The sequence below is a fragment of the Corvus moneduloides genome, chromosome 2 (genome assembly GCF_009650955.1).
Source record: "Corvus moneduloides isolate bCorMon1 chromosome 2, bCorMon1.pri, whole genome shotgun sequence".
NCBI lineage: Eukaryota > Metazoa > Chordata > Aves > Passeriformes > Corvidae > Corvus > Corvus moneduloides.
In genome coordinates this window covers 2,238,118-2,381,887 of record NC_045477.1, presented here as the reverse complement: position 1 = coordinate 2,381,887, position 143,770 = coordinate 2,238,118, and the positions used below count along the sequence as shown (strand labels likewise).

Here is a 143,770-nt window from a genome sequence, read left to right as displayed (position 1 = left end):
AGGAACCACTGCTGGAGATCTGCAGCCCAAGTGCTTCCAGGTTTTAGCTCAAGGACTGGGAACTCCTGGCCGCATCCAGGAGAGCCACACGCAGAGCTGCAGCCCTGGGCTGTTCAACAGAGTCCTGACACCTTCCCCTCGTTCTCACATTGTCAGTGCAGGCTGGAGCCTTTCAGGCAGTTGGTGCTTGGCCTTTCATTCCTTCACATATTTAATAAAAACCATTCCCAGCCATGCTTGCCTTGCTCCTCCCTGGACTCTGTTCCTTGCAGCTGCCCCAAATAGATGTTTCCAGAAAAAGGAAAAAAATCCCAACCCTGACTGCCATCCACTGCTCTCTATCATTGGTTGTGCAAAGGACTGGTTGGGCAAATACCACCCATGATTTTCTTGATTGCTCCAGCAAATATTACCCTTCAAGAAAACTGTTCGAATACAAAGTTTCTAATTCAAAAGTAAGAGAGCAACATCCAAACCTAATTGCACCATTCTTTTCTTTTTGTACACCAGAGCATAATAGAAGAGTAGTTTTTAGTAAAAAGTAACATTTTGACTAAAGTTTAACCCTAGAGTAAGGTTACAAAGTGCTGGGACAGAGTTTCAACATTTTCAGATTTAACCTCTTGCCTCATGGGATAACCATATACTCGATATGGATTGCTTCATGCTTCCAGGATCCAATGCAATTCATCAAGGTTTTCTGTTTGCTTTTCAAATTATCATTAAATGCTTTTAGGGTTGGGGTTATTTTGTTGCTTTGAGGGCTTTTGAATTTTTGCTTTTCATGAAATTCAGCAGCAGGATATGTGCATTTCTAGCATCAGATTTGTTTCTTCAAGTTCCATTCAGAAAAGCACACCTGAAAAATCATTTGACAACTTCCAACAAGTTCAGATTGAAATAATAAAAATAGCAGGTTAAGTTTCTCATCTGCACTTGAAACAAGATCCCAGAAACATCTCAGGCTCTTTCTCCCAAGAGTTCAGGTGGCCAAATTAGCCAAACAACCACAGTAAGACAAACCTCTAACTCCTTCTGAGGGTCTTATCTATGCAAAAAATGTATTAATTTTTTTTTGATGCTTCCAGACTTAGTGATAGCCTAAAATGTTTTACCCTTTGCAGAGAGCAGCATTCACAGGAAACAGAGATTTTTGTGTTGTAGAGGGGAGAATAAAGGGGAAGCATATTTTATTATTTCACTTTAGTTTCATTAACTCAAATTATTGAATGAAGGATTATGAAAATCCTTTGCAGTAATAACAACTTTTCAGATGATCAACTTCTAACAAGTCTCTTCAAGCGAACTAGTGTTATTTCTTTCTGAAAACCTACGTTTAAAGCATATACAGTTGTCATAAGAGGGGATAAATTATGTTAACTCCTCAATTTAACCCCAGAGCAGACGGGATGGCATGGGGTCCAGCACAAAAAACCTTGTGGCACAGTGTGTGGCAAAGCTGAGAGCCCGAGCAGAGTCCCACTGTGCTCCACCACGATTTTTAAGATACAGATCCACACCCACCACGCAGGAGCTGGGCTGGCTCCCAACCAGTCCATGAGCAGCAACTTCATCGCCTCAACAATTTGTCTGGCATCAGCCTGAGCAAGAGGCTGCAGGTGAAAGGCTCTGCACTCCATCACCCATCACCCAGCACCTGCTCCTGCCAGCATCCAGGCATTCATTGTGCAGCACTCCAAACAAGAGCCTGCTTCTCTGTCACTATTCAAAATCAATTCTGCGAAGAGCAACCAGAGCAGCTAATAATTAATTACACTCCAATGGTCTTCCAGCCAGCTCCCATACATCATGGGCTGTTGGATGCTTTTAATCAAAGTGCTGCATTATCATATAGCAATGTATCACTTTTATTGGTGGGGGGTTTTTTTAAATAAAGGATGACATTTTTATAGCAGTAACCTTAAACTTTCCAGCCACACATCTCACTAGCAAAGAAACACCAAGAACAAGTACAGATGTTATAATAAACTATTCTTCCCTTTAGTAAATGAAGTGGCATCCACACACTTTGGGGATGTGGGGAGGAAACAATGGGTACCATATCATTTCAAACAGAACAGATGTGTATGAAAGCAACTTTAAAATCATTTTCCTCCTACCCCCATCCAGCCAGATTAGGTCCCTGTTCTATCAGCAGAGGGTGGTGCTGCTGAAGTCCCTGGTGTAATGCTACAAACCAAATGCTGTTCTCTACATTCACCAATCTCATCCAAACCTGGACAAAAATGGTCAAGGTTTTCACGTTCCTGCAAAGTGCTTTCCTGAGGGGGCACAGCACAGGGGAGAACACAGCACAGGAAACACAACTTGCAAGTTGAGGTTATGAGACAGCCACCAGTCATGAGGTAAGAATCAACGGCTGTGCCATTTTAGTTCTGCATTTTCTTCTGGTAAATAACCCAGAGCCCTTCCCCCACACGTTCAGTATGACCCCAACTACTCTCTGAAATGCACAATAAATGCTGTTTGAATAAATTCCCTCCTAAACCATTCCCAGCAGTGGGCTTTCACCATTCCCTGCCTCCACAAATGTCTCTTCTCAAAGAGTTGGCCAAAAAAAAAATCTATCACAGAATCATTTAGGTTGGAAGAGACCTCCAAGATGCTTCCCTGGACACACTCCAGCCCCTCAATGTCTTTCTTGCTGTCAGGGGCCCAGAACTGGACACAGCACTCAAGGTGTGGCCTCACCAGTGTCCAGTACAGGTGGCAATCACTGCTCTGGTCCTGCTGGCCACTCTAGCCCTGATCCAGGCCAGGATGCCACTGGCCTTCTTAGCCACCAGCACCACCAAGTCCTTTTCCTCTGGGCAAAATTCCACAAAAATCTTTACAATGTGGTGGGGTTTTTTCACATTTATTTCTCCCCTGCTGTTAATCTATGGGTAGTTAATACATATTTTTATGGGAATTATACATATTATGGAAACTTCATTTATTTTGAAACACGGCAGTAATCTGCTAACGCTCTCATGGAAAATTAATCACCCACAAGCAAATACCTCTAGCTTCTCTCTTCAGACATCAAGGGTAAACTGCGCACAAAATTCATATTCCATGACCACATGGCCAGTTTCATGTTCATCACACACTTCTAAATCTGTTTGGGCTCCTAACAATAAAAGTTTCTCGCAGGAAAAATTATGAGGAATACAGCTTTAAAGATCCCAAACACTGTGCAAAGTAAAACAGGTCTCGGGCTAGACAAATATGATTTATTAAAACAAAGCAAGTGACACAGAAATCACTCAACTGTTGTGCCATAGGACTTCCCCCATTTCTTTTTCATCGACACAAAAGGCAAGGACCATTTTTCTACACAGAACACCAGATGGGCTAAAAACTATGCTCTGAAGGCCAGTTTTTACCAAGGTGATGCACAGCTTCAAACCTTTTTCTGGGGCACACAGCCTTTGTAGCATGGTCAGTGACTGCTCCTGCAAGAAGGGGTGCTCAGAGCTCCCATGGAGCAGAAAACTGAGATGTTGTCTCTATCAGAACCCATAATTTCATATATGTTAGACAAAATCAAGGAGAAACCCCTCCACCAAATATTTGCATGGAAATGGATGGCTTCCTTCGACAAGCAATGCCTCACAAGGAAAACCAAACAGTCCTCAGGCTGCAAAGTACTTTAAATAGTCTGAGTTAGGATGCCTTTCCCCACCTAATGCTCCTCTGGGGCTGAGCAGGCAGGGGATGGAAGTTTCTGTAGCACCATCCGCTGTTGCTGGCACTTGGCCTCAATTCTTGGCTGCTTGTGACATGAGAATGGGCATTCACAGTGTCCAGGAGCAGCTAAGATGTAAAGTGAAGAGAGGTATTTTAAGGAAGCTTTCTGGTCTCCTCTGTCCACCATGAAATGAATTTTAAATTCCCCTTCAGCAAATAAGTTATTTTTTACATAGATGGGAATAGAAAGGCAAGGAAAAAATAGGCTAATACTGGAAAAGTGGCACTAAAATGAAGGTACTGAAAACACACACATTTCTACCTTTCATCTTAAAAAAAAAAAAAATGGTGTTAGCATACAGGCCAACTGGACAATTTGGGGTATCTTCTATTATCTCAATCACATTTCTAGTCTTGCAAGTAATCATTTGGGTCCTGATAGCATTTGGTACTCAGACTTTTGTTTCTGGAATGTTTATAAAAATCCAGCCTCCTACAGCCATTCATAAATATGTTTTCCAATAAGATATATTCAGGTAACAATGAACAATTAAGCTCCAACTCCTCAAGCTGCGGTGTCCAAGTGCTGGGGAACTGGAATATGGAGCAGCTGGAGGAGACAAAACTGAAAATATTCTGGTTTTAAACAGCATCTATGCCCTCCAGCAGCAGGATGGGCTGCAGGGGGTGCTGCCCATGGTCACAGTTGGCACTTGGGAAATAGTGACAGGAGTTCTCTCCCTACAAAAGCAGGCATACAGAGAGCAGCCTTTCCTTAGGCACACACAATTTTCATCCAGCACTGAAACATTAAATTGTCTCATGAGCTGCCATTTCTCACTGCTGTGACTTCAGCTGACGGTGCCAAGCACACCAAGGAGGTGAGGTAGTTCCTTTTCTTCTGCAGAAACAAGAAACAAACTCTTGTCCTCAGATGTTGACTCCTAGAGAGCTGTGCCCCCTCCACACTGGCAGAAATGGAGAGAAACGTTCACTTCCTGCCACACAAGCACAATTATGTGGCAAAGCATCTGCAAGAGATGGGTCCTATGGAGAGGGACTCCTATGACAGGCTAAATCCCCAAGTTGTTGCTGGAAGCCACCTCCAGACACGCTTCACATCTCCCAGCTCACCCTGATCCACAGATCGTGCCCATGCAAGTGTCTCCACACTTGGGATTTAACTCCTTGTCACGGTTACTTCACTGACAGCCCTGAAAAACCTGGATTTCAAGCAGCACTTGCAACCCTTGAAACACCATAAGCACCTTTGGGTCCTCTCATTACTAACATTTGAAAGCTAAGAAAGGTTTAGACAGTATCCTGGGGCATGCTCAGTGTGAAATGCCAGCCTGGGCAATTCCAAGAGTGCTCACCACAGCCCAGGTTCATTTACTGACAGGGTCTCAGACATTTCCACCCTAGGCAGAAGTGTGTCCACAGGGTGTAACTCACCTCCTGAAAATCCCTTCCTTCAGATCTGATATCTGCCCATTGAGAGATGTCATTATTCAAAACAACAAGCTCAAAGAGGTAGAAGGCAGGGGAATAATTCTGAATCAGGAGTATGAAGTTACTGCCACAAATGAAAGGTCATTTCACCAATTATCTCCTGCACATATTTTGTATTAAATCCTGCATTATTAAGTTCACCAGGCTTTCTTCTGATTGCTGTATGGAGAACTGAATATTTATGTAGAGCAAAAGGTTAAATTATAAGTCATTGAAAAACCATGATGATGGATTTCTGTTTAATAAGCAGTGACATAAGGAATAAAATATGTATGTATATATGTAAAGTAAATATACTGTGCTTAATTGATTGAAAAACCTGCTTTGCTATCCTAGGTGATCTCCCAACCATGCAAGAAAAGCAGCATCAGGAAGGGTTTCAGATTAAGCACTATCCCCTGCAGTGATTAGGCCCTCCACAGCAAGGCAGTTGAGAAGAGTTTCATTTCCTTTATGATTTAACATTCTGACAAACCTTTCCTAATTCCATTGTGTTAATATTAAACCGCCTCCACTTCCAAATTTTGACACTGAACAGAAGCCATATTTGAAGCAAGCTTTTGCTAGGGTTTTTCCTCTCCCCCTCCCCATTTCTTTCAGAGCAGGTCCCCAATTTTGCAGAGGAGCTGGAGGGCGCCAGGCCCCCGCTCACCTGAGGCTGATGGTGGCTGGGTGGGGGCCAGGCTGGAGCGCAGGCACCAAGCCCGTGGGCTGGCAGTGACAGAGACAGATGCCTCTCTGTAGCTGTGCAGATGGCACCAGCAAGGCATCTCTGGCTCCTCCAACTAGGGGATGTTATCCCACTATGAAGTGAGAGCAGAGATAAGAAGAGCAGGGGGGAAACTATCAGCTTGCCTATCAAGTGGGAGAGATCTGAAGGCAGATCGAATAGCGGAGGATAACAAAATGCGCGCGTTCTAAAAGCAACGATCTGGCCCAGAGGGCTGAAATCTGGGAAGTGATAAGGAGCTGTAAGAGAGTCTATCAGAGGCGGCAGCAGCCTGACACTTCGGGAAACTCGCTCAGATATCTATACAGCAACCCTCGGAGCAGGGGAGAGGGGGAGGAACAAATAGGAGCTCTCATACTTGAACCAGCACTAGAGGAGATTTTCCTGGGCAAACTCTGCACAGCTGAGCACCACTCACTCTGTAGAAAGAAAGCACAATTTATTGAATTAAATTTCAAGAGTAATTCAATGTGAAATAAAGAAAAAAAGACCAAAAAAAGGAAAAAAAGACCCCAAGGGTGATGTCATTTTAGACATTTTGCTACTGCTAGGTGAAAAGCCCCCCAGAAAAGAAGCCACTGATGCATAGGGAAGATAAGTTCATCTAGAGATGTTGAAAAAGCAGCAGAGACCCACACTGACCACTTGGAATTCAACAGGATAATCTGTGCATAACCTCCCCTAACCACCACCAGCTACCAAAAAAACAACAAAAAAAAATTTAGAGAAGGTACTAGAGGGGAGTTATTTCTGCTCCAGTCCTGACTAACAGGAGAATAGAAGAGAAGCAATTGAGAATTTGACATATGGGAGTAATAAATAACACTGTGGATTAAAGCAGTCAAAAAAAAAAAAGCATGTGTATATACATACATAATTATTTTAAGCAAAACAGCTTTTCTTCTGATAGAGAGGAACAGAATGCATAGCAAGACCATCACGGCTGTGCCAGAAAGAGGCACTTGAAAACAGAAAGAAACATAAATCATATGTCAAAAACAAGTTTACATGACTGAGGAATACAAAAGAACCAACATTAATCACAGTGCATTAAAGACAAGACACAAAGCTAACTAGAAAGGGACAAAATGCATCAGGAACAAATTGGTTCACATATTACAAGAGGAAGCAAAGGAAAGCAAGACCTTGTTCCTAAGGAGAAGATGATGCATTTACTCCCTTGTGTAAAGACTTCACCAAAAGGGGAAGTGTCCCCATCCTCCTGGGGTAACTAATGGGAGAGCAGCCCAAGGGCTTCCTTTCCCTCCCTTAGAAGCTCTTTGAAAGGATAGATAGACAGGTACCTCTCTGCAGTCCTTCAGTGCCTCCTTGATCTCCATGGGAAGTTCTCCATTGCTAGGGGATAATTAGGGAATTGCACGCTGCTAAGATCAGTAGGAGCACACAGCACTGTCTGTAGTGGCTACAAAGTGGTAGGTTGGCTCCAATAAAACCTAAATTAGGACAGCAATCCTCTATCATTATCTCTGACTTCTCTGGGAAACCAATAGCAGCGAGGGAACATTGAACTGCCCTCTCCAACCCAGCTGTGGTTGCACAACTGACGGGGACCCAGAGCAGTCAGGGCCAGAGCCCAAACCCTGCTTGCCTCACAACGAAAGGATGTGCACATCCGGAAAAGAAGGAAATTTTAAACAGTGTTGGGAGGTAAACTACAACCAGTAACAGATCTTGAGAACAAGCTGGCCCTACAGGCCATGTGAGGAAGCACATTTTGAGACAATGGAAGCTGCCTTTAATCTTGTATCTCACTGATGTGTTTTGCTGATACACTGCATGTCCAACAAACATTACAGGAGGATTTCTGAAAATGCCCCTTAAATTTTAAACAAACAAACCCTTTGGAAAATTAAACTGATGAAGGATCTCCCTATATTAACTTTGGCTTAAATCAGTTTTCATAGGAGAGTACACTAGGAAATACTAGCTTGAGTTGATGTTCTCAGCGTGTTTAACAGCGCTCACTGCACGAGCGATGTCAGGAATGCACCAGAACCGAGTTTTGAACCATTCACAGTTTAATAGATGTTACATTTTAAATGGTTGTTATTAAAATGGTAACCATAGTCTTCACGTTGAATGAATTTTCCATTTTGTAGGGAAAGTAAACTATTTCATTAGACCTGTATCTCACAAACCCCAACTCCAAAAGCTTACAACTGAAAATGGCTGGATATCATCTGATCACGAGTAGTTATGCAAAGAGAGGATCCGAAGGACTTTGGCTCCCTGAAAGAGGCTGAAGACATGAGCCAGATGATTTCTACCTTGCTACAGGAAAGGTGGTCTACACATTAAAGGGCGGAGAAGCTTTCATTTGCATCAAAAGCCATACAAAACACATCTTGGGAAGGAACAGCACAGGAAAACAAGCAGCAGCCAAGGATCAGATCAGTCAGACATCCATCACAGATGACTTCAGTGTACTTGATTGCTCTCAAGTGCACAACTTCTTTTCAAGTTTCCTCTGCCTTTGTAGTTTGATCAATCTTATCTCAAGATCTCCTAGAAACCAAGCACAGGATGCTGCTGCTGCAAACCACAATTAGGCACCAGAGTGGTGAAGTAGGGGAATTGGCTGTCATTATTTGATCTCCAATGATTTTCAATACTGCTTTGCTGTGGCAATAATTTGCATTCTTATTAAGATGAATTAAGATCATCATGTTGTATCATAACAAACCCCATTAGTACAAAGCAGCTTTGGAGATTTATCAGTGAAACGCATTTTCCCCCAAAGCCCAACATCCTTGCACTAAAAAGCTTTTAGTGTTGTTACCTTTCTACATTTTCACTGCATGAGCACAACAAATCCTTTCTATGGCTTCTCTATGTGTTATAAAGTATTTCATGTACATTTTGCTCAGCGTATATTGGAAGTACAAGTGTTGTGTGAATACTGCCCTTGTACTGTTTCTGGCTTTCATATCCAGAGATAACACAGTGCATTAACACACTCCACTGGATTTAGTTTAACAGCTGAAGAATGAAAATATAACCATTTATAAAACTTGATATGATGCTGGATCCATTTGGACCAGGACCAGGTATAGATGCCCTGTGTGATGGGGAACAGGAGACATTCCCTCTACCCCCACACACTCTTGTTTTGACTTGGGAACATGATATACTTTTAAAGACACTCTCTTCAAGTAACGTGGTGGAGAAATTTCCTCTCTAAAAAGCAGGAAGCTATTTTTCAAAGGCTATCTTTTTAATTTTGAAAGAGACTGCATTCAAGCCAGAAGATCAGCTACCAATATTTTTTAAGTGATGTAAAGCATGACAAGCTTAGCCAGCAATAGAAAACCCATACAGTCTATCCACTATTGTCTGAGGGTTAATATAGTTATACCAAGCCTATTACTTCTGAGCCTCCTAATGAAAAATGTTCTATTTAACAAAGTGAACATCAACATCCTGAAGAGGTTCTTCTGCTATCTGTCTTCTACCTTTAATTTTAATTAAGAAAACAAATGGACAGTAAATTTGAAGCAAAGAATCAACATTAATCTCTAAAACAAAACGATTTACATTGAGATTACAATTAATCATATGCATGAAATATCTTATTTAATAGGGCGATGCCCTCAGTTACTTTGTTTAATCACTAAAACAATTCAATTTCCAAAATTAGAATTTGGAACCATTCCAAACATAACCCATTAAGATTATCAATCCAGCAAGAACAGTGACACTGAACCACTGAAAAATAAACTCTTCAAAACTTTTCCATTCGTACACTGAAGAATGTAAAGTGGGCCCAGACAGAGCCAACCTCAATTAAAAATAGGGAGGGGTAATGCAACATCTAAACAAGGAGATGACCCCAGGACATTTGCACTTAAACTTGTTGGTGACATTACTCAATCCCCATTCAAAAAAAGGCCACCAGGCCAGATTTTAACCTCTAATAAACAAATCAACTCCACAAAATTATTGGATTTACCACCAGTTACAGTGGCTGTGGGTTTAGTTAATTAATAAAGGCAAGATTTTGCCAACATTCTTAATAAAGAGCAGAGAGGACACAATCTTAGCTTCGTGGCTGGAATCAGCAGCTGTCATGTGGGACATTGCACAGACATCAGGTCTTGGCCCAGATGCACACACAGGCTTGTCACCAAAAAGTGGGCTCCAGGGTACACCAGTGAGAGCTTCTATAGCTGGCTGAGCCTTTTATTCTGGTTAAATGTCTAAAAATGTCTCTTCAGCCATCTTATTCAAACACAGTTACAACCATGGCCCACATCCTCCTGTTGTTAGGGAGAATCGCACATCCTTCACAAGAATCTCCTGCTGTCCACAAAGACAGGTGGAGGCAGGATTTGAGCAGGCAAACCAAAGCAGCCAGCTTTGATTTAGCCTGGCCATAATATTTCAGCCAGCACATCAAAACATGGCTGGAACACTTCATGAAAACATGAATTTACACACACACACGTCTTTTACGTCCAGCCAAACGCCATAAGTCTTGAGACACTGTCTCAGCAAGATTAACACAAGACTATGCATTATGGGATCAATAAGCCTGTCCTCTCAGGAGCTCTTTTCCTCTTGCCCCATTTAGCTTTCCTCTCTGTAGTAGGGTGGATTTATTTAAAGGATAAAAGTCTTCTTAACTGAAGACTGCCCAACAATTTCTGTTCTCATCGTGTATTCTAGCACTGTGTCTCCAAAATTAAAAAAAAAAAAGGATCAGGGAAGGAAACAAAGAAGAAACTGGGTCATGGTGCTCTGGACACCCCAAAGAGTGTTTGTATATCTGTGTGCCACACCTTAATAGAGAAGAGCAGTCACATTCTGCTTTCCTACATAAATGACACTTCTCATCTAAAAATTCATTTTTCAAGCAGATTTTCCTCGCTTCACATGCTCAGAGTCACCCTGCCAGCAGAGGAGAACAAGTCCTTCTGGCTCCCTGCCCCCTCCACGTGCCAAATCTCCTCCTGTGGCACCTCAGCCACCTTCTCCTTTTCTTCCTTGCATGGCTCCAGCCTCTCCCTTCTCTGCAAATCCACCAGCAGAGCCAGCAAAGCAAAAAGTACCCCCAGCTCCAAAGCCAGAGCTGCCACTGAGACCCACCCCAGCACATCCCCACCTTCCACACAGGCCACCAGGACCCCTGCTATGAGACTCTAACCCACCTCGGCCAGGGACAACCCCAATCACAAAAGACAACAAAATTTACTATTATTCTTCTTCAAACAATCAGTGCAGAAGAGGTGAGCAATGCCTCTCTGTCCTCTCACCCTCAGGAAAACACAAGTTTACCCATTAGAGCAAGGTTCTTCCTCCTAAAAGCTTCTTGAGATAAAAATGTGCTTTTATGTCTCACAACTCTCTCTGGCACTTCTGGCACTTCTTTTTGGGGACGTGGAACGTGCCACATGGCTGGTTAGGGAACAGTCCTAACTCTAGCCCTTATTTTTCATTTGCTGAAAAACATTTTGTTACCTCCATGGACAGCACAGGCTTGCATCTGCCCGGGTTGCTGATGTGTGCGGAGTAAATACCCGCAATTAATGCTAAAATGGGACACGCTACTGGAGGGGGCACCATTTTATTAAATATATAAACAAAAAAAGTTCTTCTCGGCTTGTCTTCTTGACATACCAACTTCCATGTTGCCTCCAGGCAAGAAATAAAGAATATTAAGCAACAAATCAAATAAACACATTTTGTGTGCTGCTTTTGGAGTGCAACGTGATATTGGGTATCCTAAATAGTTCTCGCATTTGCTGGTGCCAAACCAAAAGAAGGATAAATATAGCAGCAGCCCATCTCACCTCTTCTGAGCATGCACAGGGATTGAAAGGGACTCAGGAGCAAAGTATTGGGCTTCTCTGTTCCATAAAACCTATGGTGAAAAATTCAGCAAGAGAACATAAACATCTGAAACCAAGAGTGGTGACAGCAAGGTGACACTTCATGAATCTGGATGTTGCTCCAGCAGGAGCACTTGTCCTTCCCAAAAGTCCTTGTCCTGGAAGCTGTGCCAGCTGCAGCTCCTCAGGGTAAGGACAAGGTGCTGCCATTGAGCCCATGTCCAGCTGGAGGAGACCCAGCCAGCCACTGCCACCCCACACAACTTCCCCATGGCCATGAGGCTGGGGAGGCCCGATTGACCCCATTAATGGGGAAATGGAACACCTCATGCTGGGGGAAACCGATCCTTCTCGCTGGCAGTAGAGGCCCAATCCCCTGCAGCACCGATGCTGAGGAGAGAGTGATTAATGGAGAAGAATTGATCCTCCCAGTCCTTGTCAGGCAGCCAACTGCTGCCTCAGACAAAGAGGTCTGTGTGGAATGCTACCAGGCAGCCACTCAAATCATGCCACAGTTTATAATGCCTCCCCATACCTTCCCCCTTCCTTTTTAACAGCTACTTATGCACTAAACAACCTCTTTTTCTACACGTTTTGAAGACTGATGGTGGAAAAACATCCCTGAGGTATGGCAGCCTTATCCACCCAGCTGCCCCCAGATCACATCCCACTTTCTCTCAGAAAGAAGGCCATGAAAAGTTTTCAGAATAATTGAGAGGAGTCCAGGCCAAAGAAACTCTTCCAAATAAAAGAGGCAGATGGGAGGGAAGCTTCCTTGTTGAGACAAAGTTAGTCGACAGGTAACAAAGGAAAAGGAGGGAGGATGTGCACAGATTTCAGGGCTGAAGTGTGCTGTGTCAAAACCCAGCTTGGACTAGACACAATGAAGTATTATTGTTGCTTTTTGGCAGCACGCATCCATGAATTTTTTTCTTTTCAGTCTTCATACAATTTTTTTCCTGAATTAATTCCGTAGCATGGTGAGGCAGGAGAGTCACATCTATCCCTCCGTGAAGGGCAGGAGCACACCTCTCCTTCAGCTTTAACCCTCAAATCTCATTAATTGCAGCAGCATCCTCAGGGCCCGGTGTTTGCACACGACGTCCCCAAAAGGAGAAGGGAGGGAGAGGAGATGAGCGCACCCCACACGAGCAGACGGCTGACTGCTCAATCGGGCTCCCTTCCACCCCTCCCTCAGAGTCCCCAGGGCAAAGCTCTGCTAACAAAAAGGGCCTTTGCAAATACCACGCGAGATAAGCACGGTAGCACACGCAGCTTTTGGCATCTGTTTATCATTAAAGATAACCTCACCTGGATGGCTGGGGAAATGGCCCACCTGTTCTTTAAAAATAGGTTTCATCTCTTCTCTCACAGCAATCTGCCTGTGCTGAGTGATGCTTTAAAAATATACCAAGACATGGTGCTAACACTGAAGCATTTCCTTACCCAGCCGGGCAGGGATAAGATCTGCATCTCACAAAAGGCCAACATATGGTGCTGATAGCTCCCTGATTATGTCAACATTTATTAGTTAAGTAAAAATCACCAGTCTTCTTTAAAGGAAGGAGCCCAGATGCCTGCAATTAATATTTCTCCACTCCACCGAAGAAACTATAATGCAATTCCTAATGTCTCTACTTGAAAAGGCTCAAAACTCACAAATTATGTCATTAGAAACGGCAACGGGGTAACAAGAGGTTCGGTGTAATGTATTTTCATTAGCCGAGGCTAATTGGAGCCAAATGAGTAAAACAATGCAGGGAGGGCAAAGCAACAGAAATCCTCGGGTCTTTAGGAGCCGAAATAAATGAGGGTAATCAGCAGCGGAGGCAGAATACAGCATGTTCAATTAATATAAACGGGAGAGCAGGCGGCTGCGGCGCTCCGCCGGGGCTGGCGGGCAGCTGAGGGCTCCGTGCGCCCTGCGAGCACCAGCAGGATGGCAGCGGGGCTGAGGAACACCCCAAACCAACAGGACTAAGGGGTGAAAAACCCCACAAGGGCTGTTCCGAGCAGGGAAACCAGCACAGACCTTCGGAGGAGATGGGGGAAAGGGAGGAGATGGCCACCTGTTTGAGGGACACCCAAAAAAAACAGAACTAGGGGGTGGGAAAATCACCAAAATTGCCACAGAATGGGAAGCTGAGAAGAAAAACCAACACAGACCTCGGAAGGAGATGGCTGACTGTTTGAGGGACACCAAAAAAACCCCCCAGAATTAGGGTTGAAAACCCCCAAAAATTGCCACAGGAGGGGAAGCTGAGTAGATAAACCAGCACGGACCTGGGGAGGAGATAGCTGCCTGTTTGAGGGACACCCCAAAAAAACAGAACTAGGGGGTTAAAACCCCCCAAAAATCGTCACAGGAGGGAAATCTGAGCAGGGAAAGCAGCACAGACCTTGGGAGGAGATGGGAAAAGGGGAGGAGACGGCCGCCTGTCACATTAGAGGAAAGGCAGTCATGGCAGCTCTACCCTTGGCAGCGCCAACACTTGCCACCTGCACACACAGATATTTCGTGGGGGTGGATTCTCTGATCCATCCTCCTCCTCCATCTTTTCATCCCGTCAGTTTAATTGTTACAGTAACCACAGTAAATTGATTTTGCAATTTAGCTTTCAGACCCTTCTGAAGCGAGAACAACCAACCTTGTCTTTCATTTCAATCTTCTTCTCAATGAGATCAAGGCTGCTGTCCCTCAATTTTCTCTTCTTTTAGAAGAGAGAATAATGATGAGCACCTTCTTCAGCATTTGCTTCTGGTCCAATCTGTGACAGAGCACGAATTTTTTTTTTTTTTTTTTTTTTTTTTTTTTTAATTCCCATTAGGCAAATCCCCCTTTTTAATATTATGCTTTGGGACTTAAGGCTTAAGAGATGACGTTATCTTGTAGCTCAAAAGCCACAAAATGCCTATGTTTTTTCAAGTTCCTGGCATTTTCATGCAATTCTCAATACACTTTTTTTTTTGGCCTTTCCCAAAGAGAAATTGCTAATAAGTGTATTATTGTCCTCCAAGTTCCAAGCTCAGAGGCTCACATACCTGTAAACACTGATGTTTACTGTACAAAACCAACTGAATTTAAGCAAATTATATGAAAGCTTAGTGAGCTATCCATCACTCACAGCCACAGACACCCTGCCTCTTTTTCATATTCTGGAAAACAATAATAAGGTTCTGCATCCATTAATAAAATTGCAATTTCATGATCAAGTCTGCACTGACTAACCTTGTCTTTCATCACTTCCCATCAATAAATGGTGCTCTGGTGACTTAAGGAGTGTATGATAAACATGTCTTCAGTCAAAGACCAATTTTATCTTAAAGCAATTAATTCGTTTCTGTTTTAGCATTTAATACACAGGTTTAGATGGGGGGGATGGGGGGGGGGGGGGGCTTGGTCTTAATTCCAAGATTGCCTTCCCTCCCTATTCTCTCCCAGAAGAAAACAGCTTTCACTATTCACTTTTCACTATTTCACTGAAGAAATCCAAGGGAAAAGACAGAAGTTAGATATCAGGAAGGTCAAAAAGCTTAATCATTATGAAACTGAAGATGAGGTAGAATTTCCTTTTGTGCCCTACTACACTGATGGTGTTTGAAGATTAGAGCAGACAGCAAATTACACAGAAGATATCCTTGTAATACAGCCAGAATGAAAAAGCAGACAAACCTACAAGGTGGCACATCAGGGGTGCTTTAGGAAAGAGCTGCCCAGAGAAGCAAAGACTTAAAGCAATTATGTGTCCTAAGTCACGCAAAATTACTGATGAGCAGCTGAACATTCATATCCATGAGCTGTTAAAATATATTCTGAGTTCCTGAAATTTGCCTAGACATTTTTCTCTTAGCTTGGTTTGTTGGTCCCAGAAATCCACCTACATATATCAAATTAAAAAAAAAAAAAAAAAAAAAAGTTACTACTGCAAAATCAAACAGCCCTAACACTGCAACAGATTTTTGAAAGAGGCTTGAGGCTGCATCATCCTTAAAGCCTGAGTAGAGGCCAGCTTCAGACCTTGCTACTAACGCTGAATCCAGAAAAAGTACATGAAATTCACTGCAAAAAAAATTAAGCTGAAAAAAATTAAACTAAGTTTCACAGGCAGCAATTTTTTTATTCTTTTACTTATTCTGCACCGGCCTGACTGGGCTGAGAGACTTTAATTTTTCGCTGTCCTGTGTAATTGAAATAGAATGAGTTATAAGGCAGACCATGCAAATAACCTGAAATAAGTGAAACTGCAGGTCTGGGCTGACCAAGATTGTTGGCAGTGCAGACAGACAATGATCAGCTCCTTGGATCACTTACAGATGCTACAAAAGAAGTTCGACTTAGGTTTAAATTAATTTTTTCTGAGAAAAACGCATTACAGGGATATTTCCCTGTGAAATATTGGAGAGGGGGGGAAAAAAAGCAGATTACTGAGGTCCATTTTTTTGGTCCCGAAACTGTTATCTTTCCACTAAAACCAAAATGATTCTGCTCCCTTCCTCCCTCAGTGGAATAAGACAAGGAGAAACTTGAAGAAAGAACCTACAGATCCAAGAGGAGATTCAATAACTGTTTTTTTAAACCTAGAGAAAAATCTGTAAGAATAGGAACAAGTCCGTAGATTTGCCCCTTCTGCTTTATTATATGCCCCCTCCATTTTTACGTAACTAAACATAAAAAAGGTTAAAAGAAAAAAAAAATCCTGAAGCATTCCTGCAAAACAGCCCTCCCCAAAAGAAAAAAAACTCAAACCCATACTCAGTTAAAACAGTATTTCCCCCAAAATAGCACAAGTATGTAAAGCAACAGTTAAAATGCCTGTGTGAATACTTTGATGTACAGAAACTCTGGTGACATTTATTTCCAGTTTAGAAATTAATCAGGAAGAGTATTTCTATCAATAAATATATATTTTGAGGTAAGAATAATTTTCCAGAAGATGTCAGGAAAAACACAAGTCTAAAGGTGTTTTTCCCAAGCACAGCATTCAAACCACCTTCCAAGTCAAACTCTACAGATTTTGCTATTTTAGCAGTATTTTGCTTTCACATAAAAGAGTGGGAGAAGGGATAGGGGGGATGGTCAGTGAGAATAAATTGCACGTTTGTCAGCACATGTTTGTAAACACATGATCTTAAACTATCTCAGTTAAATCCCTCCTAGGAAAGTCCTAAAGGATCTGCTGAAGGTCAGGAGTCAGGTTGACTTCAGCTCCAGGAAACCACAGAAGCAACTGGCAAACAGAACACAAACAATTGAGGTTTTCCAGACAAACAGAACTTGGAGAAGAATCTGTTTTCCCACATGATAGGGAAAAGCATGTTCTGTGTACAACCTGGTTCAGCTTTTCCTATATAGGTCAGAGTATGTAGGGCAGGCAACTTGTGAGGCAGATCCCTGTGACATCAGAGGTGCCACTACAAAATCTACCTGCAGCAACTCATTTTTTCCAGCAGCCAGCCCATCCCAAAGGTTTCTCAGATAGATTGCTTAGGTTAAGCTCCTGCACCCCAACTCACCTTAACATTCATGTTTGGGCACCTGTGTCCAAATGCTCCCTGTTTGCCACCAGCCCAGCATGCTCGGTTTTGTCCTTGCCCTATATTGCCTTTGGTATGGAAGGAAAAGGAAATAGTGGCTTCCAAAGACAAAAACATTTTTGAAAATTGAAAATTACTCTCTCAGGCTTGGATACTAGCCATAGAAACAAGAGTTAACCCAGTGACCTTCCCAACAATACCAGCTAGAACAGGCATCTTATAATTTTTTTTCCTTGGAAAAAATAAAGCTCAAAACACTACTGCTAAACCCACAGAGCCTTGTATCACTGTATAGCAGAAGAATATTTTATGTTGCATTTTACAACACCAGCACTTCAAGAGGACAAAACCATCCATGAGCATTTCCACACCACCACAGACAGAGAAACCCACTGGACACCTCCCAGTTCTATTTCCCAAACAAATGAAATGAAGATCCTTCAGCTGATGTTTATTTGCCAGACTGCCAGCTGAGGGTTCCCTTCTGCAGTGCCTAACTCAGAAAATTAGCAGGACACCAGTCAGTGTTTCTCTGCAGTGCTGTTTATTTGCCAAGCAGGAGCTGCAGCAGGGGAAGGCCTTTCTGGCATAACAGGGTATCTCAGGCTTTTGGGACTCCTCACGTGCCCTTTGCCAGTGGACACAGAGACCTGAGGAGGCTGTGCTGTTCCCCGGCAAGGAGGCTGAGGAGGCTCCAAATATCCTTGCTCTGATCATCATGCAGGAGTCCTGCATTATTTCCAAAGAGGAATAGTCATTCTCTCTCTCTCCACTCCCTCAAAATTATGTCAATCTTTCACCTTTATGCACCCTGAAAGAGCTCTGCCCCATCCCTTCTGAAAACTATGTTATCCACAGATCATTTCTTTGACATATTTAGGATTTTCCCCCAGAGAACCAAGTTTTTTTCGGGGGCAGTAGGAGAACCTCAATCACCATCATATCCCAAGCACACACCTTTCCTTCCACATCTCCTTGGAATCACACAAGGAAGCAGTGCTACTGGAATTGCAGGCATGAAGAAAGCCTGAACAGAAAGTCACAGACAGGAGCAAGGGTTGGGGTTTGTTTTCACCTCGTTGCCACTGAAGTTGCACATTATTCCTGTGCTTTAAACACTAAAGCAACAGATAAAGGTCAGCACGGTTTCTAACTGCCCTGTTAGCATGCAAGTTTCAGCTCTGATTTCTCTTTCAAAACAAGAAGTGATTCTCTGTCCTGCCTGTGTTTTAAAAGGAGACTGATTTGCTCTTGAGTGATACCACTTGTAATTACAGTTACACAGAGAGTAGATAAACTAAGGTGTGGGAGCAGGAGAGCGAAGAGAACACCAGAACTTTTTGAAGACACTTATCATAGACCAGACATGAAGCATTGAGGTTTTACAGAAGGATCCCCAGCTGTGTTAAAGCACTAACACAAACAGAGGAACATTCATTTCCAAAGAAAGAAAGCAGGTAACCAAAAACTGCCTCACACTCACCAACACTATGACAAAAGCAGAAAACTCAGCAGCCACCAAGTAGCAAAGACAGAACTTTTATTGCATTCAAAAGCACCACCTTTACTGTCATTACTCCAAGGCAGGTAACTCTCACAGCATGCCTTCAGATCTCTCCATTTCAGAGCACTTTAAAGCACAGTATTTTGTGTTTAGAATACACTAGAATTAAGACTTCAAGACAAAGATTAATTTCTAAATAATTTCAGAATACCTTAGCTCAGCGCCACCGGCCTCCCAGAGGGAGAACAAAAGCTGTTGCAGCAGTTGATTGCCAGGTGTCTTCTGAGAGAATACCACTTTCACCATGACCATGAAGCAACTTCATCCCTCCATCCGGCATCATCAACAGCTTATTGTGCTACACTTTTAATTTTTGCTCCAATATCCCACCAAAAACAAACTCAAGTTCCAAAAATGACCAAACAGGCTCCTTCTAGCAATAATGTCTCTCTCCCTGGCCATCATTGTTGCCATCATGTCAGTTCTGGACACCAGACCCAGCTGGACACCTGAAATACCAGCTCAAACAGGCTGGGGGGGGGGGGGGGAGCTATACAAACACACAAAAATGTTCTCACCACCTGCTGCTTTTTGCCCAATCTCCATCTTCAATTCACACAAGCCATGGGGGATGAGATTTTTATACCACCTGAAGTGAGACCTGTGCCACAAGACAGGATTCTCTGAGAGTTCTTGCAATGCTGTTCTTTGCCCTGTTATTTTTATCAGTTCCATCAGATAGTGTTGTAAAGCATTACAGAAACGAGAGGAACTTTCACCAACCTTCTCTGCACCAGGGCAGGGAACACACCAGGATCAACCAGGGGGTCCTTCTGCTGGGGGAAGGTCTCCCTCCACTCAAACAGGAACTCTTCCAACAATTCCCAGTAAGCCTCAAAGTAAAATCCCCTTCTGCTCCAGAAAAAAGTTTAACCCTCCCTGGTGCCTAATTTTTATATTACACTCCCATCAGCCCTTGCTATTGACAAGTCAGCTGTGACTAATCACCCACAAAATACCGATTAGTGGATTAGCATATACAGATGACTTTGCCATCTCAGCAGCACCTTACAAACATTAACTAATCAGGGTTTCCTAATCTCCTTTCACCTGTCTCTCACCTGGCTCCCTCCTATCTCTTCCCCTTCCTCTTGTTTGCTTGCAGGGAAGCTCCTTCCTCTCCCAGCTGTGAAAAATCGGTATTCTACCCTACCCACACCTTACTCACTCCCTCATCTTCTCTTTTCCTCTTCTCACCCTCAGGCATCCTTGTTCCAATTAAAAACCCCAGATGGAGCAGCTGGAAGATGCCTAAATATCCTAATGAACAGTGAGATGCAGCAAAAGAGATATTGAAGGCTTCACAAGGAGGTGAGTAGCACAGAGGGAAGGAAATGTGAGTGACAGAAATAGGGTGAGGCATATTTGCCTAAAAGTGAGGACAGCAGAGAGCTACAAAAAGGAGAGAATAAGCAGAAAAGAGGAAAAGAACCAAGCCCATTAACATTTGTCTTTTCTTATCAAGAAGGTTTCAGGGGTGGTGAATTCTCCTGTTGCAAGCTGCCCGTGGAGACACAGCACCACGTAGGCCTGTAGGAAAGAGCAGCAGCTGATGCTGACAGATATTTAAAATGCACTGAAATTCAATAGCTCTTGTTTCATTCCCCATAAATTTCCAGATATCCACAGAACTGAAGTGAGATGTGCATAAAGTTCACTTTATATTCCAGGAAGAAGAAATGAAAATTATACAATAAATTCCAAAGTTTCAAAATAAGTCTTTTTCTTTCTGTTCAGAATGACTAAAAAAAAAAAAAATAAAATCACAATAGAAATTTCAAGGAGAGAATAATTTAATTTGAAGTCGATGTGTGCATGAAATTGGATTATAATAATTTCATAGAATGGTTTGGGTTGGAAGGGATCTCAAAGGCCATCCAGTCCCACCCCTGCCACGGGCAGCAGGAACACCTTCCACTATCCCAGGCTGTTCCATGCCCCATCTAACCTGGCCTTGGACACTCTCAGAGATCCAGGGGCAGGCACAGTTTCTCTGGGTACCCTGTGCCAGGGCCTCACCCCCATCACAGTCAAGAATTTATTTCTAATATCCCATCCAAATCTCTCTTATTTTAGTTTGAAAGCACTTCCCTTTGTCCAACACACTTTCTGCCTTTTTTATATAAGCCCCCTTTAGGCACTGGAAGGGGCTCTGAGGTTCACATGCCTGCAATTCCCACAGCCCAAGTCCATCACCTTGCACTTCTTTATCACCTTCACTAATTTATGAATAAATTTTAATCAACCATTTGGAAGTTTCTAAGAAAAGTGACGTTCTCAAAAAGCCTCTCAAGCAAGATGATGAGGAAGCTCTGCTGCAACAGCTCCAGCCTGATAGCCTGATGGAAGTGACCATACAACAAAATACAGAGAAAGTCCAGCTGGTGATACCAGATCCCCAGAATCTCTGAGCAGGTTCAGAAGGGGTGAATCACTCTTAGTTTCACCCTTGCTCATTCTGCAGTAGTTCTACACTGTCAGGTGCATTGTGAGGGTCCACCATGGACTGTATTTCTTCCCTTGAGACATAACTTGTCTTTTCCAAGGAAATTTCAAGGTTCCTGTGAGATGTTGCAGACACCAGACACCTCAGGTGGGAATTTGGAGTATGCTTTTGATGCTCAGTGCCTGATTGTCTGGCTTGGGGTAAGAAAGATGAGATCAAGTGGTGCCTCTCCATCTTTAATTTTCTTTCACAAAAGTATGATTTGATTTCCTAGAAAAATCTGGGAATTTGGCATAGGCCAATCTCCAAAGACAGTCACAATGCAGAGACTGCTGGACCACAGAGCAGCACCTGCCTTGTTTGCACAGTGCAATCTGACTAGAAACCAATGTGCAGGATGGCCATGCTAGGAGTTACTTTTGCTTTGCTGGTGATAGGGAACAAAAAAAGCATTGTGGTAACAGTGGCTCAATAAATTACGTGCAGCAGAGTTAATGCAGGTGTGCTTTCTTGGCCAGGGCTTTACGTGGAGCAGGCAAGGGACTCAAGAAGTGACTCTGAGGCAGGGAAATTTGAGATCAGTGGTGCTGCCTCCAGCAGAAAACTGATTATTTGGAATTATTGTTAATAAATCTAGCTCTCTTTTCCTATACCCACTCCCCCTTCTCCCAGCCCTGCCACAAAGACTCCCTGCATGCTGCTGGCCGATTACAGTATCCAGCACAAAACAAGCCACTTCCCTTTCCTTTGTGTCACGTATTTCCACTGATACACAAACTTTGTGTCTCTTACCGTGGCTGACATGCCAGCCAGAGCCAGCAATCTTCACTTGGTAGGAATTTCCATGTGAAAGGGATATTTTGAAGAAAGCCTGTGGGCCTGAGCCAAGGTAAAAGCTCCTCACTCTCTCCAAATGCTGCTTTTCCAGTGTGAAAGTGTTGAGCCAGTGCCCTCCCAACCACTGTTCCCATGGACTTGTCCCAGGTTGGAGCCTGTCACCGTCACAGCAGGAGTAGGAAGAGGGTTTTTCAGTGGGATGGGGATCGCCAACAGCACAGACATTGTTTCTTCACAAAGGAAACAAACTCCAGCCCAAGGTTTTGGCTGGCAACACATCCCTAATGCAAACAGCCCTCGGTCCCTTCGCTCTAGGAAGGGTGGCTGGGCCTAGCAGGGACAGGAATAACCCCAGGCAGGGGCTGACAGCTAAATCCAGGTCATTGAAAATGAAAAGCAAAGTACACATTTTCAACAGCTACCCCCTGAAATGAACTGCCAAGGGGTGAAGCTGGGTGGTTTGTGTTTTGTTTAAATTTTTCAGATCAAGATTAGGGTGCCTTCCCTGCATCACAAGTTATTGCAGACCTGGGCAAGGCTTGTCGAGCTGCAAAAAGCCTTGCACAGAGCGAGCAGTGCATAAGAATGAAGCTTTGTAGAGCCAGGGTTTCAGCGAGAATGAAATGACCAATATTGGTACTGCTGCCCTTCCAACTCGAGCCATGAGCTGGGTTTGGAGTCTTGCCCACAGCACCCCTCAAGAGGGGAAGCAGGCACTGGTGTCGGGAATGTCTTCACACTGCAACCTCAGTGGCCATCTCAAGCCCTTCCCAGTCACCTCAGCACCAAACCTCCTCTCTTGGCTTTCATCACAGCACGCCACGAGCGTCACCGTCTGCTCTCCTGCCGCCTCCTCAACCCATCCGATACCTGTTGCTCCATTACAACACGGCTGTACCCCGGGCAAACTCCATCCAGGAGTTTGTCCCCAGACTCTAGGGCAGAACTGTGGGGTTTTAGTCACGAAATCTGACTGCTTCAGCCACCTGCTCCTTGCAGGACCGCAGCGGCTCCCTGCTTTACGTGAAGCGAGGCAGGGGAGGAAGGCAGTGCCCTCCCAGCTCCCGCAGGCTCCGCGATGCTAAACCAGCCCGGCGCAGCTGCAGAGCCTCGGGGACAGGGCCCACACCGCCAGGTGCCACCTGGCCGGGCAAGGCGGGGCTCCAGCCGCACGGACGATGCGCGCGGTGCGCTCGGGATGCAGCGCCGGGATCCCTCCCGGGCGGGCGGAGGAGAGCACGGTACCCACGAGTGACCCCGTGGCACTCGCCTGTGGAGCTCGCCCCCTCTTGCCGGGACCCGCCCTGGCACGGGCGAGCTCCCTTTCCTGCCTTTTCCCCGTGGGATGCGCGGCGGCCGCGGGACGGGAGCGCGGTGGCCGCGCCGCCACCGCGGGGCAACAGCTCCGCAACGCGGCCGCTGCGCGCACTGCGGATGGAGCGGGGCCGGGGGCTCAGCCCGCTCCTCCCGAGCCCTCCCTGCCACGGCTCGCAGCTCTGACCGGGTTTGTGGCCCAGGTTTTATGGCTCAGGTCACTAAATTCCCCATAAGCATCACCCTGAGCGGAGGGGACCGCTCCCTTCTCCATCCTGCTCTCTCCGAGCCACCCCTCGCTTTCTCATTCCCACTGAAGTTCCTTATTCCAGCTTTGACGCTCTCATCGAAGTTTTGTAATCCTGCTCGTGTTTACTTGTAGCTGGAAAGAGGTTTTTCTGTGAAAGAAATGTGATTGTCACAAGCGTTCTGCGGGCAGTTGCTTCGCCGTGTCCTCAAAGTGAATGTCTGACATTGTTCTGTGCTGCTGGTCACGAACTATGGGTGGCAGTGCACCTGAAAGAGTTTCCCAGTCTTCTGTAACATGCGTCATTTTGAGCGGTCTCCTACTATCACCGAAACTGCGGGAAAAACAAAAACTCTCCTACAACAATTTAGTGTAAGAGAATCAAGGCATTACTTTATTCTGTCCAGGATGTTGCTCTGGCCAGGATGTGCAAAGGAAATCGTTTCTTCCACACATGGCCCGGGTTGTGGAGAGGAAATCATTCCATCACACGTCAATTTTACTAGATTTTTCACATACTTTATACAGTCAAAAACCCGTAGAAATTCATTGGTTCAATATTCATTGGTCCCAAGTCACAGAGTTCTTAGGATTTGGCTTCCTACTGGTTATCTCTTCGCCTTCGATGTTAATTAGGTTCTCATTCCTTGGTTCTCTTATCAGCCTTTTCCGGACCAGGTGTCTCTGACCATGCCAGGGGTGATGTTTGGAGCTGATGGTCGTTGATGGCCGTTATCTTTTGTGTATCTTCTGCTACTCCCAGTCTGCTGAGAGGTTCAGCTCATCAGGCTTTGAGTGCTGAAACAGTCCTTTGAAAAGAAACTGAAAATTCCCTTCCCCTGGGGCAAAGACCAACAAAACTCCTGATTAAATTACATCAAAATATTTTAAACTTGGTATCACTTCCAACTCTACCACTTAATACTAAGGGACTCCTGCTTGTAGGGTTTTTCCTTACAGGCAGGCTGGAGCAAATGGAGTATCCCACAAGGAAACACCGCTAGTGCACCACATACACGGGGGTTTCCACCAGCATTAAATCTGCCAGATGGGAGGCAATCCCACAAATACCTACACAGCACTCAGGGGTAATACATTCCATGGGGAAAGGCAAATTTCCCCACTGTGACCCCTGGAAGCCCATGCCCTGTGCCTATTCCTGCTCAGCAGGGTACCTATCCCCCCCTACTCCCCCAGCCCGCAGGTACCCAGCTGCTCCTCAGCCCCCCAGTTCCTCTGCAGCCTGTCCCCTTCACCCCATCAGCCCTGGTAATCACCAGAGGACCCCTTATCTCTTGTGATGATCTCTGGGAATGCCTTTTGTCTCCAACAGCTCATCGCCCTGCCCCTCACCTGCTGAGATTAGCTGCTTTCCTACTGGGAAAAAAGAATAAAAAATGAACCCCGGGAATAATGAAGAGTTCTGAAAGCTTTCAAGTTCCAAAAATAAATAAATAAAGGGAAGGAGGAAGGGAGAATTGCATGCTTCTTTTGATGAATTCCCTTTCTTGCCACCCCCACAGACCATGCAGTAAATAAAATGAAGTCCAATCCTGAAAGACACAAACCTTGACTGTCTGTTTATAGATGGTGTGAGCGCCAATATTCCAGTGGGACTGTGCAGAACGAATCTGTCAGGGAATCAGAGCACATGTTACAGAGTGTGAAGGTACATGCTTCACATTAAAAACAAATCCTTCAGAAAGTGCAGAATACCCTAAATCTACATCTGCCACGCTGCTTATTCCTGTTGCGTTCTTAAAATTCATCCTGAATTTTATTTTCCACATCTTGCAAGTGTTAGATCTGCAAAACAGCATTATAAGTGCAGCTGTTGTGAAGTTCAGCTCTGAATAACTGTGTAGCTAGCTGAATGCTGGCTGGAATTCTGATTTTTACCTCTGAATATTTTCCCTTCTTTCGGAAGGTGCCCGGTTTGAGAAAACCATTTCTTCTGCCTGTGATCACTGATATCACCACATTTCAGGGTGATGAGGGGATGCCATTTTTTCACACCTGACTCAACCCAGCTCTAGCACCACCTTTTCCTAATTGCCTCAATTCCTCAGCACCAACTCCCTGTGCAGCTGCTTCTGCTTCTGTATTGCCATTACCGTGTCCCCAAGAGCCACATTCAGTGCCACTGATGCCACAGTCATTGAAAATAATGTCAAGGAGCAGAAAGAAGCCTAGTAAATGACTGATTTACTTTTACTTTTTTTTTAATCCTTTGTTGCTATCACCACCTCCTGCCAAAGGAAGCAGATTTGAGGAGGGTCTGTGCTGTACAGCAATTTGTAGTGTAAATTTTGAGCAAGGTCTTTGATCACAGCAGAATTCAGACATCTGTATTACCAGGCAAATACAACACAGAAACCTGCCCAGCTCTGAGACATGGTTTAGTATCAGCTGATGACCCTATTGATTTATTTTGTGTTTTTCATAATGAGTTATAGCTACATTATAGAGTTGCCTGTGTTGGATTGCAGTTTGATTTTCCAAGTGCCATTTCTCAGACGTGAAGCTTTTAGAAAAGCTTTCCTCACAACAACAGCCACTTTCTAGCATCCTAACAGAACAGCGCTGCAAGTTTGTATCTACAGTCCAACAACAAATTAAAACCCTTTTATTTTCATCTACACACCCATGAACAGAGGTTGGAGCAGAGCAAAACAGGCCAGCGTGCTCCCTCTGATCCCATTTTTCCTTGGAGGTGGAGGAGAAGAGCACTGACTATTTCTCCTCTGCTCCTACACATCAACCCTGCTGGAAGCTATCACCTTTCTTTGGTTGGGGTTTGCCAAAGAAAAATAGAATAAAACATTTGAGCTCAGCGTTCCTAACTCACAGCTCTTCCTACAGAACTTTGCCTGAAAAACCTGTTTTCTCAGCAAACAGTTCATCCCCTTCCCATCCTTCAGCTGGAGCTAACACCAGCCAAAGGCATCAGCACGGCTTTGCCAGGTCTGAGTTGTGTTTCTGGAGACTGTACAATGTCCTGACACAAAATAAAGCTTCAAAACAGAGGAAAAAAAAACCAAGAAGAAAAAAGCCTACCACACTCCTCCCACAGGTTATGGATTCCAAACCACGGCTCAATTCAAAAGTATGAAAAAAGCCACAGGGAAGGAAGTGCTGGGAAATATTCTTTTCCCTGATTTCTCAAAATCAAGGTCCTAAGTGCTTGCTGGAGTTTTTTATATGATTGCGTGTTCTCCTCATGGACCTGTCACCAGCAGATAAACCTCCCTGGCCCCTGCATTTCCCCAGGGCTCAGAGCAGAGGGGACACCCCCTCGCCCTCAGGTGGGTCACTGTCCCCTCACAATTAATCTGCCACTTTGTTTCCTTCTGGACATTTAGAGTGACCAACACACTGAACAAGCAACCTGCTCTGGGTGCACACAGAAACCATCCCTAATTCTGCTCAGGAACAGGAACAGAGCTCCTTGCTTCATCCCAAATCTTCCCTTTAAGGAAATACAGAGGTAATGGTGCTGTCAGAGATACATCACGAGCCCCCAAAGTTTTGTGAATAACTCCTTGGGGATGGCACCAAATTAGATAAAGAAAGTGACTTGATCAATGTGAAATGTTACTTCAGCTGAAAAGGAAAAGGGACACTTCTGTCTGTACATTAAATAAAAGAATAAATGCATTCGAGTGGCAACATCTGCCACAAGCAAGAGAGCAATCCCCAGCACTGCTCCAAGAGACAACTTCCTTTCTACTCACCTCAGGCTTTGGGAAACACATCTGGATTTAAAATGGGGAAAAAAATGAGAAAAAAAAAGAAGGAGGAAAGAAGAACCCTAATGAGCTTGCAATATTCAACCTGGCATTGTTCCTTGAGGACATTTCCTAGTGTGCACTCAGTAGTTGAGAAAATAGTGTCAAGATATTCTCTCAAGAGATCAAAACAACTTTACTGGCACTCCAGAAAAATCAAGGGACTTCGGCAAAGGGTTTACTACAACATCCAGTCTACATAAAACACTTATCAGAGCATTAACTTGGCCCATTCCACTTGGCAAACTTTAAGCCCTTTTGCAGTTAAGTTACTCAAAATGTTCCAAGAAGCGGGAATTAGAAGAGGAAAGAAGAAAGAGACAGGAAGACAGAAAAGATATAGAAGAGCACACAGGCCACACATACATTCAAAGAAAAGAAGGCAAGAATTTGGAATTAAAACATCCTGAGTACCATTCAGAAGCACACAGTTCATCTGATAACTTTTACCTGCAGAGATCAAGCTACACCTCAAAAAAAGTAGTTACAAACAGAAATCCAATCCAGCAGCCCTTCACTTTCAACTTGGGGTCTGAAGCCATACTTTTCTGGCCCAATTTGACTTCTGTTTAAAAACTGGAATACTACAAAAATCGTATCTAGAGACAGTAGATCCAGCATTTCTCAGGTTAAAAACAGACATTGAAGAGGTTTTGTTTAAATTTTTCTGATTAAACTGTTGTTTAAACAGCCACGGGGGCTGGGAGAAGGGAAACAACCTTCCAGCAGCACCATTTCCCTTTTGCACAGTGGAAATGTTAGGGATTTCCAGCATGGACTGGATTATTGTCTTGTGGGGACACTGGGAGCAGAAAGAATCTGCAAGTGAAGCAAGGAGCTCAGAATTTCAAAGTGAAAGGGTGAGAACTAAAAGATAAAAGAAGTAAAACTAATTTTAAGCCCATTTCCTAATTTGTAATGCTCCAGTTACTGTGAGCAGATATGGAAATACAAAGCCTCTCGTTCTCTCCAGCCCTGCCCAGGCTACAGGAGGCCATGGGAAGCACACAGGGAGATAGAACATGTGCTTTCTGATGAAAAGTCCCGATTTAGGGCACTCCAAGTGGATTAGACACAAGGAACTGTCCCAGGTAACTGCACCACCTCCATGCATCCATGCAACTGAAACATGACATAGTTATTATTTAAATTTACACATTTATAGAATGCTTATGGCTTCCAGGACATGAGAAATCACAGCTGACATCATGCAAGCAAGAGGCAGGACACTTCTGCTCAGCAACTTCCTACATGTGGAATCACAAGTCCCAAAACCACTTTATAGGATAAGCAGGCATTTTTACCTCTTCCCAGGTCTGTGGAGGACAGGGTGGGTGGCCTTTTCCCAGGTGCTGCAGAGCTCTCTCTTTGTGTCACAGGAGTCATCCACACACCAGCTTCTCCCTGTGGAACACACAGCCAGATATTTTCCATGGCAGGGTTTAAAAAACTTCTCTCCATCACGCTTAGCAGTGTCAGCCCACTGCCAAAGTTTGTCAGCCATAGCCTGGAAGTATCCAACTTTTTTAGGTTGGAATCCAAGCCCTCTCTTCCATATGTAAAAGATTCAGGGCAAACACAGCGTTTGCACTTGCAGAGCAAAATTGCTTGTGGGTGGTTTTCTCCCCCGATGCAAAAACTCTTTAACAGTGTTTGAATTAGAATGTTTTAACGTGGTATTTTTATGATCTAGTGGCTTTATTGTCACCAGTGACACTGCTCATGTTCCCAGCCAGCTGTAAAGGGGTGGCTTCCTGGGGTGAAGCAGGAGCTGCCTTGTCAGTGACAAACCAGCTCTCCTGGGCTCCTACAAAACCTGGCAGATCCATGACACAATCCCAGCTTGGGTCACTAACATGGAAGACAAACCAGCACTGAAATTCAACTCACCTGGGGAAGAATTTGCCCTTCTGTTGCTCTAAAAGCCTTTGTCCTCGCTGTTAACGCCTCACTGACTTCAAAGTAAATTGTGTAATGCTCTCCTGCCTCCAGCAGAGTCCTTGCCCATTGTATCTGGGGAAAGCAGCTGCTGGGGACAGCTGGGAGGAGACTTTCATGATATTACAGTAGTTGCAAAGTCATCTGTGCCGTGGTAGCACTTGGATATTTATCAGTTTCTGTCACCAACACAAATTTTTAATGTAGAAATGGTCTGCAGGAAGCCAGGGGAACCCACAGCACCCCAGCCCAGCCAGGTTTCAAGAGAGGGGCAGCTGCAAGGGGCTGACAATCCCCTGGAAGATGCAGGAGACATTGTTGGGCCACAGCTGGAAGGAGGTACTTCATGCCAAAGGGGGGCACAGCTGGACAATCCTGAGGGACCACAGCCAAGCCACACTGGGCTAAGTGACATCCCTGAGGGACTGCAACTCCCGGACCCCCAGGGCAGGGCAGGGGTGCCCCCAAGGGACTGAAGGTAGCACCCAGCAAAAACAAAGGATGAGGAGACCAGGAAGGTGTTTGACTGAAGCTGTCCCTGGGGAAGGGAGAGAAATGGCGTTTCTCTAAGTGGGTTTCTTAATTTGTTTCCTTTATTCTCACCCCTCAAATCAGCAATTCAAACTTTGTGTTAACTGGCAGTAAATTCAGCCACATAAAAGTTCCTCAGGTCAAGCCACGTTGCTGCTGGGCCATGCAGACACTGCCCATGCAGAGAGCTCACGGTTTGGTCACTGTCAGAATGTCCCAGATGTGACAAAATGGAAAATTGAATTGTGAACTGAAAATACTGAGAACCTTTTAGTGTCATAAGATGCCTTTCTAATGGCAGCATTTAAAGAGTTTGTATCTCATAAGCTGATGTTTCTAATTTCAGAGGAAAAAAATGACTGCTCATCTGAGCCTTTCAGATGCACATCAGTCAGCAAGTAATTGAAGACAAAGTGTTTTTCTGTAATAAACCTTCATAATGAAGCACCAGAGGAAAATCCTAAAGTTCAACTCAATACATCACGCTAATCTGCAGAATGGGATTTTCCTGCCACTAATCTCATTAGAGCTGGGGCACTGTGCAAATACATCTAAACACGTAATTACTGAAGAGATATTAAACGGATCGATTTATTTCAATAAAAAATGCAAACTTTGGGGAGAATTCATTAATACTCAAAATCCAGCCAGGCAATAAATAACACTAATGAACTGAGAAAAAGGAATAGATGAACAAGTACTGACATGTCTTAAGGCTTATTGCTGTTAAAGAGGAGCTGACAATTACTCCACTTGAAATATAAATCCTGCAAGGGAAATGCTAGAAAGTGAGTGAAAGACTTGTTAAAAATACGTATGTACATATATACACACACATTTTAAGAAGGCATTAGGATGAAAAATAATTTAATTTCATCCTAAGGAGGCCATATTACCATTTTCATCACCCTTAGGCTGTGTTTACCTTACCAAACAGTGCTGTGCAACAGGAGCATGAAACAGCTGTTGCTGAGATGCTGCCAGCACAGCAACTCTAAATGTGTTGGTGCGCTGCTGCCAGCCAGCTCCAGGGTGGTCCTGCAGCCTGACTGCCTCACAGAGAGCAGGGTATCCCAGCCACAGGGCTGCAGGATCTCCCTGGTCCAGTTTTGTCCCAAGGGAACTCCAGAGTGAGTGCTCTGTAGCGTGAATCAGATCACAGCGATTGTGGGTGTGGCAGCAAACACAGCATTTTCTTCAAAAGCAGCCTCCTGACTGGCACTTAAATGTTTCCTGCAGCAGAAGCACTCAGGGCACTGTAAAGGGCTCTCTCTAGGACAAAACTGCCAGACACAGCAGAAACCTCAGTGCAAACACTCACTCACACAACCCAAATGACCCAGTGACAGCCAGGGGTATCTAAAATAGTCTTTTCAGTCAGGGCTGGGAGAGCTGTCAAGACAGAACCCAAGAACATGTTCCTCCTTGTGCTTGGGAGGTTCTGGAATTTGCCAAGAGGAAAAATCAAAGCATTTGGTTTGGTACTTTGAAATTATAACATGGTATTCAAGCAGCACACTTGGAGTTATCCAGGACACTAGCAGTGATTTTCTTTAGGCTTCTGAAAGAAAAGAAAGACATTGAGGGGCTGAGGTGTGTCCAGAGAAGGGAACAGAGTTGGGAACGGTCTGGAGCACAAGTCTGATGTGGATCAACTGAGGGAACTGGGGTTGTTTAGCCTGGAGAAGGCTCAGGGGGACATTATCACTCTCTACATCTCCCTGAAAGGAGGGTGTGGTGAGGTCGGGGATCATTCTCTTCTCCCAGGTAAGAGACAGGAAGGGAGGAAATGGTCTCAAGTTGTGCCAGGGGAGGTTTAGATTAGGTATTATGAAGAATTTCCTCACTGCAAGGATGGTCAGGCATTGAAACAGGCTGCTCAGGGAACTGGTGCAATCGCCAGCCCTGGAAGTGTTCAACAAGGTGTGGGTATGGTACCTGCTAGTTTTACTCATTTCCAGAGTTCTTAGAGCAAAGCCACCTCTCCTGGTGGAGAATCCCCAGTTTGTTCACTCATTCCTTACCTGAAAGCTGCTCCTGTCCACTATTAGGGACAATAGACTTCAGCAGCTGAGGAGGAAGAAAGCTCAGCTATCAAAAATGAGCCTCTGTTTTGTTAAATCACAGTCAAGTTACTGAAAATCACCATTTCCTTTCAATAGTCTTATGTGGGAAAATGCTGGCAAGGCACCCAAACTTCATCTAGAAGAGCAGCTCTGGCTCTTATTGGTTATAAAATGATTGATTTATGACAGCATGTACGACATGATGTTCTTTCCCTTGCAATTTATGCTCTCAGAGGGCAGAGAAGAGGTGGCTGGGCAGGAATTACACATCCCTCGCTCCTGTGCAGATGCCTCTTTGCACAAACACCACTTTCACAAAAATCTCTGCTTTGTTCTAACCCCTGTCTCTAAAGAGCTTCTGTAAGGGCAACTACTACTGACAACAAGCCCAATAAATGTTGTATTTTTGTTCTTTCTGGAAGTTTATGCAAGAAAGATCGGAAATTTCTCAGTTTTCATTCTGCTCTATACAAAATGTTACAGGTTGAGCATGTCCAGCTGCTCTGTTCAAACACGATTTCTAATGTATTTTATTTGGCTGTTTCCTTGGCATTTTCAGTAAGAACCGGGGAAGAAAAAGAATGTACACTGGGAACACAGCATGATGCACCTCTGAATGAAGGCAATCCTCCTCTCCTTGGGCCTGTGATTAAGATTTGCAGTTACAAGCAACATTTAGAAAAAGCAGCTATGCTGCCTTAACAATCCCAGTCACTAGAGCTGGGTATACAGTAGAAATAAAAACAAAACAAAAAAAAAAACAAGTAAGGGAAGCAGATGCCAAAAGAAATGTATTTGTTAACAAGGCAGCTGGGATTTTATCACCAGGAAGCCTCCTTATCATCATTCCTCTACAACCCTAGAACAACAGATATCCTGAAAATCCCAGCTTGATGTCTCAGATGGGTTGAAATCCTCAAACATCCTTTCAGATGCTTCTCAAGGGCTGAGGGATTTCCTTCAAGCTTTCCTTTAGATCAAGGCACGGGGGAACCTGGCAATTTTAGGGTCTTTTGTGGCCACCAAGGAGTGCGATAAAGCAGCCTGTTCTACACAGTCTCATCGGGACTGCGGCTCCAGGCAAGTGATTAATCTGCCACCAGATGTCACCCAGACGCCACTCCTGCCGCCTGCTGAGACTCGAGCAAGCCCCTGGATTTCCGGCAGGCAGCAGGGATGGCCACAGCACTGTCATCACTCCTGCAGTTACACCCACACTTAACTTCAGATTTCTACTTTGCGCCCTGAAAAAGAAACTTTCAAAGTGCAGTAAGTCTTCAAAATGCTTTGAAAAGGGAAGTACATTGCATGAGCTAAAAGCAAAATGCTATGGTTGTTGATATCTTTACCGAAGGCCTGCACTTCTCTTTTTACAGAATTTGATCACCTTGCAGAGTTTACCCTTATCCAACTCTTAGGGGAAAAAGAACAAGCTATCAAGATAGATAATGGATTGCAAGAAAACAGCAAGCAATGCAGAAAGAAGCAGAAGCACCTTGTGACAAGGAAACATAAGAGATTTCCTGTCATAACGAAGACAATTATAAGAGGGGAAAAATTCAGCAGAATAAAAAATGACAAAGTCTAAACAGATTAAGACTATTAGACACCTTTTACAAATTCCTGAATACACTTAAAAACTTCATTTCATGGGGAGCATCCAAAGAAAGCACACAGGGACACGATTTCCACTGTTTAATATTCAGAAAGTTCCACATGCTTTGCTGCAAATCAGAATTTTGCTTTATATCAAATTATTCACCAGAGAGAGATCTAGAAAGCACAAATTTAGCATTGCAGCTTAAGTGGTAGTGATGGACATAAGAAACTGTTATTGAAAATATTTGTAGTGATAGGAAACAGAGGAAAATGGATGAGAACAGTTTTGAAGAAATTCTACTTAATTTTTTTCAATCTCCTAAATACAACTAAAATGTCCAGTTCTTCCAAGGGTAAATCAACAATTAATTACTTCAGCTCTGAACAGCAGCATCTAGAAAGAGGAATGAAATCACTCCTCTAAATATTTCAGTTTTCTGAAACAAGTCCAGCTCCATTCAAACAAGTCCAGAAACAATTTCAGCTCCATTTAAACAAGTCCTAACTTTTTCCTTAAAGTCAAGCTAAAAGTACCTTCTCACATTTGCCCCACAGTCAATGTTTTTCTACTCTTAAAAAATTCTGCTTGTGACAAAGATTTGAAAATTGAATTTGGAACCCTCGGTAAAGATATTTACTCTAAACAACAGAAAAATTGGAAAAATATCCAAGATAGCCTGTGAAGAAAGCAGTTATCATGCAGCAGCTAATGAGCACAGGCAGGTTGTGAACAGCCTGATCAGCTGCACAACAGGTCAGCACTACATCACAGAGCACCCACTCCACTGCCACAGAACAGGGATTTACAGGGGTCACAAGGCTGGGACAATTTAACATTTTCCTGTGTAACTGAAGGAGTCAGGACAAGTCCACGAGGTACCAGCCTCAGTAAAAAGCTGATTTTCCACACTGCTCCTTGTATTCTGCACTCTGAACTTATCAAGCATAAAGAATTGGAATGACTTTATATTTAACACACTGACTAAAGGAACAGCTCTGCTGCCAGTTACAAATCAAAACAACAAAATATTTAGTGGAATTCCAGGCAGCAAATTCCAACATGGATGAGGAAACTCTTCTTCTGAATTTTAAATTTTGGTTGTTTTTTAATTATTAAGCATCAGTAGCTGAAGAAGCCATGACTCAGCTGTTTATTGAGAAAGAACATTCCAACACAGCATTTCAACTTTTGCTTAGGAAAGAAATTATTTTAGAAAACTTTAAGAAGAAAGCAAAATCAGTTCATAAAAATCAGTTCCGTGCATATCTGAAACTTCTTGTTTCCACTCACCCAGCCATACTTTACCATGAAAAACCTGGGAACAGTTCTTTTGGTTTTGATACATTATGAGGAATGGTTATGGTTTCAGAACTTGAAATGGTGAAGCTAGAAAATTAAAACAGAACTCCCAGACCATCCAAACAAGATGCAAGACAAGAAGTTTTCACCTCATTTCACCCCTAATCCCCTATAAATAAATAGAGTAAAAAAAACCCCCAAGTTTTACACTGGCAAAAATTTCAGTTATTAAGTTGTAATTGGATACTTTTCTTAGTGTGACCTATCATTGTAACCACCCAGTGGTAATAAACTGACTTTCAGTACCTGTAATAGAGCAGCTCAGAGTAAACAAAATAGTTATTTTGAGAAAACATACAAAACTCACAACTATTATATCAAGAACTCTGTTCTTAATATAACAGTTCTGTACTCTTGTTGTATACTCTGCTGTATACTCTGTTTTGTATAATTATATACAAAATAACTGTCAGAGCATTTGGTTCATACAGTGTTGCTGCAAGTTTTGAAATTCACTTCTTGATCCAAGACAGTCAGTGCTAGAAATGGGCAACCATCTCAATCTTGTCTGCTTGGGGACACAGACAGAACAATTTGTGTGTAACCATGACGAAGTTGGAACTGTAAGGCAAAAGGACAGGAAGCAATTAATGCAAAAAGTTAACAAAAAGACTTCCACAATGCCAAGTCCCCTGCACCATCCCATTAAACCACGTTTAGAACATCCACAGCAGCTGCCTCCACTTACAGTGTTTTGTTCTGGGTTTTGCATGGGTCTTCTTGGGACTCAGAGACATTAGACACCTTGCCCTCCCAAGTTCCAAAAGCAATGACCTCCTGCTATAGCTCAGGTAAGAGTTAAAACTGGTGTCCTGAAGAGCATTTGCAATTTGTGAACCCTCATTACACACTGCTGCCAATCCATATTTAAATGTAACCATGAATAACCACACTCCACTCTAATGACCGTGCAAAACCTGAAGTAATACCCTTGAAATATTTGAGAGCTCTTGGAAAGTGCCCACAAGCATCACCCATGTTAATACCCTGTATCTCAGCTTGCCTCCCAGCAAATCTTACTCAGACAAGAGAAAATGCAAGGCAGCAACAACCCAGCCCCTCACCCAGCTGTGGCAAAATGTTCAGAACTTCTGAGGCTCAAACACAGTCAGCTCGTTCCCATCGTAGAACTCTCGCAGCTGGTTTGACTCGTATTTTATGGAAGGTTCTGCAATTTGCATCCCAGGCTCCAGAGCGTTCTGTCCCACTATTTTAAGGTTCACCACTTTTATTTTCCAGGTGTTATTCCTCGTGGGGCAGCTGATGAGCCCAAAGATTTGCTCAAAGACACCCAAACAAGCGTTGTCTCTGTGCACTGTACCAGCCACTGCCACCAGCACCAGTCCATGAGGGGACATGGCACATTTCAGGCCATTGGAGTGCAGATTGGGGTTGAAGAGGAGATATTCTTCCTTAACCAAGGACAGCAGGCGCAGGCTCACCATGTCTGCCCCCACATATTGCTCCACATTTTTTTCCAACGTGTTGTAGCAGAACTTCAGCTTGGCGTCCTCCCAAAAATGCTGTGGTCCCCATGTGGCTTCGGATTTTATCCTCAAAGGATGCTGAGAATTCAAGAGTTCAAAGTACCACTGGCAGAATTCTCCTCCTAGACCACCAATGTCATCTTGTGGTGACTTCTGTCCATTTCCATGACTCTGCAATCAAGCAAATTTTATTCTTAGAACTATTTAGCAAGATTATCGCTTAGAAAAACATCAAATCATGCACAGACTTATACTGAACCTTTTAAGTGTTCTGAGAGTACCTGAAAAGAAACACCAAAATAAAATCTCATTTATTTTTGCAAACATGATTATCTTATCTAGAGAACCAGGACAAGTTCCTTGAATTACACCTAGAACGTGCTTCAGTGTCTTGGGCTCTTTATAAACAATGAGGAAAATCCTGGTTCTACTGAAAAAGGGCAAGGGAAGGATGTAAACTGTCATTTTTTGGAACTAAATGTACAATTACTTTGTAGGACTTCTCAGTATTTGTGACTTGACAGCAAGACTTTTTTTTAGAAGTAAATCAAATGTCAAGTTTGCTAAGACCGAAGTCTAGTAAGTATTAAATTGTGTTACAAATATTAAGTAATTAAGCATGGAAAGTTTGGAGATTTCTATAAAAAAATGCTGTATTTGGTTCACCACAATTAATTTCCAATTCTGTTACATAGGTTCAGGTTTCCCATTTCCTCAAAGTGGTGAGGGTCACAAGAATTGAGAGAAAACAAACTCAAAGAAAGATGTATGAGACAAATAAATTAATTTACTTTCTTTTAATCTGTGAATGAGTTTTAAGTACTTCATTTATGTACCATCAACCACAGAACTTTGCTAAGAGAAACCTTTTTTTCCCCGAATTATGCACATACAGAAAATTGTTTTGAAAACAATTCTCAGCTAAATCCTAACTGTCATCAGTTAATCCCTGAGAGAAAGCTCAGTGCAGCAGGTTCTCAACAGGGACGGAGCTCTCACAGCCCAGGAGGTGGGGCTGTTGCCCACGAGGGCTCTGAACCACAGCAAGGTGGCCAATTAGAACTACAAATAAAACCCTGCAAGGCCATTACACCACGAGGATTTGCTACACGGCAAAGCTTTGAACTTCAAAATAACGCATTATTGCCAAAACACATTTGCTGACACTGTATTAATTGTTACAAATACCACGGGAAAACAAACGGCACCGACCTGGCGTGGCTGGAAACAGCACGTTTTAACAATATATAAACTCACTAAAATCACAAGGGTCTCTGCAGGGTTTCTGGGCCATTCATACTGTTTTCAGCTGTCCCTGAACCCACAAAACTATTTGTGAATATCCTCTGTTTTAGCTTATAGGACAATTTAAAAATTCAAAGCATGGAGAAGACCCCACACGTTAGAGTTCAAATAATGTGGAAAACAGAGCAGACACCTTTAGATGTTGTCATTTCAAAAACAAATAAACCCAAAATACCAAACCGACCCAGAGTCAAAAAGATTTGGGACCTTCCTACAGGTGCAGAGCCACATTTCCACTGGTCATGCTGAAAGCAATGCTGAGCACCCTGAGGATTTCCAGCAGCAGCACTCACCTGTGCAGGAGGTTTTCTGTGCCCTGGCTCCAAGGCTCGTGCTGTGAGCTGCCCACTCCAGAGCTGCTTCACACGCTCGATGAGGAGGTGTTTCTCTGAGGAAGGAGGCACGGCAACTCCCTGCGCTGCCAGATACTTAAAGATGATTTCTCTGTAGACTTTCCTGCGCCTCAGAAGCTCTTCCACATTCTGGCTGTACACCAGAATGGCATGAATGGCCTCTGCAAGGAAAGAAATTGAAGTTAGTGGTAGCTTCTTTCAAAATAAAACCCCAAACCTGTGCCATTTCTTAAACTCCTGACCTCCAAACACAGTACAAGACAAGGTGGCACGACATGAAGAGACTGAAAATTTATTTGTAAACTGAAATCTGCCCTCATCATATCAGACACAGAATACACCCAAAGGCTTGCAAACATATTTCTTGAACAAGAGTTCTAGTAAAGTGTTTCAGCAATGTACATTAGTTTGTGGAAGCGAGGTTCCACCTCCTTTTTCAAGGCTGCTGGAAATGGAATGAAATCTGTTTTATTTCCACACTAATGTGATTACAACTCCCATGTTCATAAAAAAATGCAACCTAACACAACAACAGTGCATTGAAAGGAAACAATAAAAAAATTCAGCTAAAAGGCTCTGTGTCAGAATCGGGAAACCTGACAAACTTAAATTCACTTTTAAAGCAGTTCCAGCAAACAGTTCCCACCTGAACTGAGGCTGGTACTTAACGTGGGACCTATAAAAACCCTAAATCTACCCAGAAAGAAACAGCTAAAGTAAAACACAAAAATCTTTTAATGTAACCTACAACCACTGCAAAAAAGTAGATTAGAAAAGTAAGGGAAAACTACAGGCAAAAGACCTTCTAAAGAAATGTGCTGGGCAAATCTTATAGGTCTTAGTTCCATCACATGAAACATACTCAAGGCTTTGGGATGAGTGTATTTCAGGGCAACTGAGTGGCTTCAGGTAACTCACGTAAAAAATTAAGTTTTATGAAACAAATCTCAACAAAGTGATGGGGGTTAGTCACAACTGCAAGTGTTCTGCAAAAAATAAGTTCACTCTTAAATTTGTGTTTTACCCTTTCAAAACCTGAAAGCAAATGTGATTGACGCCAAAAGCGAGAGACTCTTGAGCTTTCGGTATTTTTAACCACTAACAGGGCACAGCTCGTTGCAGGGCTCTAGGAGAGGGAAAAGATGCGCTTGAGAGCTGATCTGCCACGAACCCCTCACCACCGCAACCTCCTCGGTCTGAACAAGCCCAAGCTCCGAGCAGCCAACCCCCGGAGCTGCTGGGCTGTGCAGGAGAAGGCTCCCGGCAGCGGCCCCCGCACCAGCGCAGCCCTGCGAGCCCCGGCCCCCCACTCCGGGCAGCCCCGACCGCCGCAGCCGCCGGGCCCGGGCAAGCGGGCGCGGGGCTCGGGCAGGGCCCGGAGCCCGCTCGGCAGGCCCCGGGCCGGCGGGGCCGGCGCTGCCCGCGCACCTTGGCGGCTCTCCGGGTGCACCAGGCGGTTGGTGACGGTGTCGGTGAGCGCCAGCAGCTCCTCGGTGTGCAGGAGCTCCAGCAGGTCCCGGCACCCCGCCCGCTCCCGCTCGCTCAGCCCCGGGCCCGCCATGACCGCCCCGCCGGGCCGCGCCCGGTGCAGCGCTGGGCGCCGGCTGGAAAGAGCGGCCGGCACCGAGGTTCCGCACGGAGGAACGGCCGCGGGGGGAGCAAAGCCGCGAGGAGACGGGCTTAAAGGTATAGATTATGTATTACACACAGGGAGACTTTATAATTGAGTGTATCCTTCCCTTCCATCGCGTCGTGAAGTTGTCGTGCTGAGCTCCAGGGAGTGAGATGCTGGAGAGCGGCACCATGGAAAGGGATGTGTGGGTCCTGGTCCGTGGCCAGCTGGTTGTGAGCCAGCAGTGCCCTGGAGCCAGGGGCGACATTCCTGTCCTAGGGACATCAGGGACAGCATGGCCAGCCGGGACAGCGAGGGCACTGTCCTGCTTTGCTCTGCGCTGAGGCGGCCTCACCTCCAGTGCTGGGGCACCTTTGGGCACCACAATACCAGAAGGTTATAAAGCCATTAGAGAGCGTCCAAAGGAGGGCAACGAAGAAGGGCCTTGAGGAGAAGCTGTACGAGGAGGGTTTGGTCTCTTCAGCGGGACAAGAGGAGACCTCACTGCAGTTACAACATCCTCGTGAGGGGAAGAGGAGGGACAGGCACTGACCTCCTCTCCATGGTGACAGTGACAGGACACGAGAGAATGGCCTGAAGTTGTATCGGGGCAGCTTTAAGTTGGATATTAGAAAAAGGTTCTTCTCTCCAGCACTAGCCTGGCAGAGTTCAAGCAGCGTCTAGACAATGCTGTTAGCACCGGGTGTGACTCTCAGGCTGTCCTGTGCAGGGCCAGGAGTTGGACTCGATGATCCTTGTGGGTCCTGTCCAGCTCACAATATTCCCTGATGTCATTCTGTGATTCCTACCGCCGGTCACTTCATCTGGACCAAGCCATCTCTGAACATCTGAGATGCAGCCCCCATGGGGAGCAAGCAAGTCATCCACTTGTGACTGAGGCAAGACCTGCATGCTCCCAAGTGATGCATGTCCCCAGGACTGGGAAATCCAACAGCACAGCACCTGCTCAAGGAAATGAAGTCCTATTAGACAAAGATTCTTTTTTACTAAATGCAAGGTCTCAACCTCGTGTTGCTCTTCCACTTGGCACTATTTTCTCTGTCAGGGGCAGAACAACCAGTGATGGACACTTCATAAAAGAGAGAGAAAATAGAAAGGAGGAAAGATGAACAAAAAAAGGAATAGAAGACAGCAGAAACTTCAGCTGAGCTAAATATCATAAGCTACATGCCAAGAAACATAAAGGTGCAACGAGTGCTTGACCTCTCTGTGGCAAAAAAAGCCAACACTCCTCCGCCCCATGCTTTAACATGGATGTGTAAGGAGGCCACATTTTCGTGCTAAAGCTGCCTGGAATTCAAAACCAGGAAGACCCAGATTCTGTAGAGACACACAGAAGATGTTAGAATTACTGATGGTGCTTCTTTTGCACAAGCAACTGGACTCATCATTACGGGTGGGCTCTGCTCAGAGCTGTAGTAAGGAATGCCTGCCCTCAAGACCTTGTAAACCTACGAGGGAACACAGATGGGAGCAGAGAACATGTTCCTGTATTTTAGACGATGGTTTCTTCTTTGAGATCTAAAAGAAGTCTATGCAGATCTCCCAGGTTGATCAGAAGGAAAACCAACAGACATTCAGCTTGGGTAACAGCTGTTCTCGAGCTGGAGCAATGAATTCCATATAAGCCAGAAACAGCGGAAACAATTTTGCCCATGAATTTTAAGTTCAACATTCAAATAAAAATTTAGTCTTGAAGGATCTGGAAGGCTTTAACGTAATAATGCTCATTGTCTGCAGTGCCAAACTTCCCCTCACGTGTACATTGATTTAATATTTTTGATTACTATCAATCCTGCAAACTACAAATTAGACAATGCATCTGAGAAATATAAATTATCTTTGCTTCATTTTGCTTGTATTTCAATAAACCTTTATTTAGATTTACAGCCTTCAAGGGAGTCATACCTATCCAAAACTTCTGGAATTCAGGGGGAAAAACAAAAACAACCATCAAGATGCCATTTTAAAAATTAGATTGAGATGTTTGCTGTTTTCTGTAAGACTTGAGGGGATGGGAAGGGAAGGGCAGGTTGCCTCAGAATGGTAACATTCCCATTAATCTTTAGAGAGGAAAAGTGTACTGGCATCAGGGCAATTGGAGAGACTTTTCAATATTCAGGACTGATGTCTCTCCACAGCCCGTTTCTTGTTCTAAACCAAGACCAGCCTTTTCAGCAGAATGATTTATAACTATTTATAATATATTTATATTTTACTTTACTTTGTAAGTGCTTCCCCTTTGGAGGTGGGTGGGGGGTGGGAAGGGGATAATCTCAGAAGTAGGTTTCATTTTTTTCCTCTCTTTCTCATAACTCAAAATTCCCTTTAGAGTTGTTATTCAAACTTTTAATTGACTTGAGCACTTGGCATTCCCAAAGGGGAAGAAACAGGAAAATTATTAGCCTATAGAAACCAAAAGGTGAATAGAACTCTTGTAACATTAAATTGCTGTTGTAATTCAAGGAGTCCCTACAAGAGCTTTTGTTGTATTTTCTGTCTCCTGTCCATCTGAGGAGGGGCATAGAAGTTTACATTTGGTGTTAATACAGTCAACAATGAGTTTATTAAATGGCTAATGTACACACTGCCATTTTGAGAAATATTTTTGCTGGCAAAATGTACCTGAGGCCCCTTACCCTTACACCCACACTTAAATTCCTCAGGCAAGGACCTTGTCAAAATTATCCAAAGTAGAAAATAAAGGTAAGTTTCAAGTTACACATTAAAAAAAAAATCACCTTCCAAAACTTTGCAGAAAAAGTCAAAGATCTGCAATTAAAGAAAGTTAGGAATTTACAGGACTGTGAATAATAAATCTAAATTATCCAGTAATTTTAGAGGGCAGTATTGAACTCTCCAAAGAAAAAAAAAAAACAAACCAGAAGAAGAAGCAACTACACTGTCTTTGTGTCTGGAGTTGACAGCCAACCAGAAGCAGAGGTACCTTAAAACAGCTGCACCCAGACTTGGCTGTGGCCCCAAATTTGGATTTTGAGCCCTAGGAATTAACTGCTGCCCCCATTTTGAAGCTTGGTCTATTCAAATCCAAATATCCACACAGCCGGAGCATCAAGACCTGGCATCTTCACATAGGTGCCACACAACCCTCACGTACCAAATGTAACACAGTAGCACTGAACATCACAGCAGCATTTCCAGAGTGATTCTCCAAAACACAAAATCAGTTTCTATCAACAACAAAGACAATGTTTTATTGAACAAATCTATGTACAGTACAAAAGGTTTTTAAAATGAAACACTACTGTAGATTTATTGCAGTTTGATGGCTCAGTTTTAATTTGTACTCTTATATAAAATGCAAAGTAAAATAATTTAACATTCAACAAGGAAGCACAAATTTCCTTTCTTGCTGAACCTGTAACAGCTTTTACAAATTAAGAGTCCCAAAATGCATACACTGCATTTAATCAGAAAGGTGTTATACAGTACCAAATAAATTAAGAAAATAGTAACACTACCACCCCCTTTGGGTCTTTTGTCCATAGCACTGGTGTTAAACAATAAAAGAAATGAGTACAGCTGAACCTTCCATGTGATATTAAAATCACAAAGTTTAATGTTATAAATTATCCAAACTATACAATTCATATAATTTTAATGAATATGGCTAAATAACCAAAGTACCAGTGACCTTGCCCCACAGATATGACCACTTGCAACCTATTTTCAGTATTCCTTTTTTCATGAAAGGTGCCTACACCAAGCGGCAACTTTTTGAAATTAGAAATTATATGACCTTTCCAGTGAAACATGATGGGGTTAGAGGAGACAGTCTGAAAAAGAAAGTCCAAATCCAACTGGAGGAATGTTACTAAATACAATTATCAGCACTGAATTGCACGAATTTTGATCCAACAAAGCTCCTAAGCTCATGTATAACTTCAGGCCGCTTTAGGGTGGCTGGAGGCTTACACTACACATGTACTTCAGGATTTATTGAATCAAAGAGATACATCTTGAAGGGTTTCCAATTATATCACACAATGCTTAATGCCTGGGGAAAAAAACCCAAAAAACCCCAACTTTCAAGATTTGTAACCTGTTTTCAGCCCTAGAAGCTGCAGGCTTAGTATGAGGTAATACTCAAGACATTAAAGAATCCTTAAAAAGCATGGAGAATTATTCCACACATGATTAGAATTATTCCATATGTGATCCAAGTATCTTTTTGCTTCTGATTAAAGTTGCTCAATACTGCAACTATCTGAGAATACCAACAGGTTTCAGAGAGTAGCTTAAAGAAAATGCAATGTCTTTTGAAGCGAAAATAATAATTTTAAAATGTTATCACCCACTTGCTACTTTAAGTCAATTTAACAGATTCCTGATAATTGTTAGGTGATGCTCATCTTCACCTACGTAAGAATTCCTATTTCCTGTTCTCCAGAGTGTACACACTGAATACATGATAGAAACAAATGGTGGTGTTCCAGAAAAGCATCTTTGAACAAAAATTACTTTAATGCAGGTACAAAAAATTATGGTCACAGTTTATGCATGTACACAGATGCATTTATCTACACACCTAAACCAAAGATAATACAAGTCTCAGTCATGTTTTTAAAGCATCTTCAAACACATGGAGCTCCAGGGAAAAGGCAAAAAAGCACCAAAGATTAAAAGGTACATTAAAAAGATTTACACAAACATCTTTGTTGTATCTTTGTTGACTCAGTTTTCCGATTTTCAGAACTGTCATACTTTAAAATGAACCTTTTTTTTTCCCAAATATATTTAAGCAATGTCAAGCAAAGAAGGGGGAGCCTGGGAACATTCAACACAGTAACTGGGTCCTTAAAAATTAGTTGGTATCTTGAAAGTAAAAAAATGTGAAAGTGCATTTGTCTGATAAGGACCCCATTAACTTTATGTTTAAAACTTTTAACGTATTTATACATGTAAATATATATAAAGTGTGTATATATGTATATATAATGAATGATGCATTTAAACATTTAAATCAGGTTTTTTGCAACTGCAAAAAAAAAATTCTTTGGTGCCTCAAACGTCGTACAAATCTCTGGAAGTGGGCCATAATTGGGATTCCTGTAATGCACACATACCTGTGATCATAATTTTATAACCTTTTATGTTAATCAAACTCAAAGTTAAGGCAAAATCTTCTAGAATTCAAGAGCATGATTTTGAATTTGCATTCTTTCTACCTCACAGGAAGGGGAAAGAAAGCAGAACTAATGCAAGTATCTGTTTACTTCCACAGACGATTATTAGCAGAGGCATTGCTGAACTACTGAGTTTATGTTCCAGAACTGCTTCACAGGCTGTCTTACAGAGGAACCCTTGGGTTTGCAAGGGTGAGCCATTCCTACAATGAACAGGGGGCTTTATGCACCCCCTGATTTTTATTCATTAATTTTCACCCACCTGTTGATTCAAGCCCTACACACACTGGGATGAACTCTTCAGTGACAGCTGAGCAGGAACAGTTACTCTGTGCTGTCCTACATTTCTGGGATGACTCTGGATGAACACCAGTTTTCACCACTGTGCCTTCCCTGCCTACAGTCCCATTACAAATTTCATAGAACAGGATCCCAAATAAAAAAAAAATATGATGTGGCAAGACAGTGTAAGATAAATTAGAGGACAAATTAGCACAGTAATTGGACAATGTGCATGTTTGCCACACCTCTGCTTTAGGGTAGGAAGACCAAAAATTACAACGGCATCTTTTTGGTTTCAAAATCTGTACTTCAGTTTTCCATATAGAGCTGAAGGACTCCTACTTCCTGTCTTCGCATTCTCATTGTTCCTATGAGCAGTGAATCGTGAATAAAGTGCTTAACATTGAAATAACTCCTTCACCAGCCTCTGGGAAAGGCTCTCCTTTCAAGGGATGCTACTAAACAGGGTTGCAGTGTGTCTTCAAGGTTGAGAGGATCCCTGTTTTCTCCTTTCTAGACAGTAAGCAGTGACAGCACTGAGTTGTGGCCCACCACTATTAAGCAACACCACAAATGTGAAACAGGCCCTTCCTGACCTTTTTGTTCACCACAACCTGATGTGCTCTGCTTTTATTTGCCTTCTCAAGTTCTTGTCAGTCCTACCAACAGCTGAGGGACCTTCTTCTGCCAAGTACAAGATTCTGTACTTGCAGAATATCAATTTAACTCTGCTCTGTCATGCAAGTTTAACTCCTTAATATTCTGGATTTTTTTCCATCAGCTGCTGTTAACATGCACACAATCTGTGCATGTATCACTTGTGTTGCTCTTCCCACACCTACAGCAGATGTTTTACAGGACACCTTGCAAAGGGCTTCTCTTGCATGGATCTGATTTCCACTGTGTGTAAGACTCACACAATACCACAACAACTCACTTTTTCCTGCTTGTTCTGTATTTCAAGTTTTTGGCTATTCCAGCATTCCATCTATCTCAATATTTCTTTCCACATTCCTCTTTGGATTCTGAGTAGAAGTTTATGAAATGAGCTCCATGCTTTTGAGCAGATAATGGACTCACACACTCTGACTTTGAATAAAACGAATGCGTGGTTTCTTTATGTATTTATCCATAGGGTAAGAATGTAACACCTCCTTGAATGATTCCTTCCCAGCTGTGTGGATAGATACACTTGAACCACACAAACTAAAGCAGCTTTCAGAACTGGCAGGTTGTATTTCCACAAGGCAATGAACACCTCTGCTTTCTCTGCCTGCTCACCTCTATGCCTTATTGTCCTTCAACTTTCATGCTAGAAAAGCTACGCCACTGAGCTTCAATCATACATTTGGAATGAACATGGCTTTTTGGATAACTGGTACTTTGGGGATTTTGTAGCAACTTTTCTGGACTCAAGACCTGCAGAGCTCCTATTACTCCTCTCTGAGTTTTTTTTTCTAGAAAATGTGCTTTGTCTTTATCAAGGTCATGTTTTTCTATAGGAATTTGAGACTGCTTCATGATTAAGGCCAACTGGGAAACAAACTGATGCTTCTTCATGTAGTGTTTCCTTACACCACTCCTCATCTGATACTTTCTCCACAACGTTGAATCAGGCACCTGTAAAAGAGAAAAGATCCAAACGTAAATGGTTCCTTAATCTAGAACGTTGCTTATGTTTTTCACCATATTTAGTTTCAAACATGCAAGGAAAGACTGATTGATTGAATTTCCCCACTCTGTTTTATCAGAAGTCTTTTCCATTAGTTGCCTACAAATTCTGACCACCTCTTTCTTATTCTGAACAGCACATCTAATTTAAACCTCCAATTTAGCAGAGTACTGTGATTTAATTAGTGTCTGTCTTATCTATTCCTGTTTTCAAAGACCATTTCCCAATTGGTATTTACTGCCAAAGAGACCAACACAGAAGGACTGCAGGACTTACTTTCATCATCTGAATCGAATCCAAAGAGCGTCTGACACTTCTTTTGTGCAAGGTGAGCCTCAAGTGCTTCTGAATTACAGTAGATGGTCAAGCAGTTGCCACATCTAAATCTTTCTGTTGATTTGCTACAAATTTTATCTTGTTCAGAACAAGCATCTACTTCATCAGCCAAAATTTTTCTCCGTTTTGGCATGCTAATGTAACGTTCATCAAGGTAACTTGGAGGCAATGGTCTGACGTAGGGTTTTGTTAAGATGACACCATATGAAGTAGTCTCTGTTGTCTGATTTGGTTTAGAAGGTACTTGTGAGGCAGCAGGAGCATTATTTTGTGGTGCATCGTGACAATTCTGTAAAACTGGTAACACTGACCCATTTTCTGTCCTTGTTTCATCTGCTACTCTGTCCAAAGGTATCTGGGATGCCTTGGATGATGTCTGATCTAGGTCACTGTGCCCATTGACCAGTTGGTCACTAACAACATTACAGTTTTCAGGATTTGGCTGCAACACAGGTGTCTTTTGGTCTATCAAACTTAAAACTGGAGCACTACTCTCAGATGAACTTTCATTTCCATTGTGAATTACATTATTTGCTTTCTTCTCCACGCTTTGAATATATGTCTTTGGTTCTGCAGAATCCTTCCTTGACTTCCAGGTTGGAATTGGTAAATCTACAGTTTCTTTTTCATTCACGGATTCATCTTCATCTTGGTAACTACAAAGTTCTGAAGGATCATCTGAAGAATCTTTTTCACTTGCATCTTCTGAACATTCTGGGGTTTTATTTAAATAATGCTGAGCCTCGTGTTCATACAGCAAAGGGAGCTCCTCAAATAGCTCACAGCAGTCTGAGAAATTGCACTGAGCTTTAAACACACTGTGACTTTTTGTATGTTCTGCAAGCTCAGTCGACAGCTTAAATCTCTGATTACAATTAAAGTGTAAACAAAAGTAAACATTTGGATACACATGTCTCTTCAGGTGGTCTATAAAATGTTGGGAATCAGCGAATTTCCTCTGGCAGAAGCGGCATTTTCCTTTATTCCATTTCATTATATGCTGCTGCACCTTCAGATCAGTTGGATGAGTTTTTCTGGCATGTTTGTTGAGGAATCTTATTTTTTTAAACACTCTAGCACAACCATTCGCAGGGCACTTAAATGTTCCTTCCTCGTCCAAGGCATCAATGTCTTTTTGAGGGCAAAACACTCCATTCACTTTATGCAGAATGGGTGACTCTTTACTGGAGCTCTCATCGTCCTCAGGCAAACTCTCTGTACTTAAAGCATCAGGAACATTATTAAAACAGCTGTCACTACTGTTTTCAGTAGCATCATCCTGGTCACTTAGATGGTTTTCCACTGCATCAAAAACCTGTTCTGCATTCTCAGCCTCCTCTTGGACCTGGTCAGAACTTGGGGCTACTGCAGCCTCTGGTTCAGTATCTTTGGAACCCTCAGAATTCCCATTTTCAAGAGACACAGAAACACTAGAACATTGCACTTCATGAAGCGCAGGAGCCTCCTGACCAGCCTCAAGAGCTGCAGCATGATGTTGCCTTTCTATCTTCCTGACATGATTCCTTAAGTGCTTCAGCATGAGTCCTTTCTGCCTGAACTTCCTGGTGCAAAGCACACAGGAGAAGCTGCCCTTTTTTTGGTGAGCTTGTGCGTGTTTCACTATGTGATCCCCAAGGAACTCCTTGTTGCAGATCACACAGCGGTGCCTTGGTTCAGTCTGATCCAACGTTTTGGATGCCTCAAGAGCCTGGTGGTTCTTTTTGGCACTCCCTTTGGACCGGGCTCCGGAGCAGTTTCCAGGGTCGAGCTCCCCATTGCTGACATCTGTTAGACAGCCACGTTCCTCACCCAGAGCCCTGCACTCTGCTGTTTTCTCGGTGTTTGCAGGAGAGTTTTCCAGTGTACTTTCACTCAAGCCATCCAAGGCTTTATCGCCCAACAACGCTAAACAATTCTGCTTGATCATCAAGAAATTCCAGAACTCAGGATCGAAAAACAATCCTTTCTTCAAGATGGGAAGCAGCTCAAACCGCACACGGTTTTGAACAGAACTAGTGCACTCATTGTATTCTTCATCTGCACATTTATACAAATGTTCAACAGTGTAGTACGATTCCAAGGTGCGCTCCAGGAAAAAGATGGAGAGAGCACAAATTCTGAGGATCTCCAAGTCATTTGGCAGAAAATGAGCGATTGCTTTATAAATAAGACTTTTCATGTTGGGATCTTCACGGAGGTCCAGCTGTAGGGCACATCCACATATCTCAACACAGATCTGAAGGCCATCCTCGCCAACCTGCAGGAAGGAAATGACAGAGTACATAAACAACTCCCAAACATCCCAGTATTTATATTCATCTATTGCAAAGCAGGAGTTCAGAAAGCATCCTCCTAACTAAACTTCACCCAAGGGCATGAACATCTTTAAATATTGCTCAAACAAGGCTATAAATACAGATACAAAAATGGTTTGCGCCGAAAGCTGTACAGCTACTGTCAACAAAGCTTCAGCTCCGCTCCATGCAGTTCTATAGTTAAAGGTAATTATTTGGGGATATAAACCAAGACTGCAAGAGATCATATCTGATCTGTCAGTATCTTCTGCCTGCTTCTTCATTGCCTTGGCTGTTTCACACCATAATTGAATGATTCTTCTCTATTTTAGCCCTGTTCTAACTTTTTTAGCTTGAATTACATAAAAACCATGGTAATATTGCTCACAGTTTTGAACAACCACCAGGGGAACCGTAACAACCCATGGCCAAGAATTCTAACAGGCCTCATTTGCCAAAAGTGGTGACCCATCCTTCCAATGAGCAGAATTCCTATTCCACACTTCAAGCTGCAGGCCCTGTCATGAACACGGAACTCAGAGGGATGATCAGAAATACACTGCCCAACAGGCAGCAGATTAAAGTCAAAAGAGGTATAGGAAATTTAGAAATAATTAATACCTCCTATATTTAAATGTGTTTTAACAAATACAGACAATATTCAAGAAGTAGGGGGTTATTAAAAAAATAAGACTACTCAGATGCAAATAGAATTATTAATAACACCACAAGCATTTTAGAACACATGCCCTTGAACAGCAGCAAATTATTGCATTTAGATCTGACAAAATAATTTAGAATTCCTTAAGGGCATAAAATATGGAGGAGCTCTGTTAAGTCAGGTCAATGATAAATAACATTTGTTGGGAAACAACTCACAGGCCTGTGTGCAAAGCATTGCACGTGACATCTTTTGCAGATGGGACAGAACAAGCCTAAGACCTGAAGCAAGAAATACAGCACAATCTTCTGAAGCAAAATCACGTCTTCTCCTGTAGTATTCTGCCTTTTCCTTTATGTTATATTAAACACTTTTTTCAGATTTGATTAGAACTGGTAAAAGGATTCAGAATTTAACAAGGATGAAGGCTGCATACAATTACACGAGGTCTATTTCCTTAAGAGATCAGGCTGAAAAAGAAACCCCAAGCAATAAATCATTCACATTTATTCCATGGACTTATTCCTCAAACTTGCTGCAGAAACAGAACAACCCACCATTCCAAAAAAAACCCAAAAAACAAACTTAAAACCACAAAAGCAATCATAATATTGAAGCCCATTCTAGAACCTGACAAAAATTTCAAGATAATACTGGGTCCTTCCCTACTCCCTCTTTTTTAACTTTCCACAAAAAGTGGTGATTACACAACACAAACATCACTTCTCTTTACTTTAACTGGTTACCAAAAGAATGGTGGATGAGGTAAAAACAAACAGAACTTACTTCATCCTTAATGACTTTCATGAAAGGGAAAATTACTCTGACATTTGTAGCAATTCTTAGAAGCTGGTAGCACTGGTCCACAAATACTTGTTTTGATGGGTTAGATTTGAGCTGCAGTTTACTCCAAATGAAGATCAGGTCCCTATTAGGTAGAGAAGAAAACATTCCAATTAGGTTGAGTTTTAGAACTCTACCACTAAGCATGATGCATTCCTAAAGACAATTATTTGCATGTTCTGTGACTAAAATCATATTTGAGGGTGTAATACTGACCTAATTAACACCACAACTGCACACAACGTGCACAATGGAAAATGCAACTTAATTACTTGGTTAAAGTATTCAGGGTATCTCCTATCACTCAGCCAATGAAATATTCAACAAAACATTCATGTATTCAGCTTAGTTTCAGAGAAGTGCACAATAAAATCAGATGGAACAGCACCTAGCCCTCAACACCACAGGCAATAAACATCTGTGTGCTCTTGGGATTAAATCACTTCCAGTGCAACGATGAAGAGTCCTTCAGGAAAAGAAGCTTTTGAACATGGAAAATGGAAGCAGCATAGGAAACTTCTGATGTGGCAGGAAATAGTGATGTTCTCCAGTTAGCACAATTTTCTGCCCACAGCAGTTATACCACAGTTTCAGGCTCTACAGCTATCCTACATCTCCATGATCTGCAGTCAAATACATTTCTGCCTGAGACAAGGAAATGTAAGATCAGATTAGGGCTGAACTCTGCACAAGTGATGTGCTTAGCCTATAAAATAGAGCTAATTGAAGTTTTAAAGCATAGAAGTGCTGTGCACTTTAATTCAGAGACTCAGGAAAGCAACTGGATTAACTTTTAGTCAAAAGAAGATTTGCCAGCACAAAGATTTCACACAGGGGTAGCTCTGGCTAGGAATCAGGAGAAATCCCACCATAACATTACAATGAAAGCAGAACCCACTGACTTTCATTTTCTGAAGGAAGACACTTTTTTATTCCAGCAGCCTCCTCCCTCAGAAAACAAACCTGGTTACTGACAAAATATTTGGCTGATTTTCCAGAGTCAGACAAACCTTTTGAGATTAAGCTTCCCTTAGTGAGCTCAGAGCCTGAATGAAGGGAAGCGACAGAACTGCCCATGACAAAACCAACACCACTTTTGAATTCAGGACAGCTCTACAATTGAATTCAGCTCTACAACTCTGCTTGACATTGAGACCTTGATTGTTTTCTTTCATACAGAACCCAAGAGAACTAAAGTTGAAAGGAAGATCAAACTTACGGAGGAAACTGTGAAAAGGGAGACCTATAGGCAGCTCTATACACGAAAAATTAGTCTTACTGGTTTTCCAAAGATATAAACTGTTCACCTCTGCCTTTACCAGGCTGGAAATCTGAACTCCACATATTTGCAAACTTCATCTACAAGTTTGAAATTAGTGTCTTCATGCACTAAACCATTCACAACAACTCAGTAGAAGTCTCAACATGAAGTACAGAAGTAAGAACTGAGTATTTTTGCTGTTATGTGTTACAATTCAATAAGCCATCTTATTCTCTGCTTTGCCTCACACCATTTCAGAACAAGCCACTTCAATACTAATCCCAGAGAACGTGAGAAAAATTAAATTATTCTTCTGAGAGATTAGTGATTAAAGGGGCTTGCTATGTGTTCAGACAAGTGCTAGGCTGGCACAAGGAAAGAGCTGAAAAAGGAAGGCAGAAAACTGGAAGCAGAAGGAAGAGCTCCATGGGTGAAGAACAAGGTGTTACCCATCATTTGCCTAGACCCTGACATGAAACAGTATTTTAGTCTTTTAGTTTTATTTTTCTGTGTTGATATGGCAGCTTCTTCAAGTCCATCTCTGACTTTTTTGGGACAATTTAGATTGTTACTGGGAGATCACAGAACTCAGCACCTCTTGACCAGAGGCAACCATGCATTCCAGACTCTTAACTACCTCCAAAATACCAAAACCACTGTGTGCCTCCACCAGCAATATAAGATGATGGCTAAACCCTCCCTAACTTAGCTGGATCTAATCCCTTTGCTACTCTTAATAAGTAGGTCTAGGGAACACACTTGCCAAAAGACTGACCAAACCTGTGGTGAAAATTCCTTGACTTACTGAATTTACTGCATAGGAATCATCTGAAAACAGCCAAAATACTACTAAAAAAATCATCTGGCAGAAAAGGAAGGCCATTTATGCCTGCTGCATCAAAATATTGTGTGTCTTCCTGAAGAGACAACACTTTGTATCGAAGTGTTCTGAATTGATTTCTTACCAATACTTTGTGCAAAATTTTTTTTAGTATGACCAACCACAGCTTGCTCGATTTCATTTCAGAAAAATAATTCTGTTCATCAGAATCTAGAATTTATTCTTAACATCAGTGAAAATTAAGAGTTTTGTGACAAAGCTGCTTGAAGTTCATGATCCTCCAAGATGACAGCTAATGGTTTTAGCTTGAAGATTTCATATAGGCTGTAGCAAATATCTGCTATTTACAGCTTTCTAATCTATTTCGTTGTCTTATCTTTGCTAGTAGGGTTAGCTGCTAGATCTCTGTTAGATCTGCAAGGCCCTCAGTTCCAGACAAGGTGAGATGATTTATACTGTGCTGGAGACATTAAAATCTTCCCTGGGGAGAAGAACACTCTGTGGGTTAATTTAACCCAGCTCCTACTTCTTCAAAAAATTGGATTACAGCACAGCCATGCCTTCACAAGCTTTGCTGCAGTTTACATGATCTATTAAGTATTACACAGAGCTCTTGTTGGGAACACAATTGTTAAGGCTCAGCATCTGTAAAGAATGAAACATCTGTCTGAGATGCACAGACGTAAGTGCTCTGAACTCTGTTTCAAAGATCCTCAAGTTCTATATTCTGAATAGATTAAAATACTGAGAGATGCCAAGATTATTTCCTAAAAACCAGGTATCAAACAGTCCTTGAGCCTCTTCTGGAGTTTCATCTTTGACATCTGCTTTGCCAGAACAAAAAGAGATAGGTATCTTGCTTTGAACAGTAATTTCAAAATGGATGATGCAAAACTCAATGATCAGCTGATTAAGAGCAAGGTTAACATGTTACTACAGCAAAAGGAGGTTTAATGACAATATTCAAAATGCATTTCTTTAAAGACTGAATCCCCCAAACAGAAAGCACTAATCCATAGAGGCTACACCTGTAATTTCCTAGTAAGAAGCAGGGAGATGCAGCATTTAGGCAGGAATCAGCAAAGATGGATTCAATTCCCAGTGGGCTCACACAAACTCTACCTTTTTGGTTGAACTTCACCTGTCCTATGGGGACAGTCCAGTCCATCTTTTCCTGGACAGACTGGATGAAAAATGCCAATAGCTAATGCCAATACATTGTACTATAAATGGATGCCATAAGCATAATCCCAATGCTTTCAATTGAACAATTACTCATCCAACAGTCCAATAGTTAAGGAAAAAAGTTAATAACAAACCAAACATTATCATATCTAACTTTCATTAATGTCTCAAGACAACAAAGCTTTTTGATTTCCTGGAATCTGGGAACACAGAAATCCAAGGTAGCTTCTGAACTCCATATTAAAATTAGTTAGGCAGATTAATAATTTGATCTCTATCAAATCCTTGCTAAAAAGTTTTGCTTTAACTACATAACCAAACAAATAAAGCATATTTTATCAAGGAATGCAGATGTTCCTTGAGGTACAGAATACAAGCTCAACAGAAGTATTATATTCCTTGCCATCTTTCAGTCCCCAGAATGACAAAATTTGTTGACAACTCTCATCCAAGTATCAAGATGACTGAATGTGTGTGAAGACATCTTCAGTGTTTTCTAGAGAACCCCATCTAGGTGGTAGCTCTGTTTATGACATCAAAGTTTCCATAATTAGTAGCACATTTTCAGAACCATACATTCTCTTTTTAGGCACTTTGGTGACACACTACAGTTACAGAGCAAAATATCTACATGGGTAAAGTCTACAGACTGCATTTTGCTAATAATAAATGCTACATTTCTAGGTATTTCTAGCCTGAGGAGTGTAAAGGGCTCACTTTTCTGTTACTTTGAAACATTAAAGAAGTGTTTTGCACTATGTAGGCTACCCCTGTACATGGCTGTGTGTAAAAAGGCAAACAGGCACAACAGAAGCACCAGGAACATTTCAAAATCGTTTTTATCTGGTATTTTAAAGTTAGGTGAGTTTCATTTTGGCAATAAGCATGTATTTTCTGCTCAGCTGCTTCCCCAGAAATAAAGTATTTACCATATACAATACATGTCCCCATTTTGGAGCTGTGGGACTAGGAAGGATTCACAAAGCTGTAAGGCTAAGGTAGTCTTCCCTTCTTTTTCAGTGTTGCAGATGATCTCAATTCCACTCTTGCAATCAGTCCTCAACAAGTGCTATACAATTAAAATAAAATCGATTTAGATCAATTGGCTAACATGAAATCAAAACCTATCAGACCTTGGTCTACTAAAAACTTCAGGAATTGATATTAACACAGGATGTCTTTGGAATGGCTTTTGTGTACATCTACAAATAAAGATTTTGGAGGTATTTTGAGCTCTTTCATATTTCTTAGAGAAATGACCATCAGAGTAATTGTCTGAGAAATTAAAATACTACACAAAATCACTTTTTTGCATGATGGTAGCTTGTTCTTAAAACAAGGTTAAGAAAAACACTGCAATCTAGTAAGTGCAATCAGTGGTAAAATAGGGCCACATTCAGCTCAAGTGTCATTTTACATACTGGGGCATCATTAAAAAACTTCAACAAAACTATATAATGTACGATTAACATCCATTAGGCTCAAGTGCTTTTACTAAAATAATAGTCAATAGTAAAATAATCAATACACTGAAGTTACAAAATATTTAGGGACTATATCTACAAGAACACTTGACCAAAAAATAACATTTAGGTCAACAAGATTTGTAGGCACTGCACATTTAACTTTTCAAAGCTTAAGTCAGCACTAAGTTAAGCAACATCAGGGTGGCTGCCTGATTTTATGACATTTGGTTCCACAAAATCAGAGTTCCACATGCTCCTCTTGACAACTCGTACAAAGCAAGTATAAAGCACCACTTCATTTTAAAAAAGAAATGTATACTGACAAACAATACCTCCTGGAATAGCTGATCTTCTAATGGTGACATATAAAGACAGGTGAAAAGAGCTTGATGGAAATACAGATCTTTACTGATATCTGGATGATTTATGCAAGATTTGATAAGAGCCATTGCCTCAGGGATGCGTTCACAGGCAATAAGGTATCTGGCACGGAGTTCAAAGAACAGTGGATTTTCAGAGCTTAAATATTTGTTAACTGCACAGAAAAGAAAGATTTAAAGGCAATTAGAATATGAAGTCCAAACAACAAATATATCTAAATGTAATGTTGTTTTTAATAACAAATAATATTAAGAAAAAATAAAGGCTCTGCTAAAATACCTATCAAATATTAAATTAAATACCATAAGAAATCTGTCCTTCTGCTTGCAAACAGAAATTGTTATTTTTCTTAAACCAGTAATCTAATTCAGTATTTTGTTTCTAACAAGTTAACACAAGGTGCTGCAAAGGATTAGTAAAATATATATTATATAGAAGCAGATGTGAACATTTTAGAGAAAGAAAATTCCCTCCTTTCTCAGCAGCGGAATCTGTGTGACTGCCAGAAGCACAAGACTGACATCACTTCCAAAGCCATAATTATAAATATTCAAAAAAACCCTCAAGATACTCATTATCCATTAAAATGTAAGACCTCAAAGTGGTGAAAAATGTTAACTACAATTCACATGCTGTTGCCTCAAGAAGCTTTGAATGCCTTGATTTTCCTTGCCAAATTGGAAACACACCTTTTCTTCCTCTGAAAGTGCTACTGGGCACAACTCCTATCTATCTAAATACATTTAAATTCTAGCTCCTCATTTCTGGAAATCTGGTTTTTGGCTCTGAAAGACAATCTTAACACTAATATTTGAATGAAATCAGCTCAAGTGAGATACTGAAAATACTCAACATTGAAGTAACTGGAAATTCAGAAATACCTAGAACATGTGCTTTGTACCTCTATTATAAAAGTTCATACAGATTGTAGTATCTCTTTGGATTAAAAGTTAAAATATCACTCAAGGCTACAACTGCAGTACTCTAGTGTTTCATGTTTTAAAGAAAGAAAGAATGAGATTGTCAATTTAAAGTCAGTGAAGGCTGAAAGTTTATACCTTAGAAGGAATCAGTGTTAATTGCAAGCAACTTAAAGTGAAACTTAAGAAATGGTTACTGAAAACCACACTCTCAACAAAGAATTTTTCCCCCAAAATGAAGAGATTACTTGTACAACAAGCTTTCAGCTAAAACTTCATTGGTTGGTTTTTTTTTAAATCATTCCTTATACTCAAACCCAGGATTTCTCTAGCATCTTTATTTTTATGCAAGCTAGTAGTGTCCCATGCTAATGAACACTTAGGAATTGTTATTCAAGGTTATCAGGTTTCAGTTTGATTTGTTAACAGATGGCACTGTAAGAAAAAAAACCATCTCATTCCCACTATCCATCAGCACTTTTGAGAACAAACTCTTAGAAAACAAGAGGACTAAAAGGAAAGCCAGTATCTAATGGTGGCAATGAACTGCAAGAAAAAGTGATTATACAGAAAAGTCCTTAACGCAAGTAAAGGCCTCTCCTTTTTTGAATTACCATCCTCAGGATAACAAACCACATCCTCTGTTTTGTATGCAAACATTACCCAACAGATTACTGAAAAATTAGGCTGGCAATACTCAGCTTTGGATAAGTGCTAACAGTAAGGAAATGCTGCCCATCTAACAAGTGGCTGTAACATCCTTTTCCCTTAAAGGAGGGAGAACTGCACTCCACAGCACAGCTCACCCTGTTCTACCATTCCCATTTGGTGCAGGGAACTCTTAGGTCCCTTCTGCTCCATAAATGAGACTCTGTCCTCTGCCAGCCTCCTCTCCCAGGGAAGGAGATCTCCCACACCCTACACCACTGCCAGCAGGAGCTCCCAAGGATGTGGGTTCCTATAGCCTCCACACGCTGTTTTCAAACAGAGTTCCAGTGATGCTGCTAGCAGGGCAGTGCTCCCTTCCTGCCCTGGAATGTCCTGTTTTCCCAGGGCAGCACACAGAGCTCTTCTAGCCCCCAAGCCAAAGACAACTGCCAGCTACAGCAGCATTTGGCCGAGTCTGTGATACACTAATGAACAACATTTAATCTTATCCAGGCAGTGATGCTTTGCTTTAGAGCAACAGACATCAACTCCCACCTCAGCAACTCATCACCTGCTCCATCTGACTGCACCTCCATACTGTTCTCTTCTAGATGCTCACCTTATTCTCCCTAGTCTATCACAAGTTCATTGCTCCTATGTTTCAACCCTACTATTTTTCTTTCAATGACTGCCTTTGTTTCCAGCCACCTCCAAACAGACTGTGACATCTCAAAGTTTACTACAACTCATGTAAAGGTAGGCACAGAGAGGTTTGTCTTGGCCTAAGCTTCTCCATGGAGTTAATGAACCCAAGACAGGATTATGTAGCTCACACAAACTGATTTTTGCAAGGAATGGTTGGTGATTCAGCAATAATAGGCAGTTTTTCCTATTTAAAATAACCCCTGAGGGAACTACATAGCCAAGTTTCAAAATATACACCAAACACTGCTAGCCTATAAAGCAGCACAGGATGTTTGCTTTGTGTAAGACTCCACAAGAAGCAAATTTTAGAGGAAGTGAGAGGAAGAAAGAGTGAGCTTCCAAAATATAATTATCTAAAATGAAACGTTTGTCAGCACAGATGAGATGTGTCAAGGGTGTGTGTGAGGATATCAGAAGATAAAAGGAGAAAAAACCTCTCAGCAGAGGGGAAGGAGATGCAGCCTGAAACAAAAGGGAACAAAGTGCTCATCTCATGACAACAGGCCTCATTCCTGCTCTGCCAGGTTAAAAACAAACAGCCTCAAACTGTTACCCGTCATAGAGAGGCTTCATGGTGATCAAGAGAATCACTATAGCAAAGGACTAAACCAATTCTTTGCTGGAGAGATGGAGATAGAGACCTAATTCCACATCATAATCACCAAAATCATGCAATGCAGAACAAAACAAGGTTCATCTTGGTTTTCATTTTGTTTCTGTAGGTATTTGACCAGAACTTTGAGATAGCTAATAAAAATCATGGGTAAATCTGTTGCTCAAGCAGTTGCTTCACAAAAGAGAGAGAACAACAAAGACATAATGCTGTTAATTCGCTATCAAAACCCTTGTTCTGGTTAAGGAGGCAGCTCACTGAGCTCTCCTGACTTCAGTGCTCTTCCTCTCTCTCCAGAATGAGCACATTGTCACAAACACAATGATGAGTTTGTATCATGCACTTCACCATAATAACTAGAGAAGAACTGGCATTTCCATCACTATCAAACAAAAACAACTTTTAAGAGCTCCCCTGTGAACACTGCTGGTCAATAAGTTGCTTAAGATGCTAGTAAAGACTTTACTGCAGCTTGAGTATTTTTCCTCTTAGGAACTTTCATTAACATTCCAGTGATTTTGTTCCCATGCACTGCACCTTTCCCAGCTCCAGGAATTACATATCCATAAACAGAAAGCAGCTGTCACATGTAGCCATGGGCATCATTGGAAACAGAACCAAGGAAAGCCACAAGACCAAGTATTTACAACTGAAGAGAAAAATTAAATGAGTCAGAGTGCCAGGAGACAAATACACATCAGATCCTCTCCAGTCATGTTATTTCAGGAGTCTAACTGAAGCCAAGTTGGTCTCCATGCTCTAAGTGTACAGATCTGGTAAACCCACCCTATGAATTTTATTAACTATTTAGGAGCTGCCTGTGTCTGACCAATCTGATCTCTACATTATAAAAGCAGACTTAAATCAGCAAAGAAATTCAGTTCTCTGTCAAACAAAAAAGGGACCAGCACATTTTACTACAGAAAAATAGTTAAAACTCTGTGCAATGCCAGCTACAACACCTCACCCTATATATTAAAAAAAAACGTATTTGAACACATTTTTCAGTACTCTAGAAAACTACTGTGATAAAGGAAGTACCTAATTCCTGTGACACAGGCTTTGCTTTAAGAATTGCTTGTAATACTGGATCCTCCCATGGTCCACCATCTCGAATGATTCGAGTCACTAGTTCCAGGTTCAGATTTCTGTATTTATTTAGAAGGTTCTGACATTCCTACGTGTAAAAAGAGAAACAATTAGAAAGAAGAAGATGTTGTCTAAAAATAGTTAGGCTCTCCCAAAAATACAAACCAAGAAACCCATGCATGGCTGAGTATTTCCTCAGTCAGTAATTTGAGCTACTAAGTCTTTCATTGACCATACAGAAAGTCCTAAAGCAACAACTGATATTATCTAAAAACAGCAATACAGAACTGTTGAAGGCCAAATTCATGACTTCTACAGCACTGAGAAAGAGCCTTCCATGTGCATAACAAAGCAAAAACACCTTTCCTTGGATTGAGAACATTATTGGCACACACTGAGACAAGTCTTCACCTCATAGCAGCCTGCACAGATTTAGACATGTTGAGCTGGATTTGTGATTTCTGAGGGAAAAACTGAATTAAGCCATGAGTCACCAGCCCTCAAGCAACCATTTTTCTCCAGATTTCTACATAACAGGAATTACGTTTGCCTGTAATATCATGGAATGATTTAGCCAGCCATGATTTTCACACGTCAAGTTCCCTCTAATCCCTGTACCTTATTTGTTGTAAAAGTGTCAACAACACCATTAATCAACAGAAAATTTTAGTAGCGAGGAAGTTATCCAATATTGAAACAAAAAATGCAGCAGAAGAATGGCTTCCATCTACATTCAATTACCTGCTTTTCACTGCCAGTTCGATTACACAACTGATGCAGATACAGTGCTGGCACATCAATTTGTAGAAGCAGTAATAGGTATCACCATAAAAATAACAAGGGAAGAACCATTTCTCAAACTGTAGTTCCATGAGCAGTATTAATAGAGACACAACCCTGGTTTTCATCCTTGTCATCCCTTCTTTCCCTGCAAACTTTCCTCTCATGGTGGCACAACCCTAAAAATCAATTTGGGTATTAAAAAAGCCCAAACAAACCAAACCCCACACTTACCTGGCAAAACAAGTTTTTAATCCAGGGTCATTCATCTTACGCGGTTGTACATAGATACATAAAACTCTGTCCCAATCTACCCAAGAATAGAAAAATTTAAACTATCCATGTTTGTGCTGACTTGAAGACTTCATTGAGATGAAGCTTCAATTTCAAATTTACTGTTTAAAACCAGAGGGGAAACATGAGATGCCATGTCATGAACTGAATGTCATTAAGCCCTAAATAGACATAAACAAGCCGAGTTTCTTTCACTATAATGGCATGATTCCTCCAGGTCATATATTCACAAAAACTGTCTTTACATCTACTGAAATAATATTAAAAGTTTATATGAAAGTAGGCAACACTACCTGGATTGAACCTAAAATATCTTTCAAAGGATCTTCATAGAACTCATCCTTTCCAAAGAACAGCAGCAATTCAAAAAAACTCCTAAAAAACAGAAGTAGTGACAAGTCAAACTAAAAACATTTATTCAAAAACATGAAACTACTGTAAGTCTCTTACTTTTCACAGCACTCAAATCAAAATTAGGAATTTTGTGTATTCTAGACTTGTGTCCATGTGAAGTCACTCAAAGGTTTTTGGTGCCCGCCAATTCATGTTTTCAAGCACTTTCTACAAACACACTTTATTTTATTTCAGCCTGTCTTGCTGTAACTGAAGTCCCTCTATGAAGATGGTGGTTTAAAGGTGTTAATTATTTTATCTTTTCAAAAAAATGCTTTTGAAGATTATTTGGAAAGGGACAGCTTTGGTGCAAACATGCAAACAAAACTACATTCACCTTCCGTGTGGCATTCAAATTCATACAACTTGAATTTTACCATCACCAAGTTTTTAAGCAGATCAGGTCTATGTCCAGCAAGATGAATTCACAGGTGTTACCCCGAAATGCAGAAATGCATTTCTGCAGAAATGGCAGAAGAAAGGACTGATACTTTCAACACCTGCTTAGATTCAACCTGGCTTGTGGCCTCCATGGTTTTTATCATCTTAAAATCCTGGTCTAGCATTTCATTTCTTTTAAATCCTGGTGGCAGAATCAGAGAGGTTGGTAAAAAGCAGCTTTCAATTCAGGCTTTCATTTGCAAAAGCCTCCCTCCAGATAATGCAGTTGAGTCAATTCAATCAAAAACTTGGCAGTCGGAGTTCGTGGATCCGCAGTGCAACTGTTACTGTTCTGCCTGAAGATTCTGAGAAATTCCATTTCTACTTGGAAAAAGTACCAAGCAGGAATTGGACTAATGAGCTGCAATTGCTGATTGAGAAAGACATGAGCAGCAGACAAGAACTGAGCAACTCTCAGAGGGACACGCAAGACTTCAAGAAATACTGTGCAAATTAAAGGCAGTTTTTTCACCTCAGTAACATTTTCAGAAACACTGTGCATTAAAAAGGTCTTAATACTCACATAGGCATAATTAAATGTTCTATAGGAATAATTGACAAGTACCATAAAATCAAGATTTCCAATAGATTACACTGAATCAATTTTTTTTTTAACCAGTGATTAACTATGCCAAAAACAGGCCTAGAGAAATAAAGATACAAATTCATTATGTTCAGTGACAAAATTTCTCTCAAGGCTAGGTCTTTGAATCTCAACTCAAATACGCAATGAAAAAACAATCCCAACCCAAATAAGTACTTGGTTCTGAAAAAACATTATCTCTTTTCACATTAAACAAAATTTTGCAGCATACTTGACTCTCAGGAAAGGTCAGCCATGAGTCATGTCATGATGTGGCAAGCAGACAAACTGGAACTTAAATAGTAAGACAAAACTAGTTAGAGCAAGTGATGCATGCATTTAAATTTGCTTTGACTGATTTAAAAAAAGGAGGATCTTGCAAAAAAAATCTGGAAATCAACAGTGAACAAGAGTAAACTATGATCTTCTGCTTCATCAATGCACTTGCTCATGGTCTAATAAAGGAAGCCATCAAAATATTTTTGTTTCCTCATCACCAGTCTCCAGTTAAAATTACTAGAGTCAGTTCCAACTCTGTTTATCTCAAAACTGTCTGCAGCATTGCACATTCACATTTATATCCATGTAGATTGATCACATCACTGCTTTGGCATCAGAGGATTGCCTAAAAACACCAGCATGGCACCATTATTAAGACTTCCTGATATTAATGCAAATGCTGCTTGATTTGATATGAATAACAATGTTATTAAGCATAGGAAATAAACCAGTTGTTCCTGTTAACAGTTTATTGTCTGGTTACCAAGGAAGTCTTACTCGAGGATGACAATACAGTCAGGCAGAGTTTTGCTCTCCAAGAACTAAGATTTAATATACACTGAATTTTCAAAAGAGATTCGAGCAAGGTTGCCCAGGTAACTGCAGCTACTAAGCCCTGGGATCCCTTTATATCACATCACATGCAAAACTGTGCCAGCCAGGCAGAAGAATAAATAATCTGACCTCCTAGAATGGAAGCAAATCTCATGGAGTAAACCCAGTTCCAAAAAATCAAAACAGACAAGGGTGACAGGAACTCAGTGACCAATTTACTTAATTATCAGAATGCATCCATCCAAAAAAATACCTCAATTTCCACCTTTTAATCGCCCAAGCTTTGCTATTTAAAAGTACATACGAGCATGGTTTGAATTTTGAGGTTTTTTCCTTAAAACTAGTGAAAAAACTCACAGCAACAGATGTCACCATGTTTTGATGCAGCTGCTCCAATATTCTCCAATACCTGAGAATTTTGGTTTTGGAAAGTGTGGTCTTATGAGGCCATAAATAATTCTCTGTCAAACAGTTTCACATAAACAAACCAGGAAATGTCTACAGTGAAGTTTGACCAACATTTAAAGACAGCTTTTATTTTTCCTTATGTCCAGTCTTCATGTGGGAAAATGACCAATGCATTAAAAAAATCAAAATTAGAGCAAGATTTAGGTCACAACATTCTGCAATTCTTGAAGCTGCATGTGACTTTGGGTCAGTTAACTGCATAACAAATAATTCCCGTAAGCATTTTGATGACTCAAACATAAAAATCCATGCAATTTTAAAGTAACTGACTTCTTTCTTAAGAAATTTCTCTTAAGAAGTACTTAGCTTATGACATCACTAGAGGTACAGAAGTAAAAATGTGAGATAAATCATTTTAAATGATCTACTGGCACAGGTTGGTCTTCAAATACTCCAAAATAAGTTTATGGTGATCACTCATTTCCTAGATTATTCATTTTGCCAGACATCCCTTATGACAAAACACTGTCATAGCCAACCTGAATAGTTGAAAAGCATGCAAGAAAGACTAAATTCTACTTAGCAATTCCTGGTTCTGTATAGCTACACCACCTGCAAAACCTCTTTTGGGAGCTGTGAGGATCTGAAACCCTTTTGCTGTGATATTGTAAAGGAAGGAACAATAAAAATGAAGAAGTACTCACAAAGCAAGGCTACTCAGTACATATTGTACGTGCTCACATTCAGCTGGGAATGACACACAGGCAGACGTGAAACAGCACAGCGCCGTCTGCAGCACCTGGAGCTGAGGCAAAGGGACCTGCCACCTTCCAGCATAGTCTTCAACAACCTAGACAAAAACATGGAAATACAGATTATTATCCAAGACATTCTCTTCAGCCAGAAAGAGGAAGTAGTTAGCACTGTACCTGCTTTATCTCCCCTCCCTCTCCCTCAGGACCAGAATTTGTAACCTAAAAAATGTGACTGTTTTCTGGTTTATGACCTACATCATAAAAGGAATATCACAAGGGACCTTCAACTGTTCTTTTCAGAGGGTAAGACAGGAAATACTTTCTCCTTATGCTGTACCACAGTAGACACTGCACTCTGCATTTAAAAACATAAGTTTTCGTTTTGCAAAGGGATGCAAATTAGAGAGTCTGTAACAACATCCAGAAGTTCTAGCCTAAAAACTTTCCAAGAGGTGAAAGAGTAGCCTGCACTCTTCCAGCCTTTGTGTCAGCAGAGAAAGTCACAAACATTCCAGCCACTCTTCCTTATCTGATCAAATGAGTAAATTTGGCTTTTTTTAACCATAGGATGAATCTAAGGCAACAGCAGCTGAGCTGGACTCGTATTTGTATGTCCATTATAACTTTTCCGTCAAACTTACTTTATTAATTTGTTTGAAAAACTGCTAGCTTAATGCAGCAAATATCTAGGTCAACTGAAGAAGAATTAGCAGACTTGTAGATAAATACTTTTCTGCTTAAGAAGACTAAACATTTTGCCTCACAGACCTATCAAGAGTTCCCCAAAATAGTTTTAGCCAAGTCCCTTTTATAGAAAACCACAAAAGCCTGAGAAGAAACAAAGTAGACAGAAAGAACAAACATCCTTTAGAGGTGTGAGCCTCCAAAAAGTGAAGCAAAGGTAGAGATAAAGCATCACTTCCCACCACGATGTCACACAATGCTTGCACCTGATGGGCACAGTATAGAGACGTTCAAAACTGATTTCAAGCAATAAAAACAAAACTTTGGGTCCTACTGTACACCCTCACTGCACCTTCAGCACTCATCTGAACCCAGTATAAGCTCAATAGGAATTTAAGGACAGGGAACATCCTCTCCCCCAAAAAAGCCATCAGTTCCAGTCGGCACCAGCTCCCCTGTCACACAAATATCAGAGCCAGCAGAGAAAGGAACACAACAGCAACACCACCTTGGCCAGCTGGTCTGCAACTCAAATGTACCAAAAAAAATTCACAGCAACAGTCCCCCCCATCCCAAACTGCTCAGGAAGAATAGGAATAGCAAACTTTTTCCTGAATGTACCTGAAACCATGAATTCATCAGGAAAAGAGAAGTCCAACTGATCAATTCTCAGAAGATCTGCAACAACTAGGAAAAGATGGGGGCTTGGGGAATGTGTGGGCAAAAAGATAAACTAAGTATAAAATAAATTCCAAACCACGCTTCACACACATTCTATACAGACGGAGGGGCAGGGAATAATGTATGTTTGTTTTACAATTCCATGTATCCTTCAGTGTCTGTTTTTAAATAATCTCATGGAATAACTTTTTCTGTAACAGAAAGCAAGCTCTTTTTTTGTACAAAATACTCAAGATGCCATGCTTTGAAACAGGACTGCAAAGCAGAGGACAAGTAGAAGTTTATCAGCACATTTTGAACAGGCACACTAATTTCAGTATAATGAACTCAGCCAAACAAGAACATAACCTTTTAGGTGGCCTGCTCCTTGTCCAATACACAGGAGAGAAAACCAGAAGGGAAGCAACCTTTTTAATGTGACTTTCTGCAACACCTGCTTTCAAAGCCTCTGTTAGGGTGCAATCTTGAATATCCTTAAAGCATCACCCCCCAGTCTGTCTGTACCTGCCATTGCTAATAACCATGAAGGGACTGGGCCTTTTTGTTTCCCCTTTATCATTCGGAGCAGATAAAGGCACTGAAAGGGAGGCTGAAGCACCTCCCTGACACCAACCCCCCCATTCAGCTCCACCTTTCTCCCACACCAATACACTACTTCCCCTTCTATAATGTGTTCTAATAACTCAGAGGAAAATACAAGACTCAGATGTGTCCTATTAAAACAAAATCAAGACCAGACTTATAAAAAATTTCTGAGCACACAGCTAAGGCAGCTAACCCCAAAAATAACAAGGTAGTAATTAAAAACCTGGACCACTGAAACAATAGCTTTTCCTGGAATATTATGTTTTAACTGATTAAATATACACATATAAAGTTATTTGGCTATATTCCAAAGAGTTAAGAGAAACAGTATTGCAAACAATTAGACTTGCAAATGCACAGGACACAAAACCCAAATGTTTTATGCGGTGCTAGGCCTGAAGTTGCTACAGCTTTTCCTGTTCCTCCACACAAGAAAAATAGAAACTACAAATCCCACCAATTTTAGAAGTTTATCATTACTAGGATTTCAAACAAAGTTACTTCCATAGCTTCTTGTGAGATTTAACAGTAAAGGAAGTCACCGTAGGATTAAAACTACAACAGTTCTGTGAGTTTTGCTGCTTACAGTTCTCAGGCAAGGAAAGCCTGTTGGCAAATATAATGGTTGTTATTCATCATAACAAACATATGTAGGGGTTGTCACAGAAGAGGACAAACCAAAAAGGGACAAGCTTAGAAAAACCAAAGTTTCCTGAAAATTAAAATCCATAATTAAAGTAACACCCACCACAGTTGCCTGATCAGCAGAAATACCAGAGCAGCTCAGATACCAAAGTTCAGCTCTAGAAGAGAACTTCAGTAACAGCAAATTTACTCTACCTGGAAACACCATAAAAAATAATCACAGCTTTTTTACTGTCTTTTGGACCTGTTCAGTGGATGAAGAGCATTTTGTTCTGTTTCCAAATACAAACAAGCAAACATGTACATACAAATAAGGATTTTATTAACCAAATAGAGAGTAGGAAAAGCCTTATGATTTATGGGTAATATGAAATATTATTTAACATGTAAAAGTTGAAAATGGCTTTATATTAAAAAATGTAAGCAACGGCTTTACTGCAATTCATGTGTAAATATTACATAAGGAGCAACCAAACATAATCACACTTCTGGCAAAAGAAAACACATCACCCAGCAACAGCATGACACATCCTATGAGACAAGTTTCTACCCTTAAAGCTAAATGCTTCCCCCTACTCTTAATCACCAAAATCTCATCCATCTCCTCAGCCTGCTTGAGGCAAGAACAATTCCCAAGACTGGCTTCCATATGCCCATTACATTTAGCAGCCCAAAAAGTCATGTATATTTACAATCTGTCGCTTGCACAACAGTGAAAACTATACACTAATTCTAGAAAAGCAGTTTGGGCTGATTGGAGCACTGTAGAAAATGTTCCTATATATGATTTATGACTGAGAGATAAACACATATATTGAAAATTAGAAATATTCCTCCTCATCTTTTGATTAGCACCTCACGCCCCAAATGAAAGTCAGCTAAAGAAAGGAATTGTTTTTATTACACATGAAAGCAAGAACTGCCAATCTTCTGAACAACCACACGCTTACATCCACATCACTGGCAACCAGTAAAACACAATTTACTACATGTTTCAGTGAAGAAGTACCAATATTTCTTCTTCTCATCTAAACAAAAGGACATAACTTTTGGATTTTTGCATTACCTACTGCACTAAGTGTGCCTTCTCTAACTTGAACAAGCCTGGGTAGCAAGGCCATCAAACAGACAAGCATCACTCAATGGAGATCCTTCCTTTAGGTATAAAAGCCTGCAACTCCTTTACAAGTTATAATCCTGATACATTTTTCCAAGGAAAAATCATGTGCTTATTTTCATACAAAAGGTATACTTAATGAAAAGCCATTAAAACCTGGAGAAGTAGCAATACCAAGAATTTTCAAAGTGCCGAACAGGAAAGTTTCAGAGAAGTAAAAAGATGCAACAAAGATCAAGAAAAGTCTACAATACATTGTACAAATGGGTTTTTTTTGGAAAATGGTAACTCCTTAATTCCACCTGTAAAACAGGGAAATTATTTCCCTGGGTAAAGCTAGGCACAGCAAGCACAAAAGCTGATGAGAACCACCATGAATAAGAAAAGATTTTATCATGTTAATGAAAGAGCACTGAGGATTGGAAGCCTGGAGGAGTCAATCTTCAGATAAAGGGGCTGCAAATCAACTGCTATTGTGAATTGTCATAAGCTGACTGAGAAGCCAAGTGCACTTCATTCACCACAGCCCAGTTGTGCATGATAGACCCTTATCAGTTTTCCCATCAAGTGTCAGAGGAAGGAGTGACACCACCTAATCCACGCCAAGGACACCCTTCTCCACACACAGGCATATCCTCACCACAAATGGAAGCTCACTCTTGGCATCCAACTTGGAAGTAAACAAAACGTGGGTTTGCCACATCTGTTTTGTAAAGATTTCCATTTAAACATGAATTCACTTGAATCTCCAGCAGCACAATACTAAACTACTACTAAGTAAATTGAACACACTGGTTTCCACCAGTCCCACATGTAAAAAACACCATAACAGGTTCATTTTTAAATTTAAAGGGTTTCAAGTAGTTATGGTACTCTTTGAAATTTAGTTACTGCAATGTATGATTGGCCCTTTGCAAGCTTTCATGTAACAAGCAATATCACCATTCAAAAACATGAAAAAGTCCAATATAACTTACAACAGTGCTCTTAAAATTTGAGCCATGAACAAGGATAAAGCATATTTATTCAGGAAGGTACAGAAACCCCAAAATATCAACATCACAAATTATTACATGAGAAAATGGGTGGTGACAAATTACAGATTCCGCCTTCCCAGAGAAATAAGCTTCAAGGATGCTGAAGAAATCACTATTCACTACTAGTATTCATGTGAGCAACATTTTTATAGCTGAGCCTTAAAATGGTGTATGTAGATCAAATCTGAATCCCAGAGGTCCAAAATTTAACAAAATAAAAGCATGGCATAACCTAAAGGTTTGGAATGGGTTTGTTTGCAGTAGCTTTGGCTGTTTTTTGGGTTTTTCTTAATATAAAACCAACAAACCGCTATTGATTTGAAGTCCAAAGTAAGAGCCAAAAGCAAATACTTTCGAATTTAAGCCCAATAAGTGTGAAAATATATTAAGCCCAAAATCAGAAGAACAAACATCTGAAGCTGTGTATTTTTTTTACTTCCAGCACCACAAAGCAAGACAAAAAACAGTTGAGTCATACACCCCTTTTTTCTGCCTGCTCAAATAAATCCAGGAAACGCTGTCTTCTCTAGCATGTTACTATATTTTACTACTTAACTTTTTTATAAACCCAAGAATTGGTTTTCCACCAATTAATGTAAGCAAAGGAGGTAATCTTCCTTTCAGGAGTGGGATCATCCTGGAAGGCTGTAAGCTGATGCTACAGGAAGAACAGATCAAGGAGTGCTTACCCCTCACAGCATCACCTTGTTACTTGAGATGAACTCACCTTGTGTTTATCCCAGTCAGTACCAACAACATAAAATAACATCAAGTACAGTTATGCAGCCCTGTGGACAATTACAGAAATGCTGGAAGCAACTTGTAATGTTTTGATAGCATTTAATGTTATGAGAACATACCTTGAAAGAGAAATGAATTTCTTTTTCTAGTTAGTAAAATTGTACCCACTTCCAGTGCAATGAAGGAAGCTATATCCATTTTCCAGCTTGTTTTTAAATCAAGTAAACTTGGAAATTCATCCTTCTAATTAAAAAATATTCCCTTTCATTCTCAGACCAAAAAAGTCACCATCTCCTCTATTTCGGCTGCCCACCCCCATTTGTATTTCAGTGTCACAGGGACCTCTCAATGGCTCTGGTTCCTGAGAAACCTCACAGAAAAAATTCAAATTCTGCACACAAACACAAGCTGAAACTCTTCCAAATGTTTAGGCTGAGGGAGTTTCTTCAAGGTACCACCTTTCAAATTTCTTTAACTTACAAAGTAGTTACAGATGCACTGTTCTTTTGCCTGCCAAAGCTGGGAACAGTAGATTTGCTTTTCCCAACATCCAAGTGGGTTTGGAACTTCACAAATAAGAAGAAAAGCCACATCAGCAAATTGTAGTAAGTAACACAGAAACAGCTGGTGAGATGTATAAGCTGGGCACTTGACTCATCTTCCAACTGTCTTTTTTCCCTTCCAGGCACAGACATCTTGATTTTTGCTTCGCCCATGTCATCAATCTCAAACAACATTCCAAGAAAACATTTCATTCCATTTTGCCTTGAAAGATTCAGGCTGTAACAACTCTCTATGACCCTGAACACCTACAAGACACAGATCCCAAAACTACACACGGGCTTCAAGATGGCACATTCCAACTTCATCTTATATCACTGAATTGTGACTACCCATAAATTTATGGAAAATGCCCTCATAATCCTGAAATCTCATCTTTTTTAACTGGTACTTAATCGATCCAAAAGTGAAGTTGAGCTACAATACTCCAGGCCTCAAGAGAACTGGATCTGGCTGTTTACAGCAGTTTTTTTACCTTTCTAACATAATTCAAGGATTAAAGATGTGCACACCAATGCTTTTCAAGGTCCCAGCCACTCTCTTAAAGATCAGTAAGATTTTTCTGTCTACAGAAAACTGATCTACAGACTGAAAAAGGCTTTATTTACACCTTGCTTCATTTCTCCTGTAGTTCTTACTGAGTGATGCTCACAGACTTCACCAGCTTAACTACAAGCAATCCAAAAAGTGTTATTTTCAGGAGACAGCAAGCTTCAGCACCATGTCTGAAGCACGGCCATGTGTTTTGATAAGCTGTTATTCTGAAAATAACAATGTTTCTTTTGGGCAGGCCAAACTCCAGGCACCATCGCTATGCAACTATTTCTACAACTCCTACTGCACTTCTGACAAAAAGACAGGAGAGCAGGAGGCAAAGTAGGACTTTTGGAAAGTCCAAATGAGTATTAAGACAAGCAAAACTGTGTTATCAGAGCAAAGTGGAGTGAGGCAGGAAGGCTCAGTCTGCACAGTAGCCAAATACATCCTTCAGAAGATCTGGATAGAAAACTACAAATATGTATTATGTGTATAATTACACACTGTCAATCCCATGAGGGAAAATGAGCTCATGTGAAGCACATACAACTTCATTTGTTGTCAATCCATAAATGTCACACAGCAACAGGCTTTTCACACCAGTACACCCCCCTAAAGATCTTGTGTTTGTGTAGTTAAAACAGTAGAAAAACCCATTACTAAAAAACATGCTTAAACAAAACACTGATTACATTGAGTGAGCACGACTGCTGTTCACACCAGGCCAAATTTACACAAAACAAGCAAAAAAAAAAATCCCTGGAGACAAATAGTTAATATATTAACTTACTCTCATCAGGATTATTTATGTTGCACATTGTTAAAAAGAAAGTTGAAGAGAAAAGGAGCAGAGCCCTTTACACACTCAGAACATTGGCTGCTTATGTGGAGAGTTCATCAACTCAAAGTAGGGGAGAGGACTTGGCAACCTTTCTGCACAAAAGAAACTGCAGGAGAAGTCAATACTAGATACATACCACATAAAATAGTTGTATCACAACTGTTTTCACAGGAAAATTCTTCCCCTGCTCTTACCATCTTCTGTTTCCTACTAATTCCTACCTTCCCTGGCATTGGCATCAGTATATGAAGCTATCACCCTGCCTGCACTCCCTCCTTAACACAATAAATTCAACATACAGTAAGCACAGAGAAAAAAATTTAAGACAAAGCCCTCAGTGTTGAGCAGAAGTAAACGTCTTGCCAACCAGTCAATGTAACCAAACATGATTGTCATTCCTGACAGTAGTAGAAAATGCCATACTTTCAAAAACATTCTTTTCTCCTTTTACTGGCTCCACAATTTTTTTCAAGTATCTAAGTCTTGAGAAATCATGAAACAGAAGAAAATAGAAATGGATCAACAGCCTCAAGAAGCAACCTATGGGCTTAGTGAACACAACATCCCCCGAGATTACTATAAGCACGTACAACAGTAAATAATATTTCAAACAGAGTGTTTGACTGAATATTAAAACAGGAACAAAGTGACAACATGGCAGCACATTTCTTTGGATGGCAGAAGACAATCGTAGTGGTGAGGTAAGTCAAAAAGTTGATAAAATGAAGCAATTCTATATAAAATGACCTCTGGGCTGTGTTTCGGGAAGCAGCAAGTGGCGTGGCTGGGATACACCAAAGGTAACTAACGTTCCATCCACACCTGCTGATGGAAGCAACCAGGAAAAGCAACCTGTTGGTTCTTGTTACTTTGCAAGACACACCTAAAGGGCTTGCGAGGAGCACAACAATTCCGGACCCACATCAAGAAAACACTGCTTTTCAAAGGAAAAAAAAAAAAATTATAAAACACCCTGGCCTAATTCGGTCAGCGAAACGGGAACTGTTCCCGAGGCCCTTCTTCTCTCTCTGCCTCCCTCCGCCACCCAGGCGAAGCCACCCGGAATTGTTCTGTCCGCAGCACCGGCCGCACCACGCGTGTTCCCGCAGCCGCCCCCGGCTCTCCCTGCCCGCTCCGGCCTCGCACCGGGAGCCGCCTTCCCCTCCCTTCTCTCCCCTCCGGGAGCCTCCCTGCGCGCCCGGCCCGGCCCCCGCTCCCCCGGCAGCGCCGCGGCCCGGGCCGCGCCCCGCACCCCGCTCCTCGCGGCCCGGCGGGCCCGGCCCGGCTCCCGCCGCCGCTGCCCCCGGCGCTGCCCCCCGCGCCGCGGCGCCCACCTGGCAGAAGCGGCGGCAGTAGTACTGGCTGCGGAGAAGAGCGGGCAGCCCGGCCGGAAGCCCTGGCGCCGCCAGCGCCTCCAGCTCCTCGCTGAGCCGCTCCGACTCCTGGTCGCTCTCGTCTTCCGCCATGGCGGCCCCGCCGCCCCGCGCGTACCGAGCGCCCCCGCCCCGCCCCGCCGCGCCGGAAGGGCCACCCCCGCCGCGCCGCCGCGCGTCCGGCCACGCCCCCGCCGCGCCGCGCTCCAATTGGCCCGCCTGCCCTGCCCATCAACGCCGCTCTCACCCCTGGCTCCGCCCCTTGGCATAAGCGCCCTGCGATTGGTGAAAAAGTCTCGTCGTTACTTCAGTCCCGCCTTCCCATTGGCTGCTTGCCCCGTCTGTCACGCCCCCCCTCCGCTGCCGCCCGCCCGAGCCCCCGTCCGCTGCGCGCCGCCGCCCGCGCTCTGACTGGCCGGTGCACGCCTCCATCAGCGCTCTCACGCCCACCCCCCAATTTTAATTGGGCAAAAGCACCGCCCATCTCCGCGCCGAACCAATCAGCGAGCGACTTCCGGCGCTGGGCGGGGCGGCGAGCAGCGGGGGCGGTCCGGCGGGGTGGGCGGGGCCGTGTGTCTGCGGCGGAGCGGCGCGTCCGGCCCGGCGGGGCCCAGCGCGGAGCGGGCGGCGGCGCAGCCCCGGGGCGGCCCCGGGCCGGGCGGTGGCGCGGCCGGTGCGGGTAATGGCGGCCGGCACGGGGCCTGCGCGCACCCGGGAGTGGGGAGGGGGCTGCGGGGCCTCCCGGGGAAACACCCGCGGTGCGGGGAAGGGCCGCAGCTGCGGGGCCTGGGCTGTGCCGGGCCGGGCTCTGCGCAGCCCCCCGGGCCGGGGAGGGGCGCGTTCAACCCGCGCGGGGCACAGGGCGCCGGCGGCCCGGGGAACAAACCCGGGCAAGGAACGCATCGAGTTCTGGTGCTGGCTACCGGGCGGAACCCGCCCGGTGCTTGGAGAGCCAGACTTGTTGTGCTCCTCGCCCGAGCGGCTCGTGGGGCTGGCAGCAGGGCCGGGGTGCGGTGACAGCGCTCACAGTCCAGGCCCCCGAGGCCGCCGCCTCGCCGGGAGTGTCCCGGAGAGCGGATCCGGGTGCGCCGGGCACCCTGAGGTGGGGCAGGCAGCAGCCCTCAGCGAGCAACCCACGCCAAAACTTGACACCCCAAAAAAAGGCCTACCAGAAATCTTGTGTTGTGCTGTTCTCAGAATCCCCAGGAATTTTGCTGCAGTAGAACTGCAAACAGCTAGTTTGGTGGGGTGGGGGTGTTTTTGGCCTTTCAGGAGCCGAAGCAACAAGTTTGTGTTGGGTTAAGACTGGTTTTCTGCTTGATTTCAGGAAATGGTTGCTTAGGAAACTCATGTATAAAGCAACAAAAAGAATGCAGAAAGTTACATTGATGCTTGATAAAGATTGTTTAACTTGCATCAGTCAAAGACTTACAGTTCTGAAAAGTAGCAGTGAGAGCGAAAAAATATCACTAGGAAGGTAGCTAATACCAGGATCTTTGTTTCCTTCTTTTGCAGAAGACTCTAATCTCCTCATGTAGCAATGGCTTAAGAAAAAAAGACAATGTTGAAAACAGAATTCTCTATTCCTTTAGTTCCAGGGCAGGCAAAAGACATTCTGGACAGCAGAAACTGTATTTAATCTTTTTTTTTTTTTAAGATGTTGCAACAGCAAACTGAGTAACAAAAGAAAACAAGTACAGAGAAGTGTATCCGGAGTATATCTGGATACTTAGAAGAAACATTTGTTGCCTTTTGGGGTTTTTTTTTTTTAAGGAAATGGGTAGTTATTGTGATGACCATTCATTTTGCTCAGAAAACCTCAAACCTGAACAGAGCTATTACTTCACTTCAACTTTCCTTTAAAAAGGAGATAAATTACCTTAGGTGAGATTTGCGGTAGCTACCCCATACCTCATCAACAGAAGGACACAGGTCCTGTTTGATTTCAGTGCACTTGACTGGGTTATTCCTTGCTTTGGTGACATGGTCTAGTTAAGAGTGATGTTAAAAAGTGTCCAGCTCTCATGGTTGTGGTCCTCTTTGAAAATACAGTTTCTTGTTTTACATTGCAATGTATGCAATTTTATGTTCCCATTAGGCTCTTCCAGCAGTAATTGCAGTGACAAAATTATTTGCTCTAAGCTCCAAGTTTAGGTTCAATCTAATAGTTGTGGTTTAAAAACCAGGGCTGTTTCCAAACAAGTGCTGGCAAAGCTTTGGTTTGGTTTTGGTTTGGGTTTTTTTTTTTTATGTTGGGGGTTACTGGCTTTTATAAGTGACAGTAATGGTTTTCTTGCTTGCTATGGACAAAATACACATTTTCAAGATGGAAATGAAAAATACTGACTCAACACAACATAAAAGTCTTCAAGAAAAGCAAAAACCCTTTTTGTTTGACTTTAAGTGATGAACAGATTGAATTTTGAGGGTTCTGTTGAGAAACTTACAAGTGTTTTACTCTGACCCACAAGGAAATTCCTCTTCCCACTTTCTCTGGAATTCTAAATTAAGAGCCTTTCAATAATAGTGCCACGAATGTGTCTTAATTATATTTTAGGTGTCAGTAGGCGCTAGGCTGGATATTGAATGTAACCATTGCTTTGTTTCCCAGCTTTGCCTGCTCGGAGGCAGCGATGGAGCGCTTTGGGGTGAAGTCGGCTCCGTCGCGGAACCGCTCCAAGACTGCTCTGTACGTGACGCCCCAGGACCGGGTGACGGAGTTCGGCAGCGAGCTGCACGAGGACGGGGGGAAGCTCTTCTGCACCTCCTGCAACGTGGTGCTGAACCACGTCCGCAAATCCGCCATCAACGACCACCTCAAGTCCAAAACACACACCAAGAGGAAGGCGGAGTTTGAGGAGCAGAACGTCAGGAAGAAGCAAAGGACTCTGACTGCCTCCCTCCAGTGCAACAGCACTGCCCAGACAGAGAAAAGCAGCGTGATCCAGGACTTTGTGAAAATGTGCCTGGAAGCCAATATCCCCCTGGAGAAGGCTGATCACCCCTCTGTGCGAGCCTTCCTGTCCCGCTACGTTAAGAACGGCAGCTCCATACCCAAGTCGGAGCAGCTGAGGAAAGCATATCTGCCTGATGGCTATGACAATGAGAACCAGCTCATCAACACTGAAGACCGTTGAGAAGAGAACTGTTTTCATCCTTGTCGTGAAGTTTTACATATTGATGGTGTGGTTTATTTTTATATTCATGCATATATACAGTGTTACATATTGATTTTACAAGCTATTTTGTATTCTTGTAGAAATGACAATCTGCTCCTGAACTTAGTGGTGTGCCACAGATTGTTGCTAACCCTGCTGTGGACTTCAGAGCTACATTGATGTAGAGCTCGTGAGGAATGTAGGGAGCATCCCTGGCATACACCTGATCTCTGTTCAATCCAGCTGTAACTGAGGCTGAGAAAAAGGCACTTGAATGGAGGACCCCACTTCACAGTGCATCCAAGAAGATGGTGTGGTAGGGATTGCTAATCATGGCAGTGGATTGCTTTGTCCGGTATCCTGTCCCTGAGTGACCAAGAAGAGGTGCTGCACCTGTGAAATGCAAGAAGCTCTAGGATGGTTAGTTGAAGTATCACTGCTCTGTTGGGGGAGGACTATTGCAACTTTCTATTCAAGCTTGGTTTACGTTTTGAAACAGGAAACATTTTTCTTCTAGAACACTCTCTTACGCTGTTTGGTGCAACTGTGGATGTATTCATTATCCAGCTTAACCAGCCAGTCTCTTGTACTGACCTCTGAACTCCACTATTCTCATAAGGCTGGGAGTTCTGCAGGTTTGCCATGTCTGCTTTTCTAAAATCATTGTTCCCTTGTCTTGATTTCACATGCCTCCTTCCATTTCAGTGCCAATATTTGAAAGCTGAGTAGACAAACCAGTAACTTGAGTGTGGTTTGCAGTGCAGTTGCTGTCAAGGGAAACTTATGCTGGACCAAGTCCTTAGCAGAGAGGATTAATGCCTTTTTCCTACTAACAGGACTAAGCTAAATCTAAATTGGGGATGACAGAGGCACTAAATTGAGGAGATGGGAAGGATTTTCATTGTGCACAGGAGAACAGGCTGCTCCATCTCTCCCTGAAGGTCCTTTGCACCTCTGGCCTTGTCATCAGCCTTTCAGTCAAGGGAGGTAAAGGGATTAAAACAGTTTTTAAAGCAGTTACTGCAAAGGCTTTTCAGTACTTGTAAGCACAAGTAGGAAGGCACATACACTTTGAACTTATACTGGAATTACAGACACGGGCTGTATTTCTTACTCTGTGCCATGGCCACATCTATTGGACTGGCAAAAATTAAAATGGGAAATTGAAGAATTTCAATAATGTTACCCTCTCCAAAAACCTAGTAAACTCTTACTGAGCTATTCCAAATTATGATGCCAAATAGTTCACCTCATGCAAGTGTTCTATGAAGGTTTTGAAGGAAATGAGGGAGTATTGTGCAAAGTGCTGGAATACAACTGACCTCTGCCTGCTCTAGATCTCCTGGAGATGCTCTGGGTTCAGAGGTGCCAAGCATCTCCTGGGAGCACAGGAATCCCCCTTCTCAATGGGTACCATGGCATAAGAATGCTTTAACTCCCAAGGGTGGAGCCAGTTGTCCAGCTTCCTTTCCCCAGTAGAGTTTCACAGCAGTTTATTTACAGCAATACCAAGGAATTGCTGAAAAGAGACAAAATGACCAGGTTATTTTGGGTTTGGAGCTATTTCCCCAGCTGTATCTAAAGCAGTCTCCTTTGCTGGGCTGAGAGAGACTTACGTACTGAGTAACAACTGGGTTTTTGTGCAATTAGCTCTGCAGAAATGCACTTGTGTTCCATGTCCTGCAGCCTCCTGCTATTAAACCTGCTGGAATAAATGGACAAAGCTAAGAAGCAGGTGGTTTCTTATCCATGTGCACCAGTCCAGGGGTGCTCAGCCCACTGCTGGTCTAGGACTTCAGACAGAAATAAACAGTAGCAATTTTTTAATCTAATCCTAGAGATCAAGATATGCCTTCCTAGTATCATTTTTTTATTGCACAAGCTTGGGTTTAGCTTAAAATCCTTAACTGCCTTGGGCTAGAACTGTTTAATAAATCTTCTGAAGCCAAGTGGAAAGTAAACTGCCAATAGCCTTTTCTGTCCTGACAAGAACTGAAAGTATTTTCTCACAGCTGCTGTTTCCTTACAGTGAAACAACGTGCTTTAAGTTTTAGTCTTTTTTGAAACCTTAGCAGTGCTATCTTAGAATTGAAGCAAATGGAAAATAATGGCATATTGAGAAAACAAAAACAGCTAGAGAAATGGGATGATTAAAAGGTAGGAATTTGGGCTACTTCACTCAGTTTTTGCTAACATGGGATTTTCCAGGCTGCATGCATAATGATTTTATACAGCATTTGATGCTGTATGTTCTTCCCTTGACTGACAAACTGACAGACATTTTGAAATGCTTCATGGGAACATTAAATAGGCTCTTGCATAATTAAAAAAAAAATCAGGTTACTTTCAGATTTACAGTTTTACATAAAAAAGTTGGCAAGTGTAATGAACTCAGTTTGCAGGACACTGCTGTCTTAATAATAGGATGTTTTCATTTAAAAATGAAGCCACAACACTTTTCAAGCTTTTCTGGAAATCAAGATCTTGACCCATTGCAACAAACATTAATAATGGAGTAAAACTATGAAAAAGAAAGCACTTCCATGTAATCTAGAAAGAATAATGAGTAAGTAAGTTTAGAATCATGAATATAACCCAAATCATCTTTCAGAGAAAATAAGAGTAAGTGGTTGCATTCTGTCGTGAAACAAGAGTCCTGCAAAGATTCAGAGCATCATTTTGCCAGTATGGCTACAGTTGGATAAAACAACTTTCTTTTAACTGCTGTTGATCTCAGGGAAGATTTACAGCAGTAGTTTTCTCATGTATAAAGCTAAGTAATAACTAAATCCTAGTTTAGAGGCTGTGGTGAAGTTGTTTGAACAGTCTCCGTGGGGGTTTAATTTCTTGTGCAGGAATGTATTTCCTATAAAGAAGAAAACTCTCAGAAGTAAAGGGAGGATGATGTCTGCTTTTCACTTTACATCCATATGTAGGGACAAGCTCTAAGGGATACTTTTTGCCAGGTGGCTTTATGAATATATTTGAACTCTAAATGTAATAGTAAAATAATTAAAAGAAGAGATATCTTCTTCTCTAACCAATACTTAAATTTAGCCAAATTAGCTAAAATTACTGCCAAGTGTTTTCCTTGAAACAACACTTGCAAAGAGTAAAATACAAACAGGAGCATTCTTTGTTGTTTGACTCCTTACATGGACACACCATGATAGTTTCAGCTGGCATGTTCTTGAAAAAACATGAGCAAGCTTCAAAATTTTTAATCATTTTGAAGCCTGTAATTTGGCAGCTCCCATGGGAAGGTGCAGCATTCAGCATAATGAAAGGGAAATCTGTTTTTCAACAGAGAGAGAAACTTGTTCTGCAAAGTATGGGATATTCTCATGATAGAAGGGCTGTTTTGAGCCAGAGCCCCTCTGAGCAATTCTGTTGAGCTGAAGAGTGAGATGCTCCCTGTTCGGTTTTGCAGCATAATGAGCTGGTTTTCAGGAAAAAGGAAAAAAAAGCTGGAAGTTTGGCAAGGATAATCTCTATTTATATTTACATATAAAGAGAGGCAAGGCTCACTGTTGTTGCATTCACATTGTACTCACTGCTACTTTGTGTAATTTGAGTGCTTGTTGTCTTTGTACAATTTTAAAGTCGTGTCTAACTTTCAAAATATTTTTATTTTAACAAAGCTTCTCACTGTAATAGTGCTATTAGAGTTTAGTCTCTTTCGGTCTAATGAAGATGCTTTATTTTTGTTTTGGTGGTAGGGATGTTTTGTTGATGGTGAGTGGCCACAGAAATGGTTTTATTTAAAAAAAACAAGTCATGAACTTAAGATTAGGTACTAGAGTGAGGCTGAAGATATCTGGGTCCTGCAGTGCCACAAGACTTCCTGTAGGAACAGTAAGACCAGAGTAAGTGATTTAAGTTTTTATATTAAAACAATACTGAAGAGAAATACTTTACATTGTAAAGTTTTCACTTGGTAATGAAAAAACGGTCTCTTTAAAAGAAATAAAGGTATTCCTTTTTTATAGAATTTATGCATGATCTCTTATTTTACCAATCAAGTGCATCAAGAACATGTGGTAGTTCACATAGTGTGGTGTAATATAAGACAGAAGAAATGGATGGGGACAGGAAAAATTAAGGAGCTGCTGTTGTAGCTTAAGGTTGTATCAAATATTGAAGCAGCTGGTTGATTTATCTGTGCAATGACACTGAAGTCTGTTTCAGGACTGGTTGTATAAATCTTCTGTTTCCTGTCAATTCCTGAATTTTCTCCATGGTGACAGAAATTCCCTAAGGATGCCTTCTGCTCCAAGTGAACACCAGGTGGAATGATCATTGTGCATTTTGACACTTTGGTAAACGATTTGTAGGTACAGGTTCTTGCAACTGTCCAAGGCCTCAGATCTTTTCAGGAAGGGCTTCTGCAATGTGGAAGAATCCAAAAAGGTCACAGTTTGATCCCTCTCCCTTGGGGACTTCATGAAAATTGAGCAAATAACATCAACCCATCAAAAATTATCATCAAGTGTGGGTTTGATTGTTTACACATTTATTTTCCTGAATTCTGACTTGTCTTGACATCTCATAATGGATCAATGATAAATTCAGGCAACCTCTTGACTGATGAATTTATGAATCATTACTTTCTCATTTTCAGTCATTTCCAGGTCACAGCACATTAAGATCAAGTGCTTTTTGTTGTGAAGTGGAAAAGCAGAATAAACATACCCTTTGTAAAGTTTTCTTGTGTGGACAATTCCTGTATGAAACAGCATGTGCACACTTGCAAAATCAATACATCAGTGAGGATTTGTGTGGAAGCTGATGCAGAACCAGGTGAAGCAAATATTTAAAGTAATTCAGCTATGCTACATTTTTATGGTGACATTTTACTTTTTTAACTGAATCAAGGCAGTTCAACCCATATCCAGGATGCAGTAGGATCAAGTACACATAACTTTCAAGCCACAGTGATATTGATAATTAGGTTTGACATTTGTTATTTGCATAGGCTGGAGAACAGACAGCCTGTGGCAGTTCTGCTTTTTTTTTTTCTCATCCCACCACTTTTTTACAAGGGGTTTGGAATTTGTGGCTCATGTGGTGGTGGAGGCCTCCTCTTTCATATCCAACAGCAGGGAGCACATCTCAGGTAGAAGCAGAAAGTGCAGGATGAGAGTTGGGATACAGGAGCTACTGCAGCTCAGCTGAAGATACTGTTCAGTAGTTCTGTTCAGAGCTGGAAGAAAAGTAATTAGGGGCTTTAGAGGTTCTTAGGAGGGGTATGTATATTGGTTTGCCTCAAGTGGTTTTTTATCTGTCCTCCAGTGTACAAAATAGCTCTCAAATTCAGCATTGGATTTCACCGCAGTAATTGAGACCTTCTCACCTTAATTCTTCTATAATTAGTTTTAAATTGCTTCCTCCCTCCCCTTCTTTCTGAAGCCTGTCATTACCTCAAGATAAATCCAACAGCTACAATACCCATGGTTGCCCTTAGGGAAGTGTTTTACAGACAGCAAACCCCCGAGTGGAGCTTTACCCAGCTCTGGATTGAATGAACTGACCCCCCCTTGTGAGAGCACCCAAGCTCAGCCTACAGTTCAGAACCTGGCTCAAGATGTGTGCTTTGGTTCAGCAAGGCTCAGCTCATCTCCTGAAACTGAAATTGCTGAGGGAAAAGCAGGGAGATGCAGACAATCTCATGTTCTGAAGGAGGAAAGGACTTGTATTGAAATGAAGGAGCTGATCCCTCTTTTAACAAGGAATGACAGGAGTAAGGCCTGGAATGGGCTGCAGGGGCCACCTTGGCTGGTGCAGCAGCAAATCCTGAGAGCTCTGTGATCACCAGTGACAGAAAAGGAGCTGATGGGACACTGAAACGCTGCTGCTCCTTTAAGGCACTAAAACCTCCTTCATGCAGTATTAAAAGGTAATTTTCAGCAGACTTCCTGCAGCCCACTCTCAGAACGCTGTGTCTCACTCTGTGGTTTCCTGCAAACAGGAAAAATGCAGCCCCGAAATAGAACTTTGGTCTTGTCAGAAGAAAAACTGAGGTGGGACAGAAAGAACATTGCATAGATTATGGTTGGGATTTTTTCTTTTCACTTGCATTCAGTAAAGTAGCAACAGGCATGAGAAAGGGGACTGCATCCAGTGAAGATAGTTTCTCCCTATAGCAATACTCAGGTCTGAATTTCACCCTGTATTTTTGGAGCCTCTTCCTCCAAAATAATAGTATCCAACACAGAGAACTGTGCTAGTTGTTATGTTTAAATTGAATTGGTTCTTTAAATTCAATTGCACTGAATAAGGCTTTTTCAATACCTGGGGGCTGTTAGGGTTCAGCAAAGTTACTGAGTTACTACAGACAGTGCAAATCAGTGCCCAGCTGGTGACATCTTTTTCTGCCAATCCCCTTTCCTAACTTAGGATTAGGACTCTCATTCCTTCCTTTGACAAATACTTATATTTATTTACCATTTACTATCCCTTGAAATATGCTTTTAAAGCAAAACTAGACTCTTGCAGTGCCTCAAATCCATGGACTGAGATAAAAACAATTAAAAAATCTAAATTACCATTTGGAGATCGAAAATATCTCATTTGTATCTTAATGATATAATAAAAATAGAATGGCTCAAGGTGGTAATTAAGTCTCAACAAGAGAATAACTTCCCTGAATAACCAATTTTTCTCTCTGAGCTGGCTGTGGATGCAGCCATCAGGTGTCTTCACTGCACAAAAATGCAATTTGTGGTAGGAGTGTTTTGGCTCAAGTGGAGCCCTGCTGTGTGTGCAGTTACACTCAAGGAGTTTTCTTCCATAAATATTTTGCCTATAGGCTGGATTGGAATTTTTGTCAGCTTTTTCAGTTCCTCACAAACATCAGTATCATTGTCCTGATCATCATGCACTCAATCCAAACACAAAAATTTTGATAGAAAAAAAGAAATCCAAACATAACATTTCAGAAAGTTGTTCTCTTTTGTTTTCTCCAAAATATTACTCTGGGAAAAAAAAACTGGTAATTTAGACTTTGGTAGGCATTTGCATTTTAAGCAGAAGTGATAATTGCTATATACAAAATTCCTGTTTGACTTCAGTTTGGTTCTAACTTTATGAAGAAACTTTGCATGGGCAGAGGTTTTGGGGAAGGTTCAGCTAAGTGCTTCAATGTCTTAAAAATATTTAGGGGGAAAAAGTCTTAAGGACACGCTGAAAACGCAACACACAAAATCCAAATTACTTGTCCTTATGAAGATGCTGAGAACAAGCAGCAGAAACAATCATCCCTTATAGTACAGATTATTATAAATTAAGGCATTAATGCAAATTGAGACAATTCAGATGTGTTTGACATCTACCAGCTTGTGAATAGTGAATTTTTTCAGCTTCTTAGCTCATTAATGTTGAATTAATCATACAGAAGCAGTGAACAAGTTTAAAATCCTGCTGTGCATCTCTCCTCTCTGCTATATTGCTTCTTGTAAAATCAAAGCCTCATTTGCAGGAGCATCTTTCAAAAATCAAAAAAATCTGCAGCTTTGTTCATTGCACTGAGGGGACCCAGGAGTCAGAGAAGGAAAAAAGATGTTTTTTAAACCCCCAGGACCATCTTCTCTTTCCAATCCCTAGAGAATAAAGGTCTCTCCAGTCATGCTGATAAAAAGGATATTCCTGAACATTCTTCTGGTAATGCTGGCTCAGAGCAATTATCAAGTTTACAATAAGATGTGACCTCATAATTAAACCTGTCTATAGCTATTAAACATTACATGTGGAGAACAGAAACCAAAGCAGTGCTCAGTGCACCCTGGAGATAATATGTCTTACTTTATTACCATAGCAGAGCTTCCTAATTTAATTGAAGAGGATGATAATGATAATAATAGAGAAATACTCAGTAACTGTGCAGATAAGAACTCCAGCACCTGAGGACCAAATACATTTTGCATCATGGCCAAAGGCTCTTCCTATAAAGAGTCTGCAGCAGTTTTTGAATAAGAGGGTCTGCTAATTTGGACTGATGTGAGGACTGTATTTGCCCAGTATACTCCTAATATAATTTTTATTTTCTTTTGTTTAATGAGATTATTTTGTTTCAAGTTCTTCTTGGCTGCTGTCGTCCAGGAGACGTAAGTGTTACCATGGAAAGGAAGAAAATCCTACAAAAAAGCTTAGAGCTGCTGCAATGGATGCACTCAACTGCTGTTTGAACATCTCAGATACATCCACTGATGAATTGGTCAACACTGATAAAGCACTGCTAAAATGATACAAATTACTACAAATACCAAAATGATGTTTATAGGAGCATCGGAGAGAAAACTCTTGCAAGTCAGTCTCTACAGAACCATGATGGAAATAATTTTTTTCAGTGTACATCCATTTTATCCCTAAGTTTTTCCAATCTTGTTTGGGTTTTATTTTGGTCAAAAGTAAGCTGGGAGTTGAAGCCAACTTATTTAAGCTTTGTATGTTGCAGAGCTATCCAGAGACAAAACAACGAGAGCCCCAGAAAACCCACAGGTGTACACCAGAAAAACTACATTACTGCTTCTTTAAAATGGGGGGAAAAGAAGTGAAAAGGAATAAAATTCAATTCTATTTGCAAAATTACATTCCTCAAAAAAATCCCAGTGGTGATATACATATGTACAATTACTAAAATAAAATTTTCCATCATTCCTTGAGGAGCCTTCTCTGAAGTTCGGGGAAAGTGTTTAATGAGTTGCAGAACTGTTGTGCTCATTACAAGGAAGAACTGGAGAATCCTCCTTACCTGCTGCTGGAATATCTTTGTATGTTGGGAGAGATGAGAAGTTCAGTACCCTGAATAGTACAGCAGCAAAGTATCAAACAGGTATGTGAGAACAAATGAAGCAGCTCTTAACTCTGTCTTCACATTTTGCATTGTAACAAGTGCCACTGTATTTCCATCTGTGCATTGATCCAAACTTCCACCAAATGCTTTTGTGGTGAACTCTGACCATCTGTGTATTTTAACCAGGCTCTTTCTTCTTTGAAGGTCAGAGGGAGGTGGAAGACTCTGGTTCTTAACCATGGCCAAAGTGATCTGTGCTGAGAATGCTGATCCTGGGAGAGGAAAGAACTTTTTAGGCCAACAGAAGGATATCTTAATATTGCTGCTTGCAAACTTGCAGTTTGTTGTGAATGTTGATGGTGTAAAATGACCATGATTCTGACCAATGACAACTGAAGACTACAAATTAGAAGTGATACATGTGCATGGCATGTAAAAGTGAGACTCTGTTTGGTGTGTGGGATTGGTTATGTCAGAGGATATTAGATCATTATGACACCCATTGATATTTTGTTCCCTAGATCAGTTTTGGGGTTCATTTCTTTCTTGATGTTTTGCTTATATGAATAGGTTTCTGCCATTAACAGAGGGCAGATTGCATTCACTTCAGTGTTTCCCAGCTGACAACTCTGTGTTCAATTTTCTTCATGCCTACTACCTGGAAGGTGAAGAGAAGTTATCAAGACTTCCTAAATCTAAGGATAGTCAGCATCTCTTGTCCTGCTTGCCTGGAAAGTACTCGTGTGCCTTTCAAGCCACCTTTCTTCATTGTTTCCAGAATTTCATCTGTAATGGAAAGTGCACTGTTTATAAATGAGTAGAAATTGCTTATAAAAAGACAGTTCTAAGGTAATCCCTCAAGCTGTAAAGCAAAGTTTATAAACTGTCCTCTTACCCTTTCAGGCAGGAATTTTTATGCAAAATAATCTCCCACCAAGAACAAATAAAGCTCATAATTTACAAACTGAAGTTCAGTATTTTGCTAGAATTCTGTATGAAGCTAAACCGTAGGAGAAAGTGACATTTGTAGCATCGTCTCACAAAAGCTGCCTAATAAATCAGGTGTGAACAATAATCTTGACATTACATGATCACTTGTGGCCATTAAGCATTAGATCAGAAGAAACAAATCCAAATCTTTTCTCTACACCTGTAAAATGAAAATCACATTTCCAACTAAGCCTTTTAGGTTAACACCACCATTTTCTTCCATAAGAAAGAATTGGCCTGGCTTCATTAATTAGTTCAGACTTAATTAACTCACCATTCAGACTTGGAACTGAACTCTTGCAGAGCTGCTGGGGACCTACACACTTTCATTTTCCAAACTAGCTTGGGGAGTTCTTAGTTTTGATAAATGTGCTTGCATTTTGGGTCTAGCTGTGATCAGCATTTTGATTTATACCATGTTAAACCTGGTTTGGCACATTTCAATATCCTAGGGCAGTGATCACCTGGATTATTTTCTTTAATTGTTACCAAGTAGAATAATCCTCCCGGTGAAAGCAGGTCTGGTACTAATGGGAAAACTCTATCCATTACTTCTCTGCCCTGTTTGCCACCAGCCCAGGATGCCTCTATTCCACGGCTTTTCACCTAGCAAGAAGGAAAGCAAAGATTGTCATAATACCGAATGATTGAACTGTCCCAACAAGTGACAGTAGCAATACCATTTTTACTATGTATTTCAAATTTTTCCTACCTCTTCAGAAGGTGTTACCACATATGGTGGGTTAAACAGCAGTAGATCAACCTTCCCATTTAACCTTGGAGATAATCCTTTGACCTGTAGGTGAAGTTGATGATTCTTTTGTGTGGGGTTTCTTTTTGGAAACATGAAGAATGCAAATATTTTGTAAAAATGCAGTTACATAGTGCAGTTGGTCAGCCATTTTAAATCCCATTTATTGTCGCCTATCTATATCTTTTATAAACATATATATTCAGGATTAAAGAGATGAGAAAATTATCTTTTCTCCATATCAAATGTTGTGAGAAATCAAAAGGAACAATATATGTAAGTTCTCATTAAATCAGAAAAGGCTGAGAACGAAGAACTGCATAACTTTAGACAAAGGGCTATAATGTCAGGCCACTACAGAATTCTTTATCCAGGATTTTCCAAACTATATCTACAGATTTTTTTTTAAAGTAATTCAATAAATGTTCAGAGCTTAATTTTGAATTTTAGAGCTTGAGTAGTTTGCTGGGGTTTTTTTGCCTTGGCAGGGGGTGATGTCCAGAGGTCCCTTCCAACCCTAACTATTGTGTGACTCCATGATCTCCAGTAGGTATAAAAAATTATACAAACTATGAAGGGGATACTATTGAAACATCTCTCTTACCAAGTCAGTAATGACAGGCTGCAGGTGAACATTGTTAAGCAGAGCTGTCTCCTGGGTACAGTAAGCTGCCATGGGGTTGATATCTGTGCATCTAAAAGGGAAATATTACAAAGTGTAAGCTGTAGGCTACTGTACCTGGAAGTTTAACCCTATGAACCACAACTTAATTTACAGAATCACAGAATACTCTGAGTTAAAAGGGACCCACAAGGATTCCGCCAAGCAAACACAAGTGTAGGCTTAGCAATTTGTCTGAGAAATGGGAAAATGGATTTCTAGTCACAGCACTACTTATTTGTTACAGAACCCGAAGTAAGTAATTCAGGCTGCACCATCATCTCCGAAATGCTCAGCAGACTCTCTTTGCTTTGATTTGTGTATCTACAGAATTGAGAAAAGAATAGTTTTTAAAATGTGAAAATGAGAAATATATATGAGGGGGCTAAGCATCCTTTATTATTTCATGCAACAGTTTAGGTGCTGTTATACTTACATGTACAGTGCACTGGGTCCAAGGATGGAAGAAGCCAGAAATGTTGAAACCACACCAGATCCAGATCCTATTTCAAGGCAGATCTCGACTCTAAAGAGAGAAAACTGTGGATGACTTTTGTTTGTAACATACAAGAGCACTGAAACAGATACAGAATTGGTGAAAACAGTCTTACAGATCACGCTGTCGTCCCAAACAAGCTAAAGTAAAGAATCATAGACTATCCTGAGCTGGGAGAGACGCACAGGGATCATCCAGTCCAACCCCCGGCCCTGCACAGACACCCCAACAATCCCACCCCGTGCACCCCTGGCAGCGCTGTCCAAACACTTCTTGAGCTCTGTCAGGCTGGTGCTGCGACCATTCCCTGGGGATCCTTTTCCAGTGCCCCACCAGCCTCTGGGAGAAAAGCCTTTTCCTGATATCCACCCTAACCCATCCTGACACAGCTTCAGGCCGTTCCCTCAGGTCACAGAGAGCAGGATCAGTGCTGGCCCCTCCGCTGCCTCTCATGACGAAGCTGCAGACAGCGATGAGGTTTCCTCTTCTCCAGGCTCAAGAAGCCAAGCGCCCTCAGCCCCTCCTCGCACGGCTTTCCCTGCAGCCCTTCCCCATCTCCGCAGCCCCTCTGGACGCTCTCTAATGGCTCTGACGCCCCTGTGACAGCAATCCCCCCTCAGCTCACCCCTCCCCGGCTCCCCTGCCTGCCCTGCCGTACCGAGCCTCCCGCAGGCTGCCCGCGTCCCGCTCCAGCGCATCGAGCAGCAGGAAGGTGTCCTCGGCCGGCTCGTACACGTCCCGAAAGGGCCCCCGCGGGCCCAGGTGCCCGTACCGCGGGGTGGGCAGCGCCATCCCGGCCCGCCCGGGCCCGCATCCGGGGGAAGGGGAGGGACAAGGGGAGGAACAGGGCGCGATGTGCCCGCCCCTCCTCAGCGTTGCTCGGTGGCGCTCAGATGTGCTAGCCCTAAAATTCCGGCAGGTGTGGTGGCGTCTGATCACACTGACCGTGTGTTAAACACCCTCGGTGTGTCAGCGTGCACAGCGGTCCCCCCGCGGAGGCCCCTGAGGGCGGACAGGGAGGGCGCTGCTGCTCCTGCTCCTCCTGTCGGCGTCGGCTGCACGAATGGGGTTTCCATCACGAGAACGGCCACAGGGAGTCAGCACAAACCCAAGGGAAGGAGGTGCTGAGGAAGCTTCTGAAACGCACGGGGGAAACCCTTAAGCAAAAAAGCTCTATCTTCTTGTCATAAAAAGACTATATTTCTGTGATTCTTAGCCAGCAACACTCGACAGCATCTTTATATACCGACCCTGTGAACTTCAGAGTCACAGAACCCCCGAATGCTTTGGGGTGGAAGGGACCTTAAAGCTCATCCTATTGCACCCTGCCATGGGCAGGGACACCTTCCTCTAGCCCAGGTTGCTCCAAGTCCCAATGTCCACCCTGGCCCTGGACGCTTCCAGGGATTCAGGGGCAGCCACAGCTTCTCCGGGCAGCCTGTGCCAGGGCCTCCCCACCCTCACTCCATAAAGAATTTCTTCCTAATATTCACTCTAAACGTGCTCTCTGTCCATTTGAAGCCATTCCTTGTCCTGTCACTCCAGGCCCTTGTAAACTGTCTCCATCCTTCTTGCAGGCTCCTTCAGGTACTGGAAGGCTGCAATTAGATCATCCCGAAGCCTTTTCCAGGCTGAATAATCCCAACTCTCCTAGCCTTTCGTCCCAGCGGAGCTGCTCCAGCCCTCTGATCATCCTGGTGTCTGCTCTGGACTCTCCAACAGCTCCAGGTCCTTCCTGGGCTGGGACTCCAGAGCTGGAGGCAGTGCTCTAACAAAAATGAGGCTCTGCAAAATTAAGAATTGAGGAAAAATTTCAGGGCACAGATGAGATTAATAATTTTCTCTACACAACAAAACCCAAAAAATTCTGATCAAAAGCAGAAGAAAGAACTGAGCAGATTCTAATTCCCATGAAATATCCCCATTAAATATCTGTGTTGGGTTATTAATGCACTGAAGACTCAAATTTTGAATGAGGTGACTGTCTAGGTCAATGAAGGAAAAAGGTGATGTTAACCAAGTCAGTGCAATCAGATATTCAGAGATTATTATTCACAGATCTAAAGATGAGGTTTTAACTCAAGGATTGTTTTTGTCCTGTCATGGAAATGAAACTACCAAGCTTTATCTTAAAATAGGCTCCACTATCTAAAAAAAGCAATTCTAGAAACTCAGAAGTTCAGAAAATGTCAGTTTCCAGAGTAAATTTATTCATGGACCTGATCTTGTACTAATATTACCTTTTAATTTAAAATGTTACTTTCTCTTCAGGACACAATACCAGGTTTTTTTAGCTCCAAAGGAAACATAGTAGATGCTCCATTTCATCTGCCTTCCCACAGATTTGCTGCTGTGCCAGAGAAACAAGTACTTGTAAAACATATTAAGCTTGCATAAAATTCCATTCCTTTGGCCAAATGAAGTCATGTTAGAAGACAGAATTTTGCATTGTGCCCATATTAGGAAAATTAATTCTTCGGATATATTTTTTTAATCTCTCCAGGTGGTCAAGCTTTGGAGTGCAGTAGGAGAAATTACTTCACCTTCTTCAGCTGTACTTGTTATTATTTTTGGCTGTTTCATACTTCATGAAATCTGGTTAATTATTATTGGGGGGGTTTTTTTAATACTTCTAAGTCCTTGTGGGTGAATTTTATAAAACATTTATTTTTACTGCTTATATAACGACCTACCTAAAATGTTTTTCTTGGTAGACGACTGTAATGTTTTTGCCAAAACAGATTCTATTTCAATTTTGGGAAATTGTTGGAAAGCTGATATTCTCATTTTTCAGCGGTGCCTGTTATTAAACTGATGAAGAATTGGTCTTGACAGGAATCATAACCATTTGTTTACACTATGCTGTATGGCTTCATCCCATTTGGAATTCAGTGCCATGTCTCTCATACAGAATCCTTAACCCATGATTTCCTGTCAGCCCTCACAGGCTTCCTCTGTAAAATTCTCAAACATTTCACAGATGCATTTCCTGGAAGAGACCTAGGCCTGTGCAGGACCTGTGAATTCTCCTGTTTTGCTGCATTTGAGGAACTGGAGCCACCAGGATAACTGCAAAGACAGAACTGCTAAGAGAAGGCTGCAAGAAACCTCATAAATTCTCTCTTCAACTGAGCAAGTATCTTCCTAAAAGTAGATAATTTTCTTGCCATCATTATTTCTAATTAGAAGATAACACTTCGGTGCTCTAATAATTAGAAACCCTGTAGTTCGTGGCCTAAATACAGAGGGGATAGGTTTTATACTCACTCTTCTGGCAAGTATGTAAACTTAAGCAATTCTTTTCACAGATTTTCTTGGTGGATTTGTAGGCAAAGAGAAGTTTTGCCCTCGTCAGCCCTTGTTCTGCTTGGCTAAATAAAACATGCTCTTAAAAGTTTCCTGTCACAAGACATTATTTTCATTTCTCTTAACACACTTCTAGACTTTCTGCATTTAGGTTCAAGTCTGACTTCACCCTGAATGTGACTGGTACAAAATATTACAGATAATGCCTTACTGATGCTTTGGAGAATTGACAAGCCTCATTATCTCTTTTGGAACTTTCATGGTACATCCCAGGATCACGGCTGCACTTGCTTTGCAGAAATGTTTTTCGCCTTTTTGTGATCAGATGGTTTTCCTAAGTTTTCCTCAATAATTTCCAAATTACTGACCGCAAAGTGAGAATTCTGTAGCATTTTATTGGTTCTAAGAGTTCCCTTTTTGCATGCCTATTGCTCACATTCTGATCATTTCGTTTTAAATTGATGTCTCCTGATTTCTTGTTGTCATCACAGTGATGCCAAGGATCCTCATAAAAACACTAAGCAAAATCAGCCCCAGGACTGATATTTCAAGGAATCACCAGCATTAACTTTGAACCTGTCACTATTCCTTTTCAGTATGGTGTATGACTAACTTATAATTAAGTTTTCTGTTCACTTCATGCTCCTGCTGCCAATTCCAGCTTAGTTCATACTTTTCCATATAACATGACACATCCAGCTGCATGGGAGTCTAAGTAGATTAATTTTTGGTGTTTAAAAATGGAGACAGACACTGCAGTAATGTAGCCAGCTGTCCTGCCTCTGCCACACGGCCAAAATCATCACTCAGCTGTTATTTTTAATTGTTGTCCCAGATCAGTGGTACAGAGGTCCTGCTCCTTTCTTTCTTCTCCTCTTGAACACATGTCCAGACCTTTTTGCTCTAGTATTTAATATCTTCAATAGAAATGTAGAATTGTAAAATGGGTCACTTTCCACTAACCCAGCTTACTCCAAGCCCTGTCCAACCTCGCCTTGAACACTTCAAATTTTAATAATTCTTATTTTATATTATATGTTATAGCTTCTAAGACTTAGCTTTTTTAGTGATCAGTCTTTTACCCTATTTCTTTTCGACACAATATCATGCTTGAGATGGTTATTTAACCAATAAGCTTTGAAGCCTATTCCTGCTCTCATTCATTCCCTTGCTTCCATCTCTTACCTCAATCAAATATTTTCATCCCCTTCTGACCTTGGCATACTTGAATAATGGCTCATCATTAAACTAAGGCCAAAAAAAAAATCATCTTTTTACTGCTTTCCTGGCTATTAAGTGAAGAGCTCTTGCTGCTGTTGATGTTAAAACCACTTGGATGTTACTAATTTCTAGTCTTTGGATAATTAACTACTTTTTTCAAGTGTCACATTTCCCAATTACCCTTTCTACCCTTCTGAGTTCCCTAACGTACCAAAAGCCAAAACATGGAGTTTATATTCCAATAAAACTCCCCATTCTCCACAGATACTGTCAGGTGAATCAGTGCTGGGTTTTACACACTGGTTTTTTGCTCAGGTGAATAGCTCCAATCTCTTTTCACTTCCTTGCTTCCCTCCTGACTGATGAAAATCCTTGCCCTTACATCATTGCTGCAATACCTCATGGCATGGCTGTGGGATTATTCGACCTGCTCAGGAGAGGTCCAGGGATGACATATTCGAGAGCAGGAGTGCTGGACACTTGTTTACAGCCCTTCCTGAGAAGATCCCAGAGTGCATGTTAAGCTTTAAAAACCAATTGCCAGCTCTTGAAGGAATTATTACATCACTCCAATGCTGAAATGCAGCTGCCTCAGGGGGAAGGCAGGGAATTTTTAATAGTGCACAAAAGTATTTCAGCACTTCAGAAGAGAAAGTGAATAATGCCATAATCAACTGAGCAGAAAGGAATGTTTAGTAAGTAGTCATATATAGTTGTTTTAACTGGATTTAGGCCAGAAGCCTGGGAAAAACTTGCTGCTAATGACAAAAATGGAATTGGGGTTTTTAGGTCACCGATGACCAAGTCCTTTGGTTTTCATATGCATTTTAAACCACAGCACCTGAAGCAGCAGGGTCGTAGTGGAGCTTTCTTTTATAACTGGTTACCAACATTTCCTCCTTCAGTGGGCAGGAAAGATGTGTGATTTCCCCAGGAACTCACAAGAAATTAAGTTCTATCCAGGCCTGTACAGAGAAGCAGCAATGCCACAGTCAGGTTAGCAGGAGAGGAAATAAAACTGGAAATATTATTCTACTATTATATATATTGATTTTGAAGTATATAAGCATACAGATATCTGTAATGGCTATAATTAAAAATCCTATTTTATGTAATATCTGTTACCCAATGATGTATATATATATTTTTTTTTTTTAAATATATATATATATCATATTTTTTGTGTCCTGGTTTTGTAAAGAAGCTCATAAATAGGTGATGGAAAGCTGTTGAAGCCAGGAAAAGACTCTGACTTTCTAGAGAATAGATTAAGATGGGAGACAAGGGAAGAGTAAGAATAAAAAGTGATTGAAGCTTTTAAAATAGTAAATGTTGAAAATTACATTGTATGAAAGGAAGAAATTGAAACTCTGAGTGAATTCTTGGGAACTCATAAAATTAAAGACAAAAACGGTTTTCCATGTCTGTATTTCCCTGTCTGTATTTCCCTGTCTGTATTTTAGTATGAAAACCTAATAAAGAGATATTTTAAAGGGTTTTTACTTCAAAACAACCCTTGAAATGTTCTTCATAATGACATTCTGAAATCATACATTGTTCAGTCAAAAACAGAACAGCAAAATTTGGCCCATAATGAGGGATTTTATGGCAGTACAAGACAGAAGCAAACTGCCACCAATATAATCTGAGTGCAAGGGACTGTGGATGAGAGGCTGTGTTTTCTATGGCTGTCCATAACTTTATATCAAGACTCGAATTACTTTTCTTAGCTTTTTTTAAGGAAAAGTAATAGAAGAAGGCACAGAAAAGCGCAACTGAAAGAAGAAACTGAATATATTGTGGGAAGGAACCTGAAGATTAGCATATTCCTGGCTGAGTTAGGCTGATCTACAATCAGAATGTGAGATTTGTGAAGCTTATTTATTTTTGGCTTGTAACATTTTCATTGGACTACACCCAAACTGAGTCTTTGTCCAGCAACAACAAGCTCCTTAAGTTGTGCGGTTTTCACACTCACACCTGTTAATATATTTTAAAGGAAATACTAAAAATATGTTACAAGTAGAGACATAACATATGTCAGTAAGAATGAATGAGGTGATTTAGAATTGAAACCTTCAAGGTGCCTGGTTGGTGAGCCATGCTCCAAAGCACTGCAGGTTGACCTCAGCTGGATCCAGGAAAATTGCTGTGATGGATCCTTGTCACTCCTATTCCCTCACTTTGGTCTCTTAGTGTGGGGTTCAAGTTTGCAAGAAATGTTGGAAAATATTTTGTGATGTGATGGTGAGTTGAGACAAAGCCCTGGAGATCTGCATCTGCTGCATGTAAACTTGGAGGGCTGAACTCAAAGATTTTTGTCCCTTTCAGCAGCAAGTCCCCATCTGGAAGCAAAGAGGGATTTGAATTGCAAAGGCTGAGAAGTTGAGGAGCAACTCACAGGGACAAATTTCCTAGCAAGAAGAAACATAGAACAAACAAAGAAAACAATACAAATGCTCTTTGCTTTAGAAAGATCTAAACAGTTCTTGTTTTGTGTAAGATTAATTGCATTTTTTCCTTTTTTGGTGAGTCTGCAAAGGTTTTCATCAGCTGTCACCTGTATCAGTGGCACTTTGGAATATGCCAGAAGATCGGGGGGATATTTGAGCTCCTTGGCACCTTTGGTGCCTAAACACAAGGGCTGCCAGCATCCTGGGGGCTTTTTGGGACCTAATTCAGGAAAGGGAAAAGGGAGTACTAAGGTGGAGTACTGCTTCTGAAGGGAGTAAATCTATGATAACCTCACTTTGCAAACAACAGCCTTTGGAAACATAGCTTTGAAATGTAATACCCTGAGTAGATGTTCAGTCAAATATTTAGAGAGAGATGTAAGTAAGCTCTAGGAGTGAAAATTTGGGAAGGGAACAGAAACTTGTAAATAGATACACAAATAAGGTCACTCTTTAATAGGTTCACGGCAATCGCACATGGAAGAAAAACATGACGGTACACGTGTTAAAGAAAGCAAAAATAATCAATCACTGGGAGCTGGGCTGGTGTAATTAGTTAATGTAATTCTCCCAAGTCAAATTAATTTTTTCTAAAATATGCTAGATATTACCATGAAACCTATCAAATAAAAATTCATACAGCCATGCTTTTTCATTGCCAGCTTAAAATAACAATACTGACCTTGGTATGAAGTAATTTCTTGAGATTAGTGACCAGCTTGGGTTAATGATCCTTGGCTGTGCTGCTGACCTTCATCTCCTCCCAGCCAGGCATTAATCCTCAGAAAATTTACTGCATCTTGATTGTTATTGTTCACACATGTCCAAGCCTCAGGAGCTGGGGCAAACATGTAAGTTGTGCTTTGCATCAAAACTCTTACAGTAAAAACCAAAGCAAGAACAGCTTTGGAACTTTAAAAAAATTGGAAAGGCAAATCATCTGATTTTGATCAAAGAATTAGTAACAGCCCTGACTGTGCACTGCTCTCTCTGTATGAGTCTTGGAGCAGTTATTGAAGAGAATTACAGAATACAAAAAATGTAGCCCTTGGCATTGACTATCAGGGTCAGGCATTCCTGAAACTGCCATCAACTTTGAATTTAAATGCCAAGTACAATATTTTGCCTTGATGCAATTCTTCCAAGTACCATCCATCCTCCTTGTGCTGGAAGTGGTGCAAATCAGAACAATACTTTTCTGAAGGTATGAAATGAGTGGGAAGGTTTTGGCTCATCAAGCCTTTTTCACTACCCACGGGTCACATAATTAATTCTTGGACTTAGCTACAGCTTGCAGAGGGAGATGATGAGGCAGAGGATTTGCCTAAGACCTTATAAAAAACCATATGTAGAGTTATAATTAGAAAATGAGATGTTTCTAGTTAATACTGATGTTGGTGTTCATTCCTGAAGACTTTTTTCTTCACTGTGCTAAGGATGTGATATTTATTCACCTGATGATGGTGAACAAACCAGAGTTACCTTTTCTAGCACCAAGAATTTCATCAGAGCTCCAGATTCAGAAACAAATAGGAAGAAAAATAGGTGATATGATCCTCCTTTCTACAGTTGTTTGAACTGGCAGTTCTGGGGAAAAAAAAAAAAAAAAAAGAAATGACACAAACCCCATGACTGAAATCAGACATAAATACTTCACTGTATCAGAGGTCTTACTTTTAAATTCAGATCTAACTAAACAACTTCTTCCTTCTGAAAAGGAACAAACAAGAAGTTTGAGTAGGAAGACATCCTAGAATATTTTAGCCATGTCAGTTAATGTCTGTAGAATTTATTTAAGCAATAACACTTTTCCTTGAAAACTAAAGGCTTTGAAGGCCTTGGCAGATCCATCTTCTTCCATTTTTTGTGACTTTCTTGTCCCAGTTATTTACCAGCTTAGGCTCTACATTGCCTCCCAGCAGCATTCTGGCTAAGGGGAATCATATGAAAACCTTGGAAATGTTGTATTTTAACCAACAGTGCAGATAACCCATGAAAAATGTCAGGAATTTATTTCCCCCATAAACAATTAATCACAATGTCTTCCCAGCATTCCCATGTCTGCCAGTCTGGAGAGGCAAATACCTGAGGACAAAGAATAAAACACCTCCTAAATGTTTTATTTCCAGGGCAATTCCTGACTCTATGCAGATATGGATGGAGCAAGTGAAGGAGTGGTTTTCCCAAGAGAATAAAAGGCACCAAAATGCTTTTTAAAGACTTCATGAAGACTGTTGTGCATTTTTTAATGACAATAAGAAGTCATCTTCCCACACTATAAATAACTTCGTAAACCTTCCATTAGAACTATTTGCATTAACATAAGCTGTATCCAAAAATCCAGTAAAGTCTTTACAAAGTGAACATTTTATTGATAGTTTCCCTACTACATTTTCATAACAAAAATGTACAAACAATTTGGTTTTTCTCTAGTTCTAAGAGGATTTTACTGAGATAAAAGGAGACGTTCAGGAGTTGGTCAAAACACTAATTTTAGTGTAAATTTAGTATCTTGCAGTGCAGGGGAGGAAGAAGGAAGATTTTAAGGGAGACTGAAAGAACTTATTAAGAAAATATGAAAATAACAGGACTTTATTTTTTCAGCTGATCTGTGACACGAACTGAAAGATTTTGTTCTCCATATCTCTTTTGACCTCCTGGCATTTCATTAACATGAAGTTTATCTAAAAATTCTTTTTTCAAATATTGGTTCTAGTGTCACACTGACATTGCAATATGATTGGTATTTTTATAAATATAAAGCGTGCAGGTAATAAACATTGATGATTTAACTAAGGGCGAAAAGTTATGGATGGCTCATCACTCAATACTATTCCAGCTCTGTCTCAATATCCCATACCTGAGGCAAGCATCCTGAAATATTTAATTATTGATTACCAACAGCCAGCTTAAAAAGATTTTGAGGAATGGAGAGCTATCAACAATGAAATACACGGTTTTGGTATCTCATCAGAGATTTCTCTCTTTTTTTCTGCCAGAAAAGGAATATATTAATGAAGACCTCAGGTTAGTAGATAGATATAATCCTTAACTTTAGAATGCCTTACTTTGCAACAAAAAATTATTAGTTAAAATGGCTAATGTGCATGTAAAGGAAGAAGAGGGACTAAATTAATATACTCCAAAATTCAAAAAAATCCCTGCAATAAAGTTAGTAGATATCTCTGCGATAAAAGCATTTTGTGTGGAGATCTTGATGTCGGTATTTTTCTGCTTTGTTAATGATGATGTTCAGCAGTCTGCTCCAGACAGGACAGTTAAGTTCCATCTGGATGAAGGCAGCAGGGCATTGCTACCTGGCAAGAGGCCTCTGGCCATGCCTGAAGGCACACCCTGGATCAAATCCAATCCATATCCCTGACTGTGGACAAGAGCAGAAGAACAGGGCAGAAGTGTGAGGATATTCCCATTACAGCGCTTTGTCTTGCAGGACATGGAAGGCGTGGAAGGAAGTGTTTCATTTTCTGATCTCCCAAAATTAGCAAGCAACATCCATCCAGGGCAGAGACCAGCCTTCCCCTCCTGATGGTGGGAGAGCAAGTCTGTCACTGCTGTGGCACAGGGAAGGACAGATTCGGACTCTCTTTGGTTCACAAACTGCAAATTCGGGGTCCACAGAGAGTTGGGGGAGAAGTGAGGATGGGCTGCACACACTGCTGGCCTGATTCAAAGCTATATGGAGCGCCTGACACAGCTGAGTCTTGGACAGGCCTCTAGAGGGGTCTTCTCTGACCTGTTTTCTTGTGAGAAAATAGAGAAAATGCTCAAATCTACCGTTCCACCCACTTTCATCCACCTGAGGAGTTTGGACTGTCCTTTCTCCCATGCAAGGAAGGACCAAAGCCACTGTGGTCATTCCTGATATGTCCGTATAGATATCCGTGATAAAGCCTGCAGAGTTTTCTAGGCAATCTATTGCACATCTACACTTAAAATTAGAAAGGGCTTTTCAAAATGCCTATTCCAAACAGCTTTCTTTTCAGTTCAAGCCAGTGGCTCCTTGTTTCCTCCAAAGAAATAAGATAACTCCTTGGAATGTGTCCTGCAGTGAAAGATTGTTGTTGTGTCTGCCACTTTGGGCACAGTGGTGTTTAACACCAGCTGGAAATTTGACTCCAATAAGCCCCTGCCCTTCCTCCCTGCTCCCTCCTGTTAGAGAGGGACAAAGGCAGAGACTGAGGGTTAAGATAATTTACTGAAAGCAAACAGCAATGGGGTGAGAAATGCACAGTAACAGCAACAACCTGTTGGAGTAGATCAAGATTAAACACAATCACACCTGATTCACTCTATATGTGCCAGAACAAGAGGAAAACAATCACTCCTTCTGCTCTAGTCACATCACATTTACTGGGCAGAAAAAGTTCCTTTCTTCGTGCAGGACGATTTTTTTTCAAAGGGTTTCTTTTTTCTCTCTAGCCCTGCCAACATTCCTTTCACATGAGGAAACTTGAACAGATTGAAGCCCTTGTTCAGAGCATGGTTTGTAGTACAAACATGCTACAGTTATCAACTCACAATGCCCAAACACACGGGGGGCAAAAACAGACTGAGACCCCACAACATAATTTCAGAAAGTGGCACAATAAATAAGTGTTATAAAAGCAGATCACTATTTTGTGATCTATTCATGAAAACTGGTAAAACTAGTGTTGTCTGTAAGATTGAAGATATATATACTCAATAATTAAGAAGTTCAATATGAATACAGTTTTACAATATAAAATACAATTTACCTCAGCACACTTTTGCTTCATCTGTTCGGATTCCACAGGTTAGCTTTATAACACAGCCAAGGAGACAAGAGTTATTATGGAAATTCCACCTGTCCCCACTGGTATGTACCCAAAACTGAGGCCAAGTCTAGCATGATGTCAAAATGATTCCACTCACACAAGAACAACATTAGCCTAACTGCAAGCATTTGATGTTATCCAGACACTTCTAGAAAAGGGAGAAAAGCTAAACTGGGCTGAATTTTTGCTAGGGAAAATATGCAAAAATGAGATGCTATGATTTCTGCTGAGTATTCATCAGTGAAAATTTTTTTTTTTAGCCTTCTCATGTAGAGTGGGAGACTGCTAAGCAAAGGCATGAGAGCAGTATATACACATCTTGTATCCTAGTTGAACAATATGATGCATTCCAAGCATTTATGCACATGGTTAAGATGCACATTCATGGATCAGCTCCTGGAAGCCTTACCTTCTGAGAGAACAGAACAAAGCAACCATCATTTAGATGTAGTGCAGTGCCAGTCCCAAGGGGGTCTTCTAAGAGAACAAAAATCTCTATTTGTTTGCATGTGGCCACTCATATTAGTTTTTAAGCTGTCTGAGTTTTTGTGGAGGTTTTTTGCATAGCATGTCTGAAATAGGAACTGTTTGGAACAGAGTACTGGGTTAGATTTTTCAAGATTGTTTCGATTTTTCCTTAAAAAAAATGAGTAGGCTATCTACAAATAAACTGGCAGAGAGGGAGGTCTGAACCCACAATACACTGGTTTTTTCAGTGGCAATGATTCCATCCATTCCATTAGTGGAGAACTAGGTTACTAAGACAAAAAAGATTGTCATCACTCAGTGATTTAATGGATGATTTCTGTTTCTCCATTCAATTGCTGAGTCATCCCTTTTTGGTGTCCATAAGGTTTGTTAAGGTCAGAGCTTCTTTCTGGTGTCACGTTGCAACTGAATTGATTAGGGTAATAGTTCAGATGCAGCTCATGAATGGATATTTTTCCCCTGAAAGAGATATTTAGGTGAGGACATTCAATATTAATTTGGGCAGATTTATCAAGAATATAGGACCAAGGAAAAAAAAAAAGGAGAAGGAAAAAAAAAAAAAAGAAAGGAAAAGTTCCAGTATTCCCTGGCAGATAAATCTGTAGTGACTAATTGTATCTGATGGTTGTAGTAGCATTTTGCTAAACAATGTTTATAGTTCCTGTAGTGTATAATTTGGCAGGACACTGTTGTTCCTTGAGAACGTGGAATTCAAATGCCTCGACGCTGGAAACATACTGTAATTAAAATTGCTGTTTTATTAATGGGTGGTTTGTGAGCTATGTGACCCTCCACTCCAGCAAAACTGGAAATAGTCCCAACAGTTATGCCTGAACTGAAATAAGACCTAGAAATTTGACATGAGTGCAGGGAAAAAGCATCTGCATGGGTCAGAGAGTATAAGCATGGAAATATATGAGATTTTTAATTGAAGCTCAGAGAATAGTTTTAAAAATGCAAGTAGTCTGAAATCTGCATAATTTCCTTTGCCAGTCTATACACGAGACGATCCTTGAAATTTTTTTAGGAGGGCACTGATGAGTTCAGTGGGAGCTCTGTTAAGCTCCAGCATTCCTAACACAATGCCAGAGCACAGGCAGTAGAAGGTGCTCTTGTAACAGCAAACAGCGGTGCTGCATTTGACCAGTGAGGGCTCAGAATCCTCCTGCCCCTCATGCACCCTGTGTTCCAAAAGCCATGGAGCCAAAGGATTGCTCAACCTGATTGTTTTTAATCAAACAAGGCCAGCTTTAGCCACACTGAAGTGTATAGAGAGAGAATTCCTTCATGGTCTGGAGACTTACCCATTGCTTTGCTCACTTTCTCCAGTCCTCTATCCACATATCCACAGCACCTGGTTTATCCCACACCCCTGGAAGTTCTGACAGCTCTGATGGTGCAGAATATTTCTTTATTTAAATAGATTATAAAAGTTAATTTCTACTAATATGGTTTTCATACATACCCATTAGGATAGGTGAGTGTGAAACAACTTTTACTGCTTCACAGTGTCAGATATTGGGAATTCTGTTCCTGCAGTCTTCAGGAAAGGGAGCTGAGCTTTTTCCTGAGCAGCTGTTAATGGTGAATGGGAGAAAACTCAACAGTTTTTCAGCTGTTTTAATATCCCTCCTGTTTTTATCTGAGCATTGCACCTACAACAGAGCTGGCGCTTTCCAAGTGCTTTCAAACGCCCAGGTAAAACAGAGCATGAAATTGTGAAAAAGGACCTTGTGACTGGACAGTTGTTGTGGTTTCTGGTTGCCATTGTTGGATCTCAGCAGTCACAGAATGAGGTCTGTGGAAGGGAAACAGATAAGTAACACATGTTAAGTGAGCTGGAACATTTGAAAAAAATGGTAACATTTTTCTTTAGACATTAATGGATGAATTTCAATTGTCCCTTCAAGGCTTAAAACAACTTACAGCTGTTACTTGCTAGGGGAAGGCCTATTTTAATTCTTGCTATGCCCTGGAAATGACTGTGTGTTTTCACTCTCATCTTAGTATCAGTAAACCAATACTCCTAGAATTATTCTTTAAATAAGTCCTTTCTATGGATTTTTATAGTTCATGGTGATTCCCTGTCTGAAGAAGAGTAAGTGCTCATGAGATTTTTCCTGGAATTTAAAGGAAGAAATTGTCTTGGGTATCTTTTACAATAGTGTTTCATGATTAATGACAATATTAGTAGCCAGACAAACCAAAAGGGCACATGCTTTAAGAAGCCCCAAACGTCAAACATATGGATTAATATGTAAGAACTTGTTAATGCTTAGAAGAAAAAAGGAAACTGATGTTTTGAAGTCAGAAGACCAAGTTTTTTTTTCCTTTTACATCTCAAGTGTGATTCTTTATTTACAGCCCACTGCAGTTGTGCTCATTAGCTATGACTGAAAAGCTGTGCCAACAGGTTTCCATTTAAAAAAAAAATCAAATAAGAAGAAGAAGAAAAGGAAATGTAGAATTGCATGATCATATGTCTAGTTGGTTGTTTCTGAAGCAAAAATTGGTGCATTGCAAGGCACAGAATTCCAGGTTCAACAGGCATTTCCCTAAATGAACTGTCCTGTTCTTCTGCACAATATAGAGATATTATCCCTTTAATAGTATTGGCCTTTAAGCTGGCACAGTAACCCACACATCTTCAAACTGTACCACCAGACATCTTGATGCTTTGTTTGGCAGAACATTTGAACAGAGAAAATGTGACAGGTAAAAATGATGAATTCACCTGGAGAATTATCCCTGTCTCCTAAAAGACAATCCCACTTGTTACAAGCCTAGTCACTGCAATTATATCTTCTAGTAGTTGAAGTTACCATAGAATGATAAAATCACAGGATGGTTTGGGCTGGAAAAGATCTTAAATATGATCTGGTTCCAACCCCCCTGCCATGGGCAATGATGCCTTCCACTAGATTATGTTGATGCTTAAAGTAGCACGAATTTATGGAAATGATGCACTGGGCACTGCTTCTGCTGCCTTAGAGACAGGACCAGTAGGGACCAGTGTGTTCCCACACTCTCAGCAGTTTCCATTTGCTTTTTCCCATGTGTATCCTTCACAAAATTCACTCCTTAAATGGCTCTGGTGTTCCCCCAGCCACTTCCCTCCCCACCCCCCATCAGAGGACCGATGGTCACCAAGGGAAAAGAGCCAGGCTGCATTTTCTTCTTAGACGTATTTTTGGCAAATGGGCAGAGAGTCAAGAGCACAAATGTTACAAAGCGTAATTGCCAAGTCACAAGGCATTTTCCTGATCTTCTTGCTCCTCTCAGCTCTGTCTGATACAGAGATCACTCGCTGTCACCTTTGCCAGCAGACGTTGGGTCTTGTGCTTCCAGCATCCTCCTCCTATTTCTGGAAGTTTTCTTTTCATCATCCAGGTGCCTGGGCAACCAGTGTGGTTCTGGTGCCTCCTGTCCCAGCAGCAGACAGAGGAGTTTCAGGAAGGTTCGTTGGCCTTTTTGAGCCACACATGATGTTATTTATGAGCAGACATTACTGCACCGATCAGAGGCAGACAGGAGCCAGGAGAACGCAAGCACTGTGCAAACCCCACACACATTTATGCCACGAATCCTGATGTCCAGCACCCCCTTTGACCTCATGTTCCACTTCCTTAGGAACACAACCTGCTGGCCGTGCTCCACCAGGCAATGTTTATGCATGTGATCTCTGAGACACTGATGACATAATTAAGACATCTCAAAAAACAGGCAGGCTTTGCATTCTCACGTCTGGAAGCTCTAGATTTGCGCTTGGAAGTCCCCTGATGTCTCTCAGAAATGCAGGTTTCTGTTTTCCAAATTTTAGTTTAAAATGAGCAGAGCAGGATTTGTGCTGGGTCTGGGTATGTCCAGTTCAGCACGTTATAATTAGTTAGCTGATTTCACAGAATCATGTGGCGTGCAGCAAGTGATTGCAAAATGACTAGTAAATGAATCCATAAAAAATGCGGAGCTTTGGCCCATGATGGATTTCCAAACAAAAGCCTTGGATGCTGAATGTTCTTTTGATTTTTAACACCTGTAAGCCATGGAGATTTATTTCTCCACCACACTCCTGGCCTGAAAATTTATTTTGTTCATATTACAATCAGGCTTATTTGGGGCTTAAGGTTTAACTTCTGGATAAGCTTCTAGATGCAATTATTGTTTTAAGATGGGGTGTTGTACCTATTCCAGTGATGCTGTGCTGCTTCAGCAGATTTTTCATTCTCATGCATGCATTTATTTTGTAGTTTATCTTGGCCTTACAGGAAACATTCTTCATGAATCTCTTTAAATCCCAGAGCCTTCACCTTTATAGGGCTTTTACATGCATTCTTATAGGAAAGAATTTCTGACGGGCTGTAAGAAGTCTGATAATTTTATTTCTGATCTGGACATTGGGGCTGTGCAAGTGTGCTGTAAGAGGCTCTTCCTTATTTTCCTATTCCTTTTTACCCAGTTGGCTCAGTGAACTTGCAGTAACTACCACATGTGACATCTGAATTTAGGACTCCCCTGGCACTCAGTAGAGAGTGAATTGATGTCACTACAATAATACAGTAGATTTTTTTGTTTGCAATATATTAAAACATGCTTTTTATTTTCATGTATTTTTGTTCTCCTCTTGCGTTCAAACTATTCCCAGCAATTAGAGGAGAACATTGTAAATTCTCTTCTGATTTATGGAGCTTGAAATAATTTTCTCCAGTGGAACTTATCCTGGTGGTTGTATGGTCAGCACATGTTAAACACTTACTCTGTAAAAGCACTGCTAAGCTCATTAAACTCAGGAGAAAACCCCTAGGAATTTAAGAGGAGCTAAAGCAACAATGTTAATTTAAAATAAATTGAGGGTTCACTCTGTTTGAAAACGGATAACTGAAAAATATCTGCAGGTGTATGAGAGGCTGGACATGCCCTGGCTGCATGGTCTGGGAGCCAAGAACCCCTTTCTATGATTCTATTTTAATTATTGAATTTATTTAAAGTAGGGACATTCCTCTACATACCTCAGCATTCTTTTATTTTCTAATAAAAGAGTTTCTTTGCTTTTCTTCAATTTTATTTTTAAATGCTGTTTGGATTTGTTAACAGTTGATTGCTTACCTTGGAAAACAAGCTTCAAAAAAAAAAAATCCAAAGCAAAACGTTTTTGTACAGTTCTTTAGAGCGAGGATACCAACAGAGTGACCTGTAGTGTTTAATTAATAGCCACAATTTGCTATTTATTGACTTGTGGATTTAATTGGTAGTGCTGTAAGAATTCCAGGAGTAGCTTAAGATTTAAATTCCTCCGAAAATATATTGCCAAGTTGTTCTGCCTCAAATCTGCAAGAAGAATGTTTTTGTTTATTCAGCCTTTTGAGTGCTTCATCCACATATTTCTGACTAGAGCTGATCTGGGTTTTTGCTGAGGGAAAAGGTTCTCTCCAGACCTTGATCAGGGCCAAACCACACATGTTTGTATGCAGATGGATGTACAGGAGGCAAATTACAGTCTCCTGAAGCGAGGAGGGAACACTGATGCTGTTTGTTTCAGGTGCAGTGTGAACTTGCCTCCTGAGTGGCTGTACAAAGAGAGAGCTGGCCTTCCTCTGAGAGTTTCATTCCAGGGTAGAGGGATTGTACTGGAGTGCACAGTTCAGTAAAAAAGTGAAAACTCAGAAGCCAGCATGGCTTGAGTTGTGTTGAACGTGAAGTTCTGTGATTTGTTTTCTAACCTGAAAAAGTCCCAGAAGGTGTTCTGCAGAAATCTCAGCAGAATTGTAGCAACATGTTCCTACCTGGATCACCTCTAGCAACAACTAATGAAAAGCAGGAGTCAGCTTGTAGAACTTGTGGAGATGGACTTCTTGGCAGTGCTGGTGCCACCTTCCTTTCATCCAGGCACCTGATAACCAGGGCACAGGGTTATCACACCCTCTCTCATGGGCTTTGAACCTACTTCCTCTGCCAGAGGTGCCAGGGAGAGATTCCACTCTAGACCAGGCTTCTTGGGCAGTGAGTTCCTCAGTTAAGAAAGCTCAGCCAACTCACAGCCCTTTTAGCTCATTAATACATCACTGATAGGGGCCTCAGCACCAGTGGCTCTGACTTGTGCCTCCTGTGCTGCTTTGCTTGCTGATTTCTGCAGTCCCACATGCACACCCAGTTTCTTGGAGTGACCTTTCTTCTAATTTTTCGCCCCTGTTCTTCCCTTTCTACTTCATCCCTTGTCCTTTGTTTTTGTCACCCTACCGAAACAAAGGATTGACAACCCCTGAACAGCAGATCATAAAATCACAACAGAATTTGCACAGAATAGGGCTTTCTAACATAAAGTGCCTTTACTTATTCTGGTTTTGAGCTCTGTCTTCCGGGAAAGACTGTACTTACATTTGTGGTTTTTAAGTTATTCCTTTCCCTGTCTCTGGAGAGCTGCCTGCTCTTCTCACTGTTCCAGCACTGCTTTTCTCCCTGTTTCTGCCTGCACATTGCACTGCTTTCTCTGAGTGCTGGGATGGCTCTGCACTCTGATGAGGTGGAGTGGAACACTTCATAACAAAAGACAAAGTTGTGTTGGGTTTTCTTGGCCAGGCTTGGTTTCAGGATTGGTGAGGGAAATTTGAAACCAGGATATACCTAGGTGGGTCAAGAATTTAGCAGCAGCTTGAACGGGCAGGAATTTCTGCAGGGATACAAGAAAGGAGTTTGTATTTCATATTTCTTATGAAAATGGAAAAAAGTCCAAATCAACTAAACAAGCTCCCTAAAGCCTTTCCTGTTATTTATAAAAATCCTAAGACATCAAGTTGCAAAATTAAGCACCTAATTTAGGCAGTGCCAGTCATAAGATTTTCTGGCCAATCTCAATACCTCTGAATTATGATTCTGTTCTGCAAGAATTCTGGCCCACCTCTCATTTGCAGCGCATGGAAGACTGCAAAGAAGTTCCATATTTCGCTTATATGTGCAAGAGAAGAGGACTTGTTTTTGCAAACTAAGTGTTCATCTCACACTGGTCGAAGAAAACTCTGCAGATGTAGTGTCTTAGACCTTGCCTGCAGTTTATTACATGTCTCCTGCTGAAGAGAGGGGTTATTCCCTGTCCCAACTGAGTAGCTTTGCCTTGGGTCGCACAGAGGAACCTTCAGCAAGCTCATATTAACCACATGCAAGAGACTTTTTGCTGAATTGGGCCTAGAATTGGGCTTTTTGCTGAATTGGGCCCTAGAAAATGATGCCTACAGAATTCCAGGATGGGTCAGGCTGGAAGGGACCACAGTGGCTCATCTGGTGCCACCTTCCTGCTCCATCCCAGAGCACAGGGCACAGCAGCGTGTGCACACAGCTCTGGAATATCCCCAGGGGGAGACTCCACACCCTCTCTGGTCTCTCTTCAGGGCTGGGCACTGCCCAGAGAAGAAGTTCTTCTTCCTGTGCAGGGGGAACTCCTGGGATCAGTCCCTGCCCGTTTCTCTGGTGCCATTGCTAGGCCCCTGGAGCAGAGCCTGGCCCCTGCTTGGAGCCCTCCCTGCAGCCAGGGACACCCAGGGACAGAAGGGACACACAGAGCAGAGGATCCCTGTGAGTACAATATCCCCCCTACCATCAGAGGGCGTCCTCAGAGCAAGCTGTGACACTGGACCAGACCTGGATCCTCAACATCCAGGGGCATCCTGACGACTCCTGAGCTAGCTGCTGACTGTGTTTGACTCTGTGTAGCTTGTCCAAGCTAAAATCCTGATCTCTCCTGGCTGGAGCAGATCAGTAACATTCTCCACTGGTTTACTGGCGCCTCCTCCAATTTGGAACCGTGCCCAGCTGTATCAAGTCCCCAGGACTTTTTGTTCAAACTGGCAGGGCTTTTGCCTTTTTTAACCATTAATCACTAAATTGTGCAAAGTGGAGAGTGAGACAGGGCATTGTATAGCCCCAGACATAATAAATAGTTTACCAAGGATATTGGGTGAAGTCACATGTAGAATTCTTTAGTTATTTATCTTTACTACGCGCCAGCTGAGAGCAGACTGGAGTGCATTTGCCGACAAGATTTGTGTGCCATCAGGAAAACATTTTATAGAACTACCACAATAGTCCCGATATTATGCTAAGAATTATAATGACAGCACTCACATAGTACCTGAAGAACTCCTTCCAGTCAGAGGATGCTTTTAGGTGCACAGATGGAAAAGATAACAAATTTGCCTCATCAGGAAAAATTTGAAAGCCAATTAAAATATTTTTCCTTTGCAAAGACTGTGATTTGGCAGCTGATTTTATAAATGTTCTTTAACTCAAACAAAACTGTTTTCCATTAAAAAACCCTTCTTCTTTTGCTCTTCAGTTGCGTAAGACAAGCCCGAGACAGACATTTTATTGCTGAAGTCTGTTTAAATTTATCTTATGACTAATTGGGCTTTGATTAAAGTATAATAAAACATTAAGTGTCTGTAGGCTGAATCCAAAAACTACTTTTCCTTTTTTGCAAAAGATGATTTTTGAGCATGTATGACTCAATATTTCAGTGCTCTTTAGTCTAAGGAACTCCTGGTACTCTAAGTACTTGCAAATGGCACTTACAATTTGTGGTTACTTGTAGTGTGTAGCAATTTGTGGTTACTTGCAGAAGAAAACTTCCACATAATTTACCCTATTGCTGTGCTATCTTTATAAAAAACTGCCATGGTTTGATTAGCTTGTAAAAACCAGCAAATCTTTACTCTCGGGGTGGGAGCTGGGAACTCTACGTCTCCAGGACTGTGAAGAGTTTGAAGTGTCTCCTGCTCTGAGCATCTGCCATAAAATCCCCTGACTAAGCCCCTAACTCAATGTTTATTGCCATTTATAGTGTGCTTGCAGTAGCCATAAGCTGAAGGGTGTCTATTCTGGTTTCCTACTGTTTTCATTAATAAAGAAAGCAATGTAAATAATACAAATAAATATTTACTTCTCCCACTCCTCCGCTGCCCTCACTGACATGAAACTGAAGAGTCCCTAATGGAGGAGCTGGCCTTAGGGTCAACACAGCATTTGGGATAGTGCTTGTCCTCTCTTCTACTATTTTTGCATCTTTTATTAACACTCTGGTTTATTTTTCTGACTTTCTCATGGGACTGATGTTGTGCCAGTAGTAAGGCTATACATGACCCATTTAAATGCAGTTTTCCAGCTCTGCCCACTGCTGGTATCCATCTGCAGTGGGTTTTCAGATGTGCTGCTGTCCTAAAAGCTCAGCCATGCAGAAAAAAATCTCTGCTCCAAAACCTGCAACTGTGAAAGTGTGAATTTATTCCCTTACATTGAAAGAGCAATTAAAACATTTAGATGCACAATCAGAATTGTTCTTCCTCCATTCTCTGGGATTTTTTTTTACCAGAAGGAAAAAAAGTAAATACAAAATACTTGGTGAAAGTCCTTCTGCATTTCTGAGCTCATACCCTAAACAACAGCACAGAAAATATGGCATGATATCGTTTCATGCCTATGTAACAGCAGCTTTTATGGCATTTTGTGGAGTCCACAAGACATATTTGTCCATCTTCCAGCTCTGCAGGCTTCTGATCTTCTCAAAATTCAAGCTGCATTCTCCTCGACTTCTTCTTGTCACGATAACTTCCCACCAGCCAAACTGTGTCTTGTATTGCATTTATGCAAGCACACATTCTTCAGATTCTGTTTCTGGTTAATCTTTTTCATTCCTTGTCTTGCAGAGGCTGTCTGGAGAGACAGGATTATGGCCTTGGATTTGGAACATATTGATACGTGAGGAAGAGCAGAAATCCTTTAACTCATGATGCAGAACAGTAGAACATATGGAAACATGATGCAGAGCAGAACTCATTGTTCCTTAATGGATGTGGCTTTGCAGTACTCACAAGGGGCAGAAATAAGAATAAATACCTACTTCAGGAAGAAAAAGGTATTATGGCTCTTATTATCAGCAGAAATATATGAATTTTACAGACCTGCTTGCCAGAGCACACGTGCAGCTCTTGTTTCACGTTAGAGTTGCAATTGCATGTAATTTAGAGCTAAGGTGGGGTGGTCCAAAGAATGGGATACCAATAACTAAGTTTGCTAGTCTGGCTATACACCTCTATAATGCCAAATAACCTTTATTCTGTCGAGTGTTCCAGAGGACCTGTTAAAAGCATGATGATGATCATGCAGAAATTGCAAAATCCGTGTTTCAGAGGTGGTTGTCCTGAGAGTGTTTCCTTCCAGGCAGCAGGTTGGTCTATGTGGTATTGGGATTTTTCCTGACCTGCAGGATGTTGCTCCTCAAAAGCCACAGATTATTCTGGTCTGTGTACAGAAGTTTCACTTTCTGGATCACTGAAGGCAAGGGATATTGCACAGCATTTTAAGCGAGTGTTTCCTGCATCCTCAGGCTCTTGCAAATCCCAGGATCACAGAATGGGTCAGGTTGGAAGGGACTACTGGAGGTCAGCTGGTCCAGCCTCCCTGCTGGAGGAGTCTGCCTGGACTGAACACTGACTTCCACTAATGATGCCCTTAAACATCCTGCCAGCATTTGCACGAGTATTTAACACATGGGAAGGTGGATTCTGCAGCTTCTCCTCGAGGGACATAATTTTTCTTTAGTGTCACAGAGTAGTCTGTCAGGAAAATGGGGTATGGGATATGCTGAGTGCCACCTTGCAGACTGTCCCCTACAGTTTGCAGCCCCACAAAAAATGTGACATCGTCTTACTCCTCATTGCTCAGCACCTGAAATCTCGATACAAACCTTTTTGTAGGCTTGGTTTACTTGTTGGAGCCATCCCTTGAAGGTGAGGAGTTTGAAGTGTGATGTGTGCTGAGGTATCACTGTGCAACATTAATCCAGTCTCCCTTTTCCCTGCTTTGCAGCCTGCCTTGTCTGCTTATGTATGAGCAGATCGCAGACCTTTCAGAAAAAAAGAAGAAAAAAAAATGGAGAAGACAAAAAGAGCATGGATCAGGCATAACTCCATCAGTAAAAGAGTACCAAATAATAAAGAATAACGTTTCACACAGCTTAAGAAATTTCAGGCTGCACTAACCCACACTCACATTTTATCCACAAGCTGACTCTGCTGGCTCTAAGGTGGTACAGATGCCTCAGGGCCACCAAAGATGATGCTTCAGGCCCCCAGAAGCACAGATTCCAGCGTGTTTTCGGCAGCACAGTGAGATCTGAAAGGCTGTTGGCAGCTTGGCTCATCAGCTTCCAGAGGATGTGACAGCTCCAGTTTGCAACCAGTGCTACAAGCCATTGATGGAAGGCTTCACATTCCAGCCCTCAAATGCTCAGATGCTGCTTCCCAGAGCTGCTTCCCAAACAGACCTGGCACTCTCCAGAGAGCTTGTACATCTCGTTTACCTCCTGGCTTATACTGTGTTAAGTGCAGGCAAATTTCAGAGACCAGCTCTGCTTTCATCAGGGAGGAGAGCCTGTGGAGATCATTTCCTTCCTGAGCCTCTCCCATGTCGTATTGTCCTGTCTGTGCCTTGCCAATGGCATCCTGGCCTGGATCAGAAATAGTGTAGCCAGCAGGACCTGGGCAGTGCTTGGTCCCTTGTGCTGGGCACTGGTGAGGCCAGACCTGCAATTCTGGGTTTAGTTTTGGGTCCCTCACTACAAGAAGAACATTGGAGAGTGTCCTGAGAAGGATAATGGAGACAAGGAAGGGTCTGATCAGCATAGATCTGTGGCCTGCAGGTCCCTCAGACAAGGCAGGCTGAACTCTCGTGTTGGAGAAGGTGTCTGTGAAAGCCAATTAATTTAGGGGGGACATGTCGAAGTGCTAAGGAAGAGGAAGCAAAGCTGAATCAAGAAGGTGGAGGGAGAAGGAGCAGTCCTGAAAGCAGTATGTGATTTTGGTCTTGAAAAAGTACAAAAGCTGACAATAGAGAGAAAACGGTTTACAGGTGTGAAGCTGGGGTCCTTCATAACAGAGTGGGCTTTGAGAAGCAGCAAACACAGAAGGAAAGCAGTGAGCAGACAAGAGTACATAAAATGAAGGGAAAAGGCTGACAGAACTAGGAAAAGGAAGGAACATGAACAATAAAGAGAGAAATTAGGAGGCTCAGTGGGTGAAATTGGAAGTGATAAGGCAGCAATGAGAGTCACCAGCTCAAGAGCACTGATGAAATAGAAAAATTGGTGTATCCAAGCTGCAAACTTAAGGTTTCGTTTGGGTATTGTACTGCTTTATCATATTGCACTATTATCATGTTGTTCTAAGAAAAGTTAGAAATTTTGGGTTTTTTTCTTGGTATTTCTGAAGATTTTCTTTTGGCACTCACCTTTGTCATGCTCCAATGACAAGTGAAGCAGCTTGCCACGTAAATGCACACATTTATCATCAAACCCTCTTTTAAAGTCCCCCGTGTTTCTCACATTGTAATAAATGCTAGGATTTGAAGCTGGAGCCCACAGTACTGCTGGTATAAAACATAACAGGGTGTGACCAGAGATTTTTGGCTCTCACTGAATCCATTGGAAGATTTACTGTTGACGTCAATGGGAGGAGAACTGGGCCCACGGTAGGAACTACAGTAGTAAAAACAATGCATTTGACTTATTTTGCCATCTCTGCTTGCCAGTGGCCCTTTGGGCACTACGTGTAAATGAAGACAAAACAATAAATATATTAAAATGTCTCTGATTCCAGCAGATTTAGAACACATAAACAGTGAAAAATCAAAGTCTGCAGTGGTGCAAACTGTGTCATCACACTGCTTATGGCAGGTCATCTCACAGTCCCATGAAACACTGCCTGCTAGGGTTTTGCTAGGATGCAAATCAGCACAAAAAAGTGGATATTGGTAAAAGAGAATATTTTTAGGCTTGCAAATCAGCCAGTCAGTCAAATTCTTGGCCTCAGCCATGTGCTGCTGAGTAGTGTCAGATGCTCACACATACACAAATTGATACTTACAAGGCATGCTGTGCCTAGTGCCAAGTTCAGAAATAAATTGCCTCTTTTCATAGGTTCACCAGAGCCTCCTGAGTACACTAGAGCCTCCTAAGATTCATTTATTGTTTGCTACTGGAGGGATTGGAATGCTCCTAGGCAGAGAATGAAAATCCATCCAGGCTAGCATAAGGGAAACTGCATAAAATGAAGTGCAAGAACTGCAAAGCTGCAGTTCCGTGGGGTAATGTTTTGGGTGTGCTTCAAGTGGAGGATTAGGTTTGACTGTAATTAACAGCAGTGTGGGCTGCATAATTAACTCCACGTGAGTGCTGCTGGAAACCAACTCAAATAAATACCAGCAGCACTTACCTGGGAAGTGTAGAGGAGGCTGGGCCTTACCCCTGAGGCTTTGCTTGTAAAGAATTCAGCCCTCAGAGGATTTCCTTCAGGTGCACGGAGGTGATGCTGACTGCTGGTGGACCTCTCCAAGAACACGAAGTATTTTGGTGCCAGAGGAAGCTGAAGATCCTCATTTTGCCTCTTCACTTGTCCAGGCCCAATGTGATATTAAGCCCTGCAAGTCCACCTGAGGAGAAATCTGTGCACATTTATAGTACAAGAAAAAGGAGAACCTCGCCTGTTTGGATGAGCCATTGATCAAAAATCCAGTGTGCTGTCACTTAGGGTGTCTGTTACAGCTCATGGTAGCTCAAAAGAAACATAAATTTCACTTAGGCAATGCTGCACAACAATATTGGACACAGCAGCCATGAGCTTACATCTCAGAGGCTGCAAAGCCTGTCTAAACCCCTTCCTGAAGCCCTGAGAGCCAGAAAAGCTCACATTTACCAGCCTTTGTCCTCCTCCTTGGACTGTTTTCCTCCTGGAGAAGGTGCAAGCCCTGACTTTGCTGATGAGGCCACTTCTCAGTAGCATTGTCTTTCTGCAGATAATTATAGAATGGGTTTGGACAGCTAAGAACGATGATCTCTACCACATGGTGCTGTAACATTTAACAAGGGAGACGAAGAAGACAAAGCTTTACCACAGACTCCCCTAATGAGGCAAGATGGTGCCTGTGGTGAGAGATTCTATTCCCTGTCACAGTAACTGAAAACACTGCAAGAGGAAGAAGGGCAGAGGCCTTACGTGTAGTCATCTTCCTGAAAAAGAGCTACAAATACATGGCTGCTGGCTTGTCTGGTTCTTCAGATCTGGGGCAGGCCTTGAGCTGTGTTGGTGCCACCAGCACTTATCCTTCGGATGTGATGGTCGCTCCTGGCTGAGGGAAGGTTTCTGGAGAGAAATATGATCCTCTGTTGGGCTAGTTCATACATGTGGGAAAAATCAGACAAGATTTAGGACACACAAGCCCTTTTGGGAGAGAAGGGTTTCGGCTTTGTGCCTGTTTATTCCAGTTTTATCAGTGGGTCTAATGCAAGATGTTGTATCACCCTGAAAACCTTGCTGTGCTTGCATCTGTAGTTCCCAGCAGCTTCAATAATGCTTCCAGGAGTATTTATCCCATTTAAAACTGATCTATGCAGCTTCAAGCCCTGGTATGAAGTGCTGTGAGCGTGACCTTGTCTTGGCTTTAGCAGCTCCAGTGCTGCCAGCTGTGGCTGGGGTAGCTGGTCTGGATTTTACGGAAGTTCAGAGATCTCCAAACACTGCCCACTGCCTCACAATAGTGATGGGTGAATCTCTCAGTCTCTATAAAATGCTTGTGTTTTAAGGGCTTATTATAAAGAAAAATGGGAAATAAGAAACAAAGCGAGCTACTCTTCTTTCTCTTGGGAAAGAAGTACTTTGGGAAGAGAGGGCAGAGCTGGGAGAGCTCATGCAGACATGGTACCCCCTCACCCACACAGCCCTCCAGCTCTGCCTTTAAATGCCCTGCTTTTAAATATCTGCCCCTTTTGGGGGTCAGAAGTTTGAATCGTCTTCGTGGGATAAAGAAGGGAATATGCTGAGGGACAGGTTTCCCATTCTTTGCCTTTCCTGTTGGAGGACTTGGGACATTTTATAGTAGAGTTTGTTCAAAATACAAAGAAGCTGAGAAATGGCTTGGGAACAGAGCTGGGAAGGATGGGAACAACTTGGGGCTCAAGAGATGTGAACTTCTAGTCCTGCCTACGGATGCCACAGTAACTGTAACCAAATAGCTCTCAGTCCATTTTTATTAGTGAGCTTTATGTGTTTAGGGGTAGCTATTAAACTACAGTTTGGTGTGAATGTCAGGTGTTGATGTAGAGCAGATCCCAGCTGGGGCAGCAAGGATGTTGCATCCAGGCTGTGTTGGAGGTGCAGGAGTGGAGCTGTGTGGGAGACTTTGCTGAGTTTGTTGCTCCAGGCCAGCTCGAGCTGCTGATTCCCTGTAACTTCAGCTGGAGTAATTTGATGTGCTTGGGCATGTGGCTCCAGTCTGCCCTCAGAAACACCTCTTCGAGCCTGGTGACCTTAATTCCTCCCTTTCTATTCTCTCGTGTTAAAAATAAGGAGGAAAGAAATCCAGCTTTTGTTGGCAGAATGCTCTGCTTGTGCCACTTGTCCTCGGGGGACTACACCCACACTGAGCTCTCAGCGCCTGGGTGTGGGAAGCCTGAGCACGAACGTTTGCCCAGACATCAGGATTGCAGGGTCTTGCAAGGATTTTTGGGACATTTGTCCCTTAGTTTGGGTCAGCCCAAGTGTGCTGGGTTAGGAGACAGGTCTCACTCCTTCTTCATCCTCCAGGGAGAGAGAGGGAGATGATGATTTTGGATACTTTGCAGCTTTAGGCGTGCTCTTGCTTTGAATTGTTGTTTGGAAGCGTGCACAGGTTTTATGGCATTAGCAACTCAGGTCATAACAGGAGCCCCAGTTTTCCTCCATTTTTGTAAGAATTCACACTGCAAGTGCAGGAGACATTCAGTACCCTTAGGCACACAGTGTGACTCTCAGGGTGTCCTGTGCAGGGCCAGGAGTTGGACTCGATGATCCTTGTGGGCCCCTTCCAACTCAAGGTATTCCATGATTCTACGATTCTAAATTTCCTGGCTGCAACCCATGATACAGTGAGGAGCCACACACTGTTCTGCTGAAAGAAAAGTGTGTCACTTTACAATGCTCTAACGAAGTACAAGTTAATTCCCCTCAGATGCACGTTCAGATGTCCTGCACAAACCACAAGATGTCAGTCTGGCTACATGAAAACTCAAGCACAGTCCTGCCCATGTTCCTGAAGTATTTTAAACTCATATCTCTGGTAACACAATCTCTTCATGTACCACTACAATTCGTCCTGCCATACAGCCATAAATCTTGTTTTTCTTTGCAGTGACTCTTTCACATAGGGCAAAATATTTAAGATTAAAAAATGATCTCAGGGAACTTAATTTACCTCATGTTAAAAATAGTTTTTAATACTGAAGTGTCGTTCATCTTTATGTTCTGGCTCTGGTTTTGCTGTGCTAACACTTGCAAGGACACACACTGGCAGGTGGGATTAGTTGTACTCTTACAAACCATTTCCTTGAAGCACCATGTGCAGAAAGCGCTCTCGGTATTAAACATGTCACGGGTCACTTTCTCTCCATGTTTCCCTATTTGACTGATAGCTGTGCTACAGTTTAAATTTCCACATGCATTCCCTCAGACCTTTGCTCTGGCAATTAAATGGAGCAAGTCCAGGGGAGGCCACAAATATGATTCAAGGGCTGGAGCATCTCTCCAATGAAGATCAACTGAGAGAGAGTTGGGGTTGTTCAGCCTGGAGAAGAGAAAGCTCCAGGTAGACCTCAGAGCCCCTTTCCAGTGCCTAAAGGGGCTCCAGGAGAGCTGGAGAGGGCCTTTGGACAAGAGATGGAGGGATAGGACACAGGGGAAGTCTCTAAACTTAAAGAGAGTAGGTTTAAGTTGAATATTGGGAAGAAATTCTTCCCTGTGATTGTGGTGAGGCCCTGGCACAGGTTGCCCAGAGAAGCTGTGGCTGCCCCTGGATCCCTGGAATTGTCCAAGGCCAGGCTGGATGGGGGTCGGAGAAACCTGGGATAGTGGAAGGTATCCCATGGATGACAGGGGGTTGGAACTAAAGGATCTCTAAGGTCCCATCCAACCCAAACCATTCTATGATTCTAATTTTTGGGGGGGGGGGTTGCTTTTTTTGTTTGTTTTGTGGTTTTTTTGGGCTGGTTGTTGTTGTTTGTTTTGTTGTTGTTGGGGGTTTTTTTGTGTCATTGGTATCTGGGAAACTGCAAGTGCTCAGTTCAGGGCACCCAACCTCATCAGCTGTGGGGCTAGATCCCTGTTTTGGAATCCTTCTTGCTGATTTCCTCCATGTGACATTTTTTCTGGCCATGTGTCTGTGTAAGATTTGCCTCTGGCCCACCCTGGGCCTCCTTAGAGAGTCCTGGGTCTGTTCCTAAGCACTGTGACTTGACCATGCACTGGGAGAAGCCTTTGTCCCTTAAGGCAAAGCCATTCTCTGCATCATGGGGCTGTACCAGCGTAGGTGAAGGCAGGACCTGGCCCATGTGCTGCTAACAAGACAGAAATCTTCCAGAATGTCACAATCACCCTGAATAAATTTCTTGGGATTATGGATCTTTTCAGGCTCATTCTTTATTTCAGATAAAAGCCTACCAAACCTATTTATATTTCTCTGGTGATAGATGTTAGGGGATATATTCACTTATACCCCGATTTTAATGCTGCAACTGTACTTAAACAGATTTAAAACAATTTCCATGTGTAGTTAAGACATCCTGCACAACTTCTAAAAAGGTCTTATTTCTCAGTGTATTACAAGTCTTCTGGGTTAATAAATATGTTTCACTTTGTATATGACATTCAATTTCAGTTGGCAAAGACAGTGGAGTAGCGAGATAAAGCAGAAAGCTTAAAAAAAAAAACCAACCAGAGAAAGAACAAACACAATCTTGAAAAAGAGGAATATTTTGGTTATTTTACCATTATAATATTTGTGGGGAAAAGCCTGCCTGCCAGTGAACATTTCTAATGTTTACAGGGAGGACGCTGTTGCCAATAGCCATGTGAGCCTGCTCGTGGAGAAAGCTGAATATTGTCAACCAACTGCAGGTGGCAGTGCAGGACTGTGGATGGAGAGACGGCAGCTGTCAGGATTGGGTCTGGTCCAGTTTTGTAGCTAAACTTACTCATTGTTACTGTGACGAAACCCTACCGTGACCCAGGCTTGCTGCTGGTGTTGCTCACTCTGTTGAGGGGATTGCAGGTGATTTTCTCTCACGTGACAGTTTTCCTTCCAAGCAAGTGTAACAAATGATAACAGCTGAAAAGAGTGATATACTTTAGTAAAGGATGTAAAAAGGAATTTACTTTTTTTCATTGGGGGTGCCACTGATCCGTACATTCATATTTCTGACTATTTTCACTCATTTTCTGAGGGGGTAATAAGCGGTTGCTTTAACAGTGCATGTTGGGAGACTAAAAAAGAAGACAGGGCAGAGGTGTGCCCAGGCTTTGTCACACTTTTAGGTTTCCTCCTAAAAACCTTCTGAGACATGGCTTAGGGGTTCAGAAGCTAAATAACTTCTTATGAGAATGACTGAAAACAAACGTAGGCCTTGATCTTGCAGTCTTGTGTTTTAGCAGCCTGACTTCAGACCCTGCATAGGATCAATGACACACAGAAGTATCTATGGAATTGATGCCCATGATGGAATACAAAAACCAGAAGGTCCTGCTTCCAAATAATAAAATAAGATGCATAACATTTTTGTTGCATAGGAGAAATTAATTATAGAATTGTAGTAAATTTGGTGTTTAAGAGAGCTGGATTTGAATTCCAGTTCTTTCAAAGGCTTCCTCCTGTGACCTTTGAGCAGGGCAGTGAGGTGTAAAAACAAGGCTCTTGGAGAGAGTCCCTGCAGCCTGGAATACTGATTATTTGGAATACTGATTATTTGTTTCTAACGGGACTGGCAATGGGAGATAAATTCCCTTTCTGCTCAAGGATCTGTGAGTGTGACCTCTGATGTTTTGCCACTGCAAACAGGGAGAGGACTCGTAGCTGCCACGTTTTACCCAAAAGTATAAAAAGCTGTAGGGAGAATCCACACAGCCTCTGAAAGGTTTTGTATGTGTATCCCCCTCAGCCAGTGCAGTGACATCACTGGTGCCGAGTGCTCTCCCTTTCCCAAAGTGCTCCCTGTGGGTTTTGGGAAGGCCAGGAAGGCACCAGGCCCAGCCAAGCCTTTGACTGTGCCTCCACCTACAAGAAACCACAGTTTGTGACAGTAAATGGTGCTTGGAGAAGCCTCACTTTTGTTGGACTGGGAGATTTTTGTGAAGTCAGAGCCAGGATCATGTGGTTTGGAAAAGGCTCTTTGAGATTAGCAGCAGATCAGTAGATTTCTCAACTGCCTCTGACAGTTACGAGTAGGAGGGACAGCAGCCTGGGTTTTAGGAGAGTCAGGGTTATGACCCTTGCTCTTCCACTTTCTCCTCTGTGACCCCAGGGCATGGGACTGGAGCCTGGGTGAGGTTCCAAGGACCAGATCCTGAGAGAAGGACAGGCAAAGAAGAGATAGTCCTTGAAGGGCCAGGTTCAGCGCAGGTGTTGCAGTGATGGCTTCACCCCCAGACCTCAAAGGTGTTTCTTGGTGCACAGCTGAATTCCCTAGGGAGTCAAGTTCCCTGTGCCCTTAGGCTGGAAATAGGTTAAAATGTGTTCCTGTTTGGTTATTTTAATCTAAATCAGAAGCCATGTTGGAGTTACACTCAGCACTGGGATAACGCTGCAAAGACTGTACTGTGAGGGAAACATGGATATGCTTTTAAACTCACCCTGATCCCTATGTGACATAATGGGGAGAACTGAAATGGTTGGGTAGACACGGTAAAAATTCAAATATTGACACAGGCAAACATCTGAACAAATGCCTGGATATGAGAAGACCCAACCTTCATGGCTGTGAGGGCAAAGCCCTGTGCTTATCCACAGAGCAGGTCCTGCAGTGGAACAAGCTCCTGCTGTCTCCTCATCAATGTGCCATCGCTTTGTCCTTAGGGGACCACTGGTGAGCAGTACCTGACCAGGGCCTTGCATGTGGCCATTCATTCATGGCACACAGATGTCTAAACAGCTACAGGACTGGAAGTGTCCAAGGCCAGGCTGGACGGGGCTTGGAGCAACCCAGAGTGGTGGAAGGTGTCCCTGCCCACGGCAGGGGATTGGAACTGGATGGGCTTTAAGGTCCCTTCCAACCCAAATCATTCTGTGATTCAATGAAATGGGGGTTTTGGTTTGGTTTTGGTTTGTTTAAGAAACAGCCCATGAAATTGTGGTTGGCAAGATATTGGTGGTCTTTATGTAGGAAGGAGTTTACAGTCAAAATCTACAGATGGAATTAGGAAAATAATCATATATAAACTATGTAGTACATGAAAGAAGTAGGTGAACTACAAGCAGATTGTCCAAGTGATAGAGCACACCAAGAAAAATATTTGTCGGGACTGATTGCAGAGGTCTTTCATTTTCTTGAACTCTACAAACTCACTATAATTATAACTGAAATTGGAAAGAAGCTATTAATTGGTAAAAAGTGTTCTTCTCTCCCCTCTGCCCGTGAGGGTTTGAACTGAACAGTTTTCCAGTTCCACCCATGTCTTGGAAAATTTAGAGTATTCAAAACTCCATTAAAACACCTCATGCAATCTCTGGAAGGGCACATGTGTTTGTCTTGTGTGGTTTGACAAATGCTCTACTTGCTTTTTCCACAACACTTTTCCTTTCTCGTTTTGGAAACTTGCTTCATTTTCAGTCAAAATTGTCACTGTAAACTGTTTTCGAAACTTTGATGGCCATGAACGACTGACCTTCTTCCTTCTTGGTATGATACTACAGCAGCTTTAAAGACAGGACCTCTTTCAGCTGATTTGTTGAAGAACCTGGGCTGATTAAACAAATTTTAGAAAAGAACTATAAAATACCTGACCTGCTTGACCTGAGGCTGGTGGATATGAGCTACAGGTGGAGTCTGGCAGCTGAGAGGAGGAAACAGGCAGAGTTTGCTGGGAACTTGTGTTAAAATTGTTCTGCTCAGTCATGACCTTCAAAACTGTAATTCAAACAAGAGACCTGTTGAATTAAGAACAGACAGCTCATATCCTGATGTCTCCACTACCAATGCTGTTTTTACTCTGTATACTGAATTAAAAATAAGGAAATGGCTTTCCAGTGGTGATAACTTTATTGAATTTACATCCTAAATCACTTTTAAATGAGAACAAGTGATTATGATTTTCTTCTGGAGTACTCTGAAATATTTGTGATGACTAAAAGATGATCTGAAGCAATTCACAAAATTATAATGCTCAAGCTGAGCTCTGTCATGAAGGTTTGCAAAGGTCCTAAATATCAGAGTATTTTATGGCTGTAATAAGTTTTTAGAGTCACATGACTGTCTGATGCAAATCATGACAACTCCACTGGCGAGCTTGTATTTTTCCACTGAGAATTTAATTATAAGATAGCAAAATTCACTCTTGGACTATTTTCTGTGAATTCCAGTAGTGGAACAACAGTATATTCACTCCCACAATCATGCAGTATTTCACAATCCCTAATTTCCTTTTTAAAAACTGGAGATATCTCGCTAATAGCATTAAACCATCTTCAGGCAATTAAAAGGAATAACAATAACTTCTGCAAGAATATAATTGTGTTAGGCTGGAAAATGATCTGCTACTTACAACTTAACTAACACAAATAACCAAATAACAGCTGCTGTCCTCTTTGGCTCAGGCCTTACAGGCTTAGTTCTGAGTTCTTTTTGTCCTTTTCCAGCTGCTACTTTGGATGTTTGCAGTGCCTAATAGTGTGAGCATCCACAGAGAGGCATAGGCTGCTTTTTGGAACAATAAATGTTAAAGGTGAAAAGTGGAGTATATAAAACTACATGCTTTAGCTTTGAAATTTTTAGCTCCTGTGAGATATTCTGCATCTGAATCATCCTGTGAAATACCTCATTGCTTCTGTTCAGAGGGTGTTTTTCAGTTGGGAGAACAAGAAATCTAATTTCATAATGACACAGGAAGAGTGGATTAAAATTATCCAATATTAGCCAAGCTTGCTCTTGCTCCAAGCCTTTACCGCTTTCTTATTAAATTTTGGACAGGGTTTTAAATAGATTTTTCAGTTAAGAGTAAAAAAACCAAATATTCAAGAGCATATTCCATTTGGAGCTGTAAATTCTACATGTCTTGAGAACTTCATGAAGAGAAATCAAGTAGAAATGATAAAGAGAACTCAGGGTCACTGCAGGGATGCTGCAGGAACTCACATGGTGGTGACCCTCTTTCTACTTAATCTCTCTCTCTCTCTCTTTTTCTCTCTTCTCTCCTCCCTGCCTCTCTCTACATCACACTTGCTGTTAAATAAAATCTGTATTATTTACTTTGGCCTGTGGTTTCATTCGCACCTTCATTTGGGCAGAGGCATCTTTTAATAATCAGATCCTCCCAGGTCTTGTCTTGGGAGTACATTCAAAGCTGAGTTTGCAGTTGATTCAGTGATTTAGCACAGTGAGAGTAGGCTTGTTTTTTCTCTCTCTTTTTTTTTTTCTAATTTTATATGGTCCTTTTTCAGATAAATGGCCAGAAAAAATACTCCTGATAAGGAAGCAGGCACTAGACATTCAATCATGCTGACTTTCAGCTTTTTTTTTGGTAAAAAGAAAGACATTTGCTGACATCTTGCATTGCCATGTGACTGCTTTCAGTGCTTTCCATGACTTTTTTCCTGGACCAGGTTTGTTTATAAGTGATGTATTTCCTAGCCAGGAATTTTAGCTGTGCTCTCTGCATCCCACTCCAGAGGCACATTGTGAGATTCCGTCAGAGCTGCTCGGGCTCTCTGAGTGCTCCCTGGCTGGAGTGCACTTCAGGCACATATGGAGAAGGTATCAGCTGCAGAGACTGCACCGGCCCTCAAAATTTCTTTTTTCACTCGAGGCCTGTTTGAAAACACCCGTCAATTTTGTTTTTAAGTGTATTTATGGAAATGGTCTAAATTCCCTACACGTCAGTTCAGTTTGCTTCCCGAGGCCACAGCAGATCATTTACGGGTTAGTTACACTCCTTGAGATTGAAAAACCTGTAAAGAGTCACAGCAAGGCCTGGAAATCTAATTATTAGTTGCTTGCAGCTTCCAAGGGTGAAACCTTGCTCTCAGGTCCTTACCACAAACTGCTGATTTTTAACAATAATTTGTGTGGGTGTGGGGGGTTTTTTTGGTTTAGAACACACTTTGTCTGATCTGGACAATTTTAGCTGGGGCTGATGCAGTCAAGTGCTTCTTTTTGCGGGGAATATTTGCAGCAGATGCAAGGACTGGACACCTAAGATGTGAAAGCTGTGGTCTGATGGATTTTTTAGCTCAGCATTTCAGTCACTTCCCAATACTGGAGCATGGTAGCGTCACTCAGGGGCACAGCAGTGATCTGCATTTTATGGGACAAAAGTAGCAGTACGTTTTTCATGTTGGTGGGCATTTCTCTTAGCTCAGTGTTCAGCCCCTACCAAGATGAGGTATAGAAAGCTGTCATGCCATGCATTTAATAATTTAATAACCTTTGGGTTATCCTCTGATGTCAGCAGGAAATAAACAAGCAAAGCATATCCATCACTGCCTCTCAGCAAAGAGCCCACACAAAGTTTTAAAGTAAAGGCAGCCTTTGAGCAGCCTCAAATTACTTTCACACTTTACCATCAGCTGCAAACCTCCAAGAGAGACAGCGAGAAGATTTGGGCAGAAAAATCCTTCTCTATAATTGATCTCCCAGATATGTGTGAGTACATGACTCAGATACTGCTTTGTTTAGGGAGTCAACACTGGTTTTGTAAAGACTTCTCACAGGTTTGATCCAGCATCGCTGAATTAAGGGGTATCTTGCATTTTGAATTTAAAATAAAAATCAAGAGAAGCCCTGATTAAAAAAAATTAAAAATTTCTTCCTTATTAAACTTTATTATCCCAGCCAGAAAATGTATTTTTTAATCCATTAAAAGAAAATATCCTCATGCAAAATAATCATTTCCTAAATATGGTGGATAATGATGTTAGCACAGATAAGAAGTAGGAGGCTGGATCTCTCTTTTAAGCTATTTGAAATCACTCCAATAGATTTTTACATTGAGCCAGGGAGAACTTGAGAGATAATGTTAGAAGCTTCTTAAACTTGCTATGTATTTTATATCCACTTGAGGAGAAACACTGTAATTCCAGTCCAAAGAAGCTGAAAACTCCTCACTCAGCAGTATTACCTGATCCTTGTATTAAAAGAATTCGGACTCAGCATTAATTTATCAGTGGAACAAGATGAATAAAGAATTATAAATGAAATTGTTCCCTTGGAAGGAGCCAGAGATAACTCTGGGCACTATTTAAATATCGCTCTGCCCCTGCTTCATAAAATCCAGTGCCTTTCAAATGGTGGCCAGGCTTCTGACTGACATTCTCCATATGGAAGAGTTTCGTGGTGGATGAAAGAAAAGGGACATCTGTCTTTGAAATTGGTTTCCATCCCAGTGCATGCAAATCTAATATCCGAAAGATTTAATCAAGAGAGAATTAAAACTAAGAAGAAATTGCCCACTCAATAAAATTCAAAACCTGTGATTGCCGACTCTTCAGGAAATCATAGAATCCCAGAGTAAAGACAGAGAAAAGTGATGGGAGACTTCAGCAAACTTAACAGGCAAATAATACATATGCCTTTAATTATGTACAAATATATTTGTATACATAATATTTATTTTAGTTGTTCAGCTGAAGTCTATTTTTTATTGAGAACAGGTTGAAAATCATCATTTATTGCCATTAATAGATGTATTTGTGTAGTGAGATGCTTCCCCAAATGAGCAGAGGAACCACATAAGAAGCTAGCTTTGTGTTGTTAATAGTAAATAAACATTATTTTTTACTTATTCCCGTAGAATAGAGTCTCGACAAGGTACAGGCCTTGTCAAGCCTCTAAAAGGGGGAAATGATGCCTTAGGTTGTAACTTCTATATTTTTCAAATTGTATACTGCTTAGTGTGGAACTCTGAAGTTTCTTGTAGCCTGTTAAATTATGCTCTCTTATGCCAGGCAGACATAACAAAACCTCTACAGGCCTGCTCTTCAAGGACACCCAGACTGCCCTAGGCCCAAAAGTATAAACCAAAAGCCTCTAAAGGGGGGGTAAGCTGAGGGGAATTACATCATTAAACTGAAGTTTTAATTGGAGAGTTAACCCTGCTGTGCAAATGAACCAAACCTATGAAAGTGTGAAGAACTCGTGCCCTGCCGTCCACCTTGGGGTCCATCTGGGCAGTGGCCTCTGGCTCCCCAGGGGTACCTTTGAAGGCCCTTCAAATAAATACCTGCCTTACTCCCTTACTCCTGTCTAGTCTCTGTTTTTAGGTGGCCTCTTAAGGCATCACTACCACACCACCTTTACACTGCTGTACCCTAAGCCAAAGGCCAGGTCAGAAAGAAAGCTTGCCCTAAATGCAAAATGATGGTTTTCTTTGTTTTATGTTAAAGAGGAGCAAACTGTCTTGAGTTATTGAGGAAAAATCTGCAGCGAAATGTAAGCAAGAGTCTTTTTCTACTGCAGGGTATGAGTAACTTCTCTTCAGGCAAATAGGAATTTTTTATGTGCAAGGTTTTGGGTGCCTTGCATAATTAATAGATGCAATTAGACACTACTATGGAGAATACGTAAAAAAAAAGCAAGACACTATATTTGATATGTGCAGAGAGCTCATTTTAATATATTTAATACTTCTTATTCAGCTTCTGGAAGCATCTCTGAAAATACTGTTTCTGAAGTGAAATGCAATTATAGGAGCAGAAATCAATGCTTATATTCACACCTGGAGAAACACAGTTCAAAAAAGCTCTCTTATGTTAGAGATCGCATGAAAATCAGAGCTGCATCTTAATACAACCCAAGAGGTGATTGGGAGAGTATCTGTTTCTTCACAGAGGCAGTTACTAAGAGCCCTAAATGGGTGAGTTTTGGAGCACTGTGGTTTAGATATTTAATGTCAGGATTGTCAGACAGCTCTGGAAGAGGATAGAAAAGATGTTTTTACTCACATGTTCAAAGCAAAGAGACTCCTTTGAAGGCCAAGGGGAATTTTACCAGTTGCAAGATTAATATAAAAGGACAAAACAATACTCTTCTTTTACATTCAGCAATTCTTTGCAGGATGCTATCAGGAAAGGGCTGAGCTGTGCCAAATCTGTGCTGAGAAACCTTTCTGGCTCTAGAAGTCATTAGAGGTACACTGCAAACATCAGAACGAAGTCTGCAAGGTGCCCTCTGGACCTCACAGCTAATATCTGCACTATTTCAGATATTTTTGGCCCCTGTTTGCGCTGTGTAACAGAGTATGATGCCAGGATTGCATAAACTCCAGTGTTTTCCTTGGAATTGGTGAGGATTTCATTAGGCCTATGGATTTGCTCTAAATACACAAATATCTCTTCAGACATGTGTGGCTGCAGGGAAATTCAGCCCTTAATGTCTGAGCTCTTCTGCTTTGCAGCCTGTGAGAAATTCCAATCAGCTGAGGGCGTTTGTTTAAGGGTAGCACAATTTGGAATTTGGATTATTCCACAGGGGTGCTCAGTAGGTGGCCATATTTGAGCTGTTTCTACTTCTATTGTGTCCATAAGACAACTCCACTCAATTTCAGTGAAGGCAAGTTGTGCTCATGCCAGTCTGATGCGAAAAAGAAGGAAAGGAAGGAAAGAAGAAGGAAGGAAGGAAAACCAAGAAAAAAAGACAGTGGGAAGAAGAGAGAGGATGAGAAAAAGACAATCCCTCCCCTCATCCACCAAGACAAATGAAGGCCTAACAAAAGTGTTATTCAATGCAGAGCTGTCATACCTTATTTTAGCTTCTGATCCGAAATCCTTTGACGTCAATGAACTTTCTTTGACTTTAATGTGCTCTGGCTCGAGCTTGTCTTGTGGATCTCAGACTTGCTGTCTGTGAATTAACATGAATCCGTGGATTAGTCTTCCAGAACAAACAAATAACTTTACAAGGTAATTAGGCTGGTGTTTCAACATTAGCACATTACAATAGCCAGGTCCCCGAGCAGATATGGAGGGTGATGGGTTTGAATGGCGCATGATGAAGTCATTTCTCAGCAGTGTGTTTTCTGGGGGGGGCTGACAGAATTTAGGTTAATGGAAAACATGCCTGCCTTGCAAAGTATTTCCACCAGAATTATTGGAGCCTGAGCAAAAACCTTTCCTTATTCTGAAAAACAAGTGGAGCTGCAGTAAAGTGGATTTTTTTCCCTTTTGTGTGTCTACCTATGTAACTGAGTATATCCATGTTGTTATAATGTGTATACGCAGCAGCTCACATTACATAAATACATTAAAATGTAGGCATATCTACCTGATACATTTATAACAAATACCACTTATTATTCCAGCATAATGATTTCCTGAGCTATGCACACTTGATCTTAAATATTGAAATAAAATCTTAACTGAGAATTTTTGTTTTGCATGCTTTTATCCATATGTTGTTTTTACTTTAAAGGAGAACTTTCTGACTTAGCAAAATCATGAAAATCTTTTTTAAAGTCCCACAGCCACTCAATGAGAGATGTAGTTTTTATATAGTTTATTTTATGGAAGCTGTAGGGGATGCATGTGTTTGAGTGCATACAAAGAGGATAAAGAATTCTTTTGTTAACCTCCTAGGACTAATTTTATATGGTTGATGTTCTGTATTATATTTAAATGTGAAACTCCTATTTTAAACCATCTACTGATTTTGTCTGATCATTGTCCCAAATGTTGCCATTTCACATGGCCAGATCATATTATACTGCAATTTCTAAATTGTGCACACTTAAAGATTCTGCCAAAGTATGCAATTTAGTACACAGAAATTAATGGTTGAGGAAAAATATATCTAACAGTTAGCATCTTGCATGTCGTTTCTATGCATTTTATACTTGAATATGTTGGCAGAAACAACTAGAGGGAGACCAAAATGACACCTATTGAGTAGGAATGAATTCCAAAGCCTCTGTGTTGTTATTACATGTTATTTTAAACTGAAATAGAGTAGGTTTAGATTAGATATTAGGAAGAAATTCTTCCCTGTGAGGGTGGGCAGGCCCTGGCACAGGGTGCCCAGAGAAGCTGTGGCTGCCCCTGGATCCCTGGAAGTGCCCAAGGCCAGGTTAGATGGAGCTCTGAGCAGCCTGGGATAGTGGAAGGTGTCCCTGCCCATGGCAGGAGGGTTGGAACAAGATGAGCTTTGTTTTGAGGTTGTTCAGAGCCATTCAGATTGTACCCCTTGAAATCCCATCCCTGTTATACCCATGTAGTTAATTAGTCCCATTAAAAGAGAAAACAAAAATACAACAATATAGTTTTAGCCCTGTGTTTGGGGGCAAAAAGTCTGTATCTAGTACAGGACAGAATCAGGATTTGCCTATATGGTGGCCATTTTTATTTCTTTTTCCTATCCCTCTTTGTTGCACTCTGATCAGAAAAACCATCCTGAAAGTCTGGAGGCCACTAAGGCTCGGCCATAAGCCACAGTTCTCTTTCTATGCATGTATGCAGTTTGTGGTGTATAATTAAAAAAATTATTATATTTTATTCCAACAGAAGCTAATCCATGTAGCAGTGCAACAGGGAGCTATGAGGGGAAGAAAAAAAAAAAAAAAAAGCAGTGTTCTGAGGTTGAAAGGGAATAAGTGGTTGGTGTGTTTAAAACAAAGACTCATTTTCTCAATGCACGCTCCTGCACAAGCGCCAGTGACCATAACTGAAAACTCCGTGCCTGGGTGATGTAAGAATGCCGATCTGAGCCTACGGTTCTGATATTTTCTCCTTACAGAGGTCAATCACAGTTGCTCTGCTTCTGTGGCTTCTCTTCAGGGCAGCTTGACTCCTTGCTGAGCTCTGTGACCCAGTGTCACCATCGTTGTTGTGATGATCTCCTAAAGTATTTATGGCCTGGTTCCATTGCTCTTTGAGACACCCTAAATAGGACCAGGGTCTGGCTGCTGGACTTAAGAGCAGAACTGAATCCCGTTGCTTTTATTACAGTTTCTAATATTTTTCTTAATTTGCTTAACCAGAAAAATCTAACCCATACTCAGAGCTAATAGAGAAATATGTATATTTATATTAAAAAATCCCTGTGTATATCTGTCTGTGTCTGCAGTTATCATTCAAGTTTCAACATTGTGCTGGGTTTGGCTGGGGCAGAGTTAATTTTTTTAAATGGGAAATGAGAAGAACCAAGTGTGATGCGGTGATGCAAGGAGAGAAGGAGACAGGGAAGCACCTGGCATGTACAAGGGCCATCTGTCTTTACTGGGTTTTACAGGGTAGGAATGGGAGGGAGGAACAATTTCACACAGGAAGACAAAGAATTGACAGAGTTTTATCTGGATATGGAAGAAGGATGAAAAAAGAGAAAGAAGCCTAAAGCATGAACAATTTCTAAATAGGAACATCTGAATTTTTGAATAACTAAATAATTGATTGTGAATAAATAAAGAAAACATGGTGGTTTTATTTTTTTGCCAAATAACTACTTTTGAATAACTAAAGAAAATGTAAAGGGTTTTTTTCTGTTGTTCCAAAGTGTCTGAAATATCTGTTTTCTTCGTTGTTTTATCTTGCTCCAAATGAAGTGGGTTGTCTTTTAAATCAGATATCTTTATAACCTTTCAACTGTGAAAAGAATCATTTCACATAAAATAAAAAATGATGCTGTTAAAAAAGCATTTTCCATTAAAACATTTAATTCAACATATTTAGATTAGTTGCCTTGAAAACTGGGTCAAAACTAGAAGTGAAAGTAAAGGGGGGAATTGGAGACTGTGACAGAAAATAAGTGAAGGGAGAAATTTGGAAAGACTGGTGAAATTTTGCCTAGCACAACAACACTATTGAATACTGTTACTTGGATGTGGCTGAATATGAGTTTGTCTTTATGACATTAAATACAATGCATGTGGAACAAATACATTGCTTGTTAGACTCTCAGGGAAGAGAAAAATAAAAATATCTTGTTGGGGAAAGAATGGGAAATGAAGTCAGGACCAAGTGGTTCCTTACAGGGCAGTTGCAGAGAGACCTCCCACTTCCATGAGATCAGGCTTTGGCTCACGATGCTGCACTTCATCAACTGAATTTAAAATAATGCTGAGACATGGAGAAAGGGCACAGATTTCTAGATTTTGACCACCAGGCCAAAGTGGTAGGGAAAGGGCCTGAATGGCAGAGCTGAAGGAGAAAAACTTATCCACAGGACCTGTTATCTCTGCTATATAATATGCTTCCATGTACAGATTTATACTAAGAAACTCAAAAGACACAACACCTCTTGGATTCTTCATGGAAACATCATGGATTTTTATCAGTAATCATTATGTTAGTATTTTACGTAGGAGAATTCCGAAGTTTTAGAGGAGAACTGATCTAGTATGAAATATTGAGTAACTGTAGGTTAAGTAATTAATTATTACCAGCATAATTCTTTTAAGTGGCAGAGGATTCTTCAGGAATTTCACCTTAGCTGCAAATTAAATCAAAGCAGAACAGCAGCCTTTATCCAGAAGGGAGAGAGACTCTCTAAAAGTAGGATTAAAATCTCCACCTGTCTTCTACTGCCTGCCATTATATTGACACCAAATTTTGTGCCCAGTGTCCCACTGACACCCTTGTGGGCCACTTCACCTGCCCAGTCTGACTTATGTGACCATGTGTGCATGTATTTTATTCCTTTCTAAAGGGTTTTTGTTTCCTTTCCAGATGGTCCGAGCCCCAGTGGACCAAAGTGCACTCAGCCATGTGGCACAGAGCTTTGGTACCAGTGGTAGTAGCACAAGTGTTAAAAAACTTTCTTTGGGTAAGAGCTGTGATCACAAAAGAAGATGAGGAAGGGTCAGGACCATTTCACTGTATTTTAATTTGGGATCTTTTTGCCTGGGACAAATTCAGTTAAGAGTGCCTCTCTGAGGGCATTGCACATGCTTATATTGGGTCTGAATTTAGCCTAATTGGCACCAGGCACTTGGCAGCAGCAACAGACCGCACTTCTGGGAATCTAATTACGGCAGCAGAATGTCAGGGCTCCCAAAACTGGAACAGCATCTTTCAGGGCAGTGACATTAATAGCCCCAAATCTCTTGTTTATCCATATTATTTACCTCTGAGGAAGGAACAGCATTAGGTACAAGGACGTGTTTACCACTCATGACTAATATCTCCCTCTTGCGACAGGCCCAAGATGGAACTGGGCATTTACAAAAACTGCTGGGACTAAGAAACTTCAGGATAATTTCTAGGCCCTGCTGGAACAAGTGACAGAATTCCCATGGGGTTTGGTGGATCTGGAACATTCTCAGGTGTTGTCAGGCTTTTGTGATATCACTGGAAGCTGCAGACAGAGATGCTGTGTGGGACAGAAGAGGCAGTACTGCCTTCTGAGTGGGGAACATTGGGACAGGAGAAGCTTTGGGATGAAAAACAGCAACCTTATTAAATAGGGACTTTCCCTTCTCTGCAGAGGGCAGCTGGCATGGAACTTGTCTGAATTATCCTAGAAATGGGCAAGTACTGGTTTCCTGTCTCAGCCCCACAGAAATTCAAACCCCTCTTTCTTTGCTTTTTGAATAATATAAACAATGAAGTGATAGATAATCATTTGTATCCTTTCTCCTCTTGCCTCGACTTTTCATTTGGGCACTCACAAAGTGCCTCTGTTTTGACATGAACAGATTGTTTCTGTCTCTGTTCCTGTCTCTTTTGGTCTGCATTAAAAATGTGTCTTCCTGAAAATAGAAGCCTTTGCTTGCACATTGGCTGTGCTCTCTGCATTTTGAATTGCTCATCCTTTACCCCTGACTCGGCCTATTGGAGATGCGATCAACAAATCACAGTATTTCCAGTCATTTTTCTTGCACAGCTAATCTGGGAATAGCTCTTCCCAAACAGAATGTCTGGGACCTGCTACTGGGTTATTTCCTCTCCTTTTTATCACCTTGATTACAAAATGACAGCAAGGGTAGGAGCAGAAGGGTCCTACAGCAAAATTGGCTTTAAAATTAGCTGTAGCATTCCTTGCTGAGAGGACCAATTATAAGAGAGATGCTGAATTTCTCTTCTCTGCAGGGTAATTAAAACTGACTAACAAGTGCTTTTTTCTGTGTTTTCCATACAGAACTACATTCAAAATTTGAAATAGATGCTGTTATTCTTCAGCAGTACCTGTTCATTTAGCACAAATTGTCTCATTGAATTAATTTTAGTCACCAGTTCTAAAATTGCACAAAAGATTAATTTATGAGAGCACTGACAGGAATCTGTGTTAGATGGAGTCAAGGAGGATAATAAAGACTGTATCTATGGAAAAAAAAGGGCCATTCTGGGAAAAATTGCCAGACTTGACTCATTCTAAGCACAAAAGGTTGGAAAAGATATGAAAATTCAAGTATGGAAAACAAAGAGAGGAAATGACTTTGCAGGACAGTAGCCAGTGAATTATTTAGTTCTTTGTAGGACTGAAATACAAAGCAGCTTTAGTTATGGGACTTGGAGAGGACGGAGGCTTAATTTTCAGACATAACTACCTAAATCCATCAGATGTACTTCAGGCTTTAAACTCGTTTATTTTTAAGCTTTCTGCTTTTTTACAGACATCTATAAATCCTTGGGTATTTAACCAAGACATAGCACTGTGACAAGTTATGTTCTGATTAATATTTTGTTGTTTGCTTTCAAGTTCAGTTTGATATGTGTTAATGGGCTGAAAAAAGGCATTTTTGCACATGAGAGACAAGCAGATACACATAGAAAAGTGTGACTAAGTTTTTAGGGGTTTTTTTCCCCAGTATTTCAAAGCCAGTGGCAATATCCTGACTATTAATGGGATGGAAAAGAAAAGAAAAAAAGGAAGAGTATTCTGGGACTCTCTTGTACCTCAAATAGAAATGCAGGAGGAAAAAATAAAAGACAGTTTGAAGATCAGGTCCCTGAAAACAACCAAGATAGAAACAGAGGCCTTGTGAAGGCCACGACATTTTCTGGCCCAGGGTAATGTTTGGTGTTCACCATGGAGATAATTTAAGAGGGATCCATGACTGGCAGGAGGATTATCTGGTGTCTTCAGCTGGACAACTTGGGGCAGACACTCAGGGAGAAGGAACAAAACTGAATCCCAGGTTATGCTCCAGCTGGGAAAGCGCAAAAGAAGTGGAGAGAGAGCAGTCAGGTCCTTGGCTCATGGTTTAGTTAGAAAATTTTGCTGCTGCTGGCAGCTCTGGTGGCTTTTCTCTGCATCCAGCAGTCTCCTAGAGCTGCAAAACTGCTCATGACACTATCCAACATAATTTGGGCCCACAGGTAAAACCCCTCTGCTGCCCCCCTGCCATGGGCAGTGGGGAATGGTGACTGATAGCAGCATGAGGGTGTTTGTCTTATGCTCTGCTTAATATTTGCTTCTCCTGTAATTTTGGCTCCTTCCTTCAGGATTTTACCTTTATTCTGTGTGAATTTTAATTGATTATGAATAAAAGGGCAAGTATCTACCCATCCGTCAGAAGCCCTTCTGTATTTTCCAAAACAGAGTCAGAGGATGTGACATTTTCAATTCTGCAGGTCAGGGTTTATTGACACCACAGGTAATTATTAATTAGGTGTTTCCAAGGCAAAATACACAACAAACCTCCAGTGCTGGGTTTGGCATCTAGAAAAGTATGATTATGATTTGACAAAAATACTGAATAAGTTCAGATGTTCTGGTTCATGACCAGGTTAGAATCTAAAAATAGGTGGTAAGAATTGAGTGGACTGAGAATGGTTATCCATAAACATAACAATGTTTCTACTCTAACCTGGCAAAATACATTTAAATTTTATATATATATATATAGCCAAACCCTTCATGCTAGGATGAACTTCCTTCAACAAGATCTTTACTGCTCCATTCAACTGGGAATTTTGGTGGGGGACAAATTTGATAAATTTGTAACGATGCAAACTTGCCAGGCTCTGTATAAGCACCAGGAGGAAGTAGCAGTACTTTGCAAATGCAGACTGGATCTGTCAGTGCTACTTTGGCTTTCCTTCAGCTCTTGAGAAGTTTGCTAACAGACTGCTGATTAATGTGATGTGCATTTAATTACTGAATGCCTCTTTCTAATCCTTGCAATAATTAACATTAACAAGAGTACTGTTGACAAGGAGGGTGATTTACAGCCAGAGTGTGATGGTTTGGCTGAGCTTGGCATTAGGCTGTGGGAGCTATAGAGAACCTGAATTTTGTCCTGCTTTGTGAATCATTTGGTCTTAGGCTTGGCTGGCCTTTGGCCTATTCCCTAAAATAGAATTGCCAGCTGTGAGAAGCAGTGGCAGACTGATCCAGCAGAGCATTGCTGGGCAGCTCCTTCACTCTCCTTTGCCTGGGGCTGTTGTCTCCTGCTTGCTGGAGTGGTTCCCCCAGGAAAGGACCTCCTTGCTGCACTTGTGGCTACCAGTTTGTGAGCCCATCAGAAGGGACACAGAACATCTGACCCTCCCAGGGAATCTTGCTGCATGAGGGGCTCGTTGTATCCTTCAATAAGAGACGTGCCGACCCGAAGGGCTCTTTTGTTCCTTTGATTCCTGGGCTCAGTCCATAGGGAGGAATTCAGGGCAGCATGCTGCTCTCATGATCACTGCAGTTTTTTGAGACACAAGCTGCTGGGATAGTTCATTTTTGGGAAAGCTCTGGCTTGGTTAGAAGTGGGACACAGTATGTGAAAGAGCCACCTCCTTGGCATTTTTTACCAGGCTGGATAAATTATATATATATTTCTTTTTTCACCTGCCTTTTTATTCAAAAACATGTCAAGTTTTTCTAAGACAATGGGATCATGGAGCTGGTGCAATGGTGGGCATGTTTCTGAGGCACCTTGCAGGCTGCCAGGTAGCCTTAAAAGGGGACATGAAAACCTTCCTGGGAACAGGGGGTAGAGGCCGATGCAAATCAGAAATCTGCTGAATCTACTACCTGGAAGCAAAATACCTGCAATGGGACAGCCAAAGCTCTGTATAAATCCTTCCAATTTCTATTCTATTTCCCATAGCCACTTTGAATTTCCTCTGCTTAAAAAGTAAAGTATTCCAGTCTTCTTGGCTATTTTGAGTTTTAAAGTGTTTTGGTTGTCTTTGAGGAGCTCATTATAAAAGCAAGGACTAATAACATCCATCACAAGGTTATGGCTGAGTCCCTGGGCCATTACCTCACTCCCTTCCTCTAAAGGAGTCATGTTGACTTTGAAGGTGCAGATGTCCTTTGGGATCCTGGCTCTCACTAGTGCTCTGTGGATTGAAAATCTGTGTCTTGTATCTGAAGGAACAACCTGAAAAACATCGGCTTGTGCTGTAGTGCTTCGTGCTGAGCCAATGGCCTTGCACTGACATTTAGTGCCCTTTTAACACGGTATTTTAACCTTGATTTCTATGGCAGTGGCTGCAGAACCTCTGCAGCTGAAAACCCAAGGAGTTTCCTGGCTGTGAAGATAAATTCTGTGTATGACACATAGTTTGGAAGTGGGAACACTCTGCTGGCAGATCTCGTTTGTTCAATCTGACTTGAATTCAGTCCCATTGACTCGACAATTTCCCAATGCTGTGGTACCTTTGCTTTGCAGAAGTTTAAGGGAATTTCTGTCTTGGGTGTGAGATGGGGATTTTTAGTGTCATTTTTGCAGGTGAGAAACTGAAGCACTGCAAGACCTGTTCAAGCATTTACAACATCTACTGCCAGGATAAAACTGAATTTAATTATCACTGTCTGGTGCTACTTAAGTTTCACTTCTACATGTTTGTCTGCTTGATTAAAAAAGCCAGTGTTTTGTTGTTGATATATTTTTGATTAAGGATGGATTTATTTTAATAACTGACAGGTTTTGGTTTTTATGATTTCAACACTTTGTGTCAAATATAAATTTCAATACTTTGTGTCAAATATAAATCTGTGTCTGTCCAATACAGCAGACAGACACAGGTAAATATGGGGGGGTCTCACCTGAGTGGGGCAGAGGGGCAGAATCCCCCCCTCCCCTGCTGCCCATGGGGCTTTGGGTACAGCCCAGCACAGGGGGGGTTCTGGGATGGGGCATGTCCAGCACTCACCCACCAGCTCCCCCAAATCCTTCTCCCAGGGCCACTCTGGATCTGTTCATCCCCAGCCTGGGAATTGCCCCAATCCAGGTGCAGCACCTTGCACTTATCAAGACATCCTGCTCTGCTGAATGGCTGTCCTTGTCCCCATTTTACACACCTCTGGAGATAAAACATGAGCTGACAACACCTGCTTTATATGTTCCACTTCGGGCACCGCTATCAGCAGCCTGTTTCACTTGGAGGCACAATCACACAAATTTTTCCATCTAATGGACTTGCATGACATTTTAACTGAAATTCCCTTTGAACTGGGATTCCTGTCCTCTCCAGTGCTGCTGTTCAGGTTCCTGTCAAGGAACTGGAGGGGGTTTCTTGCTCTCTAGTCCCCTTAGTTTCTGTGTCTGCAACTAATGGTCATGAACTTGTCCAACCCCTCTTTGAACCTGGTGATATAATTCAGTTTTCCTGAGGCATTGATTCCCACAGATTCACTGTGTGCTACGTAAAGCAGTTTTCAAAATCTATTTAAATATCCTACTGTATTTGTGAGGGGAATTCTGGTTTGTTGGATTTGGTTCAAAATCTTTGGGTTCATTCCCATGTGTCTCTCTGCCTGGCAAAGTGGAACAGCTCTTGAGGTGGAATGGGAATATTTGATCTGATTGTTTAAATCTGAAAGGACCTAAAAGGCAGTAACTTTTCTACTTTCCCTCCTGAGCTATGTCTCAAAATATCTGCTGTGCATTTCAGTGCCTGATATGCATGGAAAGAAGCAGAAATGTATTTAAAAGAGGGATCTCCCTCTTTGTTTTGCCAGCTTCATATTTGGACATCCAGGATGGCTATTTCAAGAATATATTTAAATTTTCACTCCATTTTCCATGGTTACTGAAGCATAAAGCTAAAATATAATTAGCATTGTCTAGGAAAACAGTTATTTAAAATTAATCACAGGTAACAAGTTTTTTGGCAAATAACCAAGTCATTTGATTTTCTTTTTTGTTTGTTTGTTTTTTGTTTTTTGTTTTTGTCAAACTGAGGCTCAGTTTTGGAAGACAATTCGAAGAATTTGGACTTTCTACCAGCAATCATCTGAATTCACTGACTCTTGCAGGAATTTAAGTAGAAAAATGTAAGGAAGCCAAACATTTTATTTACACAAGCTAAATTTCAAAGTAGACGACCTTCATTTTCAGCTGTGCAAGCCACATTCTTCACTCAGTCTCATGTTTCTTAAAATAATTTGGGTTCTTGCCCTTGAGATTTTGAGCGCTGTAACCCAGCAGCTGCATTGTTTTTGCAAAGAAAACTGTGCAGTGAGTGCCCTGTGCAGTGTCAGTCAAACTGATGCAGAGTTTGGATGCTGTGGTTCTGGGAGGGAGGCTGGAGGTGACCTGTTCCAAGGGACTTGTAGCAGCACAGCCTCAGGAATGAAGCAATCCTGCAGGCTCTGAGTGTGGGTGAAATGTGAGGAATTGCTCCTTGGACCCCCTCCAGAGCCCCAGTCAGTACCACTGTAACTCATAATTTGTGAGGGCTGTGAATTCTAGAAGGGGCAACACATCATGTGCAACGTGTGTTCTTTGTGTTTAAAGAAGCTGGGGAGTGCATGAGCATTTTCTGTGGATGAAATCAGTGTGATTTGGTTTCTGAAGAAATAAATTCCCCTGAACTCTTGGCTTTGCTCCTTGTCTTCTGCTAAAGCGAGCGAGTTTAATGCCCGTGAAACAGCCTGTTTGATAAATGTGTTAAATTACTGTAAGAGGATGCAAAAAACCCCCCAAAACCCTGCAGCATCTGGGATCTGTGAGGCAATTAAGAGCATTTGTTGGTGGGTAAATCAGATATTAGACCCACATTTCTGCACATGGGAGCTTAATTCCCGTGCTGTCACAGGCACTCTCCGTGGGTGGTTTCAGAATATCCCAGTGGGGCACGAGGCCCTTAACAGGAAGGTTTGACAAGTGTGTCCAGAGAAGTAGTGAAACACCTCCAACAACAGGATTTCTACTTTCTTTGCCTCTAGACTTGAAGGGAGTGTATTTGGAGAGTGACAGCAGCAGGGAGACAGTGGGAAGGTGTGAAGAACAAGCTCGCAATACCACAGGGAGTTGCTTGGGGCTGGGATCGTACCTGCTGAGGGGTATTTTCCTCTAAAACTTGCTCAGGAATGGGACTTTTTGCTGCAAGGTATTGGGCTGCTGGCAAAGAACATCATGAGAGGGTGATATAAACAGCCATGAGACAGGGTAGGCTATTGCCTCAATGTGTTAATCAGATTTTGTAGCCACAGCAGCAGACAATGCTTTTGGATGTTGCTAACATGGTAAATATAAACATTATGTGGCCATGCCTAGAATGGTGTTTTTCCACAGAGCAGCAGGAGCTCATGCTGAACATGTCATGTTTACAGAAGTTTCCATGATTTGTCATCCAAAAGACACAAAGAGCTCATGGAAAGCAAAACTGCAGCTAAGCATCAACCGGTGATGAAAATGACCATCTCTCTGTAGGATTAAGCATAGGAGGAAGGGAAAGGATAAAAATCAAAAGAAACTTATCTATTCTCATAAGTATTTATGGAAATGGATTCTTTTTGTGCATCTCTCCCATGAAATCATAGACTTGTCACAGTGAGGACTCAGCAGCAAAGTGAAAGTGACCCTGTAGTTGCTTGAGAAGCAGGGGCTGTTCTGAGGTTCCAGAAAAATTCCCTGACCATGCACATGATCTGATCTGTTTCTTGGGAGGTGTGTGCTATGGTAGCGGGTTACGGTATCAATTAAAATGGAATTAAAGTAAAGGAATGCTTCCCAATATCCAGTGTGAACCTGCACTGGCACGGCTTCAAACCATTCTCATGTTCCTGCCACTGGATACCAAGGAGGAGAGCTCAGAACATCCCTTTTCACTTCCCCACCTCCGGAACTTGGAGAGTTCTGCCTTTCTAATGGACAAAGAGCCTGCTGTAGGATGGCTGCTTGACTCTGCAGTTCTTCGTGTACTGTTTAAACTCATTTAAACTTCCTTCCAATGGAAATCTGTACACTGGGAACCATGCTGCTGATGGCATTATCTTTACTTTCTGTTGCACCTCATGCCAGAGCAAATCACTGGCCAAATGTCCCCATTCCCAGCAAAGAACCAGTAGGTTTTGTCATCCTCTTCCATCTGCACACCTCAGCTACAACATGACTTTCCCAAAAAATTATTTCCTGCTGGCACTTCCCTGCATTTCTCTGTTCTCCATCTCTCCTCCAGCCTGGCGACACTTGAGAATATTGGTTCCAGCCCCAAGGTAAAGACAGCAAATTTTTTGAGTTCTAACAAATCAGCCTTCACATTTCTCCTACTGACAGAGAGTTTATATTATCCAATTGTCCTGGGGGTGTTTCATTTCAGTATCAGACAATGTTTACCTGATGCATGTAATTACTTTCCCTGCATGTAAAAGCAAGAACTAAATTTAAACACAGGATGTGTATCTATTTTCTCAAAGCTTTTTTTAATCAGCAGTTAATGAAACAACCTGTCATCAGCAAGCTGTGCTGCTGAAATGACATGAAAAGCAAAGCCACAAGTAAGTTTGTTTGTAGGCTTTCACCTAAGTTTGGAGCTGGTGATGATTTGTTGTTTTTTCTGCAGTTTAACCTTGTTTGGTCTAGCTGGAGATGTGGCAGTGATGATGTCAGTATTTGCCAAGAGCTATACTTTTACAGGAAACAGTAATGGACATAATTCAAGGCTTTGACAAGGTTTCACACAGCATAGCAGGGCAATCCAGCACAAATTTATCATCATTCCATGCCCATTTTGGGTGATGTGCTCATAAAGTCACACACATGGCCCATGTGTAGCTGAATGAAACTATTCAGTCGCTGCTTTGCCTGAAACGCCGGAATGCTATGACAAATGTCTATTAAAATGCTTTGCTGCTAATGTGGATTTAGAGACATTAAAACATCTACACTGTGTGATACAGCATGGCTTGAGGTCACAAGACATCAGAAAGAACAGATTCAAATATCATCATTTTCACAGGGGTTTTTTGTTCTCTGTGCTGTCGTGTGCCCTCCAAGCCTTCTCACTGTCTTTGTTTTGTCCTGTCAGGGACTTCTGTGACAAACTGCCAGCAGATGTGTTCCTGTCCAAAAGAAAACATTTTTCATTATATTTCCCTCCCACTTGGTCTTTACATTGCTTGTCACGTGTGAGGGTGCTCTCTTGTTGTTGTTTTTGTGGATGCGTGTTTGCAGTGTTTGGTTTTGGTTTTTGTGGCAACCGAACTTGAATTATTGGGATCAATGGTCTTCCCTTTTCAGATTGCTGGGTAATACCCTGTAGCTTCTGGTCAGCAGGAGGTATCACTAGAGAGTCACAAGACTAAAATCTATCACAGAATGGCTTACATTGGAAAGGACATGAAATTCATCCAGTGCCACCCCTGCCATGGGCAGGGACACCTTTCACTATCCCAGGTTGCTCCAAGCCCCATCTAACCTGGCCTGGAACACTTCCAGGGATCGGGCAGCCACAGCTTCTCTGGGCACCCTGTCCCAAGGCCTCCCCACCCTCACAGGGAAGAGTTTCTTCCCAATATCCTATTTAATGGTGCCCTCTTTCAGTTTGAAGACACTCCCCCTTGTCCTGGCCCTCCAGTCACTTGTAAATAGTCTCTCTCCATCTGTCTTTAGGTACTGGAAGCCTTCTCTCTCCAGGCTGAACAATCCCAGCTCTCCCAGCGTTTCCTCCCAGCAGAGCTGCTCCATCCCTCTGATTATCCTGGTGCACCTCTGGCCTCTCTCCAGCAGCTCCATGTCCTTCCTGTGCTGGGCTCCAGGGCTGGGGGCAGCTCTGCAGGTGGGGTCTCACCTGAGCAGGGCAGAGGGGCAGAATCCCCCCTTTCCTGCTGCCCACAGGGCTCGGGATGCAGCCTGGAACGGTTTCTGGGCTCCCAGAACCCATGGCTGGGCCAGGTCCACACAACAAAAAGTATCCCCTCCAATTCCAAAGGCTCCTCTACTTCATACATGTCATATTGTTGTTTTTACTTTCTTTATGACAGTGCCATAGGAAAGGAATTGCTGCAAACGGAACCACAGTTTTTTATTTTACGTGGTAAATCCACTGCACTCACATTAAAACTGAGTAGCTGCAGCTTTGTAAGGATGACCTTGCAACCAGAACATTTTGCTGACAGTGATTTTTTTAGGCAACCAAATTTGCTAAATGTACAAAATGCAGGCCAATCACTCTTCAAAAGTCTTGACCTACTTTCCCCTTGAACCCATTCCAAAATAATAATAATAAAAAATAACCATGGAGAGAGCAGATTACAAAGCTCTGTAATTTCACCGATGGGAATGTGAATGCCATTAAAGCAAAAGTGCTTCCTGCTGGCAGCCCAACTCTGTATTTGTGTGGTTGTAACTCCTCAATACTCATTCAGATTTTGGGAGAGAGACAAGGCCAGCGAAGGACACTTATGCTGACTTAAACATGGTCTTTTCTACTCAGTGGGCCCTTTCACTGAATTTCTCTTAATTGGTCTGTGTAAAAATGCACATATGGAATCTAGAGGTTTGGGGTTTTTTTAAGAAGAATCCACTTTTCATTTTCACATGGTTTAAGCTAAGTTTGAAAAGCCTTATTCTTTTAAGAGTTTGCAATTTTAATTCATTAGTCATTGCTGCTTAACTTGTATATTTTCATACAGACATCCTCCTGGATATTCTGATTTTTGACTCTTTAAAAGGAAAAAAGTAGTGACATAATTCTTCTGGACTTCTCCCTTTGTTCTGCCTTTTCCATGTTCAAGTATTTCCTTATCTTTGGGGAAGGGGGGAGAGGGAATATGCTCTTGTGCTCAAAGCTGTGTTTAAAAAGCAGATCTGGAGCCTTCTATTTTTCAAGCCCCCTGTGAGATAGAGGCAGGCTGATTGTGTCAGTTCTGAAAGTATTTAAGAACCCTCCTTTACTGGCAAAGGTATTAATGAGCTTTAAAAAGGGGCGAGGGAGTTGACAGGAAGAATTAATCCCTCCCAATCCAAAACAAAACTCCAAAACTGCTGCAATTCCTTCCTCCCAGCATCATACAAATTGTACGGTTCCAGTGGCCCACCCTTGCTTTAAGCTCCCCCAGCTCCTCAGGAGAGCTATTCTGTCATTTCCAGTAGAAAGATGATTTGCATAAACCAGTTCCTTTTCATGATTAGATTCAGGAAATCACCATTATAATCTGATGCTGATTGGCTTTTGTCCTGGAAGTTGTTAAACGGAGTCATCTGGCAAAGTCTAATCCCATTCCTAAGCATATACAGCCATACTTGGGACAGAAAATGAGGCTGTGTGTTTTTGTATTTGTGCATTTGACAAATTCAACAGCCAGATTCTTTCTAGGATTTTAATTTTGCAAAGCACTTAGGCACTGAAAAGTAATTGTACACTGTCTCAGCAGGCTCTGTGTGAGTTAGGAATTGTCCCATAAGCATGGTGATAAGAACAGGAGTTCAAAAGGGTTTAAAAAATAATTCATGGAAGGAAGATATGCGCTGTAGTGTGGTAGCTCCCCCTGAATCTGTTTTCCACAGGTTGCATTTCCCTCCAGTCAACAAGTAGCTCTGCTGACCTGACCCCAAAAGAATTCCCTACTCAGCACAAATTGTCAGTTTTGCCTTTTGATATTATAAATCCTGGTTATGAATTGAAGAAATGCCTTCTGCCAGCTTCAGAGGGCAGTCTGCTCAAAGCAAGCCCACACACTGCTGAACCTCCTCTCTTTCTCTTGTCTTGAATCATAGAATCACAAAATGAATTGGGTTGGAAAGGACCTTAAAGATCATCCACTCCCACCTTCCACCATCCTAGGTTGCTCAGAGCACCATCCACCCCGGATTTAAACCCTTCCAGGCATGGGGCAGCCACAGCTTCTCTGGGCAACCTATGCCAGAGCCTCCCCACCCTCACAGGGACGAATTTCCTGCTATCATCTCACCTAAACCTACTCCTTCCTTTTTTAAGCCATTCCCCCTTGTCCTGTCCTTTGCAAAAAGTCCCTCTTCATCTTTCTTTAGGCTCATATTTGAAAAGTCCTGGCAGTCAGGTGAAGCCCCAGGTGACTGGAAAAAGGGAAACATCTTTTAAAAGGGTGGAAAGG

At 41.9% G+C, this 143,770-nt stretch overlaps 4 protein-coding genes and 2 long non-coding RNA genes across 16 annotated transcripts; 1 reads left to right on the top strand and 5 right to left on the bottom strand.

The window, feature by feature from the left end:
• Positions 1-24,093: 24,093 nt before the first annotated feature.
• LOC116437608 lies at positions 24,094-31,615 on the bottom strand. The gene is made up of 3 exons (XR_004237381.1): positions 28,820-31,615; positions 25,296-25,358; positions 24,094-24,566 (listed from the first exon to the last, which is right to left on the bottom strand). It is a non-coding gene; the product is annotated as an uncharacterized LOC116437608 (long non-coding RNA).
• Positions 31,616-33,730: 2,115 nt separating this feature from the next.
• Positions 33,731-39,738, bottom strand: C2H3orf38 (chromosome 2 C3orf38 homolog). Its single transcript, XM_032095465.1, has 3 exons — positions 39,583-39,738; positions 38,095-38,315; positions 33,731-36,667 (listed from the first exon to the last, which is right to left on the bottom strand). Exons 1-3 carry the CDS (start codon positions 39,713-39,715, stop codon positions 36,092-36,094), a joined length of 930 nt encoding a protein of 309 aa, XP_031951356.1. The 5' UTR covers positions 39,716-39,738; the 3' UTR covers positions 33,731-36,091.
• Positions 39,739-42,971: 3,233 nt separating this feature from the next.
• On the bottom strand, positions 42,972-73,544 carry ZNF654 (zinc finger protein 654). The gene is made up of 9 exons (XM_032095450.1): positions 73,383-73,544; positions 64,569-64,714; positions 61,499-61,580; positions 60,084-60,219; positions 56,108-56,310; positions 55,239-55,378; positions 50,966-51,107; positions 47,165-49,481; positions 42,972-46,836 (listed from the first exon to the last, which is right to left on the bottom strand). The coding sequence occupies exons 1-9, from the start codon at positions 73,512-73,514 to the stop codon at positions 46,829-46,831; spliced, it is 3,306 nt and encodes a 1,101-aa protein (XP_031951341.1). The 5' UTR covers positions 73,515-73,544; the 3' UTR covers positions 42,972-46,828.
• Positions 73,545-74,051: 507 nt separating this feature from the next.
• CGGBP1 (CGG triplet repeat binding protein 1) lies at positions 74,052-80,570 on the top strand. 2 transcript variants are annotated; one of them, XM_032095428.1, is made up of 2 exons: positions 74,052-74,100; positions 76,033-80,570. In XM_032095428.1, the coding sequence occupies exon 2, from the start codon at positions 76,055-76,057 to the stop codon at positions 76,556-76,558; it is 504 nt and encodes a 167-aa protein (XP_031951319.1). In that variant the 5' UTR covers positions 74,052-74,100; positions 76,033-76,054; the 3' UTR covers positions 76,559-80,570. The 2 variants fall into 2 exon arrangements, with proteins under 2 accessions (XP_031951319.1, XP_031951330.1); XM_032095439.1 differs by having other exon boundaries at positions 74,076-74,094.
• On the bottom strand, positions 79,773-89,107 carry N6AMT1 (N-6 adenine-specific DNA methyltransferase 1). Of its 10 annotated transcripts, XR_004237369.1 has the most exons (8): positions 88,927-89,107; positions 88,209-88,298; positions 87,716-87,806; positions 87,073-87,156; positions 86,825-86,966; positions 86,029-86,156; positions 85,329-85,642; positions 80,190-81,782 (listed from the first exon to the last, which is right to left on the bottom strand). XR_004237369.1 is itself a non-coding variant. In XM_032095381.1 (7 exons), exons 1-6 carry the CDS (start codon positions 89,058-89,060, stop codon positions 86,050-86,052), a joined length of 648 nt encoding a protein of 215 aa, XP_031951272.1. In that variant the 5' UTR covers positions 89,061-89,107; the 3' UTR covers positions 79,819-80,964; positions 86,029-86,049. The 10 variants fall into 10 exon arrangements, 6 of the variants coding, with proteins under 6 accessions (XP_031951241.1, XP_031951272.1, XP_031951251.1 ...); XM_032095381.1 differs by lacking the exon at positions 85,329-85,642 and having other exon boundaries at positions 79,819-80,964; XR_004237366.1 differs by having other exon boundaries at positions 85,329-86,156; positions 88,927-89,106.
• Positions 89,108-89,913: 806 nt separating this feature from the next.
• Positions 89,914-96,499, bottom strand: LOC116437568. The gene is made up of 3 exons (XR_004237365.1): positions 95,931-96,499; positions 93,637-93,760; positions 89,914-90,053 (listed from the first exon to the last, which is right to left on the bottom strand). It is a non-coding gene; the product is annotated as an uncharacterized LOC116437568 (long non-coding RNA).
• Between the last annotated feature and the right edge of the window lie 47,271 nt (positions 96,500-143,770).

What these genes read in the sequence shown, in the direction of transcription:
- C2H3orf38 (XM_032095465.1), bottom strand. Translation starts at nt 39,715, where the DNA reads ATGGCGGGCCCGGGGCTGAGCGAGCGGGAGCGGGCGGGGTGCCGGGAC. An exon ending in GCACCCGGAGAGCCGCCAAG is followed by an intron (nt 38,316 to 39,582) that starts GTGCGCGGGCAG and finishes CTTTCCTTGCAG; the next exon opens with AGGCCATTCATGCCATTCTG. An exon ending in ACAGAAAACCTCCTGCACAG is followed by an intron (nt 36,668 to 38,094) that starts GTGAGTGCTGCT and finishes GCTTGATTGCAG; the next exon opens with AGTCATGGAAATGGACAGAA.
- ZNF654 (XM_032095450.1), bottom strand. Translation starts at nt 73,514, where the DNA reads ATGGCGGAAGACGAGAGCGACCAGGAGTCGGAGCGGCTCAGCGAGGAG. An exon ending in GCCTGTGTCACAGGAATTAG is followed by an intron (nt 56,311 to 60,083) that starts GTACTTCCTTTA and finishes TTTTCTGTGCAG; the next exon opens with TTAACAAATATTTAAGCTCT. An exon ending in AAGATCAGCTATTCCAGGAG is followed by an intron (nt 55,379 to 56,107) that starts GTATTGTTTGTC and finishes TTAATTGTATAG; the next exon opens with CACTTGTTGAGGACTGATTG.
- CGGBP1 (XM_032095428.1), top strand. Translation starts at nt 76,055, where the DNA reads ATGGAGCGCTTTGGGGTGAAGTCGGCTCCGTCGCGGAACCGCTCCAAG.
- N6AMT1 (XM_032095381.1), bottom strand. Translation starts at nt 89,060, where the DNA reads ATGGCGCTGCCCACCCCGCGGTACGGGCACCTGGGCCCGCGGGGGCCC. An exon ending in AGCCTGTCATTACTGACTTG is followed by an intron (nt 87,157 to 87,715) that starts GTAAGAGAGATG and finishes CTTCACCTACAG; the next exon opens with GTCAAAGGATTATCTCCAAG. An exon ending in AATTAAAGAAAATAATCCAG is followed by an intron (nt 86,157 to 86,824) that starts GTGATCACTGCC and finishes TTTCCATTACAG; the next exon opens with ATGAAATTCTGGAAACAATG.